General features: G+C 43.0%; 2 protein-coding genes across 2 annotated transcripts; both read left to right on the forward strand.

Moving 5' to 3' along the window:
- Positions 1-6,136: 6,136 nt before the first annotated feature.
- Positions 6,137-14,942, forward strand: pxdc1b (PX domain containing 1b). Its single transcript, XM_053412158.1, has 5 exons — positions 6,137-6,890; positions 12,423-12,514; positions 12,675-12,792; positions 12,884-12,995; positions 13,478-14,942. Exons 1-5 carry the CDS (start codon positions 6,635-6,637, stop codon positions 13,599-13,601), a joined length of 702 nt encoding a protein of 233 aa, XP_053268133.1. The 5' UTR covers positions 6,137-6,634; the 3' UTR covers positions 13,602-14,942.
- A 2,707-nt stretch (positions 14,943-17,649) lies between these two features.
- On the forward strand, positions 17,650-49,797 carry LOC128425527 (protein disulfide-isomerase TMX3). The gene is made up of 16 exons (XM_053412160.1): positions 17,650-17,723; positions 18,052-18,109; positions 19,832-19,871; positions 20,456-20,579; positions 20,854-20,899; positions 23,216-23,296; positions 23,758-23,857; positions 24,108-24,185; positions 24,343-24,409; positions 28,952-29,050; positions 32,380-32,437; positions 32,657-32,710; positions 35,465-35,521; positions 38,433-38,562; positions 40,071-40,139; positions 45,981-49,797. The coding sequence occupies exons 1-16, from the start codon at positions 17,690-17,692 to the stop codon at positions 46,278-46,280; spliced, it is 1,395 nt and encodes a 464-aa protein (XP_053268135.1). The 5' UTR covers positions 17,650-17,689; the 3' UTR covers positions 46,281-49,797.
- The last annotated feature ends 65,721 nt before the right edge of the window (positions 49,798-115,518 follow it).

The raw sequence follows: 115,518 nt of genomic DNA on the forward strand, positions 1-115,518 counted from the left end.
AGAGGCTCAGATGTATTTGGTTGACTTATTTTTTAGTTGGATAACACAGCATGTTGCTATGTTGAAATCTCATATTCTAAAGATAGAATTCACTGTCTCCCTTTTCAGAAATAACCATGACAAGACAAGACAAACAAAGTATCTTGAGTTTTCCTCTGCTCTGCACAATAATGTGTGTGAGTAACTTTTCTGATGTGATAGTTTCTTATTCCATTGATACTCATCAGAGCTGCTATGGTTCCATCATGCAACAAACAAGTCCATTATCATTATGCTTCTTAGAAAGGAAAACCACAAAATTGTTTTAAAGATTTTATTGGAAAGAGTAAAAACAACAAACACCACATCTGATTTACTGAGTTGCTTGAAAACACTGAAAACAGATATACATGGTGAAAAGGATGCAAGAAAGAGTAAAACATAACAAGTGAGCAGCGGCTTCTTAACACAGCTCATCACTTCACATTCAGGGATGCCAGAGCAGTCAGGGGGAGGTCATTATCTGCACTTGACAGTTTTATACGAAGCAGTAAATCCTGGTGTTGTGAAGCACCTGTGGTGGCTCCCTCACAGCAGTGTGAAAGTAATGGAGGCGTGTTTATATATATATATAACATCAGTAATTGTGACATCCTGGCAGATGGGAAGGCAGATCTGGCAGACGACAGTTCTGCAGGTGTTAATATCATCAGGCTGTGTTTTATTCGATTTAAAAATAACTAAAAACTTAATTTGAGTCAATTTCAGATTGTGGAACAAGTTATATAAATCTAAAAGTCTGATGGGACCCTGTGGTATAAATACACAGAGTACACAGACGTTCCAGGGGCTGTAACTTATGTTGTGGGTCCACTGCTGTACAGTGCATCCCAGATTTATACAGTAGAGTCACAAGCCAGAGGTCCCACCAGATTAAAGTGTCACTTGTGGAGATATTAGATGTTGCATTAGTTGAGACCCGTGTAGCAGAGTGCAGAGTAAATCACAGAGCTGAGCAGAGTGAATGTGTGAAGTCTGCAGAAGAGTCTCTCTGTGTGTCGTACAGTTTATGATTTATAATGTTGTGTGATCGGTTTGCAAAAGATTTAGCTCGGGCTCCAACTCACGTCTGACGTTTGCATTTCAATTATTCAACCTTTTTTTAACTGTATGAACTCAGCCGCCCCAAGTTAATACATCAGCTTCATGGATCTGAACATAGTTTGAATAAGTCTGTTCTGAAAGTTGGAGAACTTAAAGCAGTTTGGTATTTTGGGAAACATTGAGAACGGCAGACGTTTTACTTTTTCTATGTTATAGCTGTTAGTTAATATTCTGTAGGATTTAGTATTGATATTTTATCTGCATGCTTTTATTTATTGTGTTTTCATGGGTTAGGGTTAGGGCTTTTAGTTTGAAATGGACAGTTTTTATGGATTTATTACTTACTTTGAAGCTGAAAAAAAAGATGGTTTGTGTTTGGATCCAGGATATTATTGTTTCATTTCTGGATAGTGGAAGGAAATGGAGACACTACATGATTGTGACCCATAGCTACGTTTCATCTTTGGGTGACCTCTAGTGGCTGTAGTAATTATGACATGAGCAAAGGAGGAAGATGACGTTAGGTGAAGATCCGATGTGAAGGTCACATGCTGCCATAGTCGAGCCAGTTCCGAATATGCTCCTATTGATCCTAGAGACTATAAGATCTGTTGTTGTTCAGGCTCAAGGACGTGTTGGTTCTTTGCAGTAAAAACTGATAACGTTACTTCTGGATCAACGTTGACAGAAACTAACTGCACAGATTTCTAAATGCTCCGAGTTCTGACTGCTGCGGCTGTAACTTCCCCAGCGAGGGAGTAAAGTGATCAAACATTAAGTGAGGCCTCGTCTCTCAGAGCCTCCACTCTCCGAGCTTCACTGCAGACACAATAAGGACGGGGCCATAAACCATCCCGTCCAACAGATGCTCAGAGAAGACAACCACAGTCCATTACAGAGCCCGTTAAAACCACTCACCAACCCACCGTCAGCCCGGCCCCTGCACTGCTCGCTGGCTTTTGTCTTCTGCTTCTCACGAGGACAGAGTTATGGCTCCGGAGGACGTCCACCGAGTGAAGCTGAGCCACCGCTCACAATGCTGCTCAATAAAAAAGAGAGACCGGCTGCCTCCATCAGCGCAGATGCTCTTTGTTCCCTGACAGACGTGTTCATCTTTATGTTTGTTTCTCAACAGCTTTGCTTTATGAGCCTCCGACGTTTGGTTTTGCCTCAAACATATGGAGTTGTCAGAGGGTGAAACTGAGTAAGGGGGATGTGAGTAAGTAAAGTGAGTTTGAATCTGCAGATGATTTCACTGGATTCATCACAGAGGATTTGAATCCACAGCACGTCCATCGCTGCAGGTTCAGGGTGTGTCCGTGTCAGAGGGGGAGACAGATTAGAAGACAGGAGCTGTGCAAGGCCTCATCTTCCTCCTCTTAGCTGTAAATGTTCATGTGGGTGATAATCAAGCCTCCAAATGTTAGAGTAGAAAACTATGCTTTAGGTCCACCTCCATGTTTACAAGATAAACAACGTAAATAAGATGGCACCCGGAGTAGTGTAGCTTGTTTAAATTTCATTTTATATTATACCTTAGTTTCCCCTGTTGTGCCATGGTGTTATCAAAACAGGCTGCAGTACTCAATCATCCTCCCTGAAAAGATAAGGGACTTTCTTCATCTTTTCATCTTAAAGATTGACGGTGTGGCCAAGGGGGTAGAGTGGGCGTTCTCCAACATGAAGGTTGCCGGTTTAAACCCCACTCTTCGCCATCTGCATGCAGAAGTGTCCTTGGCAAGATACTGAACCCCTAAATGGCCCCTCATAAATGTTGAGTAAATTAAAACTGTAAGTCGCTTTGGACAACAACGTCAGCTAAATGACATGTAATCAATATTTAAGAATTATAAATTAACCACCAGCAGCAGTTGTTATTATGATGTAAGCAAATGAGGAAGTCAGGTGATGTTATACAAAGAGCAAGCAAGTGACATATCTCTCAAAATGTCAAACTTGGAGTCTGAGATGTTCTCAATTAAAAACCCTCACCCTATAACTGTTAATTTAGTCGTGTGCAGTTCTTGATTCAGAGTTCATCTTGAATTAATCCTCTCCTCACCTTATCTAAAACCTAACCCCAGTTGCTGCTTCTCCTAAAAGAGTCCAGATCCTTCCACACATTTTCATTTGGAGGCTCAAACTCTCCCTCCATCTGATTCCAGTCTTTTCTTTCACAAACCAACCATTACTGTTTGCTCCTGCTCACTCATGTCCCCCCCCCACAGAGGTCTGGCCTCTGCTGCTGTGAGAATGGGTTTTAAGGGTGAGTGGGCAAACGTCTGCTTTTCCATTGAAAGTCGATTCTTTCGGAGGAGTTTCGCTGGAATGAGGCAGAATGTGCTGACTCTGTGAATGTGGTCAGGCCACAGATTGAAGCCGTGCTCCAAACTTACAGATCCCATGATTACACAAGGGGGAAGAAGGGATTCTCAATAACACTCTGCTGGTTTCTCCAAGAACGACAAATGTGCATTCATCATCAAGTAAATGATCAAATCCATGTATCTATATAGGTCAGCCCTATAGATCAGTGGCTGACCATGAAGCAGGTGGGACCACAATGGGTTTTCAGGCTAAGCACTGTGTACAAATATTGTGTATTAATATCAGTATGTGCTCTGTTGATGTTGAAATCGTATTGAGACGTGTTACGAACGGGTGAGACAGAGTTTTGAAGAGTTGAGTCATTGGACGGCTCAAACCACAGTAGCTGAACCAGCCCGCTCTTTCTTTGGTATTTGTGTAGTATGTTGTTCTGTGTTTATTGTGACTGTTCGACCACTAAATGTGTTATGTTCCTGCGCAGACAGTAAACAGAAGAAATGATTCAACACAATGCAGGGTTGCTTTCCTGCTTCACTACAGTGGAGACCAATCTGCATAGTTGGTTTTTTACCAACTCAAAACCATATTTATCTTTGTCTGAGTAGCTACAGCGCTTATTATTGGGATAGGCTTCTTTGACTCCCCTGAGGTCGGTGGTCTGTTACCAGTTTGGAGTTATACTCTGGTATTGTCTGGTTATTTTTGGTGAGTAAAGACAAGCTGATCATTCTTTTCCAGGGTGACTAAGCTCTGCGGCCGTGGAGGCTTCATGTGACTCAGCATCTCTCACCTGGACCACAACATGACATGACACAACACTCAGGGTTGACCCGAGCAGCTCGACACGACCGGGCATCACCGTCATTTACTCTCTGCTGTGTCATTTCTGCTTCTGTAGTGACAGGCTGCGTATATTAACACTCGCTATCTGAAGGAGCTAATTTGTAACTTGATTCCATTCCGGCTGTAAACAACCACAGGGATGAGTGATCCTGTAATTGCTCCAGAGCAGTTGTAATATTAATAGGATGTTTAATAGCACTGTCATTAAGTACAAGGGGGAATGCAGGAATTAATGAATTTAGCTACAACAAAACTACAGTAAAAGTCTGTTTGAAACTTATATATTTTGTTTCATGCTATTAAAGCAAGATTCAGTTTTTCTATTACACCATAAGAAGAGGAGCATTCAGCCAATAGACTGTAGAGAAGCTTCATCTGTGGTCGACAACGTGGAGCTTTGGAACCAAACAGCAGCATCTTCTCTGCAGCTCTTGGCAACAAGGGAGCCACGACACAGCCGAATATAAAACTGTCAAACGTCGGAGGACATCTCCTTGGACTGGTTCATGTGGTAAATTGGAATTTTATGTTTTCCTGACTGGCTGCATTCCCTCGGTCGGAGCTCTAACTTTTGCCAAAGTGAGACTGAAACTCTCGCTGAGGCACGAAGGCCGAGTTTTAAATCGACCATCTGCTGCGTGTCATAAAATGCAACATGGCCACAGAGGTGGATCACTGCATTGCACATATAGGCTACATACATGTATATGTGTGTGTGTGTGTGTGTGTGTGTGTGTGTGTGTGTGTACAGTAACCTGATATCTCCTTCCCTGTATTGATATGAATTGCTTTTACCAGAACAGATTGAAGACAGCCCCTTCCCACAGAGCAGTAGTTAATCATCCCACAGCTGAATCCGCATTACTTGACTTGGCCACGACTTCCTGTAAAGCTCTGGTACGCTGCTCTCTCTACTCAGGGAAACATTAGTGAGCAGCTGAACGGAGCCACGATGGCAAATCAGCTCCTTGTTCCAGCCACAGTGGTTCACGTTTGACTGAAACAGTGAAAGTGAAAGATACACGAGGAGAGAAACCACAAATCCTGCACAGGGCAAATTGATTTTGATGGATTTCGGTCGTTGGGACGTTCAGCGGCCTCTTCTAAGAATTTTGTCCTGTGGTTATTTCCAAACATCTCATTTCAAGATTAAATGTGGCTCACTGGTTTGGAGACGTGGCATAGAAATGCAAAGGAAAGGAAAATTCCAAAAAAGCTATCTTCTTTGTGTTGCCCCCTTTTTCTCCCAATCATAACTGAGCTCAATTTAAGATCAATATGAGATTTAGACTATATTCTCATATTTTAAATTTAGCTCCTGACAAACAGCATTCGAATTGTCTACGTCTTCTCATCAATCAAGGTCTTAAAATACTCCTATATCTGTATCTTATAAAAATCCACTTCTGAGATTAATGTTAATGTGATAAAAATAAGATCCAGAAGAAAACCAGACACAATATCTGAAATGTGTCTTATTGCTCAAATCTAAGGTCTGTAGGAAAACTCAGAAAATCCAACGAGCAGAATAACTTCTGATCAGGATCATTAGGATTCATGAAGTCTCTTCCCCCTTATCAATATTCCATATTTTGTATAGTTTTGATCTTATATTTATAAACCCTACTCTTCCTACTACTTCTTACTACTCTAATCTATCTATCTATCTATCTTCTTTCCTGAGGGGGAAGTTCAGGAGAATCAAATTAAAATGTAGTAATCTTCATACAAAAACATGATTTATTATCCATGTTGCAAATAAAACCCAATTGTCTGCATAATTTTCTTAAAGCTGTTTAACAGCTGGAAGTCAAACTTAAACCTTTTCTCCCCCTGATGATAAATCAAATGGTTTTGTTTTTGCAGCCTCTTTGCAGAATAACAGCCTGTTGTCAAAGAGGGAGGAAGGAAGGAGGGAGGGAGGAGGAAACTGAGGCTGGAAGGAACAGCAACATCCAGACAGAGAGGAGTGAAACGCAGTGAGGATCTGAAGAACAGAACTTTCTCACACGGACCCTTTTGTCCTCTAGATGTCCTGGATGCAGACAGAGAAACAAAGTGTCCCACAGATCGATACACTGTTGCAGGGGCGTTATTATCTGTGAAGTGGGTTTGTTCCACATGATGCCACGTTGAGATGACGCCTGTGATGACCTGACGCACTGATCCTCTGCAGGGAGCGGACTCTGACAAACTTCTCTCGTCTTTCACTCCACTTCCCCGGGTCCTCTCTTCCACTTCCCCGGGTCCTCTCTTCCACTTCTCCGGGTCCTCTCTCCACTTCTCCGGGTCCTCTCTCCACTTCTCCTCCCCTCCTCCCCGCTGTCCCCATGCCGCCGGCCCGCCGCAGCGCGCTGGACTGACGGCCGCCCCCGGAGGAATGGCATCGGCCGTGTTCGAAGGCACGTCGCTGGTCAACATGTTCGTGCGGGACTGCTGGGTCAACGGGATCCGGAGACTCATCATCAGCCAGCGGGGCGAGGAAGAGGAGTTCTTCGAGATCCGGACCGAGTGGTCGGACCGGAACATTCTATACTTGCACCGCAGCTACTCGGACCTGGGCCGGCTCTTCAGGAGACTGCTGGAGTCCTTCCCCGAGGACACAAGGGACCTGTCCGAGAGTCCACTCATAGAAGGTATGAAGACAAAACGCCCTCACTAAATAGCCATTTTAAATCATCACCAGGGGCGCAGCTACAACTTAGGGGGGGGGGGGGGGGGGCAGGATGTTCTGGGGGGGCCCCCTGCTGGCCCCCCTTCAACTTTCAAACGTTTTCTCCAAGACTGCAACTTAGTAACAATAACACGCTGAAGGGATATTTCACCCAAAAATGAAAATTCACTGATTTTCTATGTCATCCAAGCGTCTGGAAGTCCCGCCATTAAATGTTACTTTATCGCTAAAATCATTGTTTACTCTGTTGCAACATAAATGCTGGAGATGTTCTGATACCAGCATCGGAAATGCGACAAAAACCTCAGAAAAATGTCGGTGTCAGGCATCGACGAATACGCAAATCTATGCACTAATCTAAAACCACTTTTTTTTAAGTATTCTAGTTTCACCCAGATAAAACTGCAGTTTTCTTAGCTGCTCCGAAACAGCAGTTGTGCTGAGAAGAGATTTCCGGTTTAGTTTAAGCCTGAGTTAAAATGTCAGTGATGGTCAGCACTGATATCGGATTGATACTCGAAAAGAATGGTATTATAACATCTCTAAACAAAATATGACTCCATACCAATTATTTAAAACCCCCATTTGTTTTGACTCAGTGGGGCGTTATGGTTGTTCTTCTGCCACAAGCAGTCGTGGATTCTGCAGAGGAAATCTTTATCTCTGCCCACACAGGAAAACCCCTGCAATTAGATTCCTGTTTACATCTTGCCTCAGATAGAACAACAACAGCTGCACACTTCACATTTTTGTGGATCACAGTCAGAACCCGGGATCACAACAGCTGTGTGGAGTAAAACAAAAAAAAAAACTCTCTAAATGCCCAACTGAGGGGATTTCTTCTCTTCTACTGTAGCTTTAGATGCAATTAAAACAATCACATCATAATTTGAATTCTAAGTATAAAAATGACTGAATGACTGATGGTGATTGCGGAGGCTGAATGAAAGAAGGAATACACAGTCAATTGGATTTTAGGCCTGATCCAATCAATGAGGTTTATTTGCTTTTGTTTGGACCGTTTAATAATTAACAAAGTCCACGTTGGGATGTTACATTAGGAGACAGATCACATGACCACATGACCAACCTGCTGACAGCACGTTTCTAAACCGGGTCAATATTTAGGACCTTCGAGTCTGAGGGATCTGTAACTTCCGATTTTATAGGCCAGCTCTTTCATGGGGAAATATAAAAATGACCAACTCTGATTTCCTGCTGGAAACTCTCTCTCTGCATCATTGTGTTCTGGAGCAGTGGAGGTTACTCGGCTGTTCGGGCTCTGGGACCAGTGCATTGATCGAAGGCCACAGCAGGAACATTCATAATGACTAATGCAGGTGCTCAGAGTGTGAGGGACACAAACATACTCAACATACTTTTCATGGACAGGGCCTGGGCTCTGATATATACTGTAAACCCAGCTGTTAGGTCACAGTCTTTTGATTTGCCCAAGAGTCCGATTTGAAACGTGAACATTTAAGATGCAGCGCTACGTTTCACTAACAAATGAAAATATATTTCCTTTTTTCCTTTTTAGATCTGAAACTGAAGCTTTTATTTAGTTTCATTTTAGGTTAAGACCGTATCTGTACCGTATCATCCATGACTGAAATTAAACAAATTGACCGTCAGATTAAAAGTTGCTGTGGAATCTAGTTGGACTCTTCAGCAGAGTGTGAAGCAGAGCTCTGTATGTTGTCATAAGTTGAACCTTTGGCCCCGACAGTTTGGATCTGGCCCTGTGGTTCCCTGAGTTTGCCAGTAGCTTTGGCTGAGCTTCCTCTTTGTGCACAAGCTCCCCACTCCGTCTCAATGCACTTCCCCTTCTCGTCTCAACACACTGAGCCTATATGCATGTTTTGGAAACATCTCTTCAATGGTGACTGGAAAGCTTTACTTCCTGTCCAGACACTTGACAGGTCTGTTGACAGCTCTCTGCCTCGTCGCTGCCAGAGCAGTGTGCAGTGCATTTTGGGAAGAGATATCAGATCTCGTGATTCACTTCACCTCTTACTTACTTCACTGTGTCTCTGGCTCGTCATATGAAATATAGATGGAGCTGTGATATCGGTGCTGAGGCAGACGTCGAGCCGGTTTGACAGTTGCATTGATTGAAACAAGGTTAATAACATTCCCCTGATGGCATTTCCTTAACTCCTACCTCCGCTCAATATTTAATTTGTATCCCTTCTAATTGCTGCTCAGATTGAAAGTCCTGAAAGTCTCTCAGTCCTCTCTGCTCTGGTCTCCGGCTCATGTTTTCCTGTTTCTCCGGTGCACCCAGGCAACAGGGCCGGCGTGCAGAGCTTCAGACTTACGTCATGCTGAGGGGGGCGGGGGTGGGGGGGCGGGGGGGCTGACAGAACTTCCCATATTTAGTCGCTCCGGTCTGCGAAGGCCTCGTTACACTCACCGTCCATGTGACCTCAGAGTGAACACAGACGGGAAGAGACTGCTCACATTCACTGGGAGCTGCTTATTGTGGAGGAATGAAGATGCTTTGTCTGAAATCAATCACCTTATTATTCACTGCTGCATTTATTAGAAACAGTTTATTAATCATCATAATTTAGACGTCTGTTAAAGGAGAAGCATTAAAACGTGTTGAATCTAATCTAGCTCATCTCTTTAGCTGTTAAGTCAATAAAAGAAACGAAATCTAGCTTTTGTCTAATTTTATTTTTAGTTCAAATATGCTCAGAAATGTCTTTATGTAATTTGTACAGATTTGACAAACATGTTTATTAGTTTTATTGTTGTGTGAAGCTACTATGCTAAGCTAACTCAACGCTTGCCTTAGCTGTAAGAGTGCTATCCATCTACTTTTGGCAAAAGATTAAATACAGCATTTATATTTCCCAAATGTTTAATTATTGCTTTGAACTCTACATTAAAGCGGATACATCCACTAAGGCTGAACAATTCTACACATGATTTTATACTTCTCATACTAGAAATAGGTCTAATAAACTGAATTAATACATTTTCATAAAGCTTCTAAATGGTTCTTCCCAGGCCTGTAGTTTCTTTTGGCTGAATCCTGCAAACAAATATACATATTTATGTTTTGGTATATCGGTTATGTAATTATAAAACTGTCATTAAGGAAATATACTGCACTGAGACTTAAATAAAGTGCAGTAGGTGGATATCGACTTCGTACAGTGCTGGTGATTGTCAACACAGTTCACGGAGGGTTCTTCTCCTCTGCTTGTTAACTGAGGCTCCCAGAAATAACCCGGTGACTAAACTGCGGTGAGTTCGCGGTGAGATGATGAACCGTTGTGCTGCCCACATGTGCTCATCAGAAGTTACACGTGAAATAGCTGCTTTTTACAACTGATCTGAGGACAGTTCTGATGTGATGGAGGACGAGCTGGACACTGTGATGTGAATGTGAAACCACTTGAACTGTGTTATTCAGCTAATACAGTAAATAGAGGGGCTTGTCATCACGGCACGCTGACGGAGAACTTTGTAATTTACAAATTTCATCTGGCATCTGTGTAATTATTGTCTGTGTTAGATTTAACCGGCTTCTTCTTTGAGGTTCAGACAATTTAACTGGTAACCGAGCGTGACGGCTATTAGGTAAAAACAAAGATTACAGATAAGTCGTATAGTCTCTGGAGGATAACTCTCTGTGAAACCAAACAAATGAATAATCACAGAGAGAGGACAAACATTTGTATTGATTTATTATTTGTAACACAAGGACCACTGTCCTCTACTAGGAATGCAGTAAATAGACTCTTTCACAGGAAAACAGAGGAAGTAGAGCCTGGTGAGAAAAACATGGTTAGTTTTAATGTCAGTTTCTATAAAGACATTTTCCAGAGAACCAGCTTGTCATCATTACAAACACAATAAATTAGAGATACTACACACAGTTGACTTTGATGTGCAATGGCTCAGGGGGAATATTCTAACGTAGAGTGTTTTTTAACGTCCTCACCTGCGTCTATGTCTGTTTGTGTGTCAGTGATTCACAATGTGCCACATAGGTGTGTAGTTGGAGTGTCACTGTTAAACCACTGCAGCACCGACTCCACACAAAAGTCACACAAAGTCACCAGTGGACACATAGAAATGAGTTCAGGGCTATTTCCAAAACTAATTAGTGAACTTGTGTAAATCTCACATCTCTTTTATTCCAGGTTCTCAGCATCTTTCCTCTGAGATGACTTTAATATAAGAAAAACCTTTCAGCTGATGAAACATTTTACGTCTGTGTGATGGCAGCGTCTACGTGTTGCCTCTGCAGCCTCTAATTAGAAATGTGTGCGTTGAGAAACTGTGACAGCACAAACCATATCTACTGTGGTTAATGCGATTAAATCTTGTGCAACCTGCGCCGAGCTATTGCAAAAATAACGACTCGTACTTCCCCTTTGCTTGTTGGTATATTTTGTCATTTTTCAGATATGCCGCCAAGTTAACAGAAGTAATACAACTACTTTCACATGGACACATTTTAAATTGCAAACTAGGTATTTACTTACAACTACACTTTTTTATTACTAATACAATTTTGACCTAAGCTTATTATCTGGATTGTTTTCAGTCTCATTTTCCTCGTGAAGATGATCCAGAGGAAGTTTGAGGTTCAGGCGAGGTGGGAGTGTCACTGGGTTCCTAGTGATGATGTAACTGCCCGATCACTCCTCACATCCCCCCCCCCCACCCCCGGGTATGATGTCATCAGCGTGGGCCATTATTAATGGATGAGCTTGTGACTGTGCATTCTGCTCCTGCCGCTTTCGGCTCTCACTCAGTGCTTCCGTGCAGCACTGTGCGACCTAACCCTAACCCGTACACGAGGCAGATCCTCGTCAGTGCTGCGTCAGTCGTCATCGTTGTTATTCCTCCTCACCACATCCCTTTTGTCAGTGTCAATGATGCTCTGCCGACTGCCTTCCACTGAAAATACAGATTCTTCACTTCCACCACCTCCTCATTACATCCCTAGCTCGATGCCGGATTAACATGTTGTGAGCACAGACCCTGTTATTACTTCCCTCTGCAGATTGACACCATCACTTTTCTCCGAGCTCTGTGTTCTCGTCCTGCAGACAATGATACGTCTATTTCACTTCCCTGTACTTGGGGTAAATATCAGGGCTCATTGTTAATAAAAGGTTACTGGATAAACCATGTTTTCTCCTGCATTCACAAACCTGTCTGTCCTCGTGTGTCCTGACCTATGGACGGATAATAGTCTGATGGCAGTAAAGGTCAGAGCAGCTGCCCTTTCTTTATCAAACTTTCTATTTGATTTCAGTGTTGCTCTGCGTCTAGGGTGGAGGGAGGTCACATCATAAAAATAAACACATTGCAAAATATTATCTTTCCATAACACGTGTGACACGATAACATCACACCCTGAATATTATAGGCTTCACAAAGATGACATTTATTACTGGGCTGTTAAAACATAATTCCACACTTTGTCCAAACAAAACCCTGTACTGTGTTTGTTGGTTTGTTTCAGGGCTGGTAAAGATCAAGGAGGCACATGACATCGAAGAGAAGCTGAATGAGGTGGAGCGATTACTGAAGAACGCCATCAACATGCATTGCAAGGTGAGTCATCAACTTTTAACCTTCAAATAACAATCATATCTGTACTTTATCAGCTTGTGTGCATTAACGATAGTTTTCCTCTGGGGGGCGAAGAGGCAGATGTTGGGAAACTTTCCTCCACTTGGACAAAATATCTAAAAAACAAATCCCCTCTCCGCAGTATTCCAGGTCAGAGGTGATGTTGACGTTCTTCGAGCGGTCACCACTGGACCAAGTGCTGAGGAACGACAAGGTCCACAGAATCCAGCCGTGCTTTCAGAGTCCCATCAAGATATCAGGTACGAGCTGGGAGACGTTAGGGATCATCGTGACACGATGTCGCCTTAATGTCACAACGACTTAATGAGTGATGTAATGCTGCACTTTCAGAAATCATGCGGTCGAATGGATTCTGTCTGGCCAACACAGAAACCATCGTATTCGATCACAGTATCCCCGAGGAGAAGGAGAGGCCTTCGTCCACCGACTCTGTGGAGCACACGTACGTGTTAAGATCACTCCCTAACACCTGATATTAACAAATTAATAAATCATAACATGAGCTACACACCCGGGGGGGGTTAAACTATTTGCAGCATAACCTAAATTCCTTGCTTGTCTTCCGCATATGTAAGGATTTCCTTGTTTGCTCCTGAGTGTACAGTAAGTGCTTTGTTGAGTGAAGAAGCCCTTGAATGTGAAACAACCCCAGGACCATCCACCCCCCCTCCCCTTAATGCAGCACAGGAAGTGTGTCTGTGCACCGTTTCCTTCCCTGGGTGTGTGTAGGAAGTAAATGAGGAACACATTCCTCCTGGTGATTGTCACAAAGCAATTTTGCATCACTCTTAAATAGCTGAAATGGTTTTGCAGAGGCTGTGCAGAGTTACCAGAGGGTTCTAGCTCAAAGGGATGGAACTCTTCTGATCCTAGGTCAGACTCCATGCTGTCCCAGGTGTCATGTGTCTGTCGTTGTGTTACCAGGTACGAGGACGGAACCGAGTTTTTGCCAATGGAATCAGACGTGTGTGAAGAGGATTCAGAAGCGTATGTCACCAACCTCTCCTACTACCACCTGGTCCCGTTTGAGACCGACATCCTGGAATGAGGATGTTACACGACAGACAATGGACGGTGGATGTTGACATTGAGGAGTTCATCCTCTTAAATGGATCCGAGCTATGCAGTGCTGCACAAAGCTGCTCCAGTTGATGCTGCTTCAAGTTTTATCGCCCATTTCGGAGTCGGGCAGGTGCCCACCATGCACAGAGACATTGAGATAATGAGATGTCACCAGTGTGCCTCGTCCACAGCCTCATCCACAGCCTTACCGGAGTGTTAAACCAGATCCAAATAAGATGGAAATACAAGACTTCAGACTATGGAAGGTGTTCATCATGTGATGGAGCCTGTGGAGGCCAAAGTTGATGTCCTCGGGTCCCAAGACCACTTTAAGAGAACTTAATTTTTATACCCCAGTGACCATGAGGGCGAGAACTCCACATCACATTGACCTTATCAAACCATCGACTCTTACTTTTCTGAATTTACCAGCTCTCCTCCTGTTTCTACATCTTCCATAATCGGATATAGTATTTACGAGGAGATCTGCAAAGCATCTGGTTCCTCTCCTTCAAGCTGCTTTGCACAGTGTTACCACTCTGCCGTTTGATTTGCTGTGGGAAGACAGGAAGCTGTCATGAAGCTCTGTGTATCATCTTTGTTTATGGTTCCACCAGCATTTAGGACGTTTTTTTTATGTACCAGCTTAAAACTTGTTTTCTTTTTTTGCCTTATTAAGCAGTAGATTGTTTGACATGAGAGTTTCCCTAGATCCCGGTGAAACAAGGCAAAAATAGCTACCTCTAAGATCAATAGATGTAATTTATGGTAATTTAGCCATCTAGATTTAAGATAAAACTAATTTTATTAACTTTAATCTGCAAAAATGAAATGTATAGCTTAAATTATAGATTTTTCAGGGTTCTTCAAGAACATTAGGTAAGAGGACGCAATAACTGATGATGGGAACAAGGACTTAGTTGTGCCAAAAGCCAGAGTGTGGTGCTAGAGATCAGACATCGCCTTGAGATGGACACCAGCTGAACGTGATGGGTCTGTTATGTGGAGAAGGCCAAACAGGAAGCCCAGGACAGACCCAGATGGAAGCAGATCTTCTTCTGCCCCTCAAGGGAGGAAGAGGACTCAATAATGATAATAATAATAAATATAATAATAGGTTTTTCATAGCTGTATTTGCTTGCCTCTGTTTCACTCGGTTCTTTGGTTAGCGTCAAGTTAAAGAACATGAAATAAATATGAAGTGCCATTATTATTTTCTTACAACACACTCTTTCCAAAGTGAGAAGTTGATTCTGCCTTTTTGGACGTTGGCGAGAGTTTTTAGAGACGTTTTGTCAGAATAATAAAGTATAAATATTTGTTCACAGTGTCGCATGTAACGTTGCTTTATTTTGTTGTTTATAGTCCAATATTTTCATGTATCGGAGAATGTGTGTTGCCTTTAGCTGGACAACTGAATCATCTCTGTTGCCGTCTGGTGAAGTGGGGCAAAGAGTGCTTTGTTTTGTGGGTCAGTCGAGGTCGTGTGTGACCCGCTCTGCAGGATGACGTGAGTGGGTTCCAGCAGACATCTGACTGTGGGAGTCTGCAGCTCGTTCTGCAGGCCGGGAAAACAAGTCCTCCCTTTTTCTAAAGACAAACAACCTTGCTGTACTTTCTACAGGAAAAGAGACTTGATTCAAATGCACGCCTTTTCTGTGTTTTATGGCTCCTCGCGCAATAAGAAGAGTGTTTTCACTCGTGTAACTGAACCTGTGGAGCCCAGCGGAGCATCACATGGGGATTTGAATGTAGCTGAAATTTACAAATTACATTTTTGTGTTGTGTAAAGTGTTACAGAAGCCCATCGGCATTCATTGTGTTGTCGGTGCAGAAGTCATTGTGGCCGTACAATACGGGCTCACAGCTTGAGTCCAGTTTTCCACCCTTCTAAACACAAAGGCATTCAGGCCTCACACTCTTGGCACGCAGGACACACAGGACGCTCCTCGGCGTGAGTCTGTTTTGTAACACAGTCATGATCACGACTCGCCCCGTGAGAAAGTCCAGCTCTTTCTCAGGGTGAGAAACTTTCATGCTCTTTTATTGTTCTGTCTTTTCTCCAAGAATCATAGATATTCTATAAAAACATTAAGGTTTCATCTTACACAAAGTATTTATTAAGATGATTCAGTAACAAGAAACTGTATTTGTTTAGATTTTCATACCAAGGTCACCGTTTCTCTGCTGATTGATGTTTCCTATAAGGATCAGAGTATTCACACTCCTCCCTCTGTGGTAAGTGTCATATAAATATTCTGCCACAGTTTCCATGAAGTTATGATAAAATGGTACCCAGCTTACAGGAATAAGTACCAGGATGCTCCGGTCTCAGCAGTTTTAGTGAATATTTTTTTAAACATTTATTTTCAAAACTCCAGCCACACTCTGTGAAGCCACCGTTCTATGTGTCTTATGTTATTGTGTCTGACGAGAGAAGTTCTGATGTGTCAATGTTTCAAAAAGACTGATCGAAGTTCATGTTTATTATAAGATGAAGTAGCCACTTGTTTAATAATTTAAGATTTTTATCAAGACAGTATTAGATACAGATTATTATTCTCAAAGCTTCTCGGAACAAATGAATATGTTTTCAATAAATTGTGAAAAGCATGATGGGAGTTATCATTGTATGAAACTTTTCTTTCTCTTAATTTCAAAGAGAAGTATTTCATAGTATAATGTAATATATCTCATTTAACATTCAGTGATACACATTAAACTACTAAACGAGAAGTACAACAGCCTCTTGGCAAAGATGACAATATTTTGCAGTCGTTTTATACATCGAGTGATTAAAGAATATGCACCATATAGGTACAATAGCGTACAAGTATTGTCCCTGTTTCTTCTGAATGTAAAACTTTTAAATTTATCAACAAGCAGTGGAGGGTTTGGCCTGTGGGTTAAATCCATTGATCGTAGAGTGCACCCTTGTGGTGAGTATCTGTAGTCACCGTTAGTATCTCTATATTAATTCAGTCAGTTAAATACATCTTATTGTTTGACAAATAAACATGATTAGAAATAATAAAAAAAAGACAATTATTACTTATTTAGGCTCACTTATTTGTTTATCACCTTACTGTGTGGTAATCTATGTGGCTCCAGAGCAATGTTGACACAACGTGTTTATATAAATATTGTAGAAAGGTTTAAATACTGGAAAAATATTTATGGATATGTTTATTTTGGGAAACACTATGCTGAACAAATTTAAATAAACAGTTTTTTTATGTATCCAAAAATATGATGCCACTCAAAACTCAGTAACCATATATATTCCAGATACAGGCTGTGGTGAGGTCAATGACACATATTCACACATTTAATCAGTAAAAACACCAAATAAAATAACAAACAAGTATTTTATTAAAATGATCAAAGTTTACTTAATTGTCAATTCCGCCATATGTTCAGAACAAAGACAGGTTGAAATACTGGTTTTATCTGATCCCTGAGTAAACATACAAGTAGACAGAACATACTGTACAAGTTACCAACATTTAAATACTCAAAGCATAGTACACAGTACAACATAGTATACTGTCATATGGCATAGGAGGAGAGTATAGGATGGGAGTCCAAAAATACTTTCCCAAATAACTTAATGGAAAGTAATGTAATGTAGTAATTAGCAGTTGCTAAAGTATGATGGAAGTATTAACAGTAAAACAAAAGTGAAAGTACTACAAACAGGTGCTTGTTTGCATTGAAAAGATTCGCTACAATTTCTTCTCATTTACCAATTAAATGGATGAAACAAACAAATATACATATATACATTTCCCCCCCCCCCAGTTTACATCGATAAACAAATAAAATAAAATAAACTACTTAAAGAAAATAAATCTAGTATTAATCCCAATCCACCCTCACGCCACGTTCATTCACTTTACTGCGTGTATATTAAAGGAATAAACCTCTCATGGATTTAAAAAAATTAAATAAAAAGTCGTGCAGCTGTTCTGTGGGCGCTGGAGGCTGCGTGACCCCCCCCCCCCCCCCCCCCCACTCCCCTCTTTGCGCATGCGCAGCCCCAGCACTTCCTGCTCTGTGTTTGCAGACGGAGCGATGGCAGCAGGGAGAGTTTCTCTGGCGTGTGGAGGTACGTTCACTTTCCCTCTTCTCTCCTCCATCTTTATCTTCCGAGGGTTGTTGTTGTTCGCGTGTGTTGAAACGTCCATTAGGAGGCGGCTGCTGGTAGACACTGTGCGGGGGTTTGAGGGGGGGAGGAGCGGCCACAGGCTCCGTCAGTTACCCGGGGACCTCGCAGCGTTTAGCCGGTGATGCTCCCCGGTCATGGGGCTTCAGGCTCCGCGGCAGGAAACCCCCCACCCCCCCTCAAAACAAATCAAAATGTCCGGTTCACATCCCGGAGCTCACGGTGTTTGTCCCTCTTCCTGTTTCCGTGTCTCTCTCTCCTCACGTCACAGTCGCTGCGGCCCTGCTCTGCTCGGCGGTGCTGGCGTTCGTGGAGGATCTGGATGATACGTAAGTGACGTATTCTTCAATGTAGCTGCTCCAGTTCATTTTTAAGCTCCCTGCAGAATGATGATGATGATAATGATGAAGATTTAAATCCAGATGTTTTTACTACAGGATAGAACCACATGTGTTTTATAAATGAAAAAACACCATGTGATGAAATGACAGGATGTGATATCGTGGTACTTTGGAGGCAAAGGACCAAGAAGCAACTTATACTCTATAAAGAATATGTCCCTTTTATTTATCAGAAGAGATTAAGGTTGAGACATGAACCTTCCTGATCCATCATGGTGGATCATCATCATCATGGTGGATCATCATCATCATCATCATGGTGGATCATGGTGGCAGCTGATTCTGGACTATGAATACAACAAGACACTAACACATCTACATACTCCACCATTACTCACAATACCTCCTCAATTAATTTGTCTTTGCTGCTCCCTTCATCTCTATCGGACATTTACATCTGTACAAACACTTTAAACCTAGTCACACTTTTCCATTATTCTACAAACTGCTTCTTCTTAATCAATCAACATATTGTAAAAACTGTTATTTTGTCAATGTGTTCAGTTACACGTGGCATCTTCTGCAGTTCTCTCCGTCCTACATTGTTTCATTCCCCTGTTAATTGTTTTCTTAGGTAGTTTTTCCTTCCTCTTGTTGAGGGTTAAGAACAGAGGATTTCGCCCTTTTGTTAAAGGGACAGTTCACCCCAGAAATTATTATCATTATCTCCTCACCACTATAATTGAGAGGCAGGTGAAGTGTTCGAGTCAACAAAACACTCAGTGGGGGTAAACGGTGCTGCAGTCAAATCCAATACAATTCAAGTAAATGGTGACCACTTCATCCAACGTAAAAAAACTACAGAAAATCGAAGTAAAATGCCTCCGTACTGCTCCTGTGTGTCATCCAAGTGTCCACAAGCCCCGACATTCCATGATGGCAGTGTGGAGGCATTTTATGTTTTTATGTGTGTTGCTTTGAGAGTAATTTAGTGCAGTGACATGTACATTGTGCCTGACAGAACTTTGAAGTAATGGCAGCAAAAAGAAGCCAAACGTGTACATTTTCGAACTTGTACTGCAGTATTTGAGACTGTAAAAAGTAGGAGCGGGTAGTTTGGATTTCAGCTCAGGTTTCCTAAGCGCACTGTGACCTTTAATTAGATATCAGTGGTGGGAGGTCTCTGAAGGTTACGTCTCCTGTGTATATTTGTGTTTGTGGGAACTTCTGATTTGTATTCACTGATCACTAATGAGCTGAAGCTATTTTTATCATCACATAATCCTTGTAGTTCTTTAAGTTCCTGAACCGTACGCATGCAGAATGATCCATGTCTAGTTTGACACTAGAAGACGTTTCTCTGAGCTTTTGGAATAAAAAGTCTTTGAGAATCTCAACTATTTTATTAAGAGTTTAAAAGTTGTTTTTGTTATCCGTCCTAAAACATGATTCAGGGGGACTCACCATGGACTCAGAACAAATAGAATTGTTTGTATTTCCTGACATTTTATTGATAAAACAATTAATTGATTCAATAACGAGCAGAATAAGCGATAATCGTGTTTTACAGGCACAAAGCGGAAACAGTAATTGCAACATAATTATTTTCTGAAGTAGCAGGCCTCTGTATAAATCGCACGATTAACTTTGTCTAGTAAAAGATCAAAACTGTCATTTAATCCTATATTTTTTTCTTCTTCTTTTGAACAGATTTAAAGAGACTAGAGTGGACGACATCTGGCTGGTCACTGTAAGTCGGACACACACACACACACACACACACACCCTCAAACTCACAGACAGGGGGAAAAAACACTCTCGTCTGGGTCTATTCAGCTGTGCTTTACTTCATGCCCAGTGCACCCCTGTCCAGATCATCCCTTGCGGATGTGGCAGCAGTCGGCTGGGATGTGGGGATGTGGGGGCGGCGGAGGGTGTGCAGACTGCGCTCTGTGTTTGTGATTAGTGGATGAGAAGTCATGCGTGCCGGGCAGAGCCAGGGGGCTCGGGCGGGTTTATAACAGTGTGATGTCTGGGCCCTTATTTGCACCTCTATGGCTGAATCCACTACGAGAGGAATTCAGAATCAAATCCTGCACCGAGCAGGTTTAGCTTTATATCGCCACTTATGAGTAACTACACAACTTCATATCTTTAAAGCTCATGTAAATATTTTAAACATTCCTTTTGGTAACACTGATGAATCATGGGAAATATTTGAAAGGGGTAATTTTCCATTCTCATCAGCAAACTCTGCAGCTGTTTTGTAGGATTGTGCGATTAAAATGTTGTACACGATCTAAAGTGTGTTTTTCTCCTCCCTCTCTGTTTCAGTTCTATGCACCGTGGTGTGGTTACTGTAAGAAACTAGAGCCAGTATGGAACGACGTGGGAATGGAGCTGAAAAGCTCCGGGTCGCCGGTGCACGTGGGAAAGATGGATGCCACTGCATACTCTGGTTAGTAAACAATAAGGAACTTTAACGTTGTTAACGATGTCCTGTATGTAAAGGCCTAGTGCTGGTACAGATATAATAATCATGCATTGATTGACCTTAGTTATATTCCACTGTACTTTTAAAGGAATAGTTCAATGTTCAAGTGAATCTAAGTAGTTACTCGCTCCAGCTTAATGTTTTCTACAGTGACCTGAGAATCTATCAATTGGAAAAACATTTCAAAAATGTTTGTCACTTTTCCTTCGGGCTGATCTGTTTCTTGTCTGCGTTGCAGGGATGGCGTCGGAGTTCGGAGTCCGTGGTTACCCCACGATAAAACTGTGAGTGTCAACTTTTTAAAGTTCGATACAAATGATTTCTCTTAATCTGATTGTTTGAAGTGGAATTTTTGCAACAGGGTAATTAGTTTGACTGTTTAAATAATATATATATATTTTTTAAACTCTTTGTTTCAAGTCCCTGATGAACCTATCTCTGTGAAGTTAATTGTTGTTAATTATAACACTAATGATAAAACATTAGATTTACTGTACATAGTTTCAAACAGAGTAAATATAAGCAATTAACTAGAAATCTAAAGTACACATCACATCCTACTCATCAAATCGCACAATAAAAGCAGTTCTGACTTATGAGTCACTGTCGAGGTTGTACGTTTTTATTTAGGCTTTGTAATACATCACATTATATTGTATTGTGTTTTACTGCAGCTCTTACTCTGCCCCCTCTGCTCGTTTCCCTCAAGTGTCTTTACTTAACTCTGTATTGTGTTATTACGGAGATCCTTCTCCCCTCGAGGTTCGACCTGTTGAGATGCTCCTGAGTGACTTGATTCACGAGGGATTAAGGTGTTGTTGCTGTTTCCTGATGTCACACCTGAGTGACTCGTTGCGTTTGCACCTCATGAACTTTAATTTATTAAGCTCTGTCACTCTCAGGTGCTGTAATCGATGCATGTCTGTGGTGATAAACGGCTAAAATATCAGCTTAAGCAAATTAAACATACATTCTCCTGATAATCAGGTTTGACTTTTCACAGTCGTGTCTCACCTTCATTTATCTTGTGATTCATGGATCATCAATTGAAGTCTGTGTAATTTCTTTCTCCAACTGTGAACTCTCCGTTAATCCTCCTCCTGTAACTTATTACAAATAGTTTCTTGAGGCGCGAGTGACGTTGCTTCTTGTGAAATGAATGAATTTAGGTGGAGGCCATCTGCTCGACAGCGAAGCTCATGTTGACTTTAGAGAAATGATCATTTCACTCGACACCTACAGAGCTGGCTCCATATATCTGAAGCACAATCATTTGTCTTCACGCTGCCATAATGGGCTCCCCCCCCCTTCCCCGTTTGGTTTCATCATGTTCATTTGGGAAACTGCCACAGGATCACGGCAGGGTTCATAACATTAAACCAAGCAAGTGATGAAAGATCCATCGGAGGGAGTGAGATGCCTCCCCCGGTGAGAGAGGGGGACTTGATTTAGAGTTGTGTTTCCCCCTGAGTTCATAAAACCCTGTGGGCTGATGCAACCTTCGAAACATGAATGCATTCTGCTTGTTGTAGAGGAGCTCGACTGCGGCACTTTCCTCAGCTGGATCTCATTTAGAGAAAGTCGTTAGTTTTTCTGTTTTTGTTTTTATTCATTTGAGCTGTAACTTGTTAGATGAAGTTGAAAACCACTTTTTCTTTATGGATTTGATGTTTCAACAGAACGTCTTGTAACAGACATCTTGTCATAGCTCTGCTCACATGTCAAGGACGACAAGTTCTGTCTTTAGTGGGCTGAAACTAGTGATTATTCACATTATTAATTCATCTGTCAATAACATTTGTTATCTACAAATGTTTAAAATGTCTCTTAAATGAAGAGCCGACTAATGAAGGTGTTTTGGGGAAGATACTGAAGATGTTGAATTAAGGAAATAATTTTTTTTATATAAAGCATAACATTGTATATTTGTTAAAATAAGTTTTCATATTGGGAGAACAGAAACGCATACAGCAATATGTCTGAAAGGCCAACTGATATATTGATCGATAGTCACTTTGCAATGATAAATCCAGAAGCCACTTCAATATACTAGAAGAAGTTTCAATTTGTGCTGCAGCATGCAGATCCTATTAATCCTCACACCCAACCTGCCTGATGCCTTTCAGGCTGGTGTTGGTGTGGGGAAAGTTTGCTTAGCGTGCCCAAGGCCTCTTAATACCGGCTGAACACGGTTTAAATGCCACAGCCTGTGAGACCACATCTGCAGAGAACCGTTGGGATGTGGTGGAACCTGAAACTCACCGCATGAATGTGCAGCTGACAAATGAGCGAGAGTCTCTAAGGAACGAGTCCAGCACCTCGTTAAATCCAAGCTACGAATAATTCAGGTTGTTCTGGTGGAAGTGGGATCCTACCCAGAGTCGGGAACTAGGAAAGTGGCCACTTGGTTGTATATAAATCAGTAAATATTCGTCTTTGAGAAGCAGGAAGCTTCAAGTGTTTGCCCGATTAAACGTTTAATCAAACGATAAATCCCTCATCAATCTGCAGGATAAAGCTGCAGAGAAAAGTAAATGGTACAGAATGAGTTTACTGTGAAATCATCAGCCTCTCTCTCTCTTGTTTTCCTCCCGTCTCAGGTTAAAGGGCGATCTCGCCTACAACTACAAGGGACCAAGGACAAAAGATGACATTGTGGAGTTTGCGAACAGGGTGTCGGGGTAAGTCACACTTCAGCTCAGCCTCCACTTCAAACAGAAAGGACACGACACACGCCAAATTAGTGGAACTTCCCCCATTTCCCAGGAAGACGTCTCTTTGAGACGCGTCCAAGTGAGCTGTATTGATGCCGGCCATATTTGTTTCATAGCTCAGTGGATTTCTGCCTCTGATGCTCCAGTTTAAGCCACTGTATCAACTGAGCCCGACAGATTTCCTCCTCCTTGAGGGAAATCAAGCTCGATCCGTGACAGAGGGGTTGTTCAGAAGCTTGGCTCTGAGCACAGGCTCCAGGTCCAGGGATGCAAGGTTGCGGAATCCCCACTGGGGGGCGCCAGCAGCACACAAATGGACTGCACACACTAGTTATGACATTTACTGTACAACTTGTGTGCTATCTTTTACTTTTAATTTGAAAAGTAAATTAATACAAACTAACCTTTTGTGGATTTAATTCCTCCAGGCCGGCCGTGCGACCACTTCCCAGCAAGCAGATGTTTGAGCACATGATGAAACGACATGATGTGCTCTTCTTGTACGTCGGGGGGGAGTCCCCCCTCAAAGTGAGCAGCACCTACACCACGCAGACACGTTTCATTACGGCTCTTTTATCCTAAGCACCTGAACGTCTTCAGAGCACCCCTCACTTTTAAAACTGTGTATTGATTGAGAGATAAAAGCGCTGCGCTTGTAACGTATTTCAAAAGAAAGAGTGTCTCACGTCCTCGCAGTGACTCGGCTTTTACAACTGTTGAGACAGTGATTTATTGGAAGTCGTTGTGTAATTGCTGAACGACCTGTTTGCCCTTGCAGGAGAAGTACAACGATGTCGCCTCTGAGCTCATTGTCTACACTTATTTCTTCTCCGCCTCAGAGGAAGTCCTGCCGGAGGTAAAACAGCTTCCTCTTAGAAAAGATGTTGAAATTATTTTATGGAGAGTTGCATGTTTTTGTCATCATTTTTAATCTGTTGAATTAAAACACATTGAAACTGTGACACTGATTCATTGAACTTGGTTTTAAATGGTTATTTTTATTTTTTCACCAGTCGGTAAAATTGCCAGAGCTTCCTACTGTTGTGGTCTTTAAGGACGGAGCCCACTTCACCTATGATGGTGAGTATTCTGCCGAGATGTTCCAATAACGTTTTCCCAGATACAGATTCTGATACCTGGACGTGGTGTCAGGGCTGATACACTGTTGTATGCTACCAACCCTGTAAGGAAGTGATGATCGCTGCCATTGCGTCACACTAGTGTTGCAATTTGCCACATGTGCGACCCCTCCTTCTACCTGTGTGACTTTCTAGTGTGAGATGTTGCCAAAGATAAAATGTCAGCAATCACTTCTTCTTCTCACCTGCTCTAAAAACCCAACTTACCAGTGGCATGACAGAGCAACTGCTGGGAAAAGAGAATTGCAGTTTTATCTGGGTTTTCAGAAGTATTCATTTCTGATGCTTGTATTGAAACATCTTTAATATTGTGTGCTGTTATTTTCTAGGTGTTTTTCTCCCAATTATTCTGGCATACAAGTTAGTTTCTGTGGCCAGCAGGGTGCAATACCATCCACTGTTTCCTCCGTCTCTTCTCCTGTAACTGGAGCTTTGTTACTTCAGTTTTCCCATCCCCGCTGCTCGTCTTTCATCTCCCTCACCACACAGAGTTGTGGTGTGCCTGGCCCATTATAAAGCACACAGGGCTCTGCCCACTATTGTGTGTGCGGTGAGTCCAGGGATGTTGTGGTGGTTTGTCTTTGGGCGGACTCGCATAGCAACCCAGGGTGGATGGACTGGCCAAGCGTGGGCGTGATAGACCGCAGTTAAGTCCAGAGAACCCAGCGTAGAGCCGGAGCTGTTTATAGAGCCAGACAAAGCCAAGAAAGGAATCCCTGAAGCAGCCGTCAAGCATTATCCAAAAAATCACTTTTGACACATGAGGTTTAGAGGAGCAACTTCTCCTCTGTTGTCCAATTCAAAGCTCTTCACCGCAACAACGTGAGTTCACCACATTGCTCCATGAGGTCTTGTATGGTGCTGCCGCTGAGGGCCTGAGACGGGAGGCGGAAGCGGAAGTGAAGAGCGTCGAGGCACAGTGCCAACACGAAGGGCCCCCAGTAATGGCTGTTGTGTAGGTTTGGAGCCCGTTGTAGAACCTGAAGAACAAAATGAATCTCCCCCGCCGCCTCCCAGTTCACCTCTGTCTGGTCCACCTGGCCATTACGGAAGGCGGGCTTCCTGTGCCAGAACTGCAGCAGGCGAGGCTCTCCACAGTGGACCTTAATGACAAAAACTCCGCTCTCTGCCGAGTCCTCCAGGACCCTGACACGGAGGATGTGGTAAATGTCTTGCATTGCCATGGTGACTGCGTATTAAGCCTGTCAAGGACTGAGGAGAGGAGCAGCGCGGGGAGATGACACGGCTGTGCCCTTCCTCACAGGCTGGATTTCTCCTTTCCCTTTCAAGCCCCTAGAAATCTGAGAAGCAAAGCACTTATGTGGAATTGTAGGCAAAAAAAATAATCGGACTGGAGCTCATTAAGCTCTTACCTCCAATGATGGGATAAGAAATGTGTCCACTCTGCGTCAGAGACAGTAGTCCGACTTCCTTTTACACCATCTGTGGTCTGCAGCCTCTGGCTTCTGTCCAGCTGTGCTGTGCCTCGTTTGTCAGATGACTGGTCTCAGTGAAAATCCACTGTCTGGATGTTGGATTAGGAAATGAGTAAAGCTTAGGCACCTTATGTGGTGTTTTTCATTACACTCCCTTTGCATGATGTTCTATCTTAGAAACCTTTTATCCAATGCTCGTTGGCTGAACGCCTGAACGCATTTGCATCTGTGCTCAATGAGACAGTATTATGACACACTGATGTTTTATACTTCATATACATATAACGTTAATATTGTTTTTATCTCCCAGCGTCTGATGCTGGCAGTTCACAGAATATAAGCAACTTTTATCCCCTACCCCAGTGTGTCTGTTTTTTATTTTGAGAAGACGCAAATTCAAAATACTATATATTTCCTGTAGTTTACTGAATATATGTTTATATATTCAGCATTTATTTATTGCTCCTCATGTTCAGATGTGTGTTGTGTATTTCAAAGACTTCCTGCCACCGATCAAAGCCCCACTGTCCAAATCCGGCCTCCTCACTTTGTGTAAAATGATATTTGACATATTGTTGTTCAGCTTTGATTGGTTTAGTGCACATCACAAACACAGGCATTCCTTCTGAAGAGCGCTGTTAAAATATGGTACAGAGCACAGACTCATACATATTTAATTCTAAAATCCTCAGTTTCATATTGCTACACAGGTCTGCACTGTTATTGTGCTTCCAGAGCCAAGATCTTTTTGATCACTGTGTGTGCGGCGAATGCTACTGAGCCACGTGTGTGTGCTGCAAGAAAAACAGAGAAATAATTAGGGTGAAAGTCAGAGTACACAATATGCTACTTGCAAATGCTCCAGTCGCCAACAGAGCTGCCTTCAAACATGTTTTCCGGGTGTTACTACACAGAAGTTAAAAGAGAGCCTCATGAGGTGGTTGTGTTTCGGTGGTTCCTGGTTTGGCCTTGACTCTCCTTGTATGGAAACATATGGCAGGCAGCTGTGAGGCAGAACTGTTTTGCATCGGTGAATTGGAAGCCGTTAAGTGACGGGCCAATAAACAGGCCACGTTTGTGATGACAAGATGTGATCACACTTTAAGAAGGTGATGACACAGAGGTGACATTTAGTGACGGCACACTCGGTGTTCACGGTTATCTGAATCGGCAAAGACGACCAGGTCAGCGTGACACAAGGGGATGAAAGACAGAGACTAGTCACAAGTGTTATTTATTGTTATTCACACACTGTACCTCGGTATAAGTCAGTTAGCCAGTTGGTTGTGTTTGTATTGGTCATGTGTGATGGATTATTCTTGTTTGTTGTGTTACGTGAATAAACCTTTCATACGGGTCAGGTCGACTTTTATCGGCAGTGGCAGAAACCAAACCTCTTTCTTCGACGCAGTAATTGAAGGGACATGAGATCGTGTCTCCTTTTCTGGGCTCTCCATTTCTGTTTAATACATCGATCTACCTGTGGGGACTTGCAATGTTTGAGTTAACTTTGATGAAGGCGCCCCCCCCCCCCCACCCATCCCTCTCTCCCTCTCCTACGTTTCGCCCTCTTTTCTTTGTTTCTTCTCCGTTTCTCACCGTCTCCGAGGTCTCCTGTGCCATTAACCTTCATCCGTGAAACCTGTCGGAGCTGCCTCCTCCCTCCCGCTCAAAACTCTTGACACTGGATCATCCGCAGTCCACCCACTGTCTGTTTGTTCTCCCCCCCTCCTCCTGCCCCTCATCCTTCTCCCTCGCCTCCTGCTGCGTGAACTCAGCGCTGACAGGCTCCTGTTGGGCTGCGTGGAGTTTGCGAGCCCGGCGCCCAGGAAGGGAGCAGCTCTAATTTGTTTCAAGGTGAAGCAGGATCAGTCGGTTGCAGAGGTTCATCAGGCTGTAGCATCCCAGTATGGGGCCTTCAGCTCTCTCTCGCTTGCTTCTGGGGGGACAGCGTGTCGGGGCAGCTGCACGCTGTCTATAAAGCAAGAACATCTGTGGAAAGAACGCTCTGGAATGTCTAGCAGATTTACTGAGTCAGCAGCCTTAACAACTCCACTGCTCTGCCTCACTCTGCAGCAGCAGCAGACTGGAGAAATAGATTGCATTGCATTAAGGTCATTTTGATTTTAATACTACTATAAGCTCACGACCTTGGGGTTTTAAAAAGTGTGTTCCAGGTTGTCATGTTTGGTGTAATGCTCTCGGCTCCTCCCGGTCCCTGCAGCCTAAGAACCATGTAAAAGGCATCAGTGTTCTTGTAATTACTGTAATAGTAGCAGAAAGGTCATGATAACTTATTAACATGTCATAATGAGGTCTCGGCTACATTTGACATCAATTATGATCCTCCTGTAGCCTCTCTCAGCCGGAGAAGCACAGAGTTGTTTCAGCAGCTTCTCCACACCCTGTTTATCTCCCTCCGGGGAGCGACTCCGGTTCCCGTTTGCATTCTGCCTCCAGATGTTAGGGGAGCAACAACATGTGGTTCACATTCAGGAAACAATCCGTTATTTTACCAGGGCTTTATTTTTTATTTATTTCTCGCACGTTGTTTTGTGTTTTTGTTTTTTTTTCTCTTCCTGATGCGTCTGTTGAATTATGCATTTGCTCTAAATGTGCAAAAAATCTGCCAAAACTGTGCCCTGAGAGTGAATGTACGTCCTCGCAGAGAGTAATTTACAAACCATAATGCACCTTTTTGAAGACGGGTGCATTGTGGTACCAGAAAACACAGAATCTACTGTGTATGGAAATTACTTACTTTAGTTTTTTGACATTCTTTAAAACCAGCTACTTGATAAATAACCTCCCTGGTTGCTTACTGCAGAAGCATCCTAAAATAAGCTGACCTCTGTTTGTGGATGCTCAGCTTGTGTCCCATTCTTTATCCCCCAGAGAACATACAGGTGCTAACCGCTGTGATAGTTTTACAGTCCATCAATACACTGCTGTGCGTTGCTTTTAATATAGACGGGCTGTGTGCTGAATGTCGATTGCCATTGGTTTTGTGCTCCTCCTGAAAGATTCCTTCTCTTCCCGTGTTGCAGAGTACGAGGACGGTAGTTTGTCATCCTGGGTGAACAAGGAGCGCTTCCAAGGGTACCTGCAGATCGATGGCTTCACGCTCTATGAGCTTGGAGAAACAGGTGGCGTATGCATCATATTGTCATCCATGATGTGTTCTTTTCTGCCGAACTTGCATTTTCCTTTTTTGTGTTATTTCTTTGGGTTTTTCATTGTGATAGCTTCATCCAGCCCATTCCCATCATTTTTCTTTCATAATGCATTCCCTAATATTTACCCTCCCAGTCCCAAATATCCTGTCTACCTCTTTGTCACTTCATAATAACGACCAAACATTTTACCTCATGGGCCTCTTTGCTGAGCACTTCCCCTCATAACACCTCCAACAACTTTACATTCCTAACTAGCACTTCCTCTGTTTCCTACTGAGCAGATCACCACAGTATTTACTTCAAGGTCTCTTACTGTAGAGAAGCTTTAGTATTGTACGTCCATCAGATGAGTTAATGTAATGTGCATTGGGGCTTTGATAGAAAAGCCTTTTCATTCCCCTGTAGACGGGCCGTGTTACTCTACTGGCTCAGATGTACGTGCACTTTTCCTCCCACAGGAAATTTAAGCTCGAGCCTGAAATACAAACTGTCTCTTAAACAGCAGTAAATTGATGCAGTGTGCACAGAAGCTTCTCTTTCTAATGCTGGCTGCAGTGTTTTACCTCTTTATGAGCAGTTTAGTGAGATCAGTGATGCTCGACGGTTGGATATTGCTTACATTCGTCGCTGCTTACATTCAGGTTTAACCCGTTTATGCCAAATCCACTGCAGAGTGTGGGTAGCTGTGAATATAAAATAGTCGGTAAAGCATCTTAATTGAGTCTGACTGATTAAAGACGACAGAGTCTGAGGCTTCGGTCTGTCGAAATGACTCGGTAGAGTTTCGATCAAAGTGACTTTGTGAAAACAGTGTTAGACTCGTCTCTACGGGCTTTTCAATCAAGTATCAGATTTCATTCACTTGGGGACGTTAATGCTGTAAAAGCCCCATCACACACATTTGAAGTCTTTCTAACCATGTTTATGTATGTGGAGATAAATAGTGAAGGATTTGCAGCAAATTGAAAGAGGAACGTATAAAAGTTTTGCTTACATTATTTTCCATAGGGACAGAGTATGGAGCAGAGTATGCATGAACAGACACATAAATAAATAGTCATCCAACAAATTCAGCTGGATAAACATTATATGAAGAGAAAATGAGACTGGTTTATGAATATGATTGAGCAGATTTCAGTAAATATATTATGTGCAGGTTGTTCGATGGATACTAATGATGATAAAGGAGAAAAGGTAATGGAAAATGGTCAATAAAAGCATTTTCAGAAGCAAATTCATAAGATTATGTCAATTAAGAGTTAGTTAATAGTCATGTAAATGTCAATTAAAGCATGTATGATGGTTTTTCTGAAACTCAAACATGAATAGAATTCCTTAAATGATAGAAGAAGCAGGATTACAATATCTTCCTGTCACTTCTCTCAAAATTAAAGTTGGTATCAAGGAAGTGTGGAATTAAATCTATATCCTTAACATTGTCGGGCCAATGATGAGAATCACACGCTTATTTGGATATAACTACTGGAAATTAGCAGACTTCCGCGTTTTAATGCCAGTTAGACTTTCCTTTATGGTAAACAGCTGATAGGGCTTATCAGACTTTACCTTGGAAATATCTGCGTCATTTACATAGAATGGAAGTCGTTTTATTCCTATAACCTATTTACTAAGCATAAAAAACAATTGGTCCCAAAATGTAGCCCTGAGGCACTTCAATACAAAAACATTGGCAGTTAGAAGTAGAAGTTGAACCACTTTAAGACGGATAAACTAACCCGGTCGTGAAATGTACTGAGGTTGTAACAAAGGCTGCAGACAGGTCTAATCGCATGAGGTCTTTATTGCTCTCGCTCTTTTAAAATTCTGTGTCTAGGCCAGTTTTTTTTTAAATCATCAGGGACACCAGCGGACGATAGTGACAGTTTAATTACAGTGAGAAACCAGAGGGCGATGGCATCTAATACGCTGGGGATGAATTTAGGAGGTTTAATATCTGCAGATGATCGTTTGAGGTGAGACATAATGTCTATAAATGTGATTTGGGAAAGTTATGATTGGGACAAGGGGCATAAGGTGAAGAAGTGGAACCTTGATCTTTGATAAAAATCTCCCCTTTTACTTTCTAAATTAAAAAGTTTAAAATCTTAGTCAATAGAGGATCCACGCTGATTAAATATGACAGGGTTTATAAGACGATCAATAGAATAAAAAATGCCTGAGGTGCTGTGCCTTTTAGACTTCAGAGGAAAACGAATATTACAATTTCTTTGCATTTTTAACCTCGGTCATTGTCGGAGGTCGTCAGGTCCTTCGTTTGATGATTGAACAACTGGACCTTGTGTCTCTCTCCTCCGATGCTCTACTCTCCCTGCATCCTTGTAAATTGTATTACATCTCTTCACAAAAGCTAATAGCTCCTTCTTTAAGCTATTACCAGAAGAAGTTGAGCTTCGAGGCTTACAGGCATAAAGCTCAGGGACACTCAGTGATTCAGAAAAGCGTCTTGAGGTTAAACCAAGAAGCAAGATCTTCAGTCTGATCCTGGTCCAAGACCGGGAGTGAGTCCTGAACACCTTCTTTTTTTTAAATGAGTATTTTCAACCTTAAATTGTCATTTTCCCCCAAAACATCGAAAAAAATGTGCATCTCTACAGGCTCTTTTCCCATGAAGAGGCACCGTAGTTAAACATTTTTAGAAAGTAAACTATAAATAAAAAAAATTCACTTCATTCCCATTAACCACAGAGGTATGCAACCCTGTTGAGGAACATATTGCCCATCCTAGAAGTTCTAATCCTTTCAAGGATTAACTGCATCTTCCTTTTCCACTCGTGCCCTTTAAATGAATGTAAAACATTTTCCCTTCATGATGCCAAGCTGTCGTCTGTCTTCACCTAACATTAACCTTTCTATATAACCACCATGAGTGACCACCAGGGGGCAGACTGGCACTCCCAACCGAGCAACAAGGGGTTTCTTGCCTCCAATCATGCAAGTCTGAACAACAGACCTTTTTAAGTTGTGCAAGTTTTTTTGTTTTTATTTAAGTGGCCCTATTTGTCATGTCGTGGCTGTGGGCTTTGTGTGGCACCGAAATAGCTCCTCTACCAGAAAGTGACCACTTGTTCCTGTTCAGCCAAGTTGAAAAGCCGAAGCGAGTTCAATGTTTGAGTGATGAAAGAATAAAGAGCTCTCTGCGCCTCCTCCTTTCTCCCGCCCCCCCCCTCTGTCGAGAGGTGCTGCGTCTCCTCCGGATTCTCTTATCTGCCTCCCATTGTCGTCTCGCCCTCTTTTTGTGCGTGTGATTGTGATTTGTAATCCCTGTCTGCTCACCCCAGGCAAATTGGTGGCGATCGCGGTCATCGATGAGAAGGACCCCACAGAGGAGAGTGGCAGGTACAAAGAGCACTGAAATTAAAAGGGCCTGGCTCCTTGTAGATTACTCCCATACACTCCCACACCCGCCACAATAGTTGTACTTAAGTGCACGGCTTTCAGATAAAGATAAGACGCGCCGTCATTGTTTGGATCTTCCCACAAATTGCAGCCCCCGGCTAAAAAAAAGGTTTGACTCCGACTCGTGTGGTATTTCACTGTCTTCTCATTTGCTTTCAGATTAAAGGGCTTGATTCAGAGGGTGGCGAAGGAGTACAGAGAGCATTTTAACAGGTAAGGCATGGATACGTGATGAGGTCAAAGATGAATATCCAATTTATACATTTATTCCGGGATGCTGCGCCCGCTGGGGAGCACTGCCTGTCTGTTCTCAAGCAGGTTTCATGCCTTTGTCGGGGCACGTCTGTTTTTGTTGAGGTTCAGTTGAAAGGTAATTATGCAGAATGTCAGCTTCCAAATATAGGTGTTCTTTTCAGCTGTCAGTCAAAAAGTCAGCCCGGCTTGTATTAATGCATAATTTTCTGTTTTCTCCCGCTTCAGTCGTGCAATAACAATCGGAGATGAGATGTTTATGTTGCGCAGCGTCTTGTTCGACCTGCTCTTTTGCGGGAGAGGACCTGATTTGACAAGGCGCCAAGTGGAAATGCATTTAGATTATTTTCAGAACTATGGCGCTGCTATTTTTCGCTACCGGCTGACATTTAAGGGACAAAGAGATGATGTGAGTGGTCCCGATGATTTAGTGAACACAGTCCTTCAGCGAGAGAAGCCAGTGTAAAGCAAACGTGTGCTCTGCTTAGGTGGCTTGAATTCAAATCACATCCCAGGTTGCTGCTCTGAAGGGGACCCACATCCCTGATCATCAACAGAAGCCCCCCCCACCCCCATAAACATTAATACAAAAGAATATGTCACATTCTCCTCATTGCATTGAGCTTAAATTCCTTGCAGTTCCCCGTCAGTGACCATTTTGGTTCATCTGATAAATTTCTGTCTCTCAAACTGCGATGATCAAAGCGTTTTCTTCCTCTGCAGGCGTCCCCCCCCATTAGGACTGATTGAATCACACAGATCCCTATCATCAATTAGGCGACTCTCCGTCACACTACACCCGTCCTGTTTTCCTTACTTTCTTTTTCTTTTTTTTTTAAAGACGTTTGAGTTTGAGATCCCCGCTGAGATCAGAGCCGCCTGCAGTTTTCTGACACACCTAAACGGTACTTAAAATTACAAGTCCCCGACTCGGCTGTCGCCCCCGGTGGTGGGCGGAGTCAGCGCAGTCTGACAGATTACAGGTGGTGACTGACATTTGAATGAGCCGACGCCGTTTTGATGCGTTTTGATGCGTACGTGTGAGAAAGTCCGATTTGTCAGTTGGTGGGTGTGAACTAGTCGTTACTTCACATACGTGTGAACGCACAGACGGTTGGTTCAAGACTGGACATGAATCCATATCGGGGATGAACCCGTCAGCTGCGTCGTCATGAACTGAACTTTTAGACTCACAACTTTTTCTGCACTTGAGTCATTCCTGACTCGAAGCAGCGAGTACAGGAGCAGCATTTTTTAACGATTCAAACAACGTAAAGCTGCAGTAATTAATAGTTTTATATCAGCGATAGATCAAATGACTGTAGACATTTCCAGACAGCAACCCTTAATGACAATTCAGTTAATAGCAAATCGACACCACTGCCCACCCTCCTCCCTTAAAGCGTTGTCTTACCAAGTTGAGATCGTCTGTGGCATCTTCTACGTGTGTGGCACAAATTTTTCATAATTTCCCTTGATCTCTACAGAGAATCAGCTTATTGTTTTGATCAAATGGCCTCACACTAACTTTGATCATTGTTTAATCTGCTCAGCAACACATGACAAAGTTAGACAACAGCTGCAGAACATAGAGAAGTTGTTGGATCAAAATAGAGCTGAGTAAAGAGTTTATATAAACTGAATAGGGTTAACGAAGGGTTAAATGAATCGGGCACCTACTCATTTCCACGAGGAACATTTTAATGCATCGACAAAATCGCCTCTTTTGCAAAATCTGCGAGCAACAGAGAGAAAAATGTGGTGCACATTCTTTCCGTCAGTTTCTACTGTTGCTGTCAAACTGAGCCGAGCAGCCAAGGAAGTGGGAGGATGGATTTATGGGAGAGTTGTAGAATGGGCAAAGTATTAATATTAAAGTAAAATGGATTTTTTTTTTTTCCATCATAGTTGGTTTGCCTCAGTCTCATATCCCCCTCCATCACTTTTGGCATGTTTGATAATTTTCCAACTAATTCTGATCCATAACTCACAGAGCCGCCGTCTTCAGAGTGAAAGTTACAAGCTGACTTCTTGATGAACTTCATTCCCAGTCTGCGCCTCTGTTGTCTGCATTCATAAAGCAATCCTCTAGTCTACCGCCGACAAAATTGATATCTCATGACAGCGAATTAATACAGATTTATAATAGAGTTCAGACTCGTCATTGAAATGAGCACCGGCTCTGCTCTTTAGCACCCGGGGGACAGATGCTGCTCTGATTCAATATGATATGTTCTGTATGTAGAGGCCCCTGTAATCAGTTATTCAGAGGAAGTCACTGACATCCCTCAACTTGTGTAACCCCCTCCTCCTCGTCAGTCTTTCCCACAGTGCACTCCTCTCAGACACTGTGAAGTACAATGAGATATATATAAATTGAATTCCTCCTCCTGCCTTATCGTTTATATAAATCACCTGAGACCTTTTTTTCCTCTGCTGGAAAAGATGAGGAGAAACCGGAGAGACGGAATGTGAAGGAGCTTTGGGGGATAGACAAAAGTGATCCCAGGCTTTCCCACGGCGAGCACACATGATTTCCATTCAGCGCGGTTTCATATTTGTGTCCTATTGTACCGAGTTTTTTTTTGTGTCCCAGTTTGTTCTAGGTTATGCAGTCCACAGAGACGAGAACGGGGGGGGATGCTCATTTTACTGTGTTGTTTTTTGATGCACCGTTTCTCTTTCTCATGCCACTGATTTGTCTCACACCTCCAGAGACTTCCAGTTTGGCCACATGGACGGGAATGACTACATTAACAGCCTCATTATGGGGTAAGTGTCTCATATCCAGCCTCTCCTCTCTCTCTCTCCTCTCATGTCATACTCCTGCCTCATGTTACCTTCTGTCTGCGCTGACTTGTAACGCCTGCCTCCGCCATTAAAGAGGCTCTCTTGTTGAGAAGTCAATTAGCCGGGCCGACTGTCATTTCTCTTTTAGTGCTCTTGGCATCACACACAAACACACAGAGACACTCATTTGAAGAAAAAAAACACAAACGTCTTGCAAATCTGCTCGTGTGAGGGGAGGGATAGAGAGGAATATAGGGGGAGTTTGCAGATAAGGCTGTGCATGGATTGAATCTACAGCGGTTGTGTGTTTTTTAATAGCTTTCCAAAGAGCAGCACTAATGATTCAGCAAGACTCCGCTGCAGTAGCCTCACGCCCAGGCTGAGGCCGACTGCTGGGGTGTGTACTCGGAGGCGCCCTGCTCCCGACATCCCACACTCCTTAATTAGACAGAACCCCGCTAGTGCTACAGGCCAGCAGGGCTGTGGCGGTCGGCATGTCTGCTTTGTGTCTACCGACGCACAATGTGTAATTACGCGTCTTTTGTATAATGTTGTGTTTGTGTTGGTGTGACAATCTGGGAGGGTAATAGACCGCCGCAGGATGTTGTTTTAATTTGAGCATGTTATTGTTTGTGTGAGGGAGATTATGGCAGACTTGGCCTCCTAAGTTCTGGTGTAATTAAAAGCGAGTGAGAACAGTGGAAGTCAGATCCTGGAAAACTGCATTGGACGGATGAACTCCTGGTGCACGGCTGAAACGAGACAGGCGGTGTTTATATGTAAAGTTGAAAGGGATGATTAGCCTTCCTAATTTTGTATGAGTACATACAATATGTATCTCGCCGGGTTGTACAGGACTGAATTTGGCCGCTGCAGCACAGGATTAATTGCCCTCCTTTGAGGAATGAAATCCTGGCCTGTCAATGTCCACTAATCCTTTCCCTTAGGACGACCATGGAAATAAATCTGATGGCTTGTTATCCCTCTTTCTGTCATCACAGCGATTACTGTGTTCTGGCAGCGGTCTGTCTGGCGTAAGGCTGCCCCTGCTTACACCAGAGGCACATAGACACACACACACACACACACACACACACAACAAACGCACACAAACAACATGAGCACCACTCTTAAGTCCAAGGCTGCCTCCTGTTTAAACGTAGGATTAGAGCTAACCCCTGATAGAGAATCCATTGTGCACTGTGAGAAAGTAAAAGTAATGTGAGGTGACTGGAAAGTTTGTGTGCGGAGGAAGACCTGAGTCACGGAAGGTCAACGACCACAAACATTAATTACAAAACTAGCTCATTTCATTTATTCACTGGCTTTTCGTGGAAGCTCTAATAATTTTACTGTGGAATCATTTTCACTACACAACAAATAAGTTCCAAAGTCGATTGTTTTTTTTTTTGTGTTTTAGGAAAAAATAACCAGGGTCTGATAGTTTTATCTTACCTACCTTATTACTTGGAAAGGTTTACGTGCTCTAATTTACAAACTTGCAAAGCTTAGGTGTCTTGATCGCCCCCTGGTGGCTGGCTTCAGTATAGGTCATTAACACCACCTCCTTCATGTTAGTGACATTCGTTTTTTAATATTCCTTAAAATGTGGTTTTAATGACTTACTTGATGTTATTAAACGTGGTCAAACATCATGATTGACAGCTGAGACCATACTTTGGCTCCACCCCCTAATCGCTACTGACTCTAATGTCCAAAATGGCGGCGTTCCTATCCAGGGGTTTTTCTTGGCTTCATTTCTTTATAGTGTGAGGAAGTGGAGAATGATGCATGGTCCAATCTTTATATACAGTTTATGATCCAGCCACGTTCGTGTCTGTATGGCAGCTGTTTCCATCTAAGTTATGAAATGTGAGCCTTCTGCCAGCTGTAACTCTATAGAGTTCTGTATATGACCCTTCATTACGGCAAACCCACAGCAGTCTCCACTCACAGAGGTGAACAGGCTAATCCATATTTACTTCAAATGGATGCCATCTGGTCGGAGTAGGCTGAATGTCGGATGGACGCAGGCATTCGTAAAGTGTGTCTATATGCATGTGTGTGTGTGCGTTTATACACTGTGCGTTATTGCAACTCTCAGCTGGGCCGAGCAGCGAGGTGCAGTGTGGTTGCACTCCTGGTCTCAGCTGGGTGGCGGATCGGGACGGTGATGGATACGTGTGCGTGCGTGTGCAATTTGTCGCCGGGCTGAGTAGCACGGTGGGGATGTGAGGGCGCAGCTCGGTGATGGAGTGTCTGTGTGCCCGTGTGTGTATCAAAGCACCGGGATACTTTATCTAAGCCACGCTCCGGTGTTGTGCGTGACATGTGAAAGAGGGATTGCTTGTTTATGTGACCTTGTTTGTTATCTCGCTGAGGCTTGTCATTCCTCGGCTGATTTGTGGAAATTAGCGCGCTGCAGAGAGCTCACTGGATCACCGGGCCTCTGTGTGTGTGTTTTGTAGGTGTCTCAGCATGGATGCTGAATAGCTCTCCTCCGGACTCCTTGCGTATTCACTTGTCAGCTGTAATTTGTAAAGGTCTCTTTAGCCGTGACCGGCACAGACCCATAAAGCCCCTGAGTTGCACACTGTTTGCATAAAAGATAGAAGAAACGCCACTCTGAACCAGGCCAGGCAGCATCGCCTTCTCCTTTCTCCTCCTGGAAAAAAAACTGAAATCCTCTCTTTGAAAGAATGCCCATGGGAAAAGTTAGGTTGCTCTGAGCACAAAGGGTTTGTTTATCTCATTGTTGTCTTCTCTGTGTAACAATTTGTTCTTTAAAAAACCACTGTTTGTTAGCATCTAATGACGCTCTTTGATAATGTGCAAGGTGAAAGGAGGTTAAAAAGATTTAAAGCTCTGTTTCCTGTTGTTGTTCTTTTCCCAGCGAGGTGACGGTGCCCTCCGTTATAATCCTCAACACATCCAACGAGCAGTACTTCCTGCCCAGTGAGCCGATTGAGACCATGGAGCAGCTGGTCCAGTTCATCAGCAGCGTTCTGAACGGCTCTGCACAGGTCGAAATCCTCTCCTCTCACCTCCTCCCTGCTTTCTGTGCACACATTCAGCCCCCCCATCCCCTGGTGTTGTTCCATTGTAATCGCACCAGCGGTCTCCATTAATCAAGCATGTTACATTACATTTTAAATCCCCTGTTGAAGATGAAGATGTTTTCACCACATGAGGTATTTTTCCAATCTCCCTTTACATAGATTTTATATTACTGTCCCCTCCGAACAGATTATCTGCAATAATTCTGTCCTCTAAATCAAACACTGAGATTACTACATGACTCGGTATTATAGTGAGTGTGTAGACTAATCTGGAAAAGAGATGCCTTGGCTTCTCCGTGCCCTGCACCAGATGTATGAACCTATAAGCCAAACAGCCAGAGGTCCTGTCCTTGTTTTCCAGGAAAGGTCCGGGCTATTTTTTGCTCGGCAAAACAAACCTCCCACCGAATAAACAGCCACCGAAACCACCGTGCTCCTGCACTTCCAGTCCGGGCCAAAGTCTGGACAGTCTCACCTTTCTCACATCATGCTGCTCATGGCGAGAGGTGTCTGGAGGCTGCCTGTTGCTCCAGAGAGATGCACAGAATAAAGTGGGATAAATGCAACGGGTTGAATTCAAAGTACTGCAGATGGTGGAAAAACCGTTAAAGGTGCTGTCAGGTTCTTTGAGGGAGTTCTTTTTCTTGTTCTTTTCTTAAGGAATGTTAGGAGCTGGAGTTTTCCCCACACATTTTTGAGTTTTTTCCCATAACAGACAGAAAAAGCCTGAACAGGTAGAGAGATGACGTGTTTAGCCACGCATGAACCAGCCAGAGGAGGAAGGAGTTGACAGGCTGTGGCATTTCTCTAGCAGGTTTTTAAGGAGTAGCTATTTAAAAAAATATATATATATATTCTAACTATCTGCTCTTGTGGCACAAATGTCATCTTCACTTTTTTTTAAGTCCTTAGCTCTTTTGCAATCCCCCCAATCCTCCCCAAAAGACTCAAGCAGCATGCTATAAAAAGCACTAGTGAAGCTACTTATGCAGTCCGAGCACAGCCTGGGTCCGTGCAACAACTGCTTCCACAAAACTCATCTCCTGCCCTGCACCTTCAGCTCCTTCACCGACGTCCTGCTTGGTCAGAGCTCACTAATTGGCCATGCTGATGAATTAGCATCATGGCAGATCACTCATCGACTGTCCAGGTGCTTTTGCCACAAAATGAGCTCAGACTGAGCAGATCTGAAAACACCAGGTACTTCTGTGCAGGGAAGCGGTTAATGATATAATATTAAAAATGTCTGGGATGCACTGAACACATGACTGGACACCTGAGACTTAAATCACTTTGTTGACATGTTGACAGTTGTTTAGCTGTTTAGGGATTGTCCCCAACTAATTGAGGATGTCAAACAGAAGAATGGATGTAACCCCTGCATGTTCACTACATAGGTGGTGAATATAAAGTTGGGGTCGACTTGAAATAGCAGCTCCTCTGTCTCCATTAAACGATCTGTCTCCCTGCAGGCAAATGGAGGTGACGGCTTCATTCAGAGGATCAAGCGTGTGGCCTTCGACGCCAGATCCACCATTATGGTAAGTCCATGAGAAATTCACAGTTCACGAGGGCAATCTACATGAAGTTGGAGTCACCAGTAGATCATATATATGTGTATATAAATATTTAGTTTGTATTTTAAGTGCACATCAACAAAACATAAATACAGAAATCAATCTGAATCTTATGTTATTATATACAAGCTGATGTGGTTCTGTTGCTGCTTAGGAGCAACACACTAAGCTCTAACACTTTTATATAGAGGGAGATGTGGGACTACACCTGGCAACCTGCTTTTCAATTCTCATGGTACTTAAAGCTCTGTTTTGTTCTCCACCACCTCCTTCCGGGAATATCTGGCTTTTTAGCTGCTAAATTCTCCACGTGTTAACTTTGAATGGGCCTCAATGTACTGGGCTTTAGCTTTAAAACATGGAACCACATGGGAATGTGCAGCCTGTAAAACCAAACAATGAGACCAGCCACACATGCATGTTTTGCAGAGGTGAGAGAGAAACTGTTCAGTTTGCTGATGATTCTCTTCGGCTCTATCATCGCTGACCTACTACCGAGCCGCGATGAAATACACGTCTCTCTTAACCTCCTGTTATGAAACCATTTGTTATTACGACACTGCTGAACCACCTCGCCATGCCTCACCTTGACTGTGTTTGCAATTTAGGGTAAATACTATACGTGTGCAACCTGCTCCCGACAGAACAAATGCCTGAGCGCCCTGCACGTCCCCCCCGGGAGACAAACAGCATCCGGAGAGAGTGGACTCGGTGTGCGAGTGAGAATATGCAGTGCAGGCAGTAAACACAGTGTGAGGGCAGAGAGCCGGGCGTCGGGGCAGGAGACGGTGGAGCGATGAGGGGGGGGGGGGGGGAGGAGGAGAGGGGGTCAGGAGGCTGATGCTGTTTTTCCTCCCACTTTTACTCTAAGTAGCTGGTTCTTTTTGGAAGAACTGGTGTTTACTTTACCACGGGTGTGCTAGGAATGTAAATACAGCTGAGTTGTAATGCAGCTCAGTTGGCACAGATGCCCTGTAACCACCGGGTGTAGCTCCACCCTGCTCTTAACAATGTCCTTTATGGAGACGTTGAGAACTCCTGAAGGAGAATTACTGATTTTACAGAGACATGGAAGGTGAAGTGAAATCTGGTTCTTCACCCCGAAATACTTTTATTGAAGTTTAAATAATTTTTTCTGTCGGATCAGGGTTTGACAGTAGAAGAATAGCACTTGTGTGTGTATAGATAGGATTTCAATGAATTTCCTATTTGCATCCATGTGACTGTCTTGTACCTGAAAGAGAGAGCAGATGCTATTCTCTCTAAATTTAGCGAGCATGAGAGCATCGCCACTGTGACACCAGACAGAGCAGAGAGGCAGCAGCCATCACCTCGCCCCCGGAGAGCCCAATCTAAATGCACATCTGACAGGCGCATGACGGAGCAGCCACATTAGGCGCAATGGCTCATAGCCAGCTGTGTTAGCATAGCATCCCCATCTCCACCTCATCTAGCTTCGCAGAGCACCAGCAATTACCATCCCTCTTGCAGTGGCAATGACTGGAGGCAACATGAATATTTCCTCCTCCTCAGCTCAGTGGCTGACAGAAGTTGCGGTCGAGTACTCCCTTCTAGGTACATTGTCTCTGATGTATCCTGCTATATTAAGGCCAGATGACTCATTCGTCAGCGAGATCATTTAAAGGAGAACTTGCAAAGTTGTCCTTCAGTGGCTCGGCTGTTGTTTTGCCCACAGGAGATGAGAGACGGTGTGTTTTTTGCAGCAGCATAAAAATGTTAAATTTTCTATGCAGGTTCGTGACATGGATGTGAATGAGAGGTGCTTTCAATCACCACCAGGCGACAGATCAGCTCCTGAACAACCTGTTGGCTCTGTGCATTCACTGTATTTCACATCCTGACACTTCCATTTACTCCGTGTGGACCCTCAGGGCGTCTCAGCTGACGACCGAGCCAGTTCAATTTACAATACACGTGTAGTAAATAACAAGGTGGTGGTGATTTACTCTCCACACATTCACAGTATAGTTGTATTAGATATTAACAGTCATGGCCAAACGCTTCACAACAACAGTAAACCTCCCGGAACACTCAGACGAGAGGGGGGGGCCTCTGGGTAGCGCATGAAGGAGGAGGAAGGATATAAAGTAGGAATTCCACTGTAGAAATCACGCGTGTTTGTTTACAGCACATCGACATCGGTCTTGACATCTTTGTTGATGTCTTCTACACGTACAGTGCCTTGCATAAGTATTCACCCCCCTTGGACTTTTTCCCATTATGTGCTGTTACTAACTGGAATTCAAATAGACTTAAATAAACTTTTTCCCGTTTGATCAACAAAACATGCATAGTACTTTGGAGGTGCAAAATAAATTTTATTGTGACACAAACAATAATGAGAACAAAAAAGTTGACATCTGTTGGGTGCATAAGTATTCACCCCCCTGTGTCAATACTTGGTAGAACCCCCTTTCGCTGCAATTACAGCTGCAAGTCTTTTGGGGTATGTCTCTACCAGCTTTGCACATCTAGAGATGGAAAGGTTTGTCCATTCTTCTTGGCAAAAAAGATGAAGCTCAGTCAGATTGGATGGAGACCGTCTGTGAACCGCAATCTTCAAGTCTTGCCATAGATTCTCTATTGGATTGAGGTCTGGGCTTTGACTGGGCCATTTTAAGACATTAACATTCTTTAATCCAAACCATTCCTTTGTAGCTCTGGCTGTATGTTTAGGGTCATTGTCCTGCTGGAAGATGAACCTCCGCCCCAGTCTCAAGTCTTTTGCAGACTGCATCAGATTTTCTTCAAGGATTTCCCTGTATTTGGCTCCATCCATCTTTCCCTCTATTCTGACCAGTTTCCCTGTACCTGCTGAAGAGAAGCATCCCCACAGCATGATGCTACCACCACCATGTTTCACTGTTGGGATGGTGTGCTCAGGGTGATGGGCAGTGTTGGGTTTTCGCCACACATAGCGTTTTGCATTGAGGCCAAAAAGTTCAATTTTGGTCTCATCTGACCAGAGCACCTTCTTCCACATGTTTGCTGTGTCTCCCACATGGCTTCTGGCAAACTCCAAACGGGATTTTTTATGGATCCCTTTCAACAATGGCTTTCTTCTTGCCACTCTTCCATAAAGGCCAGATTTGTGGAGTAGACGACTAATAGTTGTCCTGTGGACAGATTCTCCCACCTCAGCTGTGGATCTCTGCAACTCCTCCAGAGTAACCATGGGCCTCCTGGTTGCTTCTCTGATTAATTTTCTCCCTGTCCGACTCTTCAGTTTGGGTGGACGGCCTCCTCTTGGTAGGTTTGCGGTTGTGCCATATTCTTTCCATTTTCTTATGATGGATTTTATGGTGCTCAGAGAGATGTTCAAAGCTCTGGATATTTTTTTATAACCTAACCCTGCTTCATATTTCTCCACAACTTTATCCCTGACCTGTTTGGTGAGCTCCTTGGTCTTCATGATGCTGTTTGTTCAGTAATGATCTCCAACAAACTCTGAGTCCGTCACAGAACAGGTGTATTTATACTGAGATTAAATTGCAGACAGGTGGACCCTATTTACTAATTATGTGACTTGCAAATGTGACTTGTGAATGCAATTGGTCGCACCAGATCTTTGTTAGGGGTTTCACAGTAAAGGGGGTGAATACATATGCACTCAACACTTTTCAGATTTTTATTTGTAAATAATTGTGAAATCCATGTAATATTTCCCCCCACTTCCAAATGATGCACTATTTTGTGTTGGTCCATTACATAAACTCACGATGAAATAAATTTTAATCTGTGGTTATACCATGACAAAATGTAGAAAAGTCCAAAGGGGGTGAATACTTATGCAAGGCACTGTATGTCTCCTCTTTCTTACATGACTCCCTCAGATATGTTACTAGGGGACTGGCAGAAACAAATCCAGAAAATGTCCAGTGTAAATCAGAAATTTGAGTTCTCACTCAAGATAGATTTCAGGACATTATCAGGAGTTCAGTGCATGAATGACACCAGCTTGTGTGTGTGCACGCTACCATTGCACGAATGTCGGTCCAGTTTGTGGACTAGCATGTAGTCAAGGTTGCCGAGGCCCATGAAAGGAAGATAAGGTGCACACAGAAAGTATTGTCTGCCAGACTCGTGAATACATCAGGACCTTGCGGAGGCAAAGTAAACCAGATAAAAGGTTAAAACTCAGCAGAGCACAAGCGAGAACACAAACACTACAACATAATACCCACTTTCCTGGAATTATATGACGTAGATTTAATTAATACTAAAGTATTACTGCCTGTCCATGTTCCTGCAAATGATTTGCGACCTGCCTTCTGAACACACTGGCTTTAATGCAAGTTTAATGGCATAATGCAAATGAATGAATAAATGAATGATTAAAACACAGCAGCTCTAATGGAAACCTAAAAGCCTTTCTGCGTTGTTTTTTCCTCGCCACAAATATCTTTCGATCTGGATTTTCTGAGGCTCTTTACTTTTGGCTGAAATATAAGTTGTTTATTAAATAGTCATATAATCGCTCCGCTGTGCTGAACGGGGCTGAGAGGAATATCAGATACTGAGATAAAGTTTGTAGTGTTGTTGTTAAATGTGTGAACTTAAGAAAGAAGGTCAGAGCTGGAATGACTCATGAGAACTGTGGGCCCCTGTTGACCCCCCGGTTCCTCACGGTGGACACAGTGTATGCATCCTGTTTCCTGTAGGTGCTCATTATTTACTGTGCACATGGGAGGCTGCACAGGGCAACTTCATTATATTTTGCCCAGGGCACCAGACATGCACCTGTGCTCCATCGATTCACCAATGACCATTTCTTCATGTCAGCTGATTGTTGTTTTTGCTTTATCATTATTTATTACTCTGAAGTTAATAAAGAGGCAAAACATCACAGTTCATTGGAAGGTGATCAGGTGTGTTCAGGTCTCTAAGTTGAATATTTGAGATTTCAACATCCCTCCGTACATTATCCAGTCCACTTATCCTCTGAGTGGAGCTGGAGCCAATCCCAGGTGACATTGGGCGAGAGGCGGCGTTCACCCTGGATCGGTCGCCAGCGTATTTCAGGCCTGACATACAAAGACAAACAATTCACACCTACGGGCAGTTTACGGTCTCCAATTAACTGCGTGTGTGGACGGTGGGAGGAAGCAGGAGTAGAGGGAGAAAACCCACAGAGACCAGAGGAGGACATACAAACTCCACAGAGAAAGACAATCTCCCTCTCCTCGGGTGGATCCCCTCATTGCAGCCATTTTATTGCAACAGATCGATTTTACCATTTGAAATACTGGTTTGTCCAGACCTTTATCTGGACTCGCACACCTCTGATGGGCCAGTGGTTTTTATGACTTGCTGGCGAGACGTGTGGACCACAAAGCAGAATATCACTGATATAATACAGATAAGTAATACGTGTCATTACAGCTCTAACCGAGCACACTGCAGCCTGCTGTTGGGTCATTATTTAAGTTTAGCTGTGAGGGTCTACAAAACAAATTTGCAGTAAATTTTAAATTAGCACGTGGAGAATCCAGTGCTGAGGTTTGGAGCCTGCTGGGCAGCAGCCAGCTCTACCTGGAAAGTCATCCCGACTGGAATGAGACAAGATTTTGAGTGATTTTAATGTTTGTTGATGAAATTATCAATCGCATGTGTGTATATTTACACCAGAGATCGTGCAGTCTTGCATTTCTTCTGCTAACGACTTGTGAATGAAAGCTCAAATATTGTCTTTTTCCCATAATTTAAATGATAAACTTTACTTGCACCACTTAACTCTCCCAACCTGACTCGTGTTGTCCTCTTCTGTCTCCTCTCCGTCACCAGTCGGTGTTTCGCAGCTCTCCGCTGCTCGGCTGCTTCCTCTTCGGCCTACCGCTGGGCGTAATCAGCCTGATGTGCTACGGCATCTGCACAGCGGAGTCGGACGATGGCTCGGATGACATAGATGCGCTCAAGAGGGAGGGCCTGACTGATGAAGAAGAGGAAGACGAGGAGGAGGAGGACGAGGAAAGGCAACGCGTCGCTGAACTGGAGGGTCCGGAAGAAGAAGAAGAGGAGGAGGAGGAGGAGGAGGAAGAGGAGGATCTGGGAGAGAAGGATCCTGAAGAGAAGAAAACCGATTAACACAGGGGCTCCTGCCGGATAGAGGATGATGGGCCTGGTCAAATGCAGTGAAATGAAACTCAAAGACATATCAATGTGTTACTGCTCTGCTTCTTTGTGTTTCATCTCACTTCCCATCAAAGCCCCTCTAGCACGGACTGCTCTGTGAATTCTGCGTGTCGGTGTGTGTGAGGTCATCGAAGCCATCGAAACTCACGGCAATTTTTAAGATCGGTGCCTAAATGCCGAATAATATCTTTATCTCTACGGCACCTTTTCAAAACAAAAGTTACAAAGTGCTTCACAGAGCAATGGAATACTGAAGGATAAATAAAACATAGAAGCATTAAAGTGGACAGGTTAAAGAGCTAAAGGCAGAAAATAGATTGGGATCATAAAGATGCTTGTGTTTTTTCGAAGGGCTCGAGTTCCTCTGGCGCCTTGACTGCAAACGCTCAGTCACCACTTGTCACCATAATGTCAAGAGACGATTGGGACTGTGATTTAAACCCACCACTTAATCAGTGGTGTGCCCCATGTGACCCGTGAGCCTCTCCCCGCCATCGTTTTGAAACCACATATTCTATCATTTTATTCTCATATCCCAATCTCTCTCTTTTCTTTCTTTTAGTCTAATTCAATATATCTTCTGTAGTAGAAACAAAATTTTGCCTTCAAACTAAATTGTAAAATACACGTTTTATACCTCGTCAACCCCCCCCCCACACCCCTCGACACCTCTCAGCCAAAGTGTAGGAGTATCTTGTGTAGTGATTGACGTGTGTAGAAAGCTTAGGAAGTGCCCAAGAAGGAAAATCTGCCATAAATTGAATTGTGCTTCCCCTCCTCCCTCTCCCCCCTCTCCCCCCAATTGTCTGTTACTACCTGGAAATATTTCCTCTTCTTGTTTTTCTAGGAAGGTGCAAAGTGCTGAGACAGTCACTCAGTTCTACTCACTCCTCACGCCAGCCCCCCTGTCAGGGTTCATTTACCTGGACGCTCGGTGGTAATTGGTATCAGTCCGTCTGATTTCAACTCCCTGACGTGAAAACCTTAGTATAGAAAGCACGTGCTTATAAAGCAGCGGACTCCCATAACATGCACCAGTAGCTCCCGTGGCTCTTAACCAATCATATTCCTCAGATGGACTCTGGCTCTGTCTGTTTCCATATTTCAATCGGTCCTCCATCACTGCTTTCTATATTGAATTTACCAGGCAGGTTGACGTTTACATCCCAATGCACTGAGACCTAGATTTAAGCTTTCAAAATATGAGGACTGTCTTCCTACTGCTGAGTTTTTCCTCTTTTCATTTTTATTATTTTGTTGAAAATCTGCTATAGTCAGTCGGCTAAAGGCTTGTAAATCCTCCCCTCTCCTCTTTCAATACCCTTGTGGCTGAAGTTTATGTTAAAGCTAAAATCAAGTTGGGGTTATTGCTTTCTCCCGAATTCACCTAGCCGCCTGCTTTAAAGAGAAAGTGTTGGTAATATCTTCTACAGCGAGTCGGAAAGCGTTTTTATAAGAAGTACTCGGTGCACCTTGTTGGATTTTGGGTCCAGTGGTGCTTCGTTGGCTGTTCTGGTAAAATAAAGCACCTGAAAACTTGTTTCCTTACTTTTTGTTCTGTATAAAGTTGAAAGTAACACAACTCTCAAACTCTAGATTTGATTCACAGTGGCATTTCCGTGGCCACAAGTAAATACTTCACATTGCCTTTATTTTTCCTTTATTTTCCTTTACAGCCCAGCCCCCCCCCACTTCAAACCAGTGAGACGTAGACAGCCAAAACTCGGGAACACTGTAAAAACCTCTTGTGTTCAACAACCACTTTGTTTCCACATTTGGTCGATGTTATCGTGCTGGAGCCGGTTGCTCCAAATGAGAAATGTAATTACTTTAAATCAGTTGTTCAACATTTGGGTAAATATGCTTGTTCACCTGTTCTGTTGAGATCTGATACTACTCTCATGCCATGTGCAGTAAACAGGAAGCTAATGGCAGTCAGCAGTTAGCTTAGCATTAAAACTGGAAACTGGAGAAAAGGGTTAATGAGATCATACAAAGAAGAATAAGACATCTCATCCTAATCAGTGAGAGATATCCATCTTATAATGTGACTCAAACAAACCGTTTACCCGAATGTTTGAAGTATTTCTCTAAAGACGTATGTTCAGCACCCACGTTTATTATTTTCTCTTCATTTGTTCCATCGCGTTGATTTAAAACATTCATACATTATACAAAACGCACAAAGCTCCATGGATGTTTGAGTTTAGAACTGGGGTGAAATATTAAAGGAGGATTTCTTTTCAAGGGAACAACACAAATACGATGATGAATGAGCGTAAAGATTCATCCTTGACCTCAGGAACAGTCGCTGCACGGAGTAATTTCCCCTCGAGGACCGAGTACTTCCCACGATCAAGTCGACCTTGAGTTGCAAGAATTGCAATGAATGTTATGAGCTGTTTATCCTGTTGAGTAAACGCTAATGGCTAATGCAGGGGCGGGGAACATTTTCCCTATCGAGGATCGTTCCGATTTTTTAAATCATCCTCTTCAAGCCACTTCCATGTCGGGTTGAGTGGTTATTTGTTATGTCTGTTTTTGTTTTTTTTTGCGGTGTCCTTGTGGTGTTGTTGCACAAGGTTGTGTCATATAGGAAATCTTCTTAGCGGCAATTCTTCCAGAAAGACACACACGCGCTCGCAGCTTCACAAAACGAGGCTCGCCAATTAACACAATCTTTCCCACAAAGACTTGCCTCTGTAACATCGTCAGGATTGTGTGGTTGTGTAAGCTGCTTGTTGGGCACCACAACTTTACTTTATTATCCAATCGCATTTGTCCTTTAGCTGTAAAAACACACATGATTGGCCTTTTCCCTCTTACTACCCCCCCCCACTGAAAATAATCTGTTTTCTTTTGGGAAGTACGATGTCTTTTCCACGTCTGCTTTTCTTTTCTTGACAGTTGACGCGTGACATGAATCACCCCCCCCCCGACCTGACAGGCCTTCAGCCAAAAGCGTCAACCCTCATGGACGTGGTAGTCTGCTACTCGTGTTTTTTCTTCTATCTCCGAAAGAAAAAAGATTAATTGCTGTTGTGAGTTATTCATGAAATGGCTCGCAGGCTAAATACAAACCACTTAGGAAGGAGTCTCCCCAGCCCTGCTCCAGTACTTAGCCCCGGTTGAACCTTTTTTTTTTTTTTTTGCAAAGTGTAGCTGAGAAACAAGATGGCTTCAGGTTTAGTTTCTCGTTGTCGCTCATTCCATTGTGCTTTTTGCAGCTCGGTAAATCTCGTAACTTGATCGACTCAGGCGCCTCGACCTGAGCACACCTGTTATATTTACCATACAGAGAGTTATCTGTGTCGTTACTGTGAATCCGCACTAAAGGAAAAACCACGCCCTCGTCTTGCCTTTCTGGTCTTTGTAGTCGCCTGCCATTCTCTGCCAAACGTGGGTTTGCATCGAGAGTGTCACACTGTAATACAGGTTTGGAAGATTGAAATAAAGATTGTCCTCTTTTCTTCTTGTTGACTGGTATGTTTATTTTGTGGAAAGTTGATGTACACATGCATTTCTGTCTCTCTTCCATTTTAACATCCATTTCCCAGCAGTATAATTGTAGGTAGCCGGTGTCTCTACTCAATTATCTCAGATTTAATCAATTTTTTGAGGAGATCTGCGTTTCGCTGCGGCTGATTGCATCACTTGATGTGAAACTCATTTATTTCTGCCCTTTAGGGAATGACAGCGCTCACAATTCAAACTCAGAAACGTGACTTCACATATTCACACATCGAAAATGCACAATTTTGTAGCCTGAGCCTCACGTAGTTGGAAAGATAAAATATCTGATTTATTGACGTCGGGAAGTTTGGTTGTTTTCAGTCTTCAACAAACTCGTATGCTCGTTTTCCATTGAATGCGATTTAGGACATAAATTATTCCATCACAAAAGGGCAGAGAATGTATCACTACATCAGAATCACTGTTATTGAGTGTGGGGGGGCTGATGCAAAACAAGTAATTCATCGTTCAATTACCTCGCTGTAAATTTTAAATTCTGGGAACGAGCTTCCCTGCGTGTCAAACGAAGGAGGCACGAGATAAGGTTAACAGCTGCTCTGAAGCCTGTCTCCTGTTGAAATGGCAAATTAAGGCGAGATGGTAATCATCCCATCGCTGCCACACGGGAGGTGTTTACTGGTTTAGGGTCGCACACGGGGTCAAGGTAAAGAGACGGAGGGTTCTTTCAGCTAATGCTTCGAGGTTGTCCGTCAAGATTGTTGTGAGCTCTGTCCTGTCACTCAAGATGAGAAATGGCTGATTAGCTTTTCGTTCATTCTGACTGATAGACGGCTGCAGCTGCTAAAGTCGATCTCTTTACTGTCACTTGGAAAAAAAACAACCTTTTGCCTAATTACATGAATTGCTGGAGCATTTGTCCTCTCGAGATGTAACATCAGTAAATGGCTCTTTTGTGTGTTTGTGTGAGTCCCCTTTTTTTGTTGTTTTTTTATGTTTCCATCATCGGCAGTTAGATCATTTCTCCTCTGACTGTGTTCGGTGCTGCGACAGCTTCATTGGGTTTAATAGCCGCTTGTCAACTTGTCAGTCGACGGCTGCGGCTTGTTGCTGTTGTTTCTCCTCTGAACGACCTGACACCTCGGGAGAACTTTTCTTCAGGGTTGTGTGATGACGACTGCGCGGAGACGTCTGCCGCTCGTGAGAGCTGCCACAACTTCACCCTGCATCAGAAATCATCAAACACACAAACAACACAACAGAAGACGCTCCTGCAGAGAGTCGTATCCGTCAGTGGAGAAGAAGACACGGTAACGTTAGAGTCACAGCTGCACCCTGGTTCAGTGAAATACTGTGGTAAAAAAAAAACATGATTATCTAAATGCAGCAAAACACTGGGTTCATTTAATCTGCCAAATAAAAAAAAACTCATAATTGCAGTTGTAATTGCTGTCTGTGTTGTGTAGCGCTGAACTCTGCTGTGATTATACAACAAGGGTCAAACACAACACAATCTGCAAATTGAAAATCAGGGTTTGAGACTAAATTATGTTTTTTAGTTGTTGCTTCCATCAATCGCAATTATCAAGCTTCCAATTCACTAATGGTTCCTACAGTCTGCAACAAGAATACTTGGTTAATATGGCTGCGTTTTGTAATAAACATTCAAACAATGTGTCCTTGATTAATTTCTAGAGCTGAAATATTTCAAATTATAATACACAAACCTGGGAAAGGTTATTAAATTTGCCTTTTTATATATTAGCGGTATATTTGACAACTTTTTCTGAGGAAAAAAAGTTAGTACCCGAGCCAGTTGATGGTCCATGTAGATGACAAAGTATTGCTAGTTAAAGTACTTTGAGTTTGATATGTAAAAATATATGATCAAACTATTTTAATATGCCATGTTTATCTGACATGGAAAAGCGAGATATTTATATTAGCAAGATCATGTTTTCCAGCTGAGAAACCAACTAACAAATCAGAGTTTTCAATATGTTGAAAGTTTGTCCATTTAAAGGGAAACTGTCCTAAATCTATAAAAAAAATTGCGTTAGCGTTAGCTTAGCTGCTCACGAGTGCAGGTATCAGGTGAATTAACCAATCAAATGTTGATGTAGCTATAGTGGGTGTGGCCAAAAGTAATCACAGAAGGCCTGTATTTCCTGAAGGTCAGGGCTAAGACACAGGGTTTCCCTTACCTCCTTCCAGGGGTTCAAGCATTTTCAGTCAGACAGTACAGGTGCCATGGTGTTGTTAGCATGGTGTTAGCATGGTGTTAGCATTGTGGTCATAAACAAACCAACAGGTTCAATAACATCATATAAAGCTTTGAACCAACAAAAAGTTGTTTGATTTGAGTTTCTAGAGTTCCCTGTAACCCTACACATGGTTGTATCTTGACCTTTGAAACAACTGAATTACACCATGTCTTCACAGGAGGGTGTAGTACCAGTAAGAACCAGTAGAGTTGTACTGGGTCTGCATTTGGAGTTCTCTTGTAACAGACATATACCTGCTGATAAGTCAGTTCCCAGAACTTTTGCTCATGTACGTTTGGGGGTTTTGAAAAAGTGAGAGAAGAGACACCCCCCCCCCTCCCAACTGCTGAGTTTCACTCTCACTAAAGCCTCGCGTGGAGGAAGCTGAGCTCCGACTGGACAACTGACGTCTCGGGGGGGATTTGTGAGCAGTCAATTAGAAATCGCAAAAAACCTCATGACCAGTGCAGCTCAGGGCCTCGTCCTCATCCACATCTTGGGTTTGTGACAAATCTTTATTTAGAGCTGAGGCACACAAGTGATGCACAGACTAACAAGAACATGGCCGCTATTATCCCTGTCACCTCTAAGTGCACTGTCAGCACTTCCCAGTGAAGTGTCTCACTCTGCCGGGGAGACGCTGCCACACAGGAGCTGCCTAATGATGTTGCCTCGGTTGTGATCATGTACTGAAGGGACCTGTCCCCCCAGGGTGGTCGGCCCAACTTACACAACCCGAGACGTTACCGTTTCCAGAGGAGGTGAACAAGTTCCATCCTCCGAGATGATTATCCAACGAGCGTGAAGGAGAACAACAGGTCCACCAACACGTGGACGAGATATTGTGTAGTTTGTGTCACATGCGTTGTAGCTCGTGGTTAATCTGATCCTTCCTCTCTTCACACAGATGTTCAGGGCCCCGAGCTTACTGCCGTGCTACATTCACAACACTTTAATACACTCATTCTCCTACACACACACACAAACACACACACATGGATCCTAGTATATTTTGTCTCCCTGCTCAGGCGTCAAACTGCAGAATTGGGAGGGCTTGTGGGAACCGTCTCTGAATCCCTTTAACCTCTGAAACCTGGATATGTCAGGCAGCTCTGCTGGGGCCTGAGCTAAGTGCTGCATTCTGTGGAGAAAGTAGGATTTATTTAAGTTGAGAGCTTTTGCACAATAATCCTTTCAGGGACCTGTCTGGAGCATTTTGAAAGGGTGGGGCCACAAGCTCAGAGGAGAGAACTGTCTGTGTACTGTGTATGAGGGTGGACTATATGCATATATACTTATTTATACTTTCCCGGTGGCAATCTCACATAATAGTTCCCAGTCCTAATCTCAACCCGGAAGAACAATACAAAGAACTACAAATTCCAATGGCGGTCCCGTACGTGTCTGTGTGTTGTTCTCACCTTTTGTAGTTCTCATGTGTTTTCACTATTATGTGAGATTGCCACCGGGAACCTTGCATGATTTTTTATGTTTTTTGTGTTTGAGAAAAACACCTGTTTAGTCTGATTTAGTTTTTCTTACTAATAAAACGGTAAAATCTAGTTTTTTCAAGTTTTTTGCTCTACTCAGTGGCGCCCCCCATAGGTTTGTATTGGGATACGGTAGTGGAGATCAAGACCTTTCTAAAACAGTTCACACCATGTCTGTTGCTTATTTAGTTTCCATCCTATAAAGAGTACGTTACCCAGAGGAGCTGTGGAATCAATTGAACCAGACATTAAACAGACTCCTACTATCAAGTCTGTGTAATGTCCCATCAAAACCCATGTGTGAATAAAGCTGGTGATTGTCCAGAGAGTCCTCGGTGAGCTGGTTGGCGTGTTGATGGCGTTTTTCTGTTTACTTCACCTGCCGACTTCTCCCAGGCGCCGTTCCTCGTCTAAACCGAAGGGAACACCGATCGGTTTGAACCTATATCATTCTGACACTGGCTGCTTCCTGTGTTTGAACGCAAATATGGACAATGTCCGCAGAATCTGATTCTGACCATGTACGGAGCTTATTTGTGAATAAAAATGTGTTTACCAACTCCAGAAAGAAGCAGACCAGGTGTTTGTGTTGAAGGTTCGATTTTGTCATCTCAACAAAGGCAGGAAGGTGAAGTGAAAGAATTTAATGTGAAAAAAACAGATTTTGCTCAGTTTGGTATCACAGGCAACAAAACAGAAAGTCCAAAGTAAAAAGATATTCTGAGATACACTAAGGGAACAGAATCACGAGGTAAGAACAGAGAGAAATACTGATGAAGGACGGGCAGCTAAACACAGAAGAGAGGAGAGGATGATTGGACGCTGATACAAAAACATCAGGGTGTGGCAGCCAATCACAAAACTAGAAAAACAGGAAGTAGAGCAACATAAAGTAAAACAGAAAAAAAACTCACTTTACAGTCGAGGAAAAACTGTTACTTTTGGTCTTTAAACTAAAATGCTCTATTGTTTATTAATGAAAGCCAAAGCCCAGTCCAGTCTGAATGTGAAAATGGTCAACGCAGGTTTTTTGTAATTCTGGTGAGACAAAAGTACAGTAGCACGCTAGCTGACGTTAGCTACAGAATGTTTGATAATGCTATGAACAGTTCAACAGCCTCTGAAACCCGTCACATGACCAGATGATCTGGGCCAGTATCAGTCCTGACCAACGTTACAAATCGGGTTAATCCTCCGATTCCTGGGGTCAAGATTCCTCTAGTCTGAGCTCGGCTCAAGTCTTGGCAAGAAAGCAAATAAACATATCTTCCTAAATATCAAACAAGTCATTTAGCAGCTGTAATTGGTTCACTTTGAAAAATTAGAAAGAAGGAACCTACTTCAAAGCTGCACGTTTCAGAATCAAAGAATTGTCAAAAATCAAAGAAAGGTAAACAATTACCTAAACTCCTGGAAAAGCTCAAACGGAGAATGTGATTGTGATAAGAACAACAACAATTATTTTTGAGTGGCCGTAATTGAGGGGTTCCAGGGAGGGACAATCCCAGCCCTGCCATGCACACACGCCCCATGCCTCCCCACATCACTGGAGAAGGAATTTAAAATTTACCAGATCCCCTGGAGAGTCTGTGTGAACAATGACAAGTAGCGTGGACGGCTCCTGGTGTGCTTGTCTTTGAAAATAGCAGTGCAAAGTGCTTTTAGTGGTCATTACTGAGCCCACTTTAGCATCTGACACCACCGAGGAATAACAACACCGGGCCTGCAGAGAGCAATAACATCCGAGAGCCGGCGCGGCCACGGCTCGGCTCAGGCCAGTGGTTAAGTTTGCAATCAAATAGGAAATGTTTTTTCTTTGCAGCTCCGTCTGATGGCTTTTTAATTGCTTTCGGTGACACCGTCAGATCCCTCCGTCAGTAACCAGGAGACCACATCATGTTCTGCTCGTGTTCCCCACGACATGGGAGCTCTGTAATGTAATCACGGAATAATCATAATTAGGAAAACATAATTGTGGGCAGTTATTTGGTTTGAAATGACCCCAGAGGTCCAAACTAATCTACGGAGATACATCCTTGTTGATAGTTGACGGCCTGAGGACTGTTGTGGTTTGAAAGGACCACAACATCCAATAGTAACAGACTAGTAATACTTAATTTATTGTTATTGCATTAGGTTGAAATATGTCTTTAATATTATAATAACATTACACATCTAACATGAGCAGCCATAGAGTTCGAAGCCTTGTTTTATTTCCAGTGAACTGTTTCCTCTCACCACAAACCTCTTGTTTCTCACAGGCCCTGAATTCAATTTGGGTTTTGTGAAATTTTAATGAAAGCAGACTTCACGGAGACATTCAGGGAGACAGCTAAATTGTATTTGTATTTTTCCTGCTTTCAACATCTGCTCTGTGTGTGTGTGTTCCCAACTCTAAAAACAGACACAGATTCAGGCAGAAGTTTTACAGGGTCGGTCTGAAAGTGTGTTAGAGATAAAAGGGTCGTTCTTTTCAGACTCAACAGATTTTCTACATTTTGTCAGCCTCTTACCTCGTCTGACTCAACACTCATGTATTTGTATTTTTAGATCTGATAGAACAGATCATTACCAGGCTTTTATTTCATAGTGTTTCATGAAGATGGACGACTTGTCTCCACTTCCTCCTGTTTGACAAGCAGAATATATCAGAGCTGAATTCTCTTTTATAGCATCAAATAACATATTAAAACCAAACTAACCAGAAACACTTGAACATATGTCAGTGGGATAAGAGCAACCTAAATTTCGCAGAACCCATCTTTGAGAAAAATATACTTTGGCCTGTTCTTATTGTTTCTAGTTTGGTTCACGTCCCATCTGCTACAGAGACCAGCTTTATAACCTCTACCGCAGCCAGCCAGCAGGGGGCAGTCAAGATGACCTGGCTTCACTTTTAGGGGGAGCTGTCATGTCGTCCATCTTTATCCACGGTCTAAGATTCGTATGTAGCCATCGAGTGTTGGATTATTTTTGAACTGCATTTCTAAAAAATGTGAAGCAGTAGCTATAGTGGGGATCCAGATAAACGTGCAGTGGCCTAGAACAGCTCCACCAGACACAGGGATAATAAAAAGAACCTTGGCAAACAAATGTACCGATTCAAACTGTACTTCCTCCAAACTGTTTCCAAAATAAAGTGAATCCCAGATCAAAACAACCCTGCGATGTCATTGTCAGACAGCGTTGCTTTTAAGGCAGTGACATGTGCTCTCTGGGGGGGGCCACAGCCCGGATGAGTGCTGCACCAGTTGTCAAGCATCCAGATAAATCTTCTCTGCTTCGACCACCCAGGAGGATCTCGCCTGGAGGTTCGTCAAGGACAGCCAGAGGCAGATCTGGAACTGGCCCTCAGCCCTGCTTTTCCTTTTTTTTTCTTCTTCTTCTTGCAAAACTGGGTTGTCTGCTGCGGCTCCAGTTTTATACGCCCCCCCCCCCCCCCCCCCTCCCGCTCTCTCTCCGTGTATGATGTGCGTGCCCATGTGTTGTAGCTACATATAGGGCAGAGATTGTCTGTCATGCATTTTCCGCCTTTCTGAATTCGGTTTAAACGGAGCAGAAAGGGAAAGTGCATCACAGGCCCATGGTGATAGAGGATGGGTGGTGGGGCGGGGGGGGGGGGGGGGGGGGGAGGGAGGATGGGAAGGTGCACCTGGAGTTAATGAAAAAGAATTGAACGCTCATACGTAACATGAAGGGTCCTGCAGGATCACAGCCTGCCACAGCCACTTAGAGGAGATATTTTTCAGCAGCGTGAGCAGGCGAGTCCTCTGCTGCTCCGGCTTGTGTCCATCAGCTCGTCCTGTCAGCAGCAGGAGAAAGAAAGAGACACAGACGCCAACTTCCCTCGCCCCTGTAGAACAAAAAGTGCACGTGTTATCAGGAGTCCTCAAAGACGGGGACGGTTTTCAGGATTCTGTCTCCTCTCTGGAATCTGTGGGAATCATTTTGATCCCTAAAACATCCCAGAATCACGGTTAAAGACATTTAAGAGTGTCTTTAAACGGATTTGTCTTACATGGACTCATTAGTAACCACAATTAGTTTACTGGCTCTAATCACGTTGTCAGAGTCCGTCGAGATGCTACGATAACCCCCCCCCCACACACACACACACAAATCTGTGGTATTTCTACAGGATGATAAAACAATGCTTTTACACCTGCAACCACTTGTGTGTTCTCAGAATCTGCACTTTATTCAGATATTTTATTCATCCCATAGAAAAAAAAAAAGACATAAAACAAACTGCAGCGTCTGGCTCCGCTGAGCAGCACATCTCTGAATTACGTGGAATAAAGCGTAATACAATTAAAAGCAGGATCCTCGGAATGATGAATGCTGTTGCTCTTGCTCCATTGCTTTATTCATTTATCTTTTATTTTATAAATGACATATTTTTTTGTTCTGTTCTAACCCCCTCTCCATCAACTGGAACAGGGGACACAAGGGCTATTTGTTGTGCTCTGTGTTTTTTTTTTCCACGTTGTGTTTTGGTTGAGCTTTAAACCACACACCTACCACTGATGGAAAATCAGCTGGCACGATCCGGAGCCATGCATCATATTAATATGACAACGTGCAGATTAATGCCCTTTGAATAAACAGTCTGAGTTGGTAGCGACCAGCTGGACTGCAAGTAAAGATTTCATTCCCTAAAACACTTTCTTCTGTTTTAGGAGAAATAAAAAACAAAAGTTTGGGAACAAAACTTCTAAAAAACTTTGTTGGCTTAGCCCCCCCCCCCACCTGTCAAGCAGCAGCGCGGCAACACACTGCAGGTTACCATGACAACAGGGATAGATTTATACCACTCGAGAATTTGTAATAATTTGGGGAACAATGGATGTTGTGTTTTGTTTTCCACACAGAAGCAAACAAGCAGCTCTTGTCAGAGTCGGTGAAAGAGACGGTGAATTACATCAGAGGATGAATCCACATTTTCTCCCATTGTACAAAATGAAAGACAAAATATCCCAGATATGGCTGCTGGTGTTTTGTGCTTTTGATTTAATTTGGAGTCTGCACATCTTGTAATGATGGAGCCAGAGTATCAACGTCCTGCTGATACACATGTTCAACCAATCACGAGCCACTCCCAGCTGTCAATCATGATGTTTTACCCCATCAAATAACCTATTAAAATTAACTTCTCTGCTCACGCGGATACTTTTGAGGAGGATGTTTGATTCAACAGAACTTCCCTCAAATTGTGGCTTTTTTTCCTGCGTTTTGTTATATTTATGGTTGAATCTTGAAGCTGAATTGTGTTTATATAAAGGCAGATGTTAAGATGTTGTCCTATTGGAAGAATTATTAGCATTGTAGGGTCTTTGTGGCTATTTGGACCGAGATTGCCCCATTCCAGAGCAAGAAAAGTAAAATTCACCAACACAAATAAAGGCAGGACTCCAATGTCCTAGTTGTATCTTGGGGGCAGGACATCATTTGGAAAGTTACATTACTGTAAGATAGTTAAATTCTAATCCTCATAACCTGTATATGATCAGACAAACCTTGTGTCCAAACCCTTCCTCATATTTCCTCTCTGCACTTTTTGGCTCCAAAGCTAAAATCAGACAGGAGTCTGCAAACTCTTTAAATATGTAAAGTATTGACCTTCCCCCGTGCTCCTCTTCAGCAAGCGGAAAAAACATTTGTGGGTTTACTTCTCCTGTGAGTTCTCCACTGTGGATGGAAAATGTGAGGATTCAGACGTGAAACTTTCTGTCAGGTTCCAAATCTATAACCAATAAACACAATTTATGACGACCTAAAGCACAAAATTGTCCAATTTTCACGGTGAGTGCAGGAATCAGAAAGCACCGTGTCGTCCTCATCCACACGGGACAAGGAACCTGAGCCACTGACGCCTCTTGGTGCTTTATGGTGGATGACATGTCTGACACAACCTTGTCTTCCTTAACTTCAAAAGTGCTTATCGGAAATTGTAGTTAAATTGGCCCGAGCTTACCCAGGATGCACATGAGCACACACACACACACACACCTGCTCTGTGCCTTTTATAATGTATTCCCCCACGTCTGGCTTTTGCTTCTGTCAACACTGATATCAGCACTGATGTGAGTTTGAATCCTGCTGAGTCATTAGCATGCGGGAGCGCCGCCGTCTTTTTTGCAATGCGAATAAGCGGTTATTAAAATTTCGGGGGCTGAATCGCGAGAGCATCAAGGATTAAACGGTCACACTGAGTGACACTCGCTGATCCCGGTGTAAATGACTCAGTGTTTATTCTCACGTCAGGTGACTTCCTGTACAGCGGTGACCTTGAGCGGGAAAATTGGAGATACGCCAAACACACTGACTTCACCTTTTTCACACTGTGTCTACGCCAGAGGTCACAGAGCTTTACAAATGGGTTTAGTCAAATCATTGTCATTCTGCACGAATCAGTAAAACTCGGACAAAATACATAATAAAAATACAGTTCTGTTTACCACACCTTCTAACTCAAGGAGAAGAAAAGCTTCCTTATGAAAAAACCGAAACCCTGAGCTGTAAGATACTAAAACACTAAAAGCTGAGAGGAAGTGAAGACTTTGTGATTATTTGTTTGTCTGCAGGTTTACACAAAAACTAGCTAGAAGGTTGAAGGACGGGACGTGGGCGAGAATCTGGCCTTTTTTTTGACATTTTCACTAATTTCCCAGGGAATGATTCATCGATTTTCATTTCTGCACAAACAGGGGACTGATATTTATGTGTGTTCTGGCTCTAGCTGCATTAAACATGGTTCCAGAGGTTTGTCGGCTTCTTTCAGATGCTGTAGGGTAACAAATGGTTCCACACGCCTGTTACTACCACCGATGTGAAGCTGAGATGATTCGGATTCAGAGGAGAATCAACGGTTTTCATGCTTCTTTAATAGTTTTACAACAAACATGACGGATTCCTGTTGGTATTTAAGGCGACTCTTTGGCCTTGGCGGAGTATCGTGCTCGTTAATAATTAAATGTTCATTTTTCATGAACTTAGGTTGAACTGAAGCTTCTTACGTTCGTTTCTGGCTTCAAGAAATTACAGCAACGTACAAAGTTTTTTGGAACGTCTTTGCACATCTCCACGAGCCGGAGAAACTTCTCCTTGTATCACAACTGTCGAGGAGACACAGCATCTAAAGCTCTCGTCTGGTTTTAGATGATGTCCTCCTGTCCGACGCTGATGAAACATTGATGATTGAAAGACTCGAAGCAGCCGCCTGGGTAAAGTGCAACGCTTTGAATTCATACACAAAGCGCAGAGAGATCGACTTTACTCTGTGTGTGTGTGTCTCTCTGTGTGTGTGTGTGTCTCTCTGTGTGTGTTGAATCCAGAGACTCACACATCAGTTTGCCTGCGAGGGATAAACCCGATGATGACGGCCTCCCGAGTGTCAAATTCTGAGATGTCCTGGCTGTGGTCTCAGCCGGTGATAATGAGGTGTTGTTGCCTCGGTTAATCAGTTCCCTCTACCCGCCCCGGCTCTCCCACTGCAGCCCGTGATCACACAGCCTCCATGTTAGCTTGGTGTGTTAATAACGTGTCACTGGCACGACACTCTTGTGATCATCGCAGGAATCGACGCACTCCCTCCGCATCCGACTCACACTCACACACACACACACACAACAAACACACGCGCCATGTATAAGTGTGACTTGTGCATCCACTTTGTCGGCTCCACTAATGTCAGATTGTGTGTCTCAGCAGGATTTTTTATTGGCACCGCCGCAGACACTGTGGCGTTATTCACTGGACCAAATGAATCTATGAGCTGTGAAATCATTCAAGGGGTGTAATGATGAGCTATCACAGATCTGCGCGAGGTTCAGTAGCAATAAAACACACTGATAGAGTTGGGACTGCCAATGTGCTGACGCTCTGGAATATGAAAAGCCGCAATAGCCCGAGTTAGGATGCTCTGCATGTCCTCTTTTTCCTGCTCGTTCGTCTTAAAGCATATTTCCTGTGAGCCGGTGGACACTTTTATTAAATCCCCAAAGCACTAACAGGATGTCCCTGCTCAGCCTCTAATGAATAATGTACAGAGAGAAATTTTGCATTCATACATGACAACAGCTGACGGCAGTGTGGATTCTAATGCTGGAGCTGCTCCGGTGCCGTGTGATGAGGAGCATCGACCCTCAGTGCAGGAACAGCCATGAAGGTTTGTGTACTTACTGATCTTCACATCTATTTTTCCTTTCTTCTTATTGTTCAAGATCGTTTTCGGGAGAATATGAAGAAAACCTCACTTTTCAATTGCTTTTTAAAATTTGGTTTACCTGCTACTTTTGGTGCAAAAAGATACAATTTAAAGTGGAATATTGAATCTTTATCTAATTTATTACTTTGTCTTTCTTTAGGTAAAAGTCTCCTGATGTTCCTTTCCCACCTGTAACCATTATAAGATCAGTTGTTCTAACTATAGTTTCCATACATAGAAATTGGAAACATTTAAAATTTTGCAGAATCCTCGATTATCACCGTTTTTTAATATTTTTACAAACTTGCAAAATGTCCCTTATCTCACTCTTCTCTTACAGTTCGGTCGCCTCACGGTCAGAATCCTCTTTGGTTGCGTGGGAACTCGAGCACCCGTTGGATAAAGCTGAGTTAAGGATCAGATGGCCTCGCCTCCTCTGGTCCTGAAGCAGTGGGATCCCTCACAGAAGCAGATTTACACCAGTGCACTTGGCAGCGTCGGGTTCAGACTCGATTTGCATCAAACGACTGGTTAAATGGGGTCAAACTTGCAACTGGCACCAGTTGTGGAGTTGTCACGATTCCGCCTCTCCTCTGGCAGGGCCTCTCCTCCACAGCGTCTGACTGATGCCCCACAGTGAATCATCAGCCTGTTGCCCAGCGCTCTATCTCCTACCCATCACCCCCCCGCCCCCCTCCCCATCTCCTTTAAGGTTGGCCCATCACTGTCACCTCACGATGTCTGTGGGGGGGAGAGCGGCTGCCACACGGGTCCTCTGGTATCTCAGCGCCCATCTGTCATAACCGGTCAGCCCCTGGTTCCACAGCGTGTCCGGGGAACACAAGGCGTGGGCCGGCTGTCCCGCCGGGTGGCACCGGGACTTCAGGGCGGCTCACACTCACAGAGCTGCACACACAGAGACTGGATTTGTGTCAAGTCAAGCAGCAGCTTTTTATCAGATATCGGCCGTAATCTTTGTGATAGTTTACACAACCTCAGGAGTTTCCACGTACCGCTCTACAAGATGTGGTGAACACCGAGTGTGACGGCTGCGTGACAGGTTGACTCCTCTACATTATATATACAGTTTGAGTTCTTTTGTTAAAATTGTTATAGCTTGTTTCGCAAAGGAAGCTGTAAATTATCATCGACATTTGTGAATATTCAACTAATTACGAGCTTGGTGAATTTGCTGAATAGATTAAACTGTTCACCCATCTGCCCATTATCTTTCCCAGCAGGCATTGGGGCGAGAGGCGGGGTCTACGCCCTGGACTGGTCGCCTGTGAATCACAACTATTCAACAGTGTGGAAAATTAGCTTTGTCCCGCCTGCTATGATGTTTAACTTCTGCTAACTCATGAATACCAGTGCAACCCAATGGAAAACATCTAATAATAGACGTTATTAATTGTGCACAGCGCTCGTTAATTGACATTTTTTACTTCTATCTGATGAGGAATGGTGGTGAGTGTCACAATGAAAACATTCCCAGTTACATGTTGGTCAGAGGTAAAGAGAAGTAAACAGGAAGTGAAGTCCACAGATGAACACGCACCAGGTTCACCAGCCTCTTCTCTCCAGGCTCATTCTGATGGTTGATGGCGTTTAGAGGATTTGATTGGCTGTTGTCTGCGCTCATGTGTTTTTGTTACCGCTGCCAAGGAGGTTATATTCTCACACTTGTCTTTGTGTTGGTTGGTTTGTTTAATTTCAAGCAACATTACACAAAAACTACCGAACAGACGGGTCAGACAAGAACCAATCACATTCTGGAGTGGATCAGGGGGCGGGGCCAGGATGAACTAAATCAAAAATGATTGGACACATATTGTAAAGACAGTTTATAGCAGGAGCCCATTTTCCAACATTCAGTGGGGAGCATGTGATTCTATCAAAAGCCAATTTCCACTGGAATCAGCTTTTTTAAAAGACCCACATTGGCTCGGCTCTTTTCATTTATTTTTTTTTTAATCTTATTTATTTCACTGCCTCCATTACCGTCTCCATTTTGACTCTCTCCCTCTCTCCTCGTCTCTTTTGCTTCCCCTCTTTTAAGCTTTCGAGGTCACGCCAGTGAGGTGTAACCTAAAGCATGATGGGTAATCCTAATAAACGTGCCCTGTGCGATCCCGATGAGCTCTTATGACGGATCAGGAGCTGGAACTGTGTGACGTGTTCTCTCATACAGCTCCTGACACACATCAATCCCAGCATGCCTTCATGGTTTGATGGACTCGAACATGCACTCAAGTACACACGTGCACACAAGCCCATATACACAGGAAACTGTCATGCTGAATTAATGCATGGGCCGGAGAATTGCAAATTCAACTTATTGCTTATTTTGGTTTGTAGAGAATGTGGCTGATGCATAAAACATAGAAATATTTATTTATATATAAGTCTATGAATACACTATAGATTGCTCTTGAGATTTTGTCCCCTTTCCCTTTCCCTATTATTCCATAATCACTGACGCTGGCATATTTCTCCATCTGTCTTTTTCCATTTCACCCTCTTTTCTATCTGTGAAAAATAAATTGGACTATTACCGTCGTGCAGTCAGGAAACGCAGCCCGGGGTCACAGATTGGAGAAATGCAAACAAGTGGGATCCGCTGATCCTAAATGTGAGTCACTAAGTCGAGAGTTTGGGGCCTTGAAATGTCTGACAGCTGAAATCACTCTGAGGAATGACTCAGAGAGAAACAGGGGACGAGGGAGACGGGAGGAGAAAGACGGACGGCGAGGACGAGATAATGAGTTTTCACATAGCGGCCTATCTGCAGGGCCGCAAAGGCCACAGCAAATATGAACAGCATTTGAATTTAAGCTTGTCATCCGTGGCTCCGTTCCAAAAGGACCACAGTTTGGCTCCGTGCCTTTTTCATGAGCGGCCTGTTGATAAAGATTCATAATCCTCATCTGCATCCTCTGATCAAAAGCCCGCGTGAAACACGTGCAAACAGAACGTGTCACCTCGCCCGAGACGGAGACGTGTCACGATGACGAGTGCGTTGGAGCCACGGCGGGACACAGGCGCTCGTTCTGTGTGAATATGATACTTGAAAGGAGAGATAAAATATTCACCAGAGAGAAATATGAGGAGATTGCGCATCGCCTTGAGCGAGCAGGGCTCCCGCTGCGAGGCGCAGTGAGAGGGAGGGAGGAGGGAGGGAGGGAGGGAGGGAGGGAGGGGGCTGGGGAGAAATTGGGAACGATGGAAAGCGAGAGGGAACGTAAAAATAAGATTTAGTGAAGAGCAGATAATAAAGAGAGAAATGACCACCGGGCAATTAACACCTCCGAACCGTAAATCTGACTAATTACATTTTACAGCGCCGGGAAAAGGTCACACTTGTTTGCAAGATTCTTACAAAGTTCAGGGAGGACGACAACACATCTGTAAATCTCTTACGCAATGTTCACATCTACATTCAGGCCTCTACTGCATTGAAGCAGCATTTTCAAACCAAAACGATCTCTGTCCACACGAGGGTTTTGGCTCCGTATCAGTTTTAATCAATGTCCATTCATAATCGCTTAGAAATGCTAATCCCTGGACACCTCACCTATGCTGGGTGTGCACGAGACAAAAATAGGAGGTTTGTGGTTATTAGTTGCAGATTTGTCGCAGATTGCTCAAGTAGTAGATCGTCTCCTACACAAGCCAACAGCTGGTTAATTGGTAAAAGCAGAATTTGACTGCAGAACAGCTGTTAGCACTGACAACAGGACCAGCTTGTGACTGATCATCTGGAATCTGAGGAGAATGCTGATCCACGTCATCGTTGTGAAACCGATCTCAGCTTCTGAACCGTCCAGACTGAAACACCGCCCCAAAGTGCTCAAACTGACGCAGGACCAGTTTCCAAAACTTTTCCATTTTAGTGTCTCTAACCCTCAGAAGCAGTGAGGACACCAGACGTCTCCGTCGTGTGGATGCAGCCTCCAAGGTTCTTCTGCAAAGCCAAAGCAACGAACCCCCAGATGAGACAGAGAGTACAATCCAAAACGAATCCAATTCACCATCTGACATTTAGTTTCCCGTCTGCCCGAGTGTCAGAGACAGACACGTCCTGGAGATCATTAGATCACCAGGGAAAAGAATGATGCATCGATTCGGGACGTAAAACAATTCTAGGTCACCATTGATTAGCAGTAACAGGCTTTTTGCTTTCCTCTCTGTCACTGCCAGGGCCCTGGCTTTTTATTTTTAGGCGCGGGCCGATCGATGTGGAGGTTGCTTTGTGCGAGTCTCGGCGGCCTGGTGCCCCCCCCCCACCGAGCCTCGCGTAGGTCAAACCAAAGCCTAGTGAAAGGTTGAACCAATGATGGGAATCAATGGATGAGGAAATGTCAACTAAAATGTCTGTTTACAACACTGAGGGACAATCTTTAGATACATATTGTTTCATTTGAACTCGTGGGTCTGAACCTGCGTTGATGGTTTTTCATCCCTCCTAAACAAATAGTCTGAATAAGGGTGAGCTTTATTATTACAGCTCCTATTTGCTATTACTGCTTTGGTTTCAGCAGCCATTTAATAATTCCCTCTCAACCTTAATTACTCTGCACTAACATCACAGTTATTTTTTTCACATTCATGATTCTGAGGGACAATAATTGATACACAATACATTCGCGGCGATGATGGAGGTTTTTTGTGTCGTGCAGATAAATATGCTCTTCACTCACGAGCTTATAAGTCACAACAAACTGTGATGAACCCGATCTATAATGCAGGGAATAGATTTTTAGATAAATACCAGAGAATCTGCACAAAGAACAGACACTTTGCATAAATTAAGCAGATTCTCAGACGCCGTGTCCACAGGAGAAATCATGAATTATCCACCTCGTCATGTTTTTCTCAGCTTTTCAGACGGTCGGAGGAAAATAATCAACATTCAAATGTGATTTCAGTTTTTGATCATTGATTATCTTTGTTTTCTTTGAGTCATTGAATTACAAATCACGCTACACACTTTAGATTTTGTTTTCAAACCAACATCCATTGATTTTCTTGGCATGTAAGAGCTGCCTATTGATACAGAGTAATACTTGTGGTTGTGTTAAATGTAAAAAACACAATATTCCTTCTCTTTTAGCTTTCATAACCGACTCCCGAGGAGAATATCTGTCTCTCAGCTGCTACACCCTGCTGCATGTTAGCTAGTTACTAATTATGCCTGGTTTGATGGTGAGCAGGTAGCATGGTGGGTTTATTTAGATTTACTCTGTGCCCAAAACAATTGCCTGCTGTGACTGATGAGGACGAGAGCAGTGAGAGTCAATGAAAACAGAAAAGCTGGCACCTGAAAAACCCAAACATTGATCTGAAAGACACCAGGATGGCTGATAGTTCAGACCGCCTCACCCCATTAAGTTTAGTGGAAATCAGTTTTTGTTTGGTTCCCTGCAAACAAATAAACCAACAAACAAACAAACTGGAGTGGCACTGGGAGAGAGCGCCAAGGTTAAACCTCCGCTTGCCATGATGAAGAAAGTGCAAATGAAATTCTGGATAGGTCAATTTATTCGGATCTAATCCAAATTTAACAACCCCTCCACAAAATGTCCAATTTGTTTTTGTAGTTTTTACTAACCTTAAATTTAACTCTGATAAAAACATGAATCCTTCTTTTCCAGCTTTAGAATCATCAATATGGAGCCGAGCTTCGTCATCCCACAGTTGTTTTGCTTGTTAAATTCAAACCATGATGAAACATATTCACATTTCTGATGCAAACCTGAACAAACTGTTCTATAATTTTTGAAACTGTTTGGCCACTTTCCAGTTTCATCCGCTGGGTCCGGATCCACAATTAAAGCAATGTTCTGAACAAAGCTGACCTGACAGCCCAATTATCAGCCTGCGCCGCTTCCAGCTCCGCTCTCTTGTTCTCTCTCATTTCCATGAGAGAGTCCACTCATGCAGCGCACATCCACCCACTTGTATGAGCCGCTTGAACTGCCGGATGACTCAGCGGCGCTATTCACTGGAATCACAATCTGCTTTTTTTTGCAGAGGCACTTGAAAATCCTTAATCCGTTCTGAAATTGCCCCCCCCCCCCCCCCCCCCCCCCCCCCCGATGCAAAGTGGCTGTTTTTCTGTGCGACGCGCTCGGTGTGACAAACCAAGCGTTTGTTTGTCGTGATTTCAAACTGGGCTCAAAGTCACTTGTTTGTTCTGAGGCAGAATTGATCAGGACGGGATGTGTGATGCAACTGTGATGAAAACTGTATCAACTGAATTTATGACGAGGTTATTGCTCCCGCACGTCTTTCACTTCATAGAAGGACGTTGACTTCTGTGTCCGCCTCCTGAGATGAAGCTTGCAAACCAGAAAGGCTGGAAAGTCACATTAATGTCGCTTAGCACTTTTTTATTGTGCAGCTTTTGAAGTGTGTGTGTGTGTTTGTGTGTGTGTGTTGGAAAGAAACTTATTATAACCAGAATAGGACACAAGACAGATTATGTAAGGAAGTTGTTTTCCAAATAACTGGATTTTATTAAAGTTTTTTTCTAAAAGATACAGTTTCAAATACAAATCCTGGATCCTGGGCTTTATATTTGCATTTGTATTTAGTTTATTATATATATAAAGTTCATAGTTTATTACAGTTTCACCTGGAACAAATGATCTGTAGTCTACACTAATGACACCAGTGTTTGTTCAAGCCAAGAGGAAAGTATGAGGAATCAGCTGCAGCTCTCGTACAGTGGTGCACAGCGTCAGTGGCTCAGGTGCTGCTGTGAGAGAGATAACAGGTGATTATAGAAGCATCGACACCCAGCGACCCGGTGTCACCCGGTAAGACTCGGCAGAGCCGGTGTCAGCGGGGCTGCGGTGCGTGCAGGGGCAGCAGCCGGTCAGGCCGGGGCCCAGAACACTGATCCCTGCTACCAGGCCTCCTCTCACTCATTAGCAGCGTGACTCGGAGCGCTGCGGGGCCCGGGGATCCTGCTCCACTTGGATGGCAGCCCTGGTGAGTGGATCTGAGGAGACATGATAACACCCAGTGTTCAGGCCAGGGAACACACACACAGGGCCGAGCGGATTAGAGTGAAGTCTTGTTTGGATGGAAAAGTGAATATAACAATCTCGCGGCCAGCTGGTCAACAGTGAGTGTGTTAGAGGCTGAGCTGAGGCTTCGGTGCCTGAGGACACGATGACAACAGCGTTCAGGCAGAGATGGAAACAATAATAATACCGAGCAAGTTTAAAAAGGGATGGCAAAGAAAACACAACGGCTGCTCACGGATGTTTCTCTCCACGCCTGGCGAGTGTTTACCTTCTCGTGTTTACTGCAGCACGTCACATTGTGTGAGAGGCAGATTCCAAAATCCTCTTTAGCTGCTGATGGACCCACAGTGCAGAGCCACACATCTGCTGCAGGTGGAAAGTGGGATCTCTAGCACATATTCCTTTATGGATTTACATATTTTTTCCAGGAGCAAAATGTTATCTAGAGAAAGTGACAGTAGGCAGGGGCTGAGGTTTTTTTCCTTTCTCCACACACGTGCATCTCACTGTGCTCTAGAAGATTCACTGGTAATTTGAACAAATGTGTAAAACATGGACTTTATATAAAGATGGCCGACTCGTCTCCACTTCCTCCCACTGTCCAGAAATGAAGCCAAAGAATCCGAAACTCGAACATCGCCATCGTGTGCATTTGGAGGCGGAGTCTGTGCAGAAGCATGGAGGCAATTAACCCGACTCCTCAGCTGTCAATCATGACGTTTCACACCGTTTTCAGCTAATTAAAACCAAACTCAGCGGATAAATTAACACTTGAACCAACATCATCATCTAAAGTGACAGAAACCATCAAGAGTTAATTTGAGCCCCTTAGTAAAAACTCTGGATTGGATCATGAGCGAGTGGGCGTGTCTAACAATCGCAAGTCTTCATCTGACGTCACGTCTGGCGACAAACCGCAGCAATGTTGTGTTAAACTTTGGAAGTTGCAGACACACAACAGAATCCATACTTTGGGATTTGTTCAGTGGATAAACAGTGGAAATGACTCCTCGTGTAGAAAATACACTTGAGAGGGGGTGGGGGGTGGCAAGAGTGTGGAAGGGCTCTCATGTCTGTTGCATCTCGGGCGTCTGTGATCACAAAGTGTCAGTAATACTCCGTTCACAATGCATGTTTTAAAAAGGGGGCTTCATTTGATCCCGGCTGCACCGCGCTGCTCCCTCAGAAGCTGCTGGCAGTAGATGTTCCTCCAGGTTCCTCACAAACAAACCTCTGACATCTGCTTCATCTCACACGCTGAACATTGCACCTTGAACTTCTGTCAAACCTCTGACTTTCACAAAGTTCTCGTTTGAGGGCGGCTGAAAGGATGATGTGACGACGGAGGCTGCCAGAAATAGGATTCTTATTTATATCATATGTTCAAAGCTGCAGATATTTGCTTGCTTTATAGGTATATAGTGTTTTTTCCTGAAACAAGATGTGGCGTTGTCTCGGATGATAATGGGAGACGGTGGGAACGTCTGTCTGTCAGCCTGACACATGTAGCATGGTGACATCAGTGAGGATAAATGTCCTGATGGGTAAAGCTGCAGCAAAACTGAAAATATTAACAGTTGTAGTCAGTTGAGCTGAATCTGTCTCGTCCAATCAAAACCTTGTTCCAGAGAAAACCAGGTGGGAGGTTCAGGGTCGACCTGAGCGCAGGAAACTGAATCTACAAACATAGTCTCTGCCAAAATAAATCTCTTATTCTATTTTGAGTTCAACTCTATGACTAAAAGTAATAATAGTTATAGTTTTGTGTGTCCCAGCGCAAATTATTTGTGCAACAACTGCTGTTTATTGTCGTTAAACGTTTATTCATTGAACTAAAAGTCAACTTTATGTTACATGGATGATGTTTTATGACCAATAAAATCCTTTAGATTATCAGACCACGTCATATTTTCTTTTATTTTTCCTCGATAAGAACCAGACGATCACGTGTAGGGTTGTCCCGACCGGGTGGAGCTATGTGCTCTGCTCACTGTCATTCCAGATCAATAATTATTGCTATTAAAACATAAAAATAAACCACGACCTTCCACTAACTTTACACAAGAAGGTTGTGTTTTATCTCCAGAGAAACGTGGGGGGAAGTGTAAATTGCTGCAGCAGCCGTTTATTAACACAAATTACTACTGTTGCTCCCTCTATTAAAAGACCTGTCAATCAAACTGGTGTTGGACGTGGGTGGTGAGCTGAACTTTTTTTTTGGGGGGGGGCTTTAATCACCAGGTCACGTCTGAAGTGAAGACCACGTCACACGAGCACTTTTCTCTTCGCTGACATAATTCAATCCAGCTGCACTTCGATCCAGACGGGCTCCCCCCCCCCCCCCCCCCAGACACACACACTTAGAGTGTCTGTAAGAGCGTCCAGCAGCACTTCCTCCAATCAGGTTGAATTAGAGACAAGGAAGCAGGAAGGGAGGAGGAAAGCACGACACACCTCGTTCTCAAACAAAATGACTGGAATGATTAAAGCTCTTTAGAAATCCACGTTTCATCCCCCCCGGGTTCAAACCTTCTTCTTTAACGAGGGGTTTCATTGGCGTCCCCCCCCCCCCCCCCCCCGATGGCGTGTTCCCCCAGACGAGCCACACACGCCTCAAATTAGCGTCCTGCATCTCTCAACGCCCGTTTTTATACGTTCAAACCACACAGGCCGGGCGGTAGAGGTCGTGTGATGTCAGAGGAGCGGCAGACTCTTAGCATCATCGTGACAGTGCGAGTCTTTCCATGTGCTCCTCCTCGCTCTGTCAGTGAACATTTGCTACATATTTCATGTCGGCTCTGAAAGTAGCACTTCCTCCTCCTCCTCCTTCATCGTCATCATCATCTGAATCCGCTCTCGGCCCATCGTGCCTCTTCACAGGGAGAAGATGAAGTGGTGCAGGTAGTGAGCAGGCCCCTGATTGGCTCCTTGAATCATTACGACTGGACGATGCATGTCTAACATTTCCGAGAGACATGAAGCCGGGGCCTGTCGCACAGATAACGTCCCTTTTGGGCACAAAGTGCAGCAGCAGTCTGTGAAGCTTCTGTGCTCTCTCGCCCCCCCCCCCCCATGGAGCGGAATCCTGTTCCCCAGCTGGGAGCGTGGGGTGCAGGGTGGAACCTAACTGAGGAGGAGCAGGACTGCCGGCCAGTTAGCGGCGGGCCCTGGAGTAATAGCTCACGCTGTCCCCCGCTGCCACCTCCTGAAAGTAGCATACTCCTTGTTTATGGCTGTGGAGCTCTGCAGTTTTACAATTCCAATGAGGCTTCATCCAGCGCCGTCTTTATCAGGCTGGATGATTTAAGTCCACACAGGGAGCTGCAGAGAGCCGGGGCCGCTGCCTGTTCCCTCACAGGGCCGGTGGTGTCTCCAGCAGGGGTCGGTGGGGTCTCCAGCAGGGGTCGGTGGTGTCTCCAGCAGGGGGCCGGTGGTGTCTCCAGCAGGGGGCCGGTGGTGTGTCCAGCAGGGGTCGGTGGTGTCTCCAGCAGGGGGCCGGTGGTGTGTCCAGCAGGGGGCCGGTGGTGTCTCCAGCAGGGGGCCGGTATCAAGCAGGTTTGATCTTCAATCCTCTTCACTGGCCTTTGAGAGAGCGCGGTCTCCACAGACCGAGGTCGTAACGAAGTCATTCACTCAGAGCTTTGATCCATAATTTCAATCGTGGAATATCGCCATAAAAAATGTTTTTTTCCGAGGACTCTTTAATGGAATTACTTTATAGAATCCATCGTAGCGTTTTCCTTGATGACGTCGGCCCTTTTGCTTCTTGATTTATAATAATTCAATTTGAGGATATGAAATGCCGATCTGGCCGCCGGCCATGAGGCCGTGTGAGCAGCTCGAGATCAGATTGAACAGATACGTGTCTGAATAATAATGTTGACCAGGAGACTTGCAGACAGTGAGTATCTGAAGCATCCAGATAGCTTTGGGAAGATAAGGGGAGATTAATGGGATTCATCATCGGCAAGAGCTCGGCAGAAAATGGTCGTTTTGCTCAGAGAGTGAGATTTTTATTCATTAAAAACATGAAATGTGAACCACTTCATGTGTGGGGCATGTTTATCATCTGTGTGACACTGTTTTTGGAAAAGTACTGCACTTCCATCTTATTCAAATGAGCTGTATTGAATATTTGAATGTGAATCCTGTGATGGCTGTTCAAGTGCATTAATCTACTCTTTAAATATTAATTTGTACCAGAGGACTTTGTTTACATGTCACAAGGAACCAGCTTCTTTCCTGATGCTTCTGGATAAGTATCATACTCACACATTTACTTGAGTGTTTCTATTTCGTGCCACTTCACTCATCTACTCCACTATTCAGAATCCATTCAGAAACAGATATATATTTATTTGACATCCGCTTTTAGATTGAAAAATGTTTTCATGTGAAATACGTGGATTTAACAAACCAACAAGATGCAAAATTAAATACTCAATATGAGCTGTCAGGCTTTATTTAACTGTTAATTCCTAGTTAATGCATGAGAGGAGCTTTGTTATTTAGAACAAATTAAAGCCGTCCAGGAATAAAGAGCTAAAATAATGAAAAGACTATTAAGGTAACACTCAAAATTGATTGGAATTAATTCATTGCAAGTTTAACCATTGACAGAATTCCAGTTTCCTCATATTCCTCTGCATATTATAGTATAAGTAATATACAGTGCAGGAATCTAATTTGCAGGACTTTAACTTGTGATGTGGTATTTTTCATTAACTGTAGTATTTCTCCTTTAACCTCAGAATGGAGCATGAACACATCCTCCACATCCTCTGACTTGAGGCCACGTGTGTAGAACAATATGTTGACCATGTTCCCAGTGACCAGAGGAAGCTCCTTCAGCCTCACTTCCCTCTCAGAACATGTTCCCACTGATGTGTCGGTGCCACAGAGACCGTGACGGAGCGCCACTGCCGCTGGATTTATTGTAAATTGGACTTTTACGTCCACGCATTCAACATTTATGAGCCTTCCTTGTTCTCTGAGCATATGGCGCTCGACTGGAGCTCCTCGTCCCGTATGCCATAGAGCCCTGGAGAACATGCAGTGAAACATGGCTGGGCTCGTGGAGGTGATGGAAGATTCGCTCCATCACACATGGACTCAGCATAAATGGGCTCTGTTAAAACAGCTGATTATTATTTGCACTATAACACATTCGAGTCACAGTGAAACAGATGTTGGAGCATCTTTATCTTTTTGTGATGTGTCAGAAGTGGAAGGGAACACGTGGACGGGGCTTCACTCAGTCACAGACAGTGATGAGCATTAAATTCAGATTTGTGAGACGTATTAAACATCATTTGTCATAATCAGGGAACAACAGTCATTCTCTCATCTATAAAGCACAGAGCAGAGTGTTAATGGAATGAGTGGAGGACTCGGAAGATCTCAGGCAACCAGTGGATCAATTTACAAATGTTTATTTATGTCGCACATTTCAGACACAAGAATTTAGATATTCAGAAAATTAGTGCTCTATGGAGTTAATAGTGAGTTATTTTGGATACAGCCTTGATAATATGAGCCAACTACATCTTGATGAGGATGAAAGATTCTCTTTTTTAATTATTCATTCTATCTTGAATTCAATCAAACAAATTGACAAAACATAGGATTGTTAAAAATGTATTAAAAATGAAGGAAATATTCAGATTTACTGTTATTGACCGCTAACAACTTTCAACTTAAATAAAATATATACTGTAAATAAAGTTGGACACGTCTCCACCTCCTAAAATGAAGCCGCTGTCAACTTGAGTCTAATGATATAAATAATTAAAACCAAACTTACTGGATAATGAACAATATCGAGTGTGAGAAGTACTTTTGACTTTTCTAGTTTGGTCTAACATGGTGGAGGATAAGTGTACAGCCCATCCTGCAGTCAACCACTAGGGGATAAAACACATTATATCCTAATAGCCCAGGAGCGCTGCAGTTAATGAGGTCAAACAAACTCCTGTTCATATCTTCAGAAATCCCTTGACACTGTCCAGAAGGCTCTGAGTCAGTTTTTCCACGAGGAGAATTCTCAATACCTCCTGATACCAGTCGTCCGGCGCAGGAAGCTTTTTAATTAACGGACTAATATTATCTCAAACTCAATATTCATCGTTCTTTCTCTGACTTTACTGAACATCGAGGTTCGCAGCTCAGTTTCCAAGCAAACACTGTCCTGGTTCTCATTCCTACTCCCAGAAAGACCAATAAAAGCCACATTAGATGAGAAGGTGTATTAAGTCTTTTTATGTAAGCTGTAGTTGAGGAGCGGCCTGCCCACTCACAGTGTCAGGACCCCTGCTCACCTCCACATGCAGCGTGGTGGGATCGGTGAGAGGAGGACGAGGATTTAATGAATAAATCAAACCTCGGGCACATTTCCTTTTGTGTGCATGTAAATAAATGCAAATAAAGAGCTTTTTTACCAGTTTGAAAACCAATCACACACACACACACACACACACACACACACACACACACAACTCCTACTCTGCTAGCTTCCCACACAAGCTAACGGTTAAGTGAGGCTTTGCACGAAGTCCCATTTGATTGGATAAATTAACGGAGCCACCTCCGACTTCAAGATAAGTCACAAAAAAATACATATATATTCAGAGGGAGAGAAATGAATCCTGACTTTAAATTAACATCATAACACATGTGAAGCATCGTTTCAGGAGACAAATAAACATCAATTAACACACGCACATTTAGCATTTTTCTATTCCACTTGCTTTAATTATATTCAGAATTCTTTAATTACATTTAATCACAAGAGCGCATAGTGTGCAGATGCAGTGGCCGTGTTTGAGGAAGACAATCATGCAACAATAAATCGTGAATTTATATGATTCCCCCTCCTGCTCAACAGTTAATTACAATATGTAGAAGTGCAGGTGATGACCTCTTCAATATGTGCAGCTAAAAACAGAGACGGAGAATTCTGCTTATACTCGTCAGCTGATTTGTTATTGTCTTACATGTTAAGGTGCTGTGATTAGAGTCAGGTAGTAACGAGCTGGGTTAAAATTAGATGATCAAACTTACATGTGTTTGTTATCCGGGGGAGTTTCATGCTGTCGGTTCTATAAGATGCTGCGACTTTTTTTCTCCACAATGTTCTTTCAGTGGAACAACAACAGTAATATTAATTAACTTTCAACTTCAACTTTCAAGTTACAGCGTGCTTTACGAGTCACAAATGACACTTTTTTTAATGAAGCAATTAAATTAGCAAACAGTAGAGCAAAAATACAGGAATAAAAATATCACGGATGACGAAAAGAGTCAAGACAAAAAAGAATAAAAACATTATAAGATGATTAAAATGGATCCTAGTTATATTAAAAGTAAACAAGTTAAGTCTTGAGAAAGCAAACCTACAATAATGTGACAGAAGAGGCCGTAAAAAGTGAGATAGTGAAGAATTGAAAAATAACTCACTGCTTAATAAAAAGAGGTCTGACAGAGTTCAACAGTGTTTTTTTATGTTTTCATAATGCTGTGCTTTTATTTATTTATTCCCTAAAGACACGTTTTATATTGAAAAATACGTTTTTTATTTGTTAACTTAAAAAAGTTGGTGAAAATGTTGGTACATGAGTTGCATTCTGTCTTCAAAGCCCACGAACAAACCAAAGTCAGCAGTGACGAACAACCTGATGTCAGGTGCAAGCCCGACATCACATTGAGATTAAGATTAAGATTAAGATATATTTATTTATCCCGAACACATGCACAGACATGCTCATGCAATTGTAGGGAAATGTAACCTCTGCTTTTGACCCATCTGGTGCAGGACACACAGAGCAGTGAGCAGCCATGTACGGCGCCCGGGGAGCAGATGTTGGGGGAGTAAGGTGCCTTGCTCAGGGGCACTAGACAGGGCAGGGAGAATCCTCTTGGATTTTTGGACAGATCAATCCAGGTTCGTCTTTTTGTTTTTTCTCCGTGAAGTTGAAACCAGAGACGAACCAGAGACCTTTTCTGCCCATAGTCCAAGTTTCTGCCACAAGTCCACCACCTCATCACATCAGGTCTGAAACACACTGGGAGCCGATGAAGAGGAGCTGGAACCAGAGGAACACGCTCTCTTTAATAACTGCAGATGTTTGAGCTTTTTGTGAGCAGAGATAATGAGAAGACTCGCAGGATGATTTATGGATTTTTTTTTAAAATTCAGTTCCTCTCGCTCTTCCCGTCTCTTTATACATCTTTCAATCACGCCTCATGTAGTGAGTGAGCACATTCATCATTCGAATTTGATTCCCTCTCTCTCTCTCATTGTGCTCTTCTTCCTCGCACTCGGCCGTGTCACTGGCGAGGTGAACGTCTCGCACTCACGTAACCGGATTACACCGGCTATGGATTCTGCCATGTGATCGCCATGGCAACATGAGCTGGGAGCGCTTCCAGTGGGATATTGCAATTCAGAGCTCGGGCTCAGTCCTGTTAAGAGAGCGGGAGTTCAGACCATTGTGTTCTCTAGAAATTGTGCGAGGGTAGTGGAGGGTGGTGGAGGGGCAGGGAGGGGGGTAAAAGCATTGCCTCTTTTTTTTGGTGTGTGCATACCCGAGGGAGATCTCATCTGAACTGAGAGATGAGCCGAGGTTTTACAAATAAGCTGATTCCATCATCGAGAAGAAGGGTTTTATAAGGGGGGGGGGGGGGGGGTACAGTGCTGGATGACATGTGCCATCTGTGCTTTGAGGAAAATTCACCTCGCACCAGAATATTCAGCTCTGAAGAACAAACGGTGACTTTGTAGTTTTTTTTCTGTCCGTTCCCAAATCCACCTGCTCACCTGGTTCCCATTCCCCGACCACTGGAACGTTCTCCACCTCCTTCCACACCTGCTCCACATCCTCCTCTCCGGCCCAGTTCCCCCCAGGAAGCTCCCAGTGGGTTTGCTGATGTCTCTCGCTCTAACTTTGTCTTTTGAGCCTCTCATCCACGTACAAGTGGCATTTTACATAAATAAAAAACTGGTTTCTGTGTAACGGTGTATTTAAAACACAGCCCACTGTTGCTTTGTGTGATGAGCATGCACCAGAAACAATGGCGGCTATATCCAGGTTTGGTTGGCACTGCTTAGTCTAATTACAAGTCTGAAGCTAAATTTAGCATTTGAATAAATACAAAATGAAACATGTACAGGCCTGGTCCCATTGTGACTGGGACCACAGGGTTCCTCTCTGTTATTCTGCAGATCCTCGATGTCGACTCTATCACCACTTATCTTGTGTTTTTCGTCTGGACGGACATATTTTGTAACACAGTGAAAAAAAGATATCTGTTCAAACACACATCAGCAGCAGGAGCCGGGACAAGGCCTCAGTGTGAAGCCGTTGTGCTCCTCATGCTGTGGAGTCTTCATCGTTTGTTGCATTCAAGTAACTTCCTGTGTGTCCTCCCTGCCTGAGCTACCACCCGCACCTCCAGATTCTTGAATGGCATTAATGTCTAATAAGTTTTCTTGTGAAATGCAAAATCATGAATAATAATTTTACTAAGTTTAGGAATTAGTCTGGATGAAGGACTGACAGTTGCTCCTCAGCCTCTTCATCATCAGAGGAAGTGCATTGGACCCGAAATTGAGCCGATTAGTGTGCAGCAGGTATTTGGGAACCATAGAGAATAAGATCCACATCCCACAGAAACCTGAGCCCGGACCTCAGCTCATCTGATTCAAAGCCACGTTACATATTGAAGAAACGAGGAGATGAGATGCATAAATCATCAAAGCAGCGAATAAGAAAGGAAGACGGGGCGTTTGTCTCTGAAAGCTGCATTAGTGGTGACATTAGGATAAAAATAAACCTGGTAATGACAGAACCTTTGTGCTTTACTTGCTTTGTACGTGCACTTTCTCTGGATGAGCCTCTGACATTAGTTTACTTTGTAGTTTTCACTCACCTATCATTAGGAGACTGAGCCGTGACCTCAAACAGCCGCTGCAGAGGAGAGGCCGGGGTCAGAGGTCACATTGTTGCTCCAGCTGTTCAGACATCCAGATGTTGCCTCGGTTTGTGGGAGCAGAGGTTTCTCTTATCTTCCTCATGCTGTCGGTCACTTTCTTCTTTGACCTCACAGAAGTAGCAGTGGAGCGGTTTATTATTTAGATAAGTTCTTAGAAATCAGTGCCTTGTTCAGATGTTTTCAGACTGTTTCAGAGTCGAACATCCTCTCGCTGCCAAAGCTTTCAAATTGATGTTGATTTGTGCTTAGAAGTCTAAAGTAGATTGAACTGAAAACACTCCAGTGAAGAGAGCGAGCTACGTTCAATCACTGGTGTTCTTCACACATTTGAAGAATAAATTACAAGATGAGCAACGACTTTCATCTCTCTTCTTTGTTCTCTATTTCTTTGTTCGGTCCTGGAAAATTCTTGCACATACATTCATTGACATTTTTCATAAGATGGACTTTCAGAATGTGAAAATAATATATTTTTATGAGTAATCTCAGAACAAGAGCCTCCTTGCCCTTTTTGGTTTCTAAGTTATAGACTCAAATTATCTTTTTATAGATCATAATGATCCTGCAGTTTGTTTCAGCTTCCTTCAATGCTGCCTTTCTCTTAGCAGAGACGACTCTGACCTTCTGGTGAGGAGGACGTCAACCACATTAAGAGGTAAAGTGAGAAAGCTCTCAGCTGGTGTGGGTGGAACAGCCTGACTGAATCATGCACAGGTGTTTTCATTCACCGAGTGCTTTCTGGTCACGTCTGGTTTTTTAAATCTGCCGGCGTCAGCAGGGACGGTCATTTTAGATAAAAACACAAAGAGGAACTTCAGAGTCTCAAAATGTGTCTGTTAGCTTCTGCTGAATCTGTTGCATGCTGGGAAAGTGCAAAGTTCCGCCTAGATCATCAATATTAATATTAACATCAACCACTGTGACGACACAGTTCAAATCAATACACACACTGTAGTTTTGCAAAGTCATCAAAAAAAAGTTGTCATCATATATTGGAGCCTTCAGTTAAAAAACACAAGGTTTTTTCTTTGTAATAAAATCATTAATAGTGATTTTCCCGACGTGATATTTAATAAAACATAGTTTTGCTTCAATGCATAGAGCGTACCAGGGACAGCTTGTGAGCTAAGGAGCTGCAGACATTCACTGGGTCTCAGGTCAGGAGCTGCATCTGAGGACCAATCACATCACAGCAGTTTGACTGGGACGTCCCCTTTCGGAGGCTCAACTGCAGCAGAGACACGCGTCCGTCCATCCCTGAGAACAGAAGGTTACGACGGGGGGGGGGGGGGGTTCTCAGGTAGAAGGATGAAGCCCCTGAATTCAGTCACAGCCAGTGAATTAATTTACTTGCTGATTTGTGGCCCTGCTGGTCGTCTCCCGCTGGTGTAGCTGAGACTCACCAGTGATGATGATGACGGTGATGAGGATGATGAAGGGAGGTGTGAGAGATATTTAACTCACAGCCACCGGGAGCAGCGCGGCTTCACATCGCACATCCAAGTGAAGCATAAATCGCAGCACAAGGAGGAAGATACTTAAAGTGAGAGCTGAACAATTGGATTTGATTGAACGGAGTCACCGACGCCCTGAACAGCGATTTAAAGAGATACTACATTTGTGTAAATTGGATTAGTTTAGAGGCCTCACTGGAAACCAGAGACCCCATTCAGCCCAAGAGAAACACACTGACATTAAGAACGGTGCCTTCACTGACATTAATACTGCAAAACTCGTTCCCACCAGTAGCCCAATCCGTGTATAATGAATTAAAATCCAATTACAAGTACTCATTACCGTAAACAAACACCACATTAGCATCGGATATGCAAATGAGCGAGTATTGTGTTACTCAGGGTGATGAATCACCGTGTTCGATGGGAGAGAGTCGCTGGTATGTTGGTAACTGCCTTTCTTTTGTTGGGGCTGAATGAGCGGAAGCCGCCTCAGCTCTGTAGTAAATACTGGGCTCATTCGCAGCAGATATAATACCCATTAAAGATTCATTAGTAAACCAATGTACATAGCAGACACATTCTTTTCAACCTCTTTAGTTTGCTCGCACTTAGAGACGACTCAGGAATGTGTCGCGGTTTCCTTTTGGTTCTTAAGTGCTCGCTGGTGGGAGCCGCTGGAGAATCTTTAAAAAGTGCCACTTTACACAGAGTTTTCAAACAGGAGCCGACAGGACTTTAAGTTGAGGCAATAGTTCAAAGTTATAGCTGCACATTGCCAAATATGTTCATAAGACATCACTTTGGTTTGGTTTGTTTGTGATCTGTTGACAGTGCTGAGCGTCAGACGGCAAATACATCAGAGTAAATACTTCTTCACTTGATGCTAACAGTCTGTACGTTTGCTATAGATTCAAATATATAGTATATAGTCAAGAGTTTTCCTTTGTTTTAAGTAGAACAAGAGAAGAGCATTTGTGTTGGGAAGTCGTAAAATGATTTGTGAAGATCGGTACTAGAATAACGAAGACTCTACTAAACATTACAAAAACCAGAATCTACAATCCTGGACAGGATTTATCTTCTGGGGACAATGAAAATCAATAGATTTGTGTCATTCCTCTAGATAAGTGATAGAGGAGAAGAAAAGGAATTCAAGTCAATCTAGAAGATATTTGGTTTAGTCAAAGATTTACTGACTAAAAGATAGAAATTCAGCTCTATCTTCCTTATTCTGATTTGATATAATTGACCGAGATGAGTTAAACCTTTAGTATATAACTTTGGCTCCTCAAACTTTCCTGCTCTTGTCTGTAAATCTTGAACTTTTCTCACTGCAAACATGTGACAAATGACTTCAGGAGGAAAGCACAGGTGGAGAAAGCCGACATGAACAATGACTCCCAGGAAACCTGTCCAGTGAGTCACCGTGCACGCTGCCGGGCCCCGGGGCCGGCTCCACTGAACGAGTGCAGCCGGCATTAAGGCTATTACTTACACTAATGTGCTGCTCCTGCTTTGAGGTGTAGAAATGGGGCGTGACACAGCGGGAAACCAAAAATGAAAGGAAAGGAAGTCGGCTTTTTCATTTTATGTCAGTGTCGGGGGGGGGCTGCAATGAGCGAGACACATTATCCTCCATCAGAGTGTGTTTGCTGGACAAGAGTTTGAAACTAAAGGGAAGCACTTTTAAGAGCGGTGCACGTCAGGGGCTTTCCTCAGGTGCACAGGAGAAATCTCTCACATTCACCTCTTTGGTTCTGTTGACTCCGAATTATTTTGCTGTCAAGAATTTCCAGCATTTACCAGGAAAACCAGTTTTGCAGATTTTAAATCCATATCTCATCTGGGATGTTTCTCTACCAGTAAAGCGATGTGAGACCCGTCTCTGTGCCCAGGTCGACGCAGTAGAGCTTAACACAACTTCTAAATCTAAATGTCCACCGATCCAATACTGGACACTTACCACCTTACTCTTATAAAGATGACCCATAAAGAGACCAGTAAAATCTACCCGTCTCCTCCCCTGCATGTTCCTCCTGAGCTGTAAATCTCCCCACATCTCCATCCCCCACATGTTTTAATATTCATGGAGTCATTCTATTTCTGGTATATACATGTTCATGTCTGCGTTTGCTATATATCGCCATCGTAAACCTGTCATATGCATTTTCAGGCAGTGGCTCGTATAACATTGTTTCTGTGAATATTCACAGGACCGGGAGCAGCAGCTCAGCGAGTACGACTGTGTTTACATTTGTAGAAACTAAACAGTGTCATGACTTTATCGGGAGGACGTTTATATATTTCTTCTACCACTAATGATGTAGTGAATTGCAAAGTATCCAAGTTGCTTGTCTCGTAGAACTGTCAAATTATTCCATGTTTCTAAAGGAATGTATTTAATGGGTTTTACTGAATATTATTATATAAATATGAACATGTACACGTGGGTGTGAGCTGTTTGCAGCTGCAGCGAAAAAGCAGAAAATACAAGTCACTGTAATGACAAACATGGATGTGTGATTTCTGAAAACTCATTATTTCAATGAGATCTATGCAATTATCTTTTCCGAGTCAGATTCACTTCGGCTTTATGTTGCTGTCTTATGATGTAAAACCCCAATAACTGTCAAGTCCATGACAGTTTACACCCTGTCCGCACCAATGCAGAGGTTTTCCTGTGTGTTTGGGACTCGAGCCGACACACAAATAACATTTCAAGATTTAAAAACAGATATTTTATGTCTCAAAGTGAAGATTTTCTAACAAATGCCAACTGATACTTTGCACACATCCCAGAAATGACTATATACCAGTTTCTCTATGTTTTGTTAGTGCTGCTCTACAAACTCCAACTTTGCAGGTGTCTGCCTCGCCTACTAATACTTGAACCATAGTATTCTTAATTTTTCCATTGTCACCTCAACGCAGATAATGTGTAAAATCAAGGTCATGTGGACAAACTGAGACAATATCATTTAAAAATAAAATCTATATTCTAGCAGATAAAGCTTTAGTCAATGAAATGATCTCCTCTTACCTCACTTTGCTTCCATATGTCTGCCTGAAGGGATGTTGTGTTACAGAAGATATTCATAGTAGTGATGAAACACTGACATTTCTTCAGTCAAGCAGATATAAAAATGTAACCGTGTGTTTGATGTATGATTTCTCGGGGTGATTGGTGGGTTGCCCGAGCGACACGACAGCCAAATATAACAATATCGACAACCACATCGTCTTTCATGTTCATGCTTCGTTATCATGGATTATTTCATTTGATGTATGTTCCCCTGTGGAGGCTGTGCACCCCTTGTTGTGCTTGTTTGTTTGTTTCATGCAGAAACATGTTGTTCTCCTTCTAGATGTTATGTGTATGGATGTGAAGGTGCACAACACATAACCTAGAAAAAAGAAAGTCAAGGAGCTGATTGATTGCAATCGACTGCAAAACTCCATCATACTGAATATTCAACTGTGAGTCTGGAACAAGGGACTTCCTGTTATGTGAGGTTTTTGTTTTTTTGTTTCGGTTTAATGTTGGAGAGAAAAAGTGACGGGGGGGGGGGGGGGAGGGTGGATAGTTAAACGTCTAGTTAACCAAAGAGTCAAAGATCCACTCACTTCTGCCAAAGAGGTTGTTAGTTGGTTAGTCATCATGATTATGCAAAAACCCAATTAATTTCCCGGTTATTTCGATGCATAAATCTGCATTTCTTCCCCAAATGACTCTGGCTGCTCACTTTGATGATTTTAAATGGAAAGTATTTAAAATGTGACTTTCCTCCTTTGTTTAACAAATGCACAGAGTACAGATTTATTATTATTAGCGATGACTTGCTGAAACGTTTAGTCGTCCTAAGTCATAATCCACCTCCGCAAATGAGTTCTGTCAACAAAAGCTTTTCATTTTTCAGGGGATAAATCTGCTATCAGAGCCGCTAAGTTTCCTATAATACGTAATATTTTAATGAACATAAACAACGTGAGCGTTTGTCGCAGCTGATAAAAACCACAATGCTATCCAGATTGTTTGTATTAGGGATGTGCTGAGCTCGGCGTTTTAAATTATGTTTACCCATGATGTCATTTAGGGAGAGAGAGCGGCGGGCTAAATCCGTCCTCCTCCTAGCCTCTGGAGAGAGAGATAGAGAGAGAGAGAGAGAGAGAGAGAGAGAGAGAGAGAGAGAGAGAGAGAGAGAGAGAGAGAGAGAGAGAGAGAGAGAGAGAGAGAGAGAGAGAGAGAAAGGACCCCGGGTGTCTGGTGTTAAATGTGACCAGAGCACTGATGAGGGTTCCAGGTTGTCGGGGATCTTCATCTTTAATGATCCACATATTTGGTTTATTTTTGGTCTTTGCTTTTTAGCTGAAGCACGTTCATGTGGAAACACACTTAACCTTCCTCCACTTCCCATTTACCTCCTATGGAGATGATGCCGTATAGTCATTATAACCCTCAGCGGGGCTTCACAACCTAAATAATTTGAAGGCTCAATAACCGACCGAACGCTCGGCAGGACGGCGCTCGCGGCTAACGCTAATGCAGCGTCTGGCGGAGCAGTCAGGTGTGCTTCCTTTGATAAATGGCCGACTATATTGTCCTTTAAATTGACTGCCACCTCTTTGTTTTTACTGTACACAATAAATTATCCGCCGTGTTTGAGCCTCTACTCTAAATGTGCAAACACATGCTCCGAAGAGCCCGAGGACATGCTTTACCCCAGTTGTGGGCCAACTGGGAGCTCAGAGAATTGACTGGGATAGAAAATTGCCACAGGCAGATCTGCAAACTGGGTGTCCTGGTAAGCCCCCCCGAGTGAAGGTGGATCTTCCGGGTGGTGCTTTTTTTTACTTCCATTATAAAAGGCTGAGGTTTCATGTCGGCTCTTTGAGAGGCAGGACGGTGGCCCCGGCTACAGGTGCCTCCGCCTGCTCCTGCATCGCTGCAGTCTGGATATGGAGAAGGCTCCAGCAGTGATGGATGCATTGTGTCTGTTGTGTTCCCTAACACTGTCCTGGAGACCTCATTTGCCTCAGGCAGCGAGCCTTAGAGGGAGAACAGTAATTCCAGCCTCTGGCAGCCAGACTGATAACAAAAAACCTAATGTTGCTCTCAGCTTCAGACTGCAGGTTTTTTCTTTATATATATATATATATGTGTGTGTTTAGTTTTTTTTCTAAAAGTTTCAGTGTGCCTTGTTATGTTGACCTTACATAACTTCACATAACCCAACTCCCAGTTATATGAGCTAAACAAACATAACCTTGAATTATGTGCAAGTTTATGATTTCTGTGTAGGACCTCTGACTGCAGCCTGGTAAACCAAGAATTATATATATGCTATAAATAGTTTATGTGCATAACCCGAATCTGCACTTGGATTCTATGGCTTTGATGCATATATTACATTTACAGGTAATTGCTTTACTGTTTTAGGTTTTCAGTGAAATTGACAAAATGATTTGTTTATGTTAAAGTGACAAATCATTTACAAACATGAACTTCTGCTTTTAGATTTTACTTTAACAATAAATTGATATTTTGGTATGAGAATATATATGATAGAATAAAACTATTTATATCAATGCTAACCACACTTAAATGTAAAGGTTAAATCAATGGCTTATAACACCCATAGTTCTCAGCAGATATGTGTTCATAAACAGATTTGTCCAAAACCCTGTATACACCAATGCAAATGGTTATAATAGTAGAAGATATTTGAAATACTGTTCAATAGATCTTCATGGGAGTCAGGTATTAACAGTGTGTCCCTCCAGTTATGCTGCTGTGAGCTGACACCTTGTTTAAACCTTGTGTTGCTGTGTGGAAATGGAAACGTGAAGGAGAAGAGGAAGCTTGAGAACGAGGTGAAACCAACATATTCCATCGGATCCACAGCTCTGTGCCCTGGTTGGCTGCTCTCTTTGGATTCAGAACCTCTCCTCGGGAAAGATGCTTTCTTGTGGGCGTGTTTGGCAAACTTAACAATCTGGCAACCGGTTCACGGGGACGGCAATTAACCTTTCCTCTCACCGGGGTCGTGGACGAGGGAGGAGAAACCATAACAGATGCATCGCCTATTGGATTTCATTCATTACTTCGCCCCCTGTCCTTCGTGTGGACACTGCAGAGAATTATCCAATAAAGCATCATGTCAGGTTCAGCTGATGGGGTTATTAGGAAGGAGTGATTATCAGGTTATACTGAATCAGATGCAGACAGTGGCAGGTTTAATAATGTGGTAGAGACTGAATATAGAGGATATGTATCTTAACATTTCAATTTCCAACTAAAGACAAAAAATAATTAATGCAAAAACCTTCCTTTCCTTTCGACTTGGCTCTGACAACAACACATGAAATAATCCTGCTTTTGGAAGAGAAGTGAGCCGCCCTCAGAAGGCTTCTCTGCAGTATCCATTGCCAGTTGCAACCATTTGCATTAAAAACATCAGATGTTTCTTTGTTCGGAGCTGTGATCTATTTTTGTTTATGATTTGGTGGTGCGCAGCTTCCAGACATGTGGATGTCACGCCTGGCATTAAAAAGTTTCCCTCCCGTGAATCGAGCACCGGGAACAAACACATCTGCCGGTTGTAATGAACCTGTTGTTCCAAACACGGTGTCACCACAGCTCCACTGCAGAGGACGGGCTGACAGGTGTTTTTTTTAGCTTTTTCAAAGATTAAATAAAATAATCAAATCTTCTGTAATCATGTGAGATCTCCCACAACAGAGCAGCTGCAGCGTACTTCTGTCGACAGGAGAGCGTATTCTCCGCTGCTGGTTTTAAAGGAGCTGATGGGACGACTAAAAAACCCTAAATGGACTCACTTACCCATCACTCCCCATGTAATCCATTTAGTTCGTTCAATTAAGGCCCCAACTTCCCTCCGTTCCTCAAGAAATATTGGTCTTTAGCCACATTCATGGTTGCCAGAGTTAATGGATTGCCATGAAATTAGCTGAAGATGCACATTATGAACTCTAATGACTTTGGGGATCAAAGATCTTCTCCTGCAGCCTCACGACCAGGTCGATGTTTTCACTTATTCAGTCAAACATCTCCACATTTTCTTTATTTATATATACAAACCATATATTACCAAAATAAATAGTTTTGGGATCTATGTCACATCAGAAATGAGTTTGTTAACAGTATTTTCTGAAAATGTAAATACTTGTGTTCCAGTTCCGAGGCCGAGACTAAGACTGGGAAGACCAGATGGAAATGAGACACTATGGTGCATGGAGGATTTCCTGTTTGCGTTCCCAGCTTCTCCTGCTCTTATCGAAGCATCATCAGCTACTTTGAGCAGCTGCAGCTCAGCCACCGGCAACGAATCCTGGGATAGGCCGGCCACAGAGGGATCCACCCATTGGGTCCTTCTCTGCTTGGGAATAGGCGGATGCATCTGTCGGATTCGAAGCAGCCTTTAAAATGTAGTTGTGACGCAATCGTTCTTCAAATGCAGCCTCCAGATAATGCAACAACTTTATAACACAGTTCAATCGTTACTATAGAAGTGACACTGCTCTAAAAGGTATAAAGCACCCATGTAGTTAATGGATTAAAGCTTTTCTGTGAAAGAGGGAAAATAATTAAGGATGAAAAAATAATTAGATTTCCAATCCTTTCCCGCCTGAATTATTCAAAGTATTTAGTTCCTCTCCTCAGCAGCTAGTGGCTGTAAAGCTGAACCAGCGGGTTCCTCTCCTGAGTCTCATGTCGCTGCAGCCACATCCACTCAAACTACTTCTGCCTGTAAAATTAAAGGTTTCAATCAAGTTAACTGTTCCACCCTCCAGAGAGCGCGAGTACCAGTGCATGGGCATTAGGGACACAGGTTTCCCCACGTCTGTCATTGCAGGACTGCCAGGGCGTGCCCCAAACAATGTGGTCGGCTATCTCCCCCCCCCACCACCACCAGAATGTAAAAGAGGCGACTGCTCAATTAGAGCCTGCAGAAACCATCTATGTGTAAGAATTTTAGATCACATGCCAGTCAAGTATATAAGTAACATTCCAGGGAGAAAGCCAAAGGGACCTTGGCAGAAACAGACTCCATGTGACCGATTCAGAAGTTTGCTGGTTTTACATTTTCTCTCGAAAGGGAAAGTGAAGTTTGAAATGGTCACATATTCCACTGACGCTTGTCAGCACCACAATCAACGTCTGGTGAATGATATCTTCAACTTCTCCTTCTCGTTGAAGACAAAGCCAGGAAGCCCTGAACATTCCCCACCGGCCTGACCTCAGCAGGGTGGAGGGTCTCTAGACGGCCAAAGCAGGTGGTCGAGGTTGACTCTGCTTGAGAGTCGCTGAGAGAATGTGAAGTCCGTCCGTCAGCAGCAGGCGTCGGAGTGAGGGATCCTCCGCTGCTGGTGATTGATTCGAAGGTCTATCTCATCTAAGACCCCCTGAGTGTTTTCTCCTCTCGGAGCATCGGGTTATAAACCGTCGCCAATCCCTTAAAATTGTTTTTCTCCGCAACATCAGATAGAGGGTCTGTGGTTTTTCTTTGCCATTACATTTTAATAAGATGGATGAGGGGGAGGCGGGGGGGGGGTTCTTTATTTTTCAAGAGGGAAAATAAATAATCGGAGACTCTCGACCATATTGGGAATGAATCAATGGGGCTATTAGAGCCTGAAGCAGGGCGTGAAAATGCATCTGTCTTGAGCTAAGAGATATAGAGGTCAGGGATGACAAGGGAAAGATGTGTGGTCCAATCTGATCGGTGTTGAGGCTGTTGTCACGTCTCTCCTGGCAGAGAGCAGCTTTTTGTTCCTAACGGCGCCGTACGTCAATATGGACATAACTGTCACCCGCCCACCAGGACCTCCACTGGCAATGTGTCATCGCTATTGCATCACCGGGAACATTCGCTCATGAGCGGTTTGCTTGCACATCTGAATATGATGTGGCACCGACTCGATTCTCTCTGCACTGAGGGGCAGAGTTCTCAAATTTGCATCATTCTCCAGTCTGAGGCAAGAATAAATAGGGAAATAGAAATCTGAAAAAAATTTAAATAAAGTGAACCTCTTTGTGTTGTGTTGTTGCACAGAAGCAGGGAGGTGGTTGTCGAGCGGTGAAACTCATCTTCAGGTTCACCTCCCACGTCCTGTATTTATTTAGATTCATACCGTGAAACCCTGAGGAAATATTGGGCTTTGTATTAAACTTATATAAGAGTATATGGACCCAGACATAAGACAATAAAAACACAAATATTAGGAAGAGGAAGAGTTTTTCTTCAACTCCTCTGGTCTGTAGTTGGAGGAGCGACTGACAGGTCTGTGAGCTGCCGGAGCCAAACATCCTCTGGGTGGAGAGGTGAGTTTCTGAAGTGGTGCAGCTGTATACTTAATTGAAAGCTGGATCACATCAATAATCTAAAACCCATTCCTTTATTCCCACCTTGATTTTACCAACAGCGGAAAACTGAAATCTTCCATCTTTTGGCTTTTTTGTTTTTATCTGAATGGTTTGATTTTTATTCTCGAAGCAGATGATGAAAAATGAATCTTCCAGTCTAATCTTCTGGTTTGGGGCAGTGAAAAGAAGCTGTCAACACAACACTGACATTTTATTTCTATTTATTTGTCTGTGGCCTCTAACCCTAACCCCACCTGTTCTTGATATTACGCGGTTTATATTGTTGTTCTTCTTTTTCTTCTTCTATTGTTTGATGCTGCAACTTCCTGCAAGTGGTTATGAAGTGTGAACTATCCCCAAAAAGTGTTTTCAGACTCTGCAGGAACTGAACCATGATTCCATCCGACCTGTACAGTCGGCCTAAGTTTTGGTCAGTTGGTCCGGCCCGTGGTTTCACACCTGTTGTTTTGGTTCGGTCCAAAACTGAAAAGTCAGAGAGTCGGTGACGATAAAGCAAAAAACATGAGCTGCAAGTTGTGATAAACTTCTCCACAGAGCAAAGTTTGGACATAAATCTGTCGGATCATCATTACACATATGTTTAATATCTACTGTCCTGATAAGATATCGATTATAGCTGGTTTAACTTTACTTAACTTTAACATTAACTGAACTTTTATGCAGCTGATAAATGTGCTTCCAGGAGCCCGGGCTGTAAACCCGCTCAGTGTCATGTGATCAGATGTCAGTAAACGGCCGGTGAGGGACAGAGATCGCTCATTTCTTCAAATGTGTTTGACAGATGCCACCCATTAGTTTCATTCATTCCCATTCATCATCATCACTGTGTCACCAGTAATTACTCCAGTTAAACCGACCAGCCCTGGTCAACCCTCTAATGAAGGTTAATGTGCTCGTCGGCCGTCATTCTCCCGCCTGCATTAAACCGGCAACAATCACAATCCCCATCAGAAACACAATGTGCCCTCAGGCTCTTTATCGTGGCGATGCCATTACTGTGCAACGGCTGCGTCTCATCTCAGGGAACAATGAGCGGCAGACAATACAGCAGCCACCTTTTCCATAATGACATGCTGCAGCATCGCCCAGTGACCGAGAGACAAAGAGGCAAATCTGTCGCAAATGTAAAAAGCTCCAGAGGAGATTCTCTGCAGGAGGAGAGAAGAGCTTATTTACATTTCACTCAGAGCATCAGAGCCGTGGAGTTAGACACTCTGGACAGGTTTGTATCTGTGGAGAAGTCAGAGTTAAGATTTACACACGTGCACAATGAGTTGTGTAGTTTCCGGGGTTGAATCTCAAAAGACACACACATTCCAAGCTATTTGAATAGATGTAAAGGAATTTACAAACACACACATTATAATCAGAATAATTGTTAGTGTATTTTGTAGAGATGTTTACCTTGAAATGCAAAGATCCATGATGAAAGGTCAAGGTCACCGTGACCTCAGAAAACACGTTTTTGTTCTAATGTAATATTTCACAAACACTTAAAGGAAATATCTTCACGTTCACTTGGACTCACAGAAATTGTCCATTGAACTCATGTTCTTGTGGATTTGTAGTTTTACTTACATAGTACATACATCCTTACATGGGGGGTCAAAGGTCATTGTGACCTCATGAGTGGAGATAAATGTACAGCTTACAGACTGAAGCTGCGCTGGTTCCAGCAGGTTCACAACCGCAGGGGAGCAATTACAGTCTGATCATGGATCAGTAAAAAACAACATCTAAAACAGGACAAACAGCAGCAGATTCCTGTTCAGTCTCAGCTGCAGTTATCACAGGAGGAGGACAGAGCAGATCTCTTTCCACAGACGATGTGGAAGAGATGTTTTTCTGCCTCTGACGAGATCGTGTGTCGGGTTTCAATCTGTCTCGAAAGCCTCTTGGAAGCATTTACAGTTTCGAATAGCCAACCTGAGACCAGGAGAGATGAATTAAGTGACTACGTGTAAATGGAGTCTACAGAACGGCAGACACACACTTACACAACCAGGTGGCTCAGGAATGTGTTGACACTGTACTAACATGGATACTGTAAACGAGTGTATACTGTAAAAATACATATTTTATACTCACCACTTGTTTTGGGATTTATACTTCACCTACTCAGCTCATCAAATAGTCGAAGTATAAATCCCAAATAATCTGTGTGTGTGTGTGTAAAATAAATAAGTCAAGTGGTGTAAATATTACTTGGGAATGTATCTATAGATTATTAACTTCTAGAGTCAAAGGTCTATTGGAACTGTACAGTGAAAACTCCACTTCCCGTCTTTTTGCTGTGGGTGAATCAGACAGATTCTCAAACGCACAGCAGCAGAAACCAGCTTCTTCAGTTTTAGGCGGACATAAGACGGATTATTATAAATACCAGGAAGCATCGCTCCATGTAATGATCTCTGCTTCCATCCTGCACTCTTTTGTTGTGCACGTGCACTCTGGTGAAAAGCCGATTAGAAACCTGGTTACCTGTGAACACTGCACAGAAATCTACCCAGAAGAAATCAGGTTTCTCTCCACAACACAAACCAGGCGTCTCATTATGTGACATTTAAGAAAGACAGCTGATGGCGACCGTGTTATACAAGTGCATGTAAACACAATCATGGATAAGTGAGTGAGTGAGTGAGAGAGTGATGGAGGAGAGCCAATGGAAGCGACAGTGGAATTACTGAGGACAAACAATAAAATGCATATTGCAATTATGAGCATGGAGGAGATTATCTGTTTTATATCCGTCTCCTGAAGAGGCAATATTTTCAGTAACAGTAATATGTGGACAAATCTCATCTGGACACAAATAGATACTGGATTAGTTTACTGATATGATGCTGTGACCGAGGATTACTTTCATTTTCAAGTAATCTATCGGATTTATTGGATTAGGGACATGTCTAATTGAGAATGTAGTCAACAAAATTTAAAAAATATGTCACAAACCTAGATTTAATCAAGATACACTGATAAAAACAGAGAAAAGATGTAAACAATCACATGTTAGCAACATTGCTTGACAGTCAACGATAAAAAGTATTTCAAAACTTTCAAATAGGGCGGTCACATCGTCCAGAAAAGCAAGTTTGAACGAATTTGACCCGATAAGATTGAATAAATCCAAATAGCTGGAAATATGTTGTAAACCAGATTATTCTCAGACGAGCTGGCGTCTCAAACAGTTCCTACCTCGGCGAGCCCACCGGCCACTCGCTGTTTACACGCTCCTGTTATCTGTAACAAGTCCACAGACTTCCTCCATCGCCACGTTCGGGTGGAGGAGGAAGATAGAGCCGGCGCTGAGGCTCTGCCCTTCTGATACAAGGAGAGAATGGAGGAAGGGGAGCGTCCTGTTTGATAGCGGAGGAGGGAGGATGCTTCCCACTGTCGGCTACAGTTCTGCATACAGAGTCGGATAAGAGGATAGTGTGTGTGTGTGTGTGTGTGTGTGTGTGTGTGTGTGTGTGTGTGCTATACACAGTGGAGTAGTGAACCACTGGCTGAATTCAAAAGTTCAAGTTTGACCTTTATAGGCGTCTGAAGGTAAAAACAAGTGTTGGGTCCAGACTGAAAATGCCGATGTCTAAAGCGTCTGTATAATAAACCGCGTATATTAAAACCCAATAGTCGTACAGTCGATCCTTTTAAAGGATATTAAATAGTTTTTATGCTTTCCAGTGTTTCTTCCCTCTAGTGTATTGTATAGGTTTGTTGAGAGTAGTTAAAAAAGTTGAAAAGACCAATGTCCACAGTTAAAGGAGCTTTTCTCTCCCAATGAAAACGCCTGAAACTCCACATCGGTCCGGGCACTACTTCCTTATCAAATATATATTTATTGATTTTGGATATTGATAGTGTTTTGGACCAGTTACCGGCTCTTTTAGGCAGAATGTCCCGTCCCATCTGCTCGGTCTTTAAATAAAGGTGTATCACACAAATACACAGCTCAGGAATCAAGTTGAATCTTTGTCCAAAACATAGTTAAACAAATACACACTAGACTTGTGTATTACGATGAATAATTCATTGGAGAAATAAAAAAACGACGTGATACTTTATTCGTAAAATAATCTTTCTAGAAACCCGAAATAACCCTGGCCCTGAATTGTGTTTGTGCAGCTCCCGAAGCTCCCAGAAACGGCTCTGTCTTGATAAATGATCAAATTTAAGTATCTCTATTGCATTTTTCTTTTCATTATTCACAGTATAATAACAGCCAGACTGCTAAATTCTGTCAGATAGCACAGTTTTTATCACCAGCCTCGATTAAACCCGGGAACAATGGGCCGGAGACGTATAATACAATCCCCTGTGATGGCGCTATGCTAATTTGTGCGAGTGTGTTCTTGGCAGGAGAACAGCAAACAAGGTGAAACACCTCGAGTTGTAACTCAAGCGGCTCCCGGAGCCTCGTGGCCCGGTCCTGCCGACGCCCACTCGGCCTCCCAGGATGTTAACAACAATTACACACTTTAACAACAAGCGGCAATGTAACGCAACTGCGGTGAATCTGTCTGGAATAGCCGGAGTCAGCAGCAAAGTTCTTTTGTGCTGAAGCGGCGGCTTAATTAAATCACAGCCATGTTTTTTTTTAGGGGAATTTAGAGTTTTATGGCCCGTGCGTTTATGAAGCCAGTTTTCATGCTGGAATGTTTATAACGCAGCATATGGGCCGTGAATGCTCAACAGCAGACACGTGAGTGTGTGTGTGTGTGTGTGTGTGTGTGTGTGTGTGTGTGGGGGGGGGGGGGGGGGGGGGGGTTGCAGGCTCCAGGGGAACATGATTAAAAGCGTGTGAAACTTATTTCTGGTGATGTCTCTGAACAGTAAAGGTTATCCATATATAATGAATTTTCTATACACTGACATTGGCTGCTCTCCACCAGTTGCTGCTGCGCCGGGTTTTAATCTCACCGACTCACTTCCACTGTAATTCAAATTTGATCATGCTTGGCGGTATGATTTAATCATCAGAGTTTCTTTGGCATAATTAATGTCAGTGACCTCCCTGAAATCAATAGGAGGAATCTCCTAATGACAAAACCCTGTCACAAACCTTTAATGGCCGCCATCACTCACTCTGTCTCTATTGATATGCTATTTATCATAGACTCCACTAATGTTTAGCTAATAACCAGGCAGAGCTTTGGAGAAGCTCTCAAAAATCCACTTGTTTGCATCTTTGGAGCATCTTTAACTATTAAAACAAATTAAAAAATAATTTGTAAGAGTATAATTAAAAGTTGAAGAAGAAGTTTGGAGATGAATTCTTCCTGACGCAATAAAATATTTAATTTGAATCCTTCTCGTCGGTTTTGCTCTTTTGAATATTTATTTAATATTCATCTCATGAAGTCATGCAATTACATTTTGAACTTTTTATTACAGTTGTTCCAGGGATAAGTAATGCATACAAATATCTAGATATGACAGCCTTATATAAATAAGTTTAACTTTAAATACCCATTTTCTTTTTGGTTGTAGAGAATAAATGATATCGTGCTTGACTGGCAGCCAGAGTCTCAGTGAAGTCGGTCTGTGTTCAGTATCAGTCTTAATCAGATATTGACTGTTTTGCTTCTGGGTGTGGATGAATCTTTTATATTCACGTCTGGCTCTTGTGCTGTTGTCTGCTCTCTTCACTTTAAAGGTTGTAAAGATCCAGTAAAGTGAAACAGGATTTTTCGTCCTTGGTCAGAAAGAGAAAAATGCTGGAGGAGATTCAACTGCATCAACTGAAGGAGCTTTAAGTGTATTTTTCTATACATGGATTTGTAGCAACACTAATATATAAAAGTCTAGTTCATTTAAAACAAATGATTAATTTATAACAAATGATTGTTCTAAATGTGTGTGTGTGCTTCTCTGGATATTGATACATCCATCCTTCCCGATCATTACCCAGCTCCAGTCACCAGCCTGATTTATTGTTTAAATATAGCTGCTCTCTAATGATGGCGCTGACTGGAAATCTGTAATGGACAATACACCAGATGAAAATCTTAGGTTTTAATATAACTAAGAGCAGTTCTGACACTGACACCTGCAGCAAATGCTTGGAGGAGCTGGCGTGGTAATAATACAGAAGGTTAATTCACACTTATGATTCAAAAAGTTTCTTTAATACACATATAGCTTCACGTAGAATAGATTTCTTATTGGATCTAAGTTTACACAGACCTGGTAGTACGTAGCAGTACGTTCAGAATTCATATAGAATGAAATAGAATAGAATAAAATGTCAATGCACAGGAGAAAGTACGACAATTAAACTAGAAGTTAAAGTAAAGTTAGAATGAACAGAATTAAGAGAAACAACCAATAAATACATGGATGTACAATTATGGATATGTCGGCTCTCACCTCTATTACAATTCCGTTGTCTATTATTCATTTCTATAAATATGAACATCCCCGGTGGTGTAATATCTGTATTTTCAGACTAAAAGTTAACTTTTGCAAATTCGAATTAAATGAGAGTGGTCCGTCAAACTTTCGGGAAACTATGAAAGCCTGTTTTAGGTTGATGGTGTTTTCTCACTGTGCTGCTAGAAAGAACAAAATGATTTAAGAGCCGAGAAGCAAGTTGAAGCTTAAAAGCAATTTGTCTTAAGGAAAGAGACAAAGTTTTAATTGCTCGATCTGCAGCGACGGCTCGGCTCCTACAGAGGAATCAGAAACATTCATATGGAAATAAATCACGGCACAATTTGGCTATTTTTATTAATAACCCCCAAAAAAGTAGCAGAGCAATATTGAAAGTGATAAATTGCTTCATAGAGCTGATGAGAAAGTGTCTTGGTGACATGTTGGGTCACAACGACAGGCCAGAAACTTCACATCATGTTAGTAATCATGAGATCACTTATTGACCCCTGGTGCTGTGTCGATGGGTTAATGGTCGTCCTGCAGGAGGGAACACTCCCATCAGGACAGAGGTGTTTCATCAACCTCCTCCTTGAGGACGATATGAAAACGATGACTCATCTCTTTTCCACATAGACCTGTGACTTCTGCACCACTGACATAACACATGTGGAGTCATTGGTCTGAAATGAAGGCGTCATGCACTGTAACCATCAGACTATAACATCCCCCTCTGAGTAATTATTGCCCTGAGGCTGTGAAGGTGATGAGGCCAAAATAATCGATCAATATAAAAATGGTCAAATCAGTCGATATTGTTAATTATCAGGAGGAATACGACAATATTTTTGAGTTTAAAGACTCCTGAGTGAAGGTTGTGTGTTTTTAAACTCTTCTTCATGAGCAGAGAACTGTCTTTTGTTATATTGCTATTGATTAAAATAGTGTTGAGATGATTATCGATACTTTATTTATCCCTTTATGCTGAAAGTCTGATCACGTCCTGCGCTATTCCATCTCTGCTGCTACTCTTCTCTTTTTCTTTTTCCTCTCACGTCACAATAATGCAACCAACTTGTCAAACGTGTCGACCACAATCTTCTTATTTACAGACGTCTCTCCCATAGATGTGAATGCAGATGTGTCTTTAGTGCCTGGTGCTGTTGAAACACTCCGAGTCGTCTCTGTGACTGAAGCTGCTGCCGCTGCCACCTGTGCCCCAACATTGAACCCTCACATCTCCTCCTCTTACCTTCTCCGTTTAATGTCTGGATGTCATCTGCCTCCACTGTGGTGCACCTGTGTGGAAGCATCTCCGCTCATTTATTCAGGCTTTTCCTGTAATTACCTGCACCGAGGAGGTTATGTTCTCATCTGCGTTTGTTTATCAGTCTGTTGGTTTGCAGGATTTTCATGCAACTTGCTGGAAAGGATGTGGTTCAGCTCAGGGAAGAGAACTTTCAATTTCAGTCTGGTTTCCAATTTTGAGATTAAGGCAATTTTCCACATTTTCATTGATTTCTCAGAGAATCATTTGTGGATCTTGATGGAAAAACAAATGATGGGAGTGGACTGATATTTCTGGATCTAGTGAATTTAAATGATGCAATTTCGGAGGAAGTGCAAAAATCAACGTGGCAAATAGAAAAATGAATTTGCACTATAACAGTAATGGCGGCAGAACTGTGAAACCTCCACGTGAGGTCCTTGTCTATTCAAACGAGGAAATTGCTGACTATCAATTTGTTTCTTCCACTCTTATCAATCTAACATGTGCCTCCTCCTTCATCTCCAGAGCCGTTTGATGAATTACCGTCAATTTGTGGGAAAGAACTGCAGGGAGCCCCCCGACAGGTTGGGAATGAGATTGTTCACTGTGTATTTCGGTTGTTAGTGGTCAGCATCAACTGTTTGTGGTTTTGTATGTATTTCTTTACACAGGAACAGCTGCACAATAAAGCTGTTTGACCGTGTGTCGCTCCCCTGGTTTGTTTCAACGTGAAAAGTTACGCTTTAAAAAAAAAAGTGCAAATTTGCCAGAGCAGCTCCACAAACGCCCTCGGCGATGGTTGGAGGCGCCTCATTATCGAACCGGGAGGGAAGACGCCGAGAGCCAGAGACAGATTACTGCCGGTGAAAAAAGAGAAAAGAAGAACTTTTATGAGACGGTGGCGATTTTTCTTTTAGCTGCCAGGCATCAACAAAACACTCGGGTAGTTGTGGTAATACTGGGGAACTTTGACACCGCCATCTGTCAGCTGCTCTGCTGCTGAGGCTGAGGAGGTGACGGGTGGAGTGGACGTGGACGTGGAGCATTTCAAATAGATCAAGATCAGTTCCACGATATTATTTATCAAGATGAAACCAAAGTCTGTTTGCAGGAAAATATACATCTCTAGAGCTTTGGTCTAATTAATCTTCCTCATACTTAAAATCCCTATTAGATGATTTGTATGTTGACATGATGAGATTACTGGTAAACAAAGGTAATAAGAAATAGAAAAATCAGCTTGTGCTTTAACTGCCGGCTGTTGTTGTTTTGTTTTTTTTCAAAAGCAGAACCTGATTATGCAACCGACTGCTTGTGACGCTCTGTGTAATCACTGGAGCATCGGGGCTTCTGCACAGCTTTTGATGCCGTCTCTGTTTATCTTTGTGCTGTGTGTGTGTGGGGGGGGGGGGGGGGGGGGGGGGGGATGGCAGCTCTGAGCAGATGCCAGATATAAAAAGAAAAATGAAGCAGGTTGTCTTCATTATTGTGAGTATTAGAAATCTGTAGAATCCATACAGTCCCATCCTCTGATCATCCGGATGCCACCGTGTGTGTGTTTTATGTATAGATTCAAAGTTTGCATCAAAACAGGTTGATGGAAATCACAATCTCAATTTCCTTCAGTTAAAAATAGCAAATAAACTCAGTTTGATAACAAATGGGCCAATTTTCACATGATTTATTCAGAATATGAATCTGTACTGAGTCTATTTTACAAATGATTGCTGCTGTGTTAAACCGTTTCACTCCCACAGAGGAGGTTAATAGAAATGAGTTTGATAGTATCTTCCATTTTGGACCCTGACTCCTCACACTGGGAAGATGGGTCGGTGTTGACAGAGCAAATTTTTGAATTCACTATCTGGATGAATTTCTCAGTCATGATCAGATCCTCAGATTATGATGATTACACTGGAATAGATTGATTTAGCAATTATATAAAAATGAGAAGGTTTAACCTGATGACACAACAGAATAGATTGAGGGTTCATTCCCTGAAGTATATATGTTTAAATAGTTCATTAAAAGAAATCCATTTAAGTCTATTGTAGGAAAGTAAAGTCAAATTGGTGAACTGGCCGGTCCACATTCAAATCCTGCTGCTGGTGCTGTAGAGTTTAAAGTTTGTTATGGGAACCACAGGCTTCAATGTCACTGATTCATTGTTAATTTCCTCTTCACGAAGTCGTCATTCATCGACACACACGTCGTTTTTTTATTTTTAACCTAAACACAACTCGGGAACAACATCAATCTTGTGTGAAATCCTGAGACTCTTGTGTAGTTCAGTGTCTGGGGATCTGAGCAGAGCAAAGCTGCACATCTTTACAAATTTCACAGATAAAAATATCCTGGCGCTTCTCTCAGAGTGAATAAAGTGGAGACACCTTTTATAGAGCTGGTACACAGATGGCCCTTTTAGCAGCAGCTTGAGAAGCCACAGTAATGGAGATTGTTTTTTTTTCTACATTAAACCAGTCTCCTCTCCCGCCTAAACACAATCAAAGGTTTAATATTATCAGTAACATCACCCGGTGGAAATACAATTTCAAGGTCTATTTGATACATGAAAGAGCAATGATGCATTCTAATTTAAAAGTTCCACTATGGCATTTCTCACTTGGGGGTTTTGGGGACAAATCTTTGATAATCCAGGTGCAGAATGGAGAAACATACACAAAGCAGACAGTGCCGGCTTCACACAGGAGTTTCATAAAGATAGAGATAAGGTCCCCTGATGCAAACTGATCCATGAGCCACAATCAATAATCAGTCATTTTCAACTTGTCTGTATATTTGTTTGAATATAGTTACAGACTTAACAGAAAAAAGGTTCTTATAGTATTTGAGAAACAGGACGAAAGATAAAGATGCTCGTCCCAGAGAAAACTTTAAATAACTATGATTCTTTAATATCCTCTAATAATCATAGAGTCAAATTAAAAACATTAAGTAGTTTAACAGAATTAATAGCCACCACCAAAAGTCACAAAAAGATGTGTTCACATTAACAGCAAAGGACAGTTTTTCCTATACAATGTAAAATCTCTGTGTTTTTGATGAAACAGAAAGTCGTCTGCTACTTTATCAACTTCTAACTTTGGTCTCCCATGAGTACGATCTATTCCTAACTCTAACGGAGTTTTAGTCGCCTGCACCTGTAAGAAAATACAGTTCCTGTATTTTAGTCCCGTTAATGGGGGCGCTGGATCAGCAGAAAAACAGATATGGGTCATTTTGGTAAAATAGAAAATGTTGTGAAGGAGTTTTTTTGCTTGTGGGAAAGATCATGTGTTCAGGATGAGGTGAAGGGACGAGCAGGGAAATCCTAATCTCGTTTCTGTCGTCAATAATAGATTGACATCCAGAAAGGTGAGATGCAGCGGATTATTACGGATATAAAACAAGACAGTGCATTTAGAGACGTGAAGAGGAACAGAAAACAAGTGCACACGGTGATACTCCAGATACCAGCAGGTTATTTGTAGTGCAGCGAGCAGAGAAAAGGCAACTAATGCATCAATCCGTCTTCCTGAGAAATACCTATCGCCAGAGGAGCGTGATATAGACCTCGGGAAGTGACAAACAGCGAGGTGGTTTTTCCTGGTTCAGCAGAAAGGCCGGTCGGCGGCGGCGGAGGCTTCCCGCAGAAAAACACATTCATTTGTTTAAGGAGAGCTTTGGCAGGAACACGTCTATTTGTCATGGAGAACACGGCGAGTGAAGGAGTGATTGAGTGGCCTGCAGCGGGTGACCCGGGGAAAGGATTACACCGGATTGAAACAGTGGAGGGACGGAGAAGCAGCTGGATTGGAAGGTGGAGGAGGAGGAGGAGGAGGAGGAGAAGGAGGAGGAGGAGGAGGAGGAGGAGGAGGAGGAAGAGGAGGTGGTTTTGTTCCTAGGCCTCTGAATTGTGATGCATGTGCCACAAATGTACATTTTCTCAAGCACAGAATGTTCTGTGGTGAATGTGCTGTGACCCTGAGGTGAATATCACATATTGTTAAGTTATTTCCACATTTTTACAGAGTTCAGTTTTCACTCCCATGTCGTGTGCCCTGGATCGGATACTTTATATCAAGATGGACGACATGACAGCTCCCCAAGATGAAATACCAATGGGGCTCCATAGCCCCCTCTAGTGGCTGGCTGCAGGGTAGTTCATAAACCCCTCCTCCATGTTAGAATATGGGAAAATTCAGAATACACGTTAAATAACTTTTTGTTAAATATGGTGTCTGTAAATTAAGGTATTTGTGTGACGCTGATGTTTGCTCATTTTTCCCATAAGTATCAGATGTTTTAAAAATGTCTCGATTGGGAGCTGAGTCTGGCTCGTGATTGGTCGACTGTGTGCGTTGACGGACCTCCCTCGATTCAGATCCCTCCCCCGACACCTACTGCAACACTCCTACAATCAAGGGCAAGTATGGGTGAAGGCAACAGGACATATGTAAGTGAAATAAAGACCTTCTATTGCTTGCAGTCCAATTCAAGACTTCCAGGTGTGAAAACGCCCTCAGATGATTTCACCAATTCTGGGGCATAACTATTATAATACACAGTGTTCTGCAGCTCAGGCGTCCAATCAGATGAGGCTCTAAGTTGTGAATTGTTGAGTGTGAGGACTGAGGCTTCTCTCTCTCTCTCTCTCCTGTTCTTCACCATCTCTTTTATTCATCCCGGGGGCATGTTTCAAAACATCTCTGGAGGAACCCGGGGCTCTATTTTTATGACACAGCTCGGAGGATGTTCTGGTTTTTTGTTGCTGCTAAAGTGGGATCTTCTCCCAGTGCACACAGGTTCTTTTCCTTCCAGTTCCTGCTGGGTGTTTCCAGTGTCACTCTGGGAACTTGATTATAATGTGGAAGGAGGGGCAAGGAAGTTAGTAAGAGTCAAAAAGTGTCGGGCAATTTTCAGAAAACGAGCTCCGTGATTGGTAGTTACTGCAGAGATCTGGATTCAACTCACTGTCTGAACCAATCGAGACAGAGCATGAGGGAAGTGAGTCGTGACATTTGGGCAAATGCACATATCCTGCCAATTATCTCAAAAAACGATAAGAGCTTCTAGCAGCAGATATGATGCTCATATGTGTAGTTTATAAATGTGTGTGTCCATTTGAGGTCTGGAGGACGTGAGCAACGTTTTGTTTTGCTAATTCCTATGAAATAATCAACCTTCGCTAAGCTCCACTAAAAAAGAAAATGGGTGATTGAGGGCAACTGTTGTGCGGCTGCTTTGTTGTTTGTCGATATAAAAAAATGAATTTATTTCCAAGAATCTAAACCGGCAGCCTTGTGATGAAAGCTCTTTATGCTCTCAACTTAATATCTAGCTAACAGCAGCAGAAACCAGGTCCAGTAATGTTCTCGTTGATGTGGCATACATGGAACCAGGCTAACATGTTATTATGAGCCTCAAACCAAATGCTTGCTTATTGCAGGTGCGTGCTCAACCTGCAGATGAGTTACCTGCAGGTGCTGAATCACACACACACTGCAGCAATTAATCCCAGCGTTCTGGAGTCGAGCCAGGCGGCGTCCTGCTGATTCATTCACCCGGTTTCACCCAAAAGAAGCGTCACTCCATTAATAATGTAGGACGCCTGGATATAAATACACATTAAATATACATCCTTCATTTTGCATGCAACAGGGAGAACATGACACGGAGGCCATGTATGATTTGATCTCACAACTAGGGGAAGGTTGAAGTCACAGTTTCAGTTTTTAGAACATCATATCACAGAGTGTATCCGGTGGCGCTGGGAAATGTTTGATGAAACCAAAAAGACAAAATTAATGTGTTAATTACAAAAAATTACCGCACATCTGTGGTTATTATTGTCCCTGTGCCGAGCTGGAGAAAAGAGCAGATTGTTGTTACCTCAGGAACGAGCCTGTGGCGCGGCGTCGAGAGCCGACAGATGTCAGTCAGTTTGGAAACAGATGTATTCAGCTCAGCTCCAGATTTCACAGAGAGGAAGATTTTTGTGATCTGTGTTTAATTACTGTTTTTTTTATTTATCTGTTTTATCCCCGAAACCAGTTAAATATCCGAGCACATATTCAAATATGTCTTTTAAAGAAGGGATCTACTTTTAAAAGTAAATGACAGTTTCCCTCTGACAGGAAACTGCACAGGAAACAAAGCTGTGATCAAAAGACACAGAGAAGCTGAGACATCTGAGGATGGAGCGTCTTTGGATTCATTTATTCTGTTGTCTGATTTCTGTTTGTTGATTCTTACGGTTGTGTTGAATCTTGTTTGTGTCCTTTAACTGAAATTCACCTTGAGTGCAGTCGGGAGGTCGTCCTCTGAGAACTCGGGTGCGTTGAGCTAAAGAGCTGAAATAAAAAATAGTATTGATTATACACCAAAAATACCAATGCCCCTTTGTTTATCTATTTTCTGTTTAACGCTGCTATGCTAATTGGTCGGTTTAGCATTTAAGCCTGATTGCAAGAGGACACCTTCATCGATGGTTCTAGTAAACTAAGATAAGTGAAAGACCATCTAAAGGAGGATCGTTGTGTTTGACAACCAATGAGAATCAGGCTAATGCAGCAGCTGCTGACTGGACACGTTGGCTTTTATAACTTTTACAGAAAAAAGGGCACTGGCACAAGTCTCTTGTGGTGCAAGACATGAAGTACTCACTAAAACGTCTGTCATACTGGAACAAAATTTATTCTTTCAAACCCTTTTATCGAAAACATTCAGACAATTTGCAGATTTATTTATTTTTTATATCCTAAATGTTACTGGTTTTGTCTCTAAAGGTCCCAAAATCCAGTCTGGACAACATCGTGAAGGCAGAAACTCTCTGGTGGCGCCGTTCATATTAGAAGTCTTTTAAATAGGAGCTCAAGTGACATAGGAAATAAAACCAAAATGCTTCTTTTGGCTGTATGTTGCTTGTTTTCAGGAGAGGCAGCTGCTCGTCTCCGAGCTGTGTGGGCAATCAGGAAGTGGAGGAGAGGAGCGCACAGGAAGTGACTTCAATCAAGCACAATGCACCGTGAGGGATGAATATGCAGCTGAACATGGAGCTTCTGTCACGAGAGGGAAGATTAATTAAGATTCAGAGAACATGAATCCAACCGCAGACGCACGTCAGCGGCCGCAACAGGAAGCTGCAGCAATGATCAAAATAGACTCACATCAAATAGTATGTGTGCATATAAATAAATAGACGTGCTGCATATTTATGATTTACTTTAAACATGTCATGAGAAGAATCACCTGCATTTCTATTATATAAATATTTACCGCTGTGTTAATTGACATTCAAACAGAGAAGTCCTATTAATTCACCCTGTCAACTGAAGCATCACTTCTGTGACGGCCATTAATTCAACTCAAGCAAATCTTATATATAAAGTTTTCAGAACTATGATGAAACACATTCACTTCTCTCAGCATAAGCTTGTTGTGAGAGGAGAAAAGATGATATTTTCCTCCCTGCGGAGAAAAACAGTTTTGCGCTACATCGCTGCTTTGAATTCAAAGAGGCTGCAGCCCTTGACAAAATCTGAGCCGTGTGCCGTGAAAGCCGAAAGGACAACAGAGCATTGTGGGTCTTTGATGAAAAGGCCATTTGGAGACGACACCTTTTTCCTTGAAAAGATACCGCATCACACAAACATGCTTAATGGTCTATATTTATAGAGCCTTTTTTGGGGCCGAGAGGAGGAAGAAGAGGAAGAAGAGGAAGAAGAGGATGTAGGAGACGGCGGTAATGCACCTTGACTTCGGTGCCACCCGCCGATAAACCAACCAAACAAAGAACAAGATGCTTCTCTCGTTTTTCGTAGGTGCTGTAAACAAAACACCTTCACGGCTCTTTGGGGCGTTTGAGGAAAGTTTAGAAGTTTAGATCGTCATCGTTCTAACTTTATATTGTGGGAGGTGAAGACTGCAAACAATCCTGGGTTTCTGGAGAGACCAATAAGGCTTCCACTTCTTTTTCTTCTTATTGTTTAATGCTCTTCCAACTTCCTGCATTGGTTCTCACTCTGCAAGAGACTAAACACCATGGTTCAGTTTGAGATGGACAGAGACCTCCTCTTTGGTCGGAGTTCACATCTGTTGTTTTAATTCAGACTAAACTGAAAGATCCGGGTCAAATAAAGTCGGAGCAAAAACATCCGAAAACCACATTTGACGATTCTAAAAAAAGACATGATCACCATTAATTATGCAATCGGTGAAAATATGAACATTTTAAAATTGGATAACCTGAAAGCACGCAGAGCAGCCATTCCAGGAATTAGTCACAGCCCAAATGACAAATGACATCAGGGTAAGATACAGAGATATCGTCCTTCGAGTGGATCTGATCCGGCTCGGCTACAAAGTGCCGTGGGGGGGGGGTCACTCTGCTCCCACTCACCAGGACTTACTGCTCAACTAAAGAGAAATATTTTATGATTAAGTGCTCTAATGGCTACCTTTGAGGGCCAATGACATGATTCATAATACAGTTTGCATAACTCCCTGTCTCTCCCTCGTGCTTGCCCGTTCCAAACCAGTCTAACTCCCAGCATGGCACCATTAATCCACTGTTTGCCCAATCAAATTAAAAGTGGCAGCTGGCGTCTGGGTCTGTTCATTCATGAGGTGGATCTGATTGCGCTTCGGGCCCAGTCGGTGCACGCAGCGTGATAAGTGGCTCGTGCAGCGATCGGCTGATTGCAGAGAGAGGTTTGGTCCAATGAGAGCTCAGGGCTGGATGATGAGGTTGTTATGGTGACGAGACCAACTCCAAACTCTGGTTGAAAATGGTGAGCAAAAAGACGTGAAGAAGAAGAGAGTTAGTGTTTGTTCTGCTTCTTTTATCTGGTTTACTCTCACACACTTCATGTCGACCTGAAGCACTGGTATACACAGACGCTCTTTTAAATTAATCTGTCATGAAATCTGCATTTTTCTGGTGCTTATTCAGATTTTAGTCACATTTTATAGAAAGATAAATTGTGAGTTATGAGTTTTTCAGAATTTCAATTTCTTTATGCAACTTAAATAGAAAATTAGAACAGACACATTTCATGAGAGTCAACGAGTGCAGTCCCAGTCTAAACAAACCAGTTGGGAATGGGCAGTTTGCTGGGTTTCTACCTGGTGTTGCTGGTTGCAGCTTTTTTGAAAATGCTCATTGGCACAATTTCACACTTGACACTGAAATGAGTGAGTGACTGTAACAACAACAACAACAACTTTTTCTAGACTTACAAAGACCATTATACAGTAGAGAGAATATGAAATGGCCCAATAAAAGCCCTCAGGTGATGGATGGTGTAATGTTACAATGCAGAGACATTTATAAAATCAGGTATAAGGGACTCCTACCAACAGATTTATGTTCCCTTTATTAATAATCCTGATTCATGATGCTGTGATAACACATTTTTAATTTGCAAAATGATAGAGCTCCATATCGGGGGATCTGTGTCTCCAACACGTTGGATTGGGGACAAGGTTTCTTTAAGCTGGAGCCTGGTATCTGAAGAAATCAGGGTCGGGGGCCCATGGATGAACTGGTGTGGACTGGGAGCAACTATCTGAAGTCACTTTGAGGTGAGAGCGACTGCACTTCCTGTCTCCCAATAACACACCTACCAACCATGAATTAGACTGGATGAACGGTATCTGAGAAAAGGTGAATTACTTCTATACAAACGGAGACTTCTCACATTATAGAAGCTGGTAGGAAAAACCAGAAAGGACAGAGGGTAAAACGGTGCAGCTCCAAGTGTCCACACAGTTTCAAACCTACAGCTGAGCCCTTTGTATTTCACTGTCAATCCAAAGTTGAAGTACGTCATCGGCGGCTGCTGTAGGCGACACTGCAAAGGTTATGAATGTCATTACACTCTCTGAGGACTTTGCCTCGATCTCATTCAAAGTACAGCTCACAGTCACAGTTCTGGAAAAGCTCCGATCCGGCCAAACATGTATTATGCTCTTAACAATGAGGTGATGTGGCTGTGGCCACTTGTAATGCTGCAGATAATCAGATCCGGGCGAGGAGCACAATGAGAGGCAGTGGACCTGACAGCGTGGAGAGCCCGGATTAGACCACTCTATGAAAAACAGAACCGCCGGTGACAGACGCTCGTGGCCTTTCACGGAGACGGCTCACAATAAGGGAGAGAGAGGGAGAAAAAAATAATACCCAGTCATTTCTCTTATCAAACTGCTCTTTTCATTTCCCAAAGCCCGGTATTGAATGTTCTCACTCAAGCTCATCACGGCTGATGGGCTTTCTTTTCTTTGTCATGTGTCATCCACGCATCGCTCCTGCTCAGAGGTTAATAATGGAAATTAAAAGAGTGTTGCATATTAATGCTGAAATCTATTGAGCCACCGCACGGCAGAGCAGTGACTGTCCTTCGGGAGGCTGCTGTCTTCAACAATAATTAATACGGGGGACATGTTGGCCTCTTCTGTGCTCGGCTGGAATCACAATTCAGGGGAGTTCTTACTCTGGTTTACAGGGAAGAGGGATGACATAGAAAAAATACATTCATTCAAAAGTGACAACGTTTTTTCTTTATCCGTTAAAAACAAGAATTTCACAGCTGAAAAATAAAGAAAACCTCTCATCTCATTAATCCTCATTTGCCCAGAATCACTCAGCATAAATCAAACATCTCTTACAGTAATTTACTGACTAACATGTACAGATGTCCTATAAAATAATGTTCCGTGTCTCATTTAAATAGCTGTCGAGAGAGTTACTCGTTCATATTAGTGACGTTTGTCTCGTGGTACAGTCCATGTCCGTTTAAAAGTTCTGCTCCCACTGAGACTTATTACATGTTGTGTAAGGTTTAGTGTAAGTCCTGGGTTCTTGTACCAGTATAATCCACCTTCTGAACAAAATAATGATAACAGACAGTAACTGCTCATTTTAACCAACTAAAAATAAGTGACAACCTCTGGGACAAAAACAGCAGTTAAAAGAAAAACTATGATGAAATATTAATCAATTTTCCGCAACAAGAGAAACAAGCATCTGTGGAATTACACACTTTACCCTCCTGTTCACTTTAATCACATCCTTCACAGTCAGTGTAATTGCACGACTTGTTGCACATCTTTAATTTTAGGAACAGAAAGTCTTTGACGGCAGCACGAGCTCTCAGAGGAAAAGACGGATTTTTTTGGGCTGTATGTTTGAACCATTGTGGCCTATGTGCGATTAAGACCTGTAACCTTGGTAAGCATAGCATACACTAATTTCAGGGTGCAGGGCCGACAAAGCGTGTTATTCTCTGGGGCCCCGAGCCGAGAGCAGGCAACGACAATTCTTTGGGGTTCAGTTTGATGTAGGGCCCCAAAATCCCTTTTGCCAAAGTCCCTTGAAACACTTGTGCACTCAAGCCAACAGTTGAGAGATTAGAGTGAGTGTCCTTAAGGTTTGCAGTGACTTTTCCTTTATAACAGTTGCATGTTTTAATATTTAAACTTATACCCACATCTCAACATACGACAAAGTGATTCTGCATCTCTAATCCATATTTTCTAAATTTGATTTCAGAGCTGAGCTCATCTTCTCCGTCTCTAATGTCGCCGGCGCATTGATCACTGTAAACTATCGATATTTTCTCTGAGAAACAAGCAATTTATCTCTTGTATAATAAATTAGATTAACGTTTCCCTCGTGTGTCGCCAGTGACAGACACTGAGATGCAGTCAAATATCACAACAGATTCAAAGCTAATTAACTCCGGTGGGGGGGGGGGGGGGGGGGGGTCTGGACAGATCTTTATTAAGATCAATATTCATTTATTTATCATCGGTTGTTTAGGACTGATTCGAGTCCGGCAGAGACGAACTTACAGGAGAGACAGGGAAAACTGGAGGGGGGGGGGGGGGGGGGTTGCTGATGGTGGCGGTTTGTCAGAGGGAGGAGAAAAATAAAGGATAGAGTGAAAGAAAGAAATGCCAGGTATTGAGCAGAGGTGAAGGCAGGACAGGATATTGTAAATCCATCAACAATTCCCCAAATCATTGGGGGAACTGAACTCATCTCAGGGTCAGTGGCAACTCTCTTGTCCATGCAGAAGTGCTGAGTCGGCTTTCAGAGTTAGCAGGGTCAGCTGTACCTTGAGTCGGTGCTGATGCCATCAACAGCGGGTTTATAGAGTATTGGAAAAAGTTCGAAAAAGTAGCGACAAGTAAAGGAAAGTTTAACACGACTCCCTGACGCCAATTCATCTGGAGATTCTGATTCAATTTGACCTGATCACGTTATTAACGCTTTTATATCACATTTCATGAAAGCTACATTAGCTGTTCTCCTGATCTGAGGCGAGACGCAGGGTAAACATTAGCACCGCCTCAGATTCAAAGCTTTCTAAGATGAGAGGCGGCTGCTCAGAGAACCAAGATGAAGCTACTTTGCTTTTGGAAGATTTCTCCTCCTCTGCAGCCGACATTTAGTTTAATGACTAGAAACTCCTGCGTGAATTGCCATGACATTTTGTGCAAATATTCATTATCCTCAGAGGATGAATACTAATGATTTTACTGATCCCTTGACTTTCTCCTCTTCTGCTTCAAAGACATTTCACGTTTCGGGTTTGAGGGGAAGCGTCTTGACAGCTGTTGGATGGCTGCCTTTGACATTTGGTTTCATTCATGATCCCAAGAGGATGAATTATATTTTTGTGATTCCCCGGCTCTCATCCATATTTGTAGCATTAGTGTGAATCCAGAGGCCGGATGTGAACCACATCGCGGGGTGTTCCCTCCACCATCAATCCATTTTCTATACGGCTTATCCTTCAAAGGTCGGGGGGGGAGGAGCTGGAGCCAATCCCGGCTGACATTAGGGAAGGGGCGGGCTTCACCGTCGACAGGTCACCCGTCAATTAAACTAAGCTCCATGTGTTGGAGCTGTGGGAGGAAGATGGAGAACCCTGAGAAACATATAGGCTCTGTATGAAAATGGACGTAGAGCTCGGGTTCTGGAAACTGAAGCCTGACATCTGTATTCTCTAAAATGACCAACAGGGGGCAACCCCACTGGTTGCAAAACGTCAATTTCTATAGAAGTAAACATTGTCCTAAGACCTAAGGAGTTCATGATCTCAATTGCCTGTTTCAAGTCTTCTTCTATATAGCACGATGTTAATATTGTAAACTATGGTCACATTAAGACTCATTTCGACGGTAAAGCATGGTTTTCATCAGGACGTGGTTAACATGTGATTGACAGCTAGCAATCTGTCCAATGGATCAAGTGTCCTCGAGCTGAGGCATCTAAAAGTCCTGGTCAGCCTTCAGGTTCAAACCCAGGACATTCTTGCTGGGAGACAACCACTTCTCCACCATGCCACCTGAATACAACCAACCCAGCTCTCTAGCAAACCTAGTGGTCAGAGATATAAAGGTCTCCTACAGAATCTCCCAGCTGACGTGCTAAGCTGTCAGACTCCAGTGACATGCATCCATTATCCTTTTCTTTCCCACTTTTAATGAGCAAATTAGTTTCAGGAAGGAAGAAGTTCCCGGTCGGAGAATGATTCAAAATTAACTGGAGCGATGGCGTCTCATCGCGGTTACAAGGTCGAGACCGTAACATCATTTGTTTTGCCGCGCTCTCCTCCGGCAGGAATCACTTCATCCTCCCGCTCTCCAGTCCCCGGCTCTGTCCTTCAGACTCATCCTGTTGGACTGGTGTAATTGCACCATGACAGGGCCGATTCCTCATCCCCATCAATCACTCCTATGGAGATATGGGCTTCTTCTTAACATGACAACTCCCCGCCCTCCCCCGTCCATTCCTCCTCCACTGGCCTGCCTCCATGTTTTATGGCTGTAGCGATAAATAACGGATCCAATGTTCTACCCCCGTCGTCCAGGCCCAGATTTCCTGGCTCGCATCCTATCGGGGTTGGACCAGAAACAGTGCACTGAGTGATATATTGACCACGTTGGGCTTGTGACAGGTTTCTCTCATGTCAGTGTTGCTGGGCTACTTTACCGCCCTCCCTCTGTGAGCAGTTTGTGGACCACCACTGAAGAATGAAAACAAAGGGCTAAACAAGGGAATAGATTCTAGAACCTGATTGAAATTAGAGTATCATTGGGAAAAAATGAGAAATTAAGATAAAGCAATGTATTAAAATTACACCATGGCCTCAGGGGAGGTCAGTGTTTGGCCGTCACCAGAGACAGTAATCTGGGATTTCTTAGATCTGCAGCGGATGGATAAGAACCGTAAGAGCAGCAGCTTCGAAAAACAGCTAAATAGCTTGTTCTGCTCGAGCAAGTGATTAGTCCACACAGAGCTATTGACCAGGAGAAGGATCTTTATGCCCTTTAATTAATATTTTCTCTCACTGCAGGGCTTTTGTTACATCCAGAAGCAGATCAGTGCAGCGCTAGGTTCACAGGCGGGGTGTTCTATTCATAGCCGTGCAAATGAGTTGCTGGAGAGCCTCTCTTCATCTGCACCGACATAAAGACTGTTTGTGTTGTGAGATGGTTTGTTTCTTATCAGTAGAACAGAAGCGGAAAAGTTTGTTTACGGAGCCCGGTGATAGCATCTCACACGCACTCGCAGCTCTGGGAAAATCTCTGAATTCACAAAAAGCTAAAGTGCACACAACAGAAACACAAACCAAATCTGGGTATTCAGTGAATTTTGAGTCAGATGCACTTGAGTGAGCATAACTTAAATCTTAACTTGAAAGGTCCTGCTTTGAATTCTCAGTCCTCCAGGGGACCTCTCTGTGTTGACTTTGCAGGTTCTCCCTGTTTCCTGTGGGTGTCTTGGTTTCCCTCGTTACAGTGTGGATATTATAAATATACCACTAAAGTCGCCCTTGACCAAAGCACTTTCCTCCGAACTAGACTCGGTCCCCTGGTGCTGCACTGTGGCTGCACGCTGCTCTTAAATAGGCAGGACGGGTTAAATGCAAGAAGCCAGATTTCCCCACAGCGATGAATAAATAACAATTTGACCATTAGACCCGACCGGAGCTGGGACCGATGTATAATAGTTAGTCGTAGTCACAGTGAAGGTTCTTTACGTTTTAATCTAAAGTGAACTCCCACAAGATGTCTCTACTACCTTTTGCGTCTTAAATGAAAATTACCAGTCATTAAATTTATAGGAGCCATCTGGAAACACTTGATTTGAACCAGAGCTGAAGGCACACATGCTACTTCCTGTTAAGTAAAGTACATGGTTATTGCTAAAGTCCTGTGGTCATATTATCTTAATATGGTGCAGTTTGTGTTTATTCTCTTTCAAACTGTAACTGCACTCATTAAATATGCATCTTTACAGTCCTGTATGCAAAACCCTCAAAGACACACCTCTATCTCTATCGCACCTCTCATCTACTTCTCTCTTATCCTCCATTCCAATTGTTTGTATATCTTGCTTTTAGATATAAATAGACCTATGTTGTATGTTTTGTTAACTCCAAAATGGGTTCAAACAATACATCATACCCTGAGAAATACGCAATTTTATTTAATGTAACTGGACTTATCATTTTTGTCGCCTTTTCATTGAATCATATCTGCTAGCCCGTTAGCCTGTTAGCCTGACTTGACTCTAAATGGACCATAATATACAAAATGAACATTATGCTGTATTGAAAAATGTGTGAAATTAGAGATTGAAACCATAAACCCATTATGGAAATGTTAACTGAAGTTCTAAATCGAGTGAGAAGTAATTTCCTTATTGACTTTTATAGACTTCAACCAGTGGAGTCGCCCCCTGCTGGTCATTGGAGCGTTACTGCCCCATTCGCTCTCCTTTCCGGACACACAGTCTATGAATGGGACATAAATTCCAGTCTTCCATCGTTAGTGGTGCTTAAAACCATCCACCACGGAAACCTCCACACCCACTCGTTCAGCTGTGGTGCATAATCACACAATATGGAGACACTCACTGTGGCTGCTGGGCTGATTTTACAGCTTTTTCTTTGTTGCAGCTAAAACGTTTATGTCCAAGTTCTATCTAACTCGCCAGGAATTCAGTTGTTTCAGTTGTTTTCCTCTTTGTCTCTGCGCATTCACAAAATAGATCACGATGGCAACTGGACGGGCCAAAATTTGTATCTCCACTTAAAACCTCTTTGCTCAAAATGCCGAGGAATCTCAACACAGAGCTGCAGCTCACTTCTCTCCTGTTAGAAAACTGCAATCTCCCCCTGAGCTCAAAGACCTTCTCCACTCACAAGTGGGTTCTGCTTGTTGATACTTCACTCGGATGTTTGAGCTTCACTGTGCAGAATGATGTATGTGCAGAGTTTGACATCAGACGGCTGTTTTCAAATCTATCTGCTGAAGGGGGGGGGGGGGGGGGGGGGGGAAGTCTCTGTGCACTCACCGTAATGTCCATTACTCTAAAATACATACGTCAAACTCAAGGGCCGCGTGAGATGATTTTTGATTTTCTAATGGCACTGACTCTCTTCCATACTGCTCAAAGTGTGGATACTGCAAACTCCCAACATGCACTGCAGCGTCCTGTGCTGTTAGCACCACAGTACATGAGCCCCCCCCCCCTTCACCTGAAGAGCTGATCAACAGCCCCCATCACTTCCATCGAGACAGTCATTCCCTTGCTGCCTCGTTATTGACCAAATTACTGGTTTAACAAGAAAACATTACTTTTATTTCCAGTTGACTGTCGAGTTCCCTTCAGCACATTGTCAGTAATCTTGTTATTTTTGATTCCAGTGTATTTGTCACGAGAGCAGGCTCGCACAAATAACAAAGTAATGATGCAGACAGAGGTAATGATGCAGTGGACTCTCCTCGTGTCAGCTCCTGCTCCATTCAGTTTAGATTTCATCCTGTTGCTTTTTTTTGCGGGAAAATGTTTTCACGTTAAGCTCATATTTGTGTATGAATCATTGTTTTTATAATGGACGTATTCTAAATAAAAAGAAAGATCAAAAAGGTTTAGTAAGTGCTTTATTTAAAGTTTTAAACGTATTTTGATTGTGTAATTTAATTAGTTTTATTGTCATTGGCTTTGAATGGCATGATTTAAAAAAGGTGTTCTTTGTTGTGCTTACTTTACATATCTCAGGCAAATATTCAGTTGAGTCCAACTAGTTAGTTTTATTTAACCGGCAAAAACTTAAAAGTTAATATCAAGTGCTTTACATAGATTATAAAAGGCGTAAGGAACCATAAAGAAGTCTATTTTGCACAGTAATTGTTTTACACACCAATCATGTTTATGTATATACATGTGTATATATATATATATATATATATATATATATACATATATTGTATACTGTACTTACAGTAAATCCATGCATACTCTTTATAAATAGTCTGTAAAGTACAGACTGGAACCACCATGGACATTATGGGTGAAGGCAGCAGTAGCTGTTCCACGCTCAGTAACTGCCCACCCTGAGCTTCAGTGGTTTATTTTAAAAAATTGCTCATCCCTCCTGTAAGTCCAATCGTCTGAAGAGTGAGTTTCCAGACCGAGCCTCCACCGCCACCGCCACCGCCACCGCCACCGCGCCCACACACAGACGCTAGCAGAGCCAAATGAAGAGATAGGCAGAGTGAGAGAGACTGAGCCGGTGTCCCCACAGACTGCTGGTCAGGAGACTGCTGCCTTTACAGTGTGTAACCTTCCTCTGCCCAATTTGTATTTGTGAGCACAAACAAATCAATTCTCCCAGAGCTGGAAACAACAGAGGCAAGGGCAGAGCCTCCTAACGATCCTTGATGCCAACTGGAAAAACTCTAACCAGATGAATTCTCAAGGTTACTGTCGGTGGATAACGTTTTATTGCTTGAAGGTTTAATACATTACGAACTATTATCATCTGGCTCCCGGCTGTGGAGAGGGCTGTTCTCAAACACAAGTACAGCCACTGGCTTTGTGTTTGAAGATGGATTTTTTTACAGTAGGAGAATATATATATTTTTTAAAACCACGTTAAGTGACTCCAGAGATATCTGATTTAAAATTGCATTAGCTACCTTCCGACAGTCCTCTATTACATTTCCATTTTTCGAGTTTGACTCTCCCACACAAGAACTCCCCCATGAAAAGAATAAAGAATCATCCATGGCACTCTGAAGGCAAAACCTCCTCCACGGTGGAGTAGTGTGGCTGCAGTGCTGCTTTGTGTTGAGGAGGAGAAACAACACAGCTTCCATGTTTCTCTCAGGCTGTAGTTGTGTTGAACAGCAGTCGTCACAAAAAACCC

This window comes from Pleuronectes platessa, chromosome 20 (assembly GCF_947347685.1).
Source record: "Pleuronectes platessa chromosome 20, fPlePla1.1, whole genome shotgun sequence".
Lineage (NCBI taxonomy): Eukaryota > Metazoa > Chordata > Actinopteri > Pleuronectiformes > Pleuronectidae > Pleuronectes > Pleuronectes platessa.

Bases quoted from the DNA above. Each gene is read 5' to 3' on its own strand.
- pxdc1b (XM_053412158.1), top strand. From the start codon at position 6,635: ATGGCATCGGCCGTGTTCGAAGGCACGTCGCTGGTCAACATGTTCGTG. The intron at 6,891-12,422 runs GTATGAAGACAA...GGTTTGTTTCAG, and splicing joins CGAGAGTCCACTCATAGAAG to GGCTGGTAAAGATCAAGGAG. The intron at 12,793-12,883 runs GTACGAGCTGGG...CTGCACTTTCAG, and splicing joins GAGTCCCATCAAGATATCAG to AAATCATGCGGTCGAATGGA.
- LOC128425527 (XM_053412160.1), top strand. From the start codon at position 17,690: ATGGCAGCAGGGAGAGTTTCTCTGGCGTGTGGAG. The intron at 18,110-19,831 runs GTAAGTGACGTA...TCTTTTGAACAG, and splicing joins GTGGAGGATCTGGATGATAC to ATTTAAAGAGACTAGAGTGG. The intron at 24,410-28,951 runs GTGAGTATTCTG...CCCGTGTTGCAG, and splicing joins AGCCCACTTCACCTATGATG to AGTACGAGGACGGTAGTTTG.